The sequence below is a fragment of the Equus quagga genome, chromosome 8 (assembly GCF_021613505.1).
Source record: "Equus quagga isolate Etosha38 chromosome 8, UCLA_HA_Equagga_1.0, whole genome shotgun sequence".
Lineage (NCBI taxonomy): Eukaryota > Metazoa > Chordata > Mammalia > Perissodactyla > Equidae > Equus > Equus quagga.
In genome coordinates, this window is record NC_060274.1 from 81566781 (window position 1) to 81702964 (window position 136184).

Here is a 136184-nt window from a genome sequence, read left to right on the forward strand (position 1 = left end):
AAATGGTGCAACTACAATGCAAATAAATTGCAAAACAGAACTATAACTCAAGCAAAGACAGAGGATTTTATAAAGTGGTGACAAAAACTGCAACTTTGGGAGGGCTTTGACACAAGAGGATCTATAGAGTTTTTCCTTTTAGTTAATAATTGTAGAAGAGAACAGGATAGTAGCTTCAACAGAGAGTTGTCTGGATGTCAAAGGATTAAGAGAGACCTTTGAGAGAACTGACACTCCCAAATGTTTCTGCAAAAATGATCCTCTTAACGGTCATGCTGAAAAAATAGAATATAACTCAAGGTGCCATGTGGAAAAATCTTACATCTCCCTCAAAAAAAAAAGGTCACAATTGATTAGTTCTTTGTTCTAAAAATTACACATTGCTATTGTAAGATAAAATTTGGTAAATAAAATAAACTTACTTTTTGTAATATTTAGTTTGGTTGTGAAGATGGGGTCACCATCAAATCTTGAAGTTTTGGTTCCCGTTGTAGGTGGATCCAATTTAAATGGCATTTCTTTTCCTTCACCATCTAATCTTCGGATAACAAAATTGTTTCTATCAGTTGTGCCAAAACAGACTCCATATTTGAATGTGTGTTACTGGGTTGCGGTGACTATGGTGGTGAGTTACCGGAAGCTGAGTGTTTGCTCACATCTTCCAGACCTAAGAGCAGTGGTGTCTCTTTTCCCCATGTACTCTGAGGTCATATTTTCCTCTTGGTTTATCTTGTATGTTCTCTGATGTATTATGGACTTTCCTCAATAACTTCTCTTCTTGGTTGTCCATTCCTAGATAAGCATAAGTCAAAAGGAAGGCTGCCAAGAGCTCTGTGTAGGATGACAGAGCACTTTAGGGTAAGATGTTAGAGAGGTTCTCTGTGCGTGAGCCTCTCTCTTCCAGTCTGGAGGCCCCGTGGGCCACCCTTAGCTCTAATTCACTCCAAAAGTGCACATCCTAGTGATAGCTCTTCTACTTTCCTGAGAAAACAAGCCTGAATCTGGAGTAAAATTGCTGTGTGGCTTTATTTGTCTTCTAATCTTGCCTTCTCATGCTGTTATCTCCTTCTTACCCAGTTCTATTGCTTGCAAGCAATAAAAAAGTCGACTCTGGAGCCAGCCCTGATGGCCTAATGGTTAAAGTTCAGTGCTCTCACCACTTCAGTGGCCAGGGTTTGTCTCCTGGTTGCAGAACCACACCACCCATCTGTCAGTAGCCATGCTGTGGCAGTGGGTCACACAGAAGAACCAGAAGGACTTATAACTAGTATATACAACCATGTATCAGGGCTTTGGAGAGGAGGAAAAATAAAAAAGAGGAAAATTGGCAACAGATATTAGCTCAGGGTGAATCTTTCCTTGCAAAAAAAGAAAGAAAGCTGACTCTGGAGAGTTCTGGTCTAGGCTCTGTCTCTGGCTGTGTGATCCCAGACAGGTAATGTAACCTGTCTGGACCTCAGGTTCCTTATCTGCAAAGTGTATGGCCTGGCCCACATTTCCAACATCTTTCCAGCTGTAAAAGTTTATGATTCTAAATGAAATTCCTAAAGCGTTTATAAGAGAGAGTCTCCATTACAGGTCCCACTCCTGAGCAGCATTTGCTGTGTGACCAGTGCTCACCTGTTCCTCCAACCCTCTTCCTTGAGCCCTAAGCTTCCTGTAAGACTGAAAGTTCCCCTCTCCTTGACGACGGTGCCCTCCTCTTCCCACTGCCTACTTCCTGCTCCCAAGGAGCCCAATTCCTGCTTCTCGAAAATGAGTTCATCTGGCCAAACAAATTCCAAGGGTAAGTCCTCTCAGAGCTTCTTACCAAGGAGAGATTTTTAGCTTGGAATTTCCATAAAATTTTGTTCATAAACTTCCATTGTACCTAACATACTGTACGTTGTATATATGATAATCATGACCAAAGCCCACCTCCACTTCTAAATTCTAATGTCTCAGCAGGCAAGAATGTTGCTAACTCCTGTTGGGGTGCCTACCCTTCCCCCAAAGCCCTAGCATCGTGTCCTGATTGGAGCTTAATAACGGTCCATTGACAGAATGAAGGAAATAAATGAGTGTGCAAATCGATGAAGTCAAAAGTGAGCAGAGCCCTTTGAATATCATGTATAAGAACTTGGCAAAATTTTTTAAAAAATCATTACAGACAAAAGAGACCGGAAGGAGCAGTTTTGAAAAAAGCCAGGCAGGAAAAAATAACTTCAAATTCCCAGAGGTCCTCTTGCTGCACTTCTTAGAGGAGCAGAAAGCAAAGATGGAGGCCCGCCCTCGGAGCCCGCAGTGGGTTAGAGCGACATTCAGCTTCGTCAGGACGTCAACAAGACTGGGGAGCAGGTCAGGCTGAACTCTTGCGAAGTCCTGAATTCCCTCTTTGCTCTCTCCCTTTCATCTTCATGGGCTTAACTGTAAATTATTCCTCATTCCTCTGGGCTCTGTTTTCTTTTCTCGAGTTTGTTCCAGTGATTAGAGCCCCAAACAAAAAGTACAAATGCTGAATTTCTCTCTGTGAAGTTAAAAATAAAAAATGGCCAAGACATTGCATTCAAAATAAACAAGCATCCCTGAAAGCTACCTGGTTATTGGTGTGGTACTACTGGTAGGAATTTTATAAAGTGCATCTTTAGGCAAAAGTGCAGTAGGTTAAAAATGCCAGTAAACTAACTTCCAAGAGTTTTAATTAAGAGGAGGAAAATAAAGAGTCAGATAAACATGTGGATCATTTATATGATCTGGTGATCCAAAATAGATATGACTTCGCTCTGGGATGGTTTAGTTTCCCTTGGAAGTTTTGGTACATGTAGTCGGGGGCAGGGCAACCTGAAGCTGAAGTTCAAAACGATTTTTTTTAGTACCTGAATGCATACAAGGCTGAAATAGTGAACAATTTCCAGAAGAGAAATCGCACTGCATTTGGCTTGGCCATCAGTGGTTCCATATAATAGCAACATCACTCACACATAACTTTGTTTCAGTGGCTGATATTAAGAAAAATTGCTGCTTGCGTTATGATGCACAGGGCTGTCAAAATCATACATACATGGCCTTTGGTCTGAAAATTATTTTGTTTTTATAGCATCAATTTAGCAGTGCAAAGTTCATAAATTTGTATTAGGAATATCAGGGCCGTATTACATCACAAGAAGAAAGCAAAACCCTGTTACTTAGAAAATGTAGGTCCATCTTCTGAAATCGATGTCTAGGTCCAGCTCATGAGTCAATGGGAATTTTCTAGAAATCAATGTCAGATATAGTTGATGTTTTGAAAAGGTGAGATCTTCAAGGGGAATTGATTCAATATTTCTGATAAAAGTGATTGCCCAAGCCTCTAAAATGACAGGGAGCCTTAATTGCCTCCATGAAAAAGTTTAATGCTCTTATGAGAAAATCATCTCGGACTGAACTAGATCAACTCTGAGGTCCGAGATAGAGAGATTTACCTCAGCATGGGAACTGGGTTATTACTTAGAAACAGAGAATGATGGGTAGCACCATCAACCTAATACAATAAGTACTGCTTTTAGGAGAAGTTTGAAAATAAACCAATAAAGACAAAACTGAGACCAATCATTTCCCTGTAAGAGAAAAATAAGTGGAACAAAGTCTCAATGCAGAAAACAGGGAAGTCACTGGGGAGAAAGTTTCTGTGTGGATGTAGTTTTGGGGTTCAGCAAGAAATCGGAAGCAGTGAGCAGATGACTGGTGACAATTGCTTGACACTTTGCCTCTCTGTTATGTGCTGGATAATAGCCATTTCTTTAAAAGGATACAGCAAGAGAATATTTTTTGGGGGGAAGATTAGACCTGAGCTAACATCCACCACCAATCCTCTTCTTTTTGCTGAGTAAGATTGGCCCTGAGCTAATATCCTTGCCCATCTTCCTCTACTTTGTATGTGGGACGCCTGCCACAGCATGGCTTGACAGGCAGTGTGTAGGTGCACACCGGATCAGGGCTGCTGAACCCTGGGCTGTGAAGTGAACCTCTGCGCAACTGGGCTGGCCCCATCTATCAAGGGGATATTTACGTTCAACTGTTCATGCTCTGCCTCTACAAGAGTTCTGAAGGCAGAGAATGGAGAACTTTCTTCCCAGATTTCTCTTCATTTCCTTCATCGTTGAGTTGAAACAGCCAAGGGGGAAGAGGGGCTATTCTTTTTCATGATGCAGCTGTACTTAATAAGAGCTGAATTTTGAAATATAAGAAGGAAAATAGGTGGAATCTGAAAAGCAATTGCCCTGGAAATAAAAAATTCCCCAGCGCATCAGGAATTCTGGTCCCCAAAGCAAGATGGATTTAAACTTGGCATGACATGTCATTCTTGCTCACTTCAGAGCCAAGGGACCAAAAGGGAGCTAGATATCTAAACCCTTCCACATTAATCAGCTCCTTGGCCTTCTCTTAAGGGACATAATCCACATCATCTGCAGATCTGGGTGGGTGTGCATTTTTCTGACCATCACTGTTGAGTCCTCCTGGGGCACATTCCTCAACTTAGCCTCCCTTGTCGTCCATGTGGGAAAGACGAAGGGGACACTACAGGCAGACTCAAAGCCTTTGTCAACTGGTGGTCTTGTCCACTGCTTGGTGAAGATCCAGCCCACTTGCTACTTAGAATCTGTCTTCAACCTCCGGAGCAACAATGTGTCTCGTAAAGACAAGGTTCCGCTCTGGAGGGAAAAACTGAAGTTGAGCAGCTGCCTTCTGGTACCCGCCCAGAGTGCGTGAGCGACATGGATACTAACTGAAACAAGTAGGGGCTATTTTGATTAGGGGACCCTGAAAGCAATACAGGAATCAGGAATCCTTCTGATGCTCACAAGACGATTTATACACGTATCTGCAATGCGTCCCCACATTCTCTTTTTAGGAATGAAAATGTTCCAATGTTTCCCATTGCCAAGCTCCTTTTACTTTAACTTGAAAGTGATTAAAGATATTTATCTGAGCCAGAAAACCTAAAGTCAGTGCTGCTTTTATTGTAGAACCTATGAAATCTATCCCATAGGGACTTTAGGCACACAAGAAAAGAATTTGAGAAGCTTCCACTAACCTACTTTCCTTTTTCTTAACAAGAGACCCCCAAGCGTAAACAAAATAGCATGAGTGTGGCAGAAAATGCAATTGAAAGAGCAAAAGACCTCACTGTAAGAAAACAGACCTCTCTGCTTTAATGACTGGGCAAGAGTTTTCAAGGCAGCTTCTTTTGGACAAAGAACAGACACTTCTTTCTTGCTTCTAATATGCAGCATCCCGTTTTTTGAAAACCACAGGCACTTTTGTTTCTTGGCAGGCAGGAAAATATACTGCACAACTGAAATTATTTTCATTTATGCTACATTCCATTAATGCAACTGACCTTTTTCTTGAAATATTAGCAGCCCAAAAGTTAAAGGGCTGTAAGGAATCCATAACTGGAGAAAACAGGAACATTCAAATCTAGGCTTCAATGGTTTTATGCAGAGTAAGGATTGGCGAGATGTGCAGACGAGAGAGAGAGAGAGAGAGATTCCTTGGTTCTAAAGAAGGCATTGCATGTGACAGCCCCACCGTCTGACTCACGGTCGTCCATTAAACAGACCAGAGCTGACCGGCCTTATTTACTCTTGTAACGGCATCGAGAGAAAGTTGGACACTTACACCTCCTCTTTCTCCTACATTTCTACCTTTACTTGCACCTTCACCCATACTTACATCTACATCTGCATGCATCTCTCTCAGAGTAAGAGAACGATGGACCTACTAACCTAAGAAACATATCAGAAACAAATTCAACTTTGCAGGGGAGAGTTTGAGAGAGAGAATGAGCAACCAATTGGGGAAAACACAGCCCAGACCCTCCATTTGTTGTTGCTGCTCTTGCTCTATGTGTCAAATGCACTGGGACTTCCAGGGTTTAAAGGATAATAAATAACTTTGCTGTGGGTGTTTCTCCCAAGCTGTGCCAGATTCATAGTATGTCTCCAACAGAGACTCTCTCTAATCCTTGTTTCAAGCCCAGGAGGGAATGCTCACCTTTCCAGGGCCCCCAAGGGAAAGCTGAAAGGAAGGAGTTAGTGATGTCTGGCGAGGGAAGAGGAGAACCCGCTGGCCTGCTCCTTTGGGTCCTCTGCCTGCTTTCCTGTGCCATATGCAATTGTTCAAACCTGGTTTTTTATTAGGCTAGTGCCTTTGCTTTGATAAAGCCATTCACTGAGAAATCAGTTGCGATCCCAAATTGCTGTCTGCGACCTGCATTTGTCAACGGGCGCGTGTGACTCTTACAATGCTTTAGGATGCAGCAGTTCTTGCTTGTCTGGCCTGTTCTTTGGAGAGACATTCTGTGTTGCACATTTTCTCCAGTGAGAGCACGGCAAACATTAAAGAGTGCGAGAGGCGAAAGTGATTGCCCAATGGCCCACAGAAATGGCGGGGCTCCAGGGAAACACGTGTTCTCCTCTCGTACCTCGGCAGCCACAGCAAAACTGGAGCATGCCTGGAGACCATGGGAGCTCTATTTCCTCCAAAGACAAAGATTACCTGAGGTTCAGGAGCAGGGGACCCCAGATAAGGACATAATTTTTGGATTCTTGGTAACACTGCTCATGCTGGGAATACTAATTAGACCAGAGGCAGTGCTTGTTCATAGTCTGCTGCCCATGTTCAGCCCACAGTCCCGAATTAAGACATTTCTCTGAACGTGTCACTTCCTAAAGCCAGAACGAAGAGTCTTATTTTGATTTCCAAAGTGCAAGTTCACTCAATAGCGGCAAGAAAGCTTTGGTATGGAGTTCCCCCGCCCCCTATCACTGGGCTGACCTTCATATTGCAGGGTTCACCTCTCTCTGCTGGCACCAATTCACTGAGACAGGCTTGGCATCCAGGCCAGTCAGTTCACAAGGGCAAAAGGTCTTTAACGTCAGACAAATCACAACTTACAACGATAAGTAATAACAGCACAAAGATGCCGAAGTCATATCCAGAGATATCTGTGAAGATCTGTGAACAGGTATGAGGGATTGCCTGAGGAACTTGGAGTCCTGAAGCCAGGCTGGATCAGCCTTGCTGGAGGAGAAAGGAAAGCCATTGTTGCAGGTGGATAGTGTGCACAGACTAACACGTGGGATTGCTGGCGAGGTTGGTGAATGCAGTGAATGAGAAGCAAGATTCACTTGAAAGGTAGTATGATACAGTGATCCAAGGGGTTAAGAGTCCGGGTTATGGAATCAAAACATGCCCTGCGTGCCACTTATTAGAGCTGAGCTTTGATCTTGGACCAGTTACTTAACCTCTCCAGGACTTATTTTCTTTATCTGCAAAACACAGCTAACAGGCATACCTCCCACATGGGGTCGGAGGGTACATGCATATGTACTTGAAATTTCAGGATAGTGCTTGGCCCAGGGAGGTTCTAAGTGAGTATTAGCTGTTAGTATCAGGTCTTGGTATCTTCCAGCATTTGCCTGGCCCAAGAGTCTTTTCCAGCGGAGAGAAGTCCACCCACCAATCCTGCGACTTCTGAGGCTTGGAGTTCCTGGAGGACCTGAAAGATAGAAGTGAACTAGAATGCCTGCATGAGGCCAGAGGGAGGCTTCCCAATGCACTCCTTCTCCATGTGCAAAAGAGAGTCACTTTCTAAGCAAAGGCTCAACAACAAACTTATGAGGAGCCAGTATGTTGTCAGAAATTACATTATCTGTAAAATTTTAAAAGTTGATTGATACTATATAAGAGCTCCTTTGGAGGGAGGGAATTACATTGATAAGGAACGATTATTCACTTTGTTGTTAGTCTTAGCAAAAAACAAAACCAAAACAAAGGTGTGTAATATATATTGAATTTATCATTTGAAAGCTTTAACATGAGTATCTATAGCTAATGAAGAATTCGGCCCATAGATGTCCTCTAATGATGCTGAATAGTCTCACACTATCTCTTCTCTGATTTTACATTGATGCAGGTTGATTACTTCATTCTGTTAAGAAGAACTTCTAGTTTATATGTATATATTTTCTTCTCTCCTATATGTATAGAATAGTCCTATAAGGATACACAAGAAACCGTTAACAGTTGTAACTTCTGTCAAGAGGCGTGGAGAGGATTGAGGTGGAAGGGAGGTGTAATCTTTTACTTTGTATACAACTTTGTACTTATAAAACTTGTTTCTATGTGTAAGATTCAGTTTTCCAATAAAAGAGAATTCATACACAGACTTGCATGAGATACCAGATCCCAGGGAATCAGGAAGGACTGTTGGAACGATGAGCCCAAATCCTGCTACTCCTCATTGCTTATGGATTACAGATGTTGAAATCTATGAATAGAAACTGTAAGACTGCAGCCCACTTTTATTTCCAGGCTCAGGTTGCCTTTGGGTCAGCAGATGTCAACTGCCTTTGGAAACACGAGCCAGCAGGTGTGCAAAGCACAGAAGCCATGGCAGAGAGGGTTCTGCCCGGCACATGTGTTCGTTCCTTTAGCTCTCAGGAATCTCCCCACTCTTACTGTTTGTCAGTCAAGCTGTCAGGTCAGGGAAACCTGGATGAGAGATATGTCACTGCCCCAGTGGCTGCTAAGGAAATTCCAAGTTACACAAGGTTTGTTGGGAAGGTGGACTTGCTTGACCTTAGGCAAGATGGCTGGGGTAGAGACTCCAGCTGAATATGCATCCTAAGAACATGGAAACTTGTTTAGCTCAAGCAGACTGCAGAGGTGGGGCTGAGGATGTGGAAGCAGTTTATAAGCCAAGAGCACCAGGCAAATGGAAGGTCTTGCTCTTATTATAAGGGCTTGGGGGAATGCAATGGGAGAGGATCTGGCCCCTATAAAGGATTATCCCTATGAACATCAAAGGATTGACAAGGGGGTGGTTGGAGGAGGACAAAGGTGGAGCTTGGAATGTTGGCTCTTCCTCAAAGGCACTTCCTATGCATTTTTTTTTTTTTTTTTTTTTGCTGAGAATCAAATCCAGAGCCTCCAATGATGATGATTCTCATTTTTATTACCATTTTATTATTCAGGGTTGGCTCAGGATTTCTTCCCCTCCAAAGACATTTGAATGAAGATGAAAAGTGCCCAGTTAATATCTTCATGGAACCAAGCCCTCTTTCTGTAATGAAAGTCTTGGTGGACAGATGTGGTGCCAGCTTGCTATTGTAGGTCTGCATCCACATGTCATTGTAGCAAAGATCAAGGCTGTCCCTAACTTGTGGGCCTGGCATTTCTGAGTGGAAGGGACAGTAAAAAAAAAAAAAAATCTTCTTTTGGTATTTCCATCATGCAAATTCTGGCTCTGCTCGAAATACATAAGGAGAAACTTCCAGAGCAGACACATAGTAGAGATTTTTACTGACCACAAATGCTGTGCTTGATAAGGTTCATTTCAGGGACACTGGCTGAGTGCTGGTGAAACTGGACAGCTATGGTTGTGGCAAAATATGTCACCACTCGCTGACTGTAAACACAAACCTGATTCAACCTGAATAGAGAGAGGGACCATGAAAAACAGGAAAAGCAAATTAGACAGAGACCATTAAAAGAAACTTATGTATTAAAAAAAAAATAGACACTTAATGGTCAAGGACTCCCTCTTCATTAAGGGGAGTTCAAGTCTGTGCTGTGAACTTTGCAAACCAGAATAATTCTATGTTAAGACAGGGAATGTGATCAAGCTTGCTAATCTTCTTCTGTTTGACCCTTAATCATGGCTAGTTTATGGGATAGTATCTTTTCTTCCTTTTACATATCAGCCGAGTCAAGTGAATGAGTGGATGGAGCAATTAACAACCAAAGCCTGAATTCATTGCCCTACCTCCTCAGCTTGGAATGTCAAATAACTAGAGAGCTATTTTATTGCTGCTCTTGGTTGGCTTTTCTCAAACAATTTCAGAAGCAATCCACAGACTTATGTGGGTTTGGGATTATATCTAAACTTCCATAGCTCCTCTTGGAGAACAACCTCAGATTTATCTGAATCATGGGATAACTGATGGAGGCAAAGTTTCAAGAAGTGCTGATTAAACTGAAAATTCACACAAAGAAGACATGATATCCATGGAATTCTGGATATCAATCTACCCAGAACCAAATCCCAGAACTACCACCGAGTGTTTGGCCTCATGGTCCATGTCTGGGCACTGTTGGGGCTTTCCGGGCTCTGGACAAGGCTGCTGTCTCGTAGAGCCCTAGAAGGTAATGTAAATCTGGAGTCAGAATTGAGGTGTTTCCTCCCTGAATATAACACCTAGTTCTAGAGAGCAGCTCCATCTGTTAAATACTAAGTGTCGCATGAGTTGTAAGTTGCCTACTATTGGGAAAGAGAGAAAGAAGGAAGAAAGGCATTTGGTTTTATATTCTTGTCCCTATATTGTTTCATTTCATTTACTTACTGCATTCATTTATTCAAAAAATATTTATTGAGAGCCTTCCAAATGATGGTTTATAGTGGGTGTGGATGGGTAGATGAGGAATAGAATAGGAGGGTACAAAGATGAATCAGACATCTTGCCCTCAAAATGCTTACTGTCTAAAAAAGGAGTTATCAGTCAGCTTTCAATATGTTATGCTGTTGTAACAAACACCCCCAGATCTCAGTGGCTTACAATGAAGCTTTATTCTCATTCACGCTCATATCACCTGCAAATCAGCTAGTGTGTTTGCTTCATTCCAGAACTCAGGTGGAAGCTGCCTCTATCCGGAACATGCCATTTACATGTCAGAGGGAAAAGGAGAAAGAAAACAGGAAAAGGAAAAATCACATGATGGCATTAAAGGTTATGTTCCCATCCCATTGGCTAAAGCAAATCACGTGGCAGAGCCTGGTGGAAAAGGGGCATGAATGTTCTCCCACAGGGAAGTGCTGCAAGTTTTATGGCCACAGACTGGGATGTCTGATCCTCTTGCAGGGAGGGCAGCAGATAATTGGGAACAATAATGCAATCTACCACAGGAGATAAACACATGCACACACACAGCACATCAAATACAGGATGCATATACTCTATATACCATACATCCTAGGGTGGGGAGGGACGGACAGCCCAAGTGCGGGCATGTTTTTCTGCTCTACCCCTTGCAAACTAGCTGTTGGACTTTGGAAAAAGCACTTAACCTCTCTGAGCCTCAGTTTCCTCACCTGAAAAATTAGGATAATAGTACTTAACTCATGACTTTGTGCTAAGGATTAAAATATTCGATTCAAGTTAAATGCTAAGCCAAAAGCCTGGCATATAGTTATCATTAAAAAAAATTTTCTCTTTCTGCTCCTCCATTTCATCTTCTTTCTCTTCATTTATCCTTGTTATTCCATTTCAGAATAGGGAATGCCATAAAGAACTCAAAATCTTTACATACACACACACACACACACACACACACACACACACTGTTTATGCTATTGTTTTGTGACACTTAAGAACATATAGTCTAATAAAAACAGATGTGCAAACAATATTTTGGCAAGCAACACATTCAAAGATTGGGGAGTGCCTGTAGCTGATTGCATTGCCAGTGTGTCAGAACTAGGGTTTTAAGTTCAAAATGCTTGCTAACAGAAATCATGACAATGCACAGGCTAGGTTGGAGGGAAACACCGGCCCAAAATTTGGATACATTTAAAAGAAAATGTTTCAATGTGTTTATATTCAAACTCAGCCTCAAAGAGGTAATCTTCCAACTTAAGAGTCATTCTGGACAACTCTTCTTGATTGCATCTTGTATATAAAACCCAATTGGTCATGACTATTGAAAAATACGTTACTTTTTTCTTGTAGCCAGAATATGCACCAAATGAGAGCTTTCTAAGTGATTTGGCAAAAATTAATCTTCAGATTGTTTTAATATGGGAACTGAACCCTTTTGCTTTTCTTCCTTTCTTTGATTCCTGAGAAAATTAGACTGCAAATACTTCCTTCCAGGAGGGTTTGAAGATTATGCTCTCCTGCCTCTAGAAAAGAAGCATTTGATGTTTGTTTGCTGGAAATTCAAGGGAATTGGGGTTTGTAGGAAAACGCAGAGTGACTTGTAAATATGTGGGAGGTACACAGGGGTTTCTCCTGAATCAGAAAGCTATTCCCTAGGGCCACAGGAAGAAAGAGGTCAGTGGGTCTAGAACAGTAAGGAAGGTGCCCATTTCCCTGGCAGTGTTCTGGGGAGGTGGCAAGTCTCTAGAAGGAATGGCTAGGGAAACAGGACCATAGGTCTGGGTGTTTCCCAAGTGAGGCTTTGAATGGACCATGCAAAAGGGGCCAGTGGTCTTTTTAGGGGCAACCATAATGGGCATATTATAAATAACCACCTCCTGCTTTATCCCCTGGCCTCCAAGCCTTGGCCCTGTTTAAGCCCCTACAACCTCAAATAGCTCTGACTTGGCAAGGAAGCCCCAAGAATGACTGAAGTTCCATTTCCAATATATCCTGGCAGGAGGAGACTTGCAATTGGAATTAGGTAACATCATAGATAATATGATGTTTCTTGCCCACCTGAATTTGAGGACTGAGAGTCAAAAACCAGAACAATATTGAATAAAGGGATGATCTAATGATTTCCTCTTTGGAATGTGCACACGTTTTATGAAGATATAAAAGAACACAAAAGTGATGTACCTGCTCAGATGCCATTTTGGACGGAAGCACCCATCCCCTCAGCTGCCAGGAGGGTTGGCTGCTGCAGCCTCGCAGCTGGGATCCTTTTGGGCATTGCCTTCTGCCCAAGGAAGCAGCCCTGCCCTCTCCCCAGAGGGAGCCTGAGTTGATGCTGGGGTACAAAGACCTGGCCCTCTGCCTCCATTTGTGACAACTCTGAAGGGCCAACTCAGCTCCAGAGCACCCAGTGGGATCAGCTAGGGCCTCTGCTGCAACTTCATTGCAGTTCAGCTTCTCCCTCTGCCCCATCCTGCTGCCCGATCTTGCTTATAAATCTTGTTCTCAGGTTCGTTCCCCAGTGAACTCCCTGCATGCAAATCTCTGTCTCTGAGTCTGAGGATGTCTCCAGGAAACCCAACCTAGTACAATAAACCACCCTAAACCTTTCCCTTTAAACAAATACAACCATTTTAACTCCACCCAAAGATAGATACCCCTTACACCAGACATCTTGTTTTTTGTATTTATTTTTAAAAAGTGAATTTTGGGGGGCCAGCTCCATGGTGTAGTGGTTAAGTTTGGTGCACTCTGCTTCAGCAGCCTGGGTTTGTGGGTTCGGATCCCAGGCGTGGACCTACACTACTCATCAGCCATGCTGTGGCGGTGACCCATGTACAAAATAGAGGAGGATTGGCACAGATGTTAGCTCAGGGATAATCTTCCTCAGCAAAAAGAAAAAGAAAGTGAATTTTGGTATGACTTTTTCTTCAGTGAGAGGAATTCTTAGATTGTCTTAAGAATTAAGAATTGGGACAAAAGTAAAAATTGTGGAACCACCCCAGAGCTTCCTTCTCTTATGGACACAAGCCAGAATTGCTTTCTAGAAGCTCATTTTTAACATGTGTTAGTTGCCATTGACAAAAAAAAAAAAAAAGCCAAACACCAAAGAAATGTAATATACAAATGAACTAATAAAATGTTGATTTATAATGTTTTAAAATCTCCCTATAGATCAAAAGGGATCATGTCTTCATCAGATGTTCTTTGAGGTCAGTGTGGCACTCTCTCCCATCACTCAGGTTGATGCAAAGCCAGTATCTTCTGCTGTTGAACTGACTAGGGAAAAAACAGAAAAGTGGACAAACAGGAGAAGTGGTAAGGCTTTGTGACTCTGTGTAGCTAAATGCTAAATCTGTTCTTTCTTTTCCCAGTGCCTTCTTACTGGGAGAGATGTGTCCATGGGACTTAGGGCATGGTGTGGGGAGGTCTATTTTCTCTGTAGAACTGTTGTTGAATGATCTCTTCATCACTGCTCCCAATATTCACAACTGAAGAGACCCAGGGATGCAGATGAAAGAAAAATGGCCAATGTAGGAAATTCCTTGTAGTCAATGTTTTTTTAAAAGAATGTAGGTATCATGCTAAAAATTTAAATAGTATATCTATTTAACTCTCAATTATTATTATTAAGATTGCGGTAAAACTACTAATAATCAATTAGGCTTTAGAGTTGTATATTGAACCTGTCACATATTAAAGGTAGAGATCAAATCTAGAATCAATGGAGATGGATCTTAGGAGAGGCAGAAAGAGTTTGGAACTTTTTTCCCTTTGAACTGAAAGACCATTATAAAGATTTTTTTTCCCTACAAAAAGCGAGATTTCCATACTATGTATTTTGTCCATCCACATTTGAACTAAGATAACTGAATATAGTTGAGATGACATCTTAGCCTCTTTAGAACAATTGTGTATGCTATTGTAAGAAGAGAAGCCCGGATTTTAGATTGGGGTAACTAAATCCCAGTCTGGTTTGGCCTAGACCAAGATTTGTGATTTTAAATTATTTGCTTAGGCAAAACCAGCAAATCAGACAACTGTTAGTCACACTATTGGTGTCTCCAGCTGGATACAATTTCTCTCTTCTGCCCAAAGTATCTTTGCAACTATCAAGGCCTTAAAAGACACAAGGAAATCTGCTTATCCAAATGATACTGTTTTCCTCCTAGGGTTATTGAGCCAAAGGCACAATATTAATTTGACAACAGCTTGAATTCCAAGTGCTTCAGGAATATAGGAATGGGGAGAAAATAAGTAAATCCCTTCAGTTTGGGGACTGTTAGGGTCTGAATTTTGTCCCCCCAAAATTCGTCTGTGAAAGCCTTAACCCTCAATGCAACTACATTTGGAGGTAAGGCCTTTATGGAGGTGATTAAGGTTAAATAAGGTCATAAGGGCCCTATCAGATAGGACTGATGTTCTTTCAAGAAGAGGAAGAGACACTGGAGACCGCTCTTTCTTTGTGCCCACAGAGAGGCCGTGTGAAGACAAAGGGAAAGGGCTGTCTGCAAGCCAAGGAGAGCGGTCTCATCAGAAACCAGCCCCGCTGGCACCTTAATTTTGGACTTTCTCCCTCCAGAAGTGAGAAAAAAATAAATTTCTGCTTTGTAAGCCACCCAATATTTAGTGTTTTTTTTATGGCAGGCCAAGGCTAATACGGGGACATTGGTTAGAAGTTCCAGGAGTTTGTCAACTCACCAGAATGGCTTTGATGAATCAGTATAGGGATAATGTCACCTCTAAACTGCCTTTTGTTTGCTCCCACTTTTTAAGGCTTATGCTATTTGAATGCTTTTTCCATATTAAGTTTCTGCCTGTCATCTTTCTTTCTTTCTTCCTTCTTTTCTCTCTCTTTTTTCCTTCCTCTTTTTCTTCTTTTTTACTTTTTCCATGTCATTAGGATTTTTTTGATGGGAGATGGGATAAACTGTGGGAGGCAATTTCACGTGCTGCCTTTAGCCAGAATTCACATAGTCATAAATTTAAAGAAAATATACTGAGTACTCACTACGTACGAATTCTGCACTAGTTTCCCTTTGGAAACAAAAATGTGTATGCCTTCTTACATTGGTTACATTCCTCTTCAGCCTTCCAATAAAAGAACAAATGTTGTTAAGTAGATGATCAATGGTCTTACCCTTTGAATGAATAGGATTATAGTAAGTGCAACACAGATCTTTAAAAACAATATCCTGTTGTTAGGTTTTAAGTGATGAGCATGAATTGGCAGATTTCTGAATTTATCAATAAAATCTTTGAAGTATAAGAAATAGATTGTTTGACTGAAATTTCCCAGTTTTTTAAAGATTCTCTCTCTCTATAAGCCTTCCCATTTCCCCTTTAGAATGCAGGCCAGGAGATGTGGTCTGCTTGAAATAAGCATCCAAATATTCAATTTTATTGTAGTCAACCTGGGTTGGACATCTGTATTTCCAAGGGGAAATGCCTATAAAATTCATTTTCAATGGCTCGAACTAACCACCAGTCAAAAGAATAAAAAGTAAGTGGGTCCAGTTTTCATTCTAGGGCTTACCTTTTTAAAGTATTTCTTTACTTAAATTGACTGAATCTATAGCCTGAGACCACACTATGTGTGCTTCCTGTTCTAGCACCATCTATTTATATACCCCTTATAAATAATGAAGGAGAGCCCGTTTACCATCACTAGTGCTTTACATCCAGTATCTCCGATCCTTCTTCACTTAGTCCACTTTATATTGTTACTGTTGTTTATCCTTTGCCCATTAAGTTTCATGGTTTCCTGTACACAGAAAATGATTTCTGAAGGGAGTGGAGTCTTCTAGAAGAACTGAAGACTCAGGGATCCTGGGTTCTGATGCTGATTTGGACACATCCCTTCACTTGCTCTTAGCTTTGTTTTCTCATCTGTGAAGCAAAAGAATGGGAGAGTTCTCTTTCCTGGCACTAAAATCATGTGGGTTTAATATAGTTTAGAAAATCACTAGTCTATGGTTTATATAAAGTTAAATTCTTAAGGATGAAAATGGGAAGAAAGTGATTTTTTAGAGCTACAAGATGGTGAAGATTATTTTGAGAGGTCCCAAGATCACCCCCAGGTTTGAAGCTTCCCTCAGACGATTCGCAGGACTCAGTATGTAGTCACACTCAGGGCTCTGATTTATTACAGCGAAAGGAAACCAAACACAATTTTCAAAGGGAAACAGCACACGGGTAAAGTCCAGAGAAACCAGGCATTAGCTTCCAAGTTTCCCCCCCAGAGAGTCACACAGGATGCACTTAATTCCCCCACAACAAGTTGTGACAACATGTGTAAAATATTGTCCATCAGTGAAGCTTGTTGGAGACTCAATGCCTAGGGTTTTTCTTGGGCGATTGTCACATAGGCGGCCTCTGCCTGGCACATACCCAAACTCCAGCCTCCCAGAGGGAAAGCATGTATTCAGCATAAACTATATGGTTTGTACAAACGGTTTAAACATAATGAGCTACTCGTAGTTAACGGTGGTGGGGAACTGCTATGGACTGAGAGGTCGTGCTCCACTCCCATCCATATGTTGAAACATAATGTCCAGTGTGATGGTATTGGGAGGAGAGGCCTTTGGAAGGTGCTTAGGCCATGAGGGTGGAGCTCTCATGAAAGATATTAGTGCTCTTATAAAAGTGGCACAAGGAAGGCTCTTTGCCCCTTTGGCTATGTGAGGTTACAGTGAAGAGACAGCCATCTCGGAACCAGGTTCTCATCTGACACCAAATCTGCTGGTTCCATGATCCTGGACGTCCAGCCTTCAGAACTGTGAGGAATAAATGTTTGCTCTTTATAAGCCACCCAGTCTCTGGCCTTTTGTTATAGCAGCCCCAACAGACTAGGACGGGAAAACTCCTGAAATCAAAGTCCCCAGACACCAGCCAGAGGCCAGTCATGTGAGCAGTCCTTTCAAAAGGATAGCGATTGGACCTCCTATGCTATTTTCTGTATAGTCTACACTATTTTCTGCACAGCTACATAGCATGTTTTTCTTTTAAATCACTCTTGGATATAGCCGCTTGTATATTACTTGAATTACACAAAAATTGGTATTAAGTAAAATAATATTTTTCCAAATAAGTTTAATTTTTTCCATTAGTAAAGTGACATTTTCATTTAAGAAAACTTGGAAAATAAAAAAACATAAAAAGAAGAAAAATGTGGTAGCAATTTCTAAACATAATTACTTCCAGGTAATCGTTTTCCAAATATTCTGGGCATGATTCTCATAATACCTATTCAAATTATATTCTACTCTTTGTTTTTACCTTACAATGTAGAAAAATTTTTATATTACTTCAAAACATTTTGTAGACATGATTTGCAACGACTGTATTCCGTTGTATCGTAAGTTACATAATCAATGCCCCTTTGGCCATTTTTCAATATCATAAGTAATTATTATAAGTGATGAACTTCTTCATGCACAAAGCTCTTTCTGTATTTAGAATTAGTCCTTAGGATGCATTCTCAGAACTGGATTTACTGTGCTATAACTTGTGGACTTTTTAAAATGACTTTTGTTATCCCTTTCCAAATGACTTTCCAGGAATTGTAAACTCTGGGCATGCACTAACAAAGGATTTCTCTAAAATGAAATGATGCTTTCATTTGTTTTTCCTGCAGTGCATTTCGGTGGTATTTTTCCTCTTTCATTTTTCTCCCCATTGACCTCCTATATCATCTAATTATCGCCTCAGTAGGGCACTCCTTTGGGCAGACGCACAGCATTCATAAGTCTCCCCTTTCAAAAAGCAAGAATGTTATCTAGGAGTCTTCATCATGCATTATCACAGATGAACTCATTTGTTTTCTGAGCAAAAGGAGTACCAGTTCCCCAGGTTTTGACTAGGAGGCAGAGGAGGGGTGAGAGAGGAGGCAGGAAAAGTCCGGAATTCTGAGATATCATCCGTAGGGTGGTTGGATGGTGCAGTGACTCCTGGGTGGGTGGGAGAGTGAATAATGGGTTCTGTAATACAAAGTTTGAAAAGATACCAAAAGATCCAACATAATCTTCATTACAGTCTTGCTTAAGAACAGATCTGGCCCTAAGAAGCACCAGGAGGTCGTGCAGTTAGAAGAAGCTGGGTTTAGAGTGAAAGGGCTTAAACTGGAGTTCTCACGCCATTGCCTGCCAACTGGGAGCCCTGGAGCAGGTCCCTTCATCTCTGCCCTTCAGTTTCCTCACCGGCAAAGGGGCTAGCAGAACACGCCCAACCTTCCTTATAATATGGCTGCTGAGAATCAAGTTCAAACTTGGTAGTTAATGTTCAGGAAATTACTGTGCACAGTGCCTGGTGCATGGGGTGTATTGAATCGGTGAGTATTGAAACCAAAAGGAAATGGCGAGAGAGAGAGAGTCCCTCACGAACTTGCAGAGGGGTGAAAAAACGTAAGACCCTTTCACCCCGCCCTTGGCTCAGCCTTAAACAGCAAATTCATAACCACTGAAAACGGTGGTTTTCTAGTTATAGCAAATACTGTTCTGTTTTCTGTTGCTAAAAACCAAACCAAAAATTCTTCCACTGACAATAATCTAGTTTCATTGTGGTGAGAATATTTTTAATTAGGAGAAAGTCCTACTGAGCCTGAACATTTGCTCTGTTGTTTTTCATCAAAAACATATATTTGAATGAACTACTAAAACAGAAATCTCTTGATAAATTAACCATAATTAAGTTTAATCAGATAGTGTGCTCCCTGCTAGTGTGTGTGTGTTTAAGCTTTCCCACAATTATAAAAGTTATATGTACACAATTTAGAAAATATGGGAAAGTATAAAGAACCAAAATATCATCTCCCAAATCATTAATAATTACCGTTACTTCCTTCCAGTATTTTTTCTCTTTAGTTTCTAAATCATTAGTTTGTTCTTTCAGCAACATAGTGAAATAGAAACAGTGTTTTATTTGGGAGTCATACAGAGCTGGTTAAAATCTTGTCTCTGCCATCTGCGAGCTGTGCCACCTTAGGAAGATACTTAGTTTCTCTGAGCTTCACTTTCCTCATCTATAAAATGGATATAATGATACCTACTTTCTAAGTCAGGATTCATCCAAAATAACATGCACAAAGAAGCAAAGTGCACACAGATCTGTTCCCAGAAACTGTAGTGCACACAAAACAATACACCACACCCAGGAAACAAGCTGGAGTCCAAATTATTTATAAGCAGTGTAGCAAATAAATCTTATATCTAATAGATAACAAAGCTTGCGTACATCAACTAACAAATGTGCACACGAGGATGCTTTCTAGCAACGATAATTCTACCGTAAATACTCAGTACAACAGGATGGTCTGGAGGAGCCGTCTGCATGCTGGACTGCTGGAGGCCAGAGGCTCAGCTGTCCTCACGTAAGGAGGAGGCGATGTGACAAGGAAAGACACCACCTCGTCAGTGCTCAGGGCATGTTGGAAAGATAAATTTTACTTGTATAAGATTTATTCCCTGCTTCCTGCCAAGAGGATTAAAGGGTATAGGATGTTCCAATATAACTTAAGACACAGAGGACTAAAATCGAACAGAGCCATTCCTCTGACTGTTTAGTATTTATTGAGCACCTGCTGTGTGCTAGGAGCACTCTATGGGGAGCTAGAGGAACAAGGGTACATGACACTGCTCACCCCCCAAGGAGCTCCTAGGTTAGGACATGGTTTCTCAAAATGTGACCGACCTCAAGACTCCCTATATAGAATGACCCAGGGAGCTTCTGAAAAATGAAACAAGGAAGATTGCTCATCCCCTGCCTGGGGCCCCTCCTAACGCAGAAGGTCTGGGGGTCTCCACTGTTCACCACCTGTCCGGGCGCTGGGCATGCATGCTGGAGTTCGAGAACTTCCGGAGGGGAATCAAACTCAGCAACAACTAATTCTGCAGAGCTGTTCCAGGGTAGCTGTCCTTTCAGCAGAGGCTGGGACATTAAAATTGGGGACTCTGGAACCAACAGATCTGGATTCAATTGCTGACTAGTTGGGAGTTTGATGGAGCCCTTCCAATCTCTCTGAGCCTCAGTTTTTTCATTGGTGCAATTGGTGTGAGGTTCCCTCCCTCAGAGTGATGTTGCATTAAATGAGATAACGTTTTGTGAGAAATGCTTAACGCACTGTCTCATTCACAGGAGATGCTTGAAAAGTGGTGGCCATTGTCATCACCTACCCAGAAGGCACAGGCAATCACACGGCAATGTTGGTTCCACTTTAGCACCAATCAGATCCCAGAGGCACAGCACAGGCTGTTCCAGGGCCAAGGTCATCTGAGGCTTTGACAAAAACCCTGCCCCTGGGGCCTGGCCATTAACCCACAGCAGCTAAGGGCTGAATTAACTGAGGCCCAGCTGGAAAGAAAGAGGTCTCGCTCTCTCTTCTTCTCTCCTTCCCTCCTTCCCCTCTTCCCCTCCCTGTTCTCTCTCCATTCCCATTCAGTGGAAAGGATGCATCACCCCCAGGACATTGCTGTGGCAGAAACCTGTTACAAGTTTTGTCAGATCCTGAACCTACAGATGGATGCAGCCTGCAGCCTCTTGCTGCATCCAAGATGTCTTCATCCGTCCTCCCAGGACCCCAGCAAAATGCTTTTGGCAAAAGCCAGAAGAAAGGATAAAAATTAAATATAAGGCCCTGCATTCATAGGGGCTTTTACGGGTTTGGATGTGTAATGATGGCTTAATGGCAGTCAAGAGGCAGGTAATTAGGAGTGAGTTGCTCCGATCGCCCTTGTACACAGCCCCAGATAGCTCCTCAACACTGCCGAAAACTTGTTTGCTTTCTCTGCGGCAGAAATCCCACAAGGTCTGCACGTTGCCAGCTGTCGAGCTAACGAACTGCCAGCGTGTTCCTGAACAGGCGCGCTCAGCCTGGCGAAGCTCCCCTGAGCAGCCCCGTGCTGTCTTCGCTTGCCTGATTGCCTTTATCTAGCTGGTGCAGGAGCGGCTCCTAATCATGCTGCTGCTGGCCTCCAAGGGTCAAACACGGGACCATCGCTACCTAAACAAACGAGGAGGATGTCACCTTTGGGGGAGACTGATAAGCAGTTGGCAGGCAGGCCACGGGGAAGAGAAGGTGCCAGCAGCCAGCAATCTGCAAAGGCCGTAAATATGCTACACTCTCAGCGGGGAGACGGGCAATATAGGCACCAAGAGGCCTTTGTTTAATGAGCTGTCAGAAAGCAGGCATGAAATTATGTTTGAAAACATGTGCAAGCTGCAGAGACAGAGCGGGGGCCTGTAAATGGCCCTCTTCCTTCGTGGTGGATGTTTAGAGCATCTTATCAGTCTGAGAACTGTCATAAGATGAAAGCTATCATTAGCAAACTAATGGTGTTTGAAAGCTACAAATTTTTCTCTCTCTTCTCTGTTTTTGACTTAAATGGATTATAGAAAAAAAATCTTAATGGTTTTTTTCTTTCCTTGGGATTTTGGTAAATATGCAAATTGGAAGAGAACCAAAAACAAACCACAGAAAAGTATCTCTGGAAGAACAAACGAATGGTTTTCCTTCGAGTCTGTGCTCAGAACGACCAGCTTATCTTCTTTCCAATTCTGTCGAGACTTTCTTCAGAGAAGTCTAATGTACCTCCAGCCAGCATTTTATTTCAATCAGGACCATAAAAGAAAGCATAAATATAAAATAGATTGCTCTCCTACAATCTGAGTATTAGAATTAGTGGGTAGGTATACTATCACTCCTACCACATCAGCCATCAACTAGTAGAGAATAATTTTCCCAAGACTTGCAATTGTTCCTGTGGGTTACATGGCTGTGGAGTTTATTTCTATTAAGAGTAAAACTTAATGACTTTAAAAAATCTGCCAAGACTGAGAGGCACCCCTGATTCAAAGCCCAGTTGGGCTTCAGTCCTTAAATCCTGAATGGTGCGTGGGGCCTTGATTGCCATAACATGGATCTTTTTCCTTCGGTGAACAACAGACCTGCATTTCCTGCCTCCAGTCAAACCAGGCGGCCAGACACGATTTGCATGACACTCCTTTCCCATTAAAAGGCTCAAAACTCCGGCCAGAGCTGTTATAGGAGAGGTAGCCAAATTAGCAAGGAATAATCCTTTGGGACCCATATTGCCCACGATTGAACAGTGGCAAGCTGCTCTCCTCTAGCTTTAAGAAAAGGAGACGAGAAAGGTCTGAGTAGGTAATAAAAAAGTTAGATTGAAAAGGCAAAGGGACAAAGTTAGAGAAATAGAAACTAAAATAAAAAGAAAAACAGAGGGGACGAAAAACACAACTTTTGATTCACACCAAACAGCAATAACTGACATTCACACGACAATTTGTTTTCCTGTTCTTTAGGCTTATCCCCCATTTGCAGGTGAGAGACAGGAGACCAGTGCACCTGAAGTCACCAGGCCAGGATAAGTAAGAGACAGCGGTGCACCCAGGGCCTGGCGCCCCAAGGTCCACATTCCCTCCCTCTCAGAACAATCCTCCTGGAAAGCATCCTTCAGTTCCTCTCTCCCAGCATTCACAAAGATTCTAAGCACAGCGCCTGATGTGTCCTGGGTGCTCAATCTGAGTCCAAGGGGGGAGAGAGAGCTTTAATCCAGAGGGGAGACAAGAGAAAATAAGACAAGAACAAAATTGGAAAGAGGACAAGTACACCCAGGGCCTGTTCTGTGTCCAACATAGAAGCTGTAAGCAAAGAAAACCATCAACAAAATGAAAAGGCAACCTATAGAATGGGAGAAATTGTTTGCAAATCCCATATCTGATAAGGGATTAATATCTAAAATACAAAAAACCCTCATACAACTAAAACCAGAAAAACCAAACAACTTGATTAAAAAATGGGCAGAAGGGGATGGCACAGTGGTGTAGTGGTTAAGTTCGCGTGCTCTGCTTCAGCAGCCTGGAGTTGGTGGTTTTGGATCCCAGCTGCAGACCTACATACTGCTCATTAAGCCATGCTGTGGTGGTGTCCCACATACAAAAACAGAGGAAGATTGGTATAAATGCTAGCTCAGCAACAATATTCAGAATAATCTTATGTAACAGGAGCAAAATTTAAATCCTTGTAATGAGTTTATTAAGAATTAAGTTTGAATGGATGTTTAATTTTATCAAATCAAATGTTTTTTCAACATCCATTGGATTGAGCATATGATTTTCCTCCTGGAATTTATTAAGATGGTGAACAAATCAATAGATATCCTAAAATTGAAACTTTCTGGCATTCCTAGGGTAAATCCCACTTGGTTATTGTGGCAGAGACTTTGTAGATAGTCTTTTCATTATTTTTATTTTTGGAATATTTAACAGTTTCAGGTTCATTTTGCCTTTTTACACAAGTTATTTAAGAGAGAGTTATTAACATCCAGAAAGTAGGAACTTTTGTTTTCATTGTTAAATTCCAGTTTTATTGCACTGTGACTAGAGACTATGGTTTGTACTATTTCTCATTTTTGGAATTGATTGACGTTTCCTTCTCTCATAGATTTCTACTTCAGAAATTCGTCGATCCTCAGAGCTTTAATACTTTTTCCTCTATCTTCACTCCTAGCTGATGACCTTGCTTCCCACTTCACACACACAATGGAAACATTGAGAAAAAAAATTCCACAAACTCCCACAACAACATCTTCCTACCTACCGGGATCTGGACCATGGACACTTCTCCCCTCCCCTCTGTTCCTAACACAAAGGCTTTGCTTCAGCAATTCTCCATACTTTCTTCTACGTCAACAGCGTCCCCTTTCTCCTAACTCATTTCCACCAGCACATAACCATATTGTTATCTCCCTCATTTTAAAAACAAAACACAAACAAGGGGCCGGCCTGGTGGTGAAGTGGTTAAGTTCATGCACTCTGCTCCTGCAGCCCGGGGTTCATGGTGTCAGATCCTGGATGTGGACTTGCACAGTGCTCATCAAGCCACACTGTGGCAAAGTTCCACATACAAAATAGACGAAGATAGGCACAGATGTTAGCTCAGCAACAATCTTCCTCAAGCAAAAAGAGGAGGATTGGCAACAGATGTTAGCTCACGGTCAATGTTCCCCACCAAAAAAAAAAAAAATAGCAAACAAAATTATCTTGAGTTTACTTCTCCCCCCAGGCATGACCCCTTTTCTTTGTGCCCCTGCCGCCACCTTACAGCAAAACTCCTTGAAAGACAGTCCAAACTCACTAGCTTCCATTTCCTCTTCTCTTCTCACTTGAATCTACTCCTGTCAGGATTTAAACACCGCAGGCTTCACCAAACTGGTGCTTGTCAATATCATCAATTACCTCCATGTTGTCAAATCCAAATCTTGGTCCCCATCAAACTAGACCTATCAATAACACTTGTCACATTTAATTGCTTCCTCCTCATGAAGGTGATTTCTTTACTTGTTCTCTAAGATGCTACACACTTCATTTTCCTTCAACCCCACTGGCTGCTCCTTCTTAGTTTCCTTTGCTAGTTCCTCCTTTTCCCCTTACCCTCATAGCACTGAAGTGTCCCGGACTTAGTCCATGCCTCTCTTAATCTCCTGTCCTCTCTCTGTGCTCTCTCCCTTGCCGATTCTCTTCCAATTCCATAGTTTTAAGTAGCATCTGTCTGCAAATAATTCTCAAATGTATGCCTCCAGCCATCATAGCTCCCTTAAGCATTAGCTCATATATCTGTCAAATCTATATATCTCTATTTGGATATCTAATGGATGTCTCAAATGCATCATGCCCCCAACTGAAATCCTGATCTTCTTCCCCCACAGAACCTGCTCTACCAGTAGCCTTCCCCATCTTGGTTAAAGATGTCTCTCCTCTGAAGTCTGATGGGCCTTCAGTAATTAGAAAGCATGGAGTTTTTTGCCTAGATGAGTGTTTACTGTAGCTATAGGAAAGGTTGACGTGTTGTCAGGAAAGGGTGGGCACTACATCTCTGTGTTATAAATCCTGTAAAAGCGCGAGCTAACCTTCACATATAAGGTCATTATTTTACCTCGTTTCAAGTTGCACTATAATACTTCGACCTGCAAAAGACCTCATCCTTGTACGTTTGGGGCCTATTCTCTTTCCTAATTAAAGTCAGATGGTTGGCTTTTGGGCTTTTTTTTTTTCTCTTTCCTGGGCTGCCTCTGAACAGCTGTGGTGTATTGCCAATGAGCTATCAGTGGACAGACATGAGATTCCTTTATGATGTTAGATGACATATTACAGTGTTTCTTCCACAAACTACAAAAGCTGAACATCACGGACAATATTAAATCTTGTGCAAGAGTTATCATTTTTAAAAAATACATGCTGATTTCTAAAATATAGCTGCACAATGTTTTTTTGGCCGTTTTCCCAACATGTGTTCTATTTCATGAGGAATGTTTTCATAGAACTGGATGATGTCCTTTGGTCTCAAATTTTTAGACAACAAACAATAACAGCAAAAAATTATATCTGACCTTAAATGCTGGAATGGAGAAACAGGAACATGAAATTAATTCAGCAGCGGTTAATTTAAAAATAAGGCCTACCAACGTAATAATTGATTCAAGCAGGAGTCATCAACAGATGCTTAAACCACTGGATAATATGTTGCATGGTCTCAAATTGTCATCATACAGGCTACTTATTAATTACAATGGAGAGAATAGAAGGATATCACCTAATCAAGTGATCCAAACACGTCATCAATAATAGGGCAAACTGTCGTTATGTGCCCCCTGATATGATAGGAAGTACATCACATCACTTATTTAGTATTCTTACCAAAAATGTTTAACTTGAACATAATCACGAGGAAACGAAAACAAAATCTAGCAACAATGATCCTATGGTTACGTAGAAAAAAGTCCTGTTCTAAGAAGATGTATTTCGAGTTGAAGTATCATAACAAGCACAACTCACTTTCAAATGGCTCAGTAATGAGAGAGAGAGAGAAAGAGAGGAGAGAGAGAGAATGTGGCAAAACGTTGACAGTTGTTGGATCTAGACAAAGGGTATACAGGTGTTCAATGTACTATTCTTTCAAAAGTTTCTATAGCTTTTAGATTTTTTCAAAATAAAAAGTTGGAGAAAAAGTCAAATTACTGGTTCTGTGCAGTGACGATATCTGTTGTTACAGTCGTGTATCTCTAACCTGCTCTCAAGGCGATATTTCATTGAGATTTGTTAAAAATGACAGAAAATTAGGTCTACTTGAAAACTCCAGCATCCCATTTTTTTTTTTTCAGGATGATAGACTAAACCAGTATTAAAACTGAGAATGTTATTTGTGGTAAAATAATAATGAACATGGTCGCCATCTTCCCAGTCTTTCCAAGCAGCAGGTTCATTTGCTCTAACTTCCTCTCCTCCTCCACCCCCAGCCCTACATCTAATCAACCAGTCACCAAACGCTGAGGATTCTGCCTGACAGCGTCTCCTGAGTTTAGCATCTCCTCTGCGTGTGTCAGGCACTACGTGAGCACCAGGAAGACTCCAGGCCCGTAGACACGCTGCTCTTCTGCACGGAGCACCTCCCCTCCGTTCTCTCTCAAGCACCTCTCTCCTCTTGTTCAGGGATCAGTTCAGGGTCACCTCCTCTGTGAAGTCAGGATGGTATGTTGCGCCTTCTCCTGGCTCCACTGCATTTTGTTTTCCCCAAAGCTGGTCTCTATGGGGCTACGCTGTGCTCTGACTAGTTGTTTCTGTCTGTCTTTCCACTGGACTGGATCAAGCACCTCCAGATCTCCTGTGCCCAGCACAGCAACAAGCACATAGATGGTGCTTAATAAATCCTTGTTGCAATTAAGGAGGGAACAAATGAAGACATGATTAGCTAAATGTGAACTAAAATGGAAAACCTCATTTTAACCAAGAGACAGTTCCTAAAGTTATACATCTAATCTGCTACAATATTTTTTAAAGCTTCTTAAGGGAATCAAGGCATAACTAATTCAATGCACAGTGAGTACGTAGAAGACCATCTCTTTGAATATTGGACTCTATGAAAACAACTCCGTTACAACTGAAAATATTCTAATAAGGAATGGGTTGTGAGGGACTGGTCCTCGGGAACCTGGACGTTGTCTGGAGTGTTGGAGTTTGGAAGAATAAAGCCTGGAGAAATAAGGCTAACCAGAGCAGGAGTGATGTGAGCCATTGGCACCCTTTTTTTCACCCTTTTTTTTCACTCAGGGCTTGAGATCTCCACCCCACTGCTGACCAGGAGAATCTACGTCACGACATATCCTGGAGTGGTCACTAATAATGATTGGTCTCACTCTGTCCCTTTTAGAAACCACTTAGGCAAGACAGAACACAAGATTCAAGTACTGTCACCCACTCCAGTGTTTTAATGTATTTAGTGAAAACTCAGTTCCATGATGAAAATTAAAATTTCCAGAGGCCTTCTTTAACATCTTGTGTAGCAGCACATGAAAGCCTCAAAAATAATTTGTGGGGGGGATAATACATTTACAAGGGAGCAATTGGGAATCAAAACCATATCTAATATTAAATTTCATTTACAATATGAGTGGATCTTAAAATGAAGAGAAATGAGGAGTTTTTGTCTAACGGACACAGAGTTTCAATTTGAGTTGATGAAACCATTCTAGAGACTGATAGTGGCAGTTTGCACAACAATGTGAACGTACCTAATGCCACTGAATTATACACTTAAAATGGTAAATTGTGTGTTATGTTATATTTTGCCACAATTTTAAAAAATAAAAAGAGAAGTATCTTCAGGTAAAGTGAGATGTTTTAGCTTTGCCAAACCGCAAAGCTGTTTGGGAAACTCTGAGGGGCCCTGCGGCTCACCACCCAAGTTCCAATGCATTCACTGATGGTTGGGCTTCAGCTGATTTTGTGCCAAACTGGTGCAGGACATGCTGAGAGATGAGGGAGTGGGCTCATATTTTAAACTTTCAACTCTGTGTAGATCCGCATCAACAAGATCAGATACACCAGGAAACGTCATGTCTCTTTGCAAGTGTCTTAATTCTACTTGCTCAAGCTTCCTGGTCTATGACAGGTAGGCACCTCTTTGCCACCTTTTCCTCTCTTCTCTCCTATCTTGTTGATAAAACTATCCGTGAAGCAGCCCTGGTAGACCTGAGGTCCAGGAGAGAGGAGGTGCTGGGTGTGTAACGCCTGGCACATCATAAGCATAATTTTGTAAAATGTTGAATAAATGCGTACGCACAGGGATGGTGCTTTTTAAAAGTTTTTGCTTGGGGGCTAAAAACGCTAACCCAACTTCAGGTTCTCTTCCTATGTGTAAGGATTTGTTGATATGACATCTTTGCCTGTAGCATAGGTATTGTGATGACAGAAGTCTAAGAAAAGATACTTTAAAAAATAGTGTGTGCTTCTAGATAATTTGGAAAAAGTGTCTCCTCCCCTCCTTTGGATTTGCCCAACTTTCTTCTCTGGTCCACGTTTATGTATTTGGACTCCAAATATCCTTGGAGAGGGGAACCCTGCCTCTTTAAGATGGTCTCCCTGGAGTTACACTGAGATAATGCATGCTAAATGGAGACCCTAAAGGCCTCAAGGCACAGGCAGACGTTGGGCAAAATCATTCATTCGCCATACTATTGAATGAATGCAAAGGGAGACCCGATGATTCATGTGAAGTGCCCATTCTTGTTGGAAGAATATGTGGCCTGCTCCTGTTATAGCCTAATCTTATAGACATAAGGCAGTGGTTTCTCTCAACAAGAGCTTTCCAATGTTTCCTGACGACAATGTCTTCAGGCTGACAAAGACGGTGCCAACAGCCCTCTGCTCTCATCACTCTTCCCTTTCCCCTCTTCCCAATATTTTGAGCATAGACCACCCTCTACCTTTGAGGGTCTCAGAGAATCCCATTTCTTCTGCTGTGTTGGCAACATTCCCTCACAGACTGATTTTCAATCTGTTACTTATTGCTATACAACTGGGACTAACACTGGGAACGACAATAGCTTCCTTCTGTGTACCAGGTATGTTGCACGTACAATCACATTTCAATCTGGAGAGGTAGGGTAGATTTCACTGGTTGCATTTTCTTTCTTTTTTTTTTGAGGAAGATTAGCCCTGAGCTAACATCTGCTGCCAATTCTCCCGTTATTGCTGAGAAAGACTGGCCCTGAGCTAACGTCCGTGCCCATCTTCCTCTACTTTATATGTGGGACGCCTACCACAGCATGGCTTGCCAAGCAGTGCCATGTCTACACCCAGGATCCAAACCGGCAAACCCTGGGCTGCCGAAGCAGAACATATGCACTTAACCGCTGAGCCACTGGGCCAGCCCTATGGTTGCATTTTCTAATTGCAGAAACTAAAAGACAAAGGAGGTGACACAGTTTGCCCAAGTCTCTCTGAAGCTTTTAGGATCTGTGTCTGCTGCTTGAGACTTGCTGCCCAAGTTGTAGGCTCAATTCTGGATCTGAAAGTAGGTGGCAGGTACTCTTAGGTTTCAGGAGATCTTTCTTCCTCAGAATCCTTTCTTATTTCCCAGACTTTTCTAAGAAGAGCCCATCACTCTATGAGATAGAAAAACCAGTTGAATGTAAATAACATCTAAAGTTATATCAGCTGCAAAGAACAGAGGGGATGTATGATGCTGAGCACCACTCACACATCGCGAACACCCCCTCCACTCTGTAGGCACAGGTCATACGTCACTTGGCTCTCCAAGCTCACTTCACGGAGTTTTCCATTTTGTTCTCCTAAGCAGCCTAGCTACATGGATGCCAATAAATAAGATTGCAAAAGAAACTCAATGTCGACTGGAGGGGTTAAAAAAGTACTTGAAAAATAAAAGTACAAAATGTTTAATTTATTGAAAATTAGCAACTACTTTTATCTGCATTCACTGGATGAAAATTAAGAGCCAAAATGTAGCCCTCTGTTTTGTCTCTCTCTCTCTCTTTTCCTCCTTTTGATGGGAATAAAGAATAGGAGGGGCTTAGCATTATCAGAAAAGAGGACATTCAATTTTTACTAGAAGTTCAAAGAGGATATAATGTCACACGGAATAGAAATGCTGCTCTTGGATGTCGATGACACATAACATATATTAACATATATAACGTAGCAGTACTATGTCTACAGTTTCCAGGGAGTTTTTCTCTATCCATGAACACAAATCCTATTATTAAGATACTAATAATAGGTCCTAATATTAGGACCCCACATTTATATTAAGTGAGCTTCATATGAAATGAACGTAATTCCATGGCCATTTGAAAATTGCTACTGAAAGAAATTGAGTTGGGAGCCAAAGGACCTCCACCCCAGCCTCTGCTCTGCCTCTCACTCCGTGATCTTGGACAAGGAGTTTAAACTTCCTTTGCCTCCATTTTCTCACCTGTAAAACACAGTGACCAAAAATGCTAATAAAGACCTGGTCACCCCTAATTTCTTTAATGTTCATATCTGCATGTGGACTGAAATTATCAGATGCAAGCAACTTCTAGGGACTCCAATTCTTTCTTTTTGTTGATCTGAGTGTTAGAAAAAGATTAAAACTAACAGTTGCACTTACTGAAAGTTCCTTTTTAAAAAAGAAACTGGTACTCTAAATGCTAATGCTTTGCATACACTGTTTCATTTATCCTTACAGCATATGCAGGAGGGAAATAAAACTATCTCCTTTATTATATAGTATACATATATGTAATATATAATATATTATATATATATATATATATATAAAATCTCCATTATTAGATGAAGAAAGAAGATTAAGTGGCTTTCAGCACACCACATAGCTCTTTCATATCTAAGCCCATCTGACTTTGGAGCATTCACTAACAATGATTATATTGTAGGCTGTGTGGTCTTACTCTTCAAAAAATGTAGAGCAATATTAAAATGTGGACAGTAATCTAGCAAATGAAAGTTAAAAGTTAACTCTCACACTATTGATACTGAACCTCTCAATCTCAAGTTTGTGTGCCCACTGCACAGTAACGCAAACACTGAGACATCAGTGCTTGGAGACGGAGAAAGGTTTATTGAAACTGACCAAGATGAGAAGGCAGGAGCAGGAGTTCTCTCAAACCCACCTTAACAAGAGAAGAAAGCAGAGGGTTTTATAGAGCTAAGTGGTGTGGCAGGAGGAGTTTTGGAGAAACAAAGGGGTAATCTTGTTTCTTTCAGTCCTGATAAGGCCCTGGGCAATCTGACTTCTGGACCTCAGTGGCAGCTGGGGGCTGGTTATCTGGTGATCCTTGAAGGCTTTCTCTTTATTCTGTAAAACAAGCTCATAAATCTTCATGACCCTTGAGTTACTCCTCAGGTTAAACAGGAAAACAGCAAATTGACAAGATTAACTTCTTTTCATAACAAGGTCAAAAGGTAATCTTACTGAATGTTTACAGTAACTCCTAGGTACTGTGCTTCACTAACAATTCATTATGCACACACTTTCGTCAGTCGTTCTTTTCCATTTAATATTAAAGTTACTTTTATAGTAATAGGAAACTAAAGTGATATTTTGTGTGCTTGAAGTAGAAAAAGGGGGCAATGGTTGAATCCATTTGGATTCCATTCTCTGCAGCTAGTACTTTACAGAAGAGAGGTTATAATATAAATGAATGTACACTTGTACTGAAAGGAAACATATATAGTCTTTAAAGTTATTCGATTTATATTGCTACTCAGTTGTTAAAGTGTTGGTGAACATAGCATGTATATAAATATGACACCAATGGCAGCTATAAAGATAAACCCTTTACGTTGTAACTTCTCAATTTAAGCACACAAGTCTAAATTTGGGGAATAAATCATGATAATGGGCAGCCACTACATTTATATGAAAATGAATGAATGTCCCATACTATCAGTTTATTAACCTATAATGAGCAGATACTTTATCATCACTTTGTAGATTTTTTGAAATACCTTGGCACAGTCGTGTTATAGATAATGCAGACTCATCTGATTGCTAAGAAATTAATTTTATTACCTAAGAAATTGATTTTCCCAGCACTCAATAGTAGATTGGACTGAAAGAATGTGTGACTGACCCAATACATTAGCCAGCTATGCGATAAATCCAGTGGGAATATATTCAGTTATAGTCTTCCTTTATCTGGGGAGACAAGAAGGGATAAAGATTATCTATAGGCAGGGAGGAGGACCGAAGGCAGGAAGAGCCCTCAGGGCACAGTGCTGAGGAGCCTCTAGGAACAAGGAATCTTCTACTAACAGATATTATGGGAATGCTTCCTCCTGGTGGGCGGAGAGGAGATGCCCTCAGGCAGCCCCCACGTGCTATTTTGTGGGCAGCCATTTCTACAGCGTGATATGAGGGTCAGCTCAAGATCCTTTGGTCCCATGTTTGCCAGTATGACATACCCTGTTGCTTGATGTCCCATTATTTTGGGTTCACCCAAAGATGAAGGCTTTAATTTCAGGAAGCTCTAAAGTGCAAATACAGAGCTGGGGAAATAAGAAGACGGTTCAAAGAATGACCCTAGCACATTCTCAGGGTTGCACGGCAACAAGCCAGCTGAGACAGTGAGTCTTCTTCCCTCCAGCTGGAGAGGCTGCTCCCCAACTTAACTTGCAAAGAACGAGAGGACCCAAGATCTCCAAGTGCTGGGCTGCAGGTACTGCCCAGCACTCCTCTGAAATCTAGCCTAGGTACGACTGGCACCGAGTCTAAAATTTCCTGCAAGCACTCCATCCCATTCACCCTAGTAAAAGGGAAAAACAACGAGGGGGTGGTCCCTCTCCTGGAGCACAGCCCTCTAATGCACCCAGCCCACCACTCTGCGGGACGCTAAGAGAATAAGGGACCTCTCGTCTGCTGACTCTTCTGCCCACACATTCCAGCCAGGTCTTCCCCTTTCCACTAGGAATCCAAGGTGCTCAGAGCCGAATTTATGCTCCCCATCCCTATTCCAATCAAAATTACAGGACTTCATGGCACGTATTTTGTATGTTTCTTCCTATTTGTATTTTCTCATATCTTTTCCGTTTTCATCTTGTGACCTATAATTTTTATATCCATTTTGGAATGCGATGGGATAAAAAGTAACAAAATACAAAAGCTTCGTTTTCATAGACATATAAGGAAGAAGAGTCTCCCATCATGTTTGTGGGGAAAAGAGAAGCCTCCATCCCAACTTCTCAGGCACTGCCAGCCGCGTTAGAGTCGGGGGTGCAGGCAGAAGGGCTGCTGTGCTCGGTGCCCGGAGAATCAGAGGAGAGGGAGTTCCGGAGAAGAGCCTGGTGCCTCTCACACAGCACATGAGCAGGAGCCACACTGTGTTTGTTCTTGCATTCCCATGTACGAGAGTCTCTGGCACATAGTAGGTGCCCAACAAAAGTTTGACGAATGACTTGAATGCCTTATTTAGAAGGGGCCTACTCTGCCAAATGCAAGGGAATGCAGTGTGGGGGGAAATTCTGGTTTCTTCCCATCTCCACTCACACTCAGCAGGTCCCCAGGAGACACAGCAGCCTGGTCACCTGCAAACGGCAGCAGGCTTGGCCTTCCCAGGAATGACTAACAAAAAGAGCAAGTTGTGAAAGCTCAAACCATTAACCAAAATGATGGTCCATAACCCCTTTAGTCATCCACAGACCCAGGAGGGTGATGAATTGGAAGCAACAGACCATGTCTGAATTCTTTTTCATGTCAAATTTGGAGGTAGCTCCTACCTCCTGCCGTTGAAAACTATAGCCAGAAGGCCTCTTTCAGAAGACATCCTGTCTGTGTTTCCCCAAGATGCTGAAGAAAGGCTCCGAAAATGAGCCCTGACTCTTCACCATCTGACTTCAAACACACTCAATCTCCGCTCGCCGGGGTCGGCAGAATTCAGCTGCTGAAGTGCAGTCGAAGGTCACTGCAAATCAGCAGTCTTTGCAGAGACCTTCCAGGCTGGCCGCTGCTGGCATCCATCCACATCCATCCAAACGGATCTGCAGAAAACGTGAATGACATTTCCCGCTGCCCTTTAAAATGTTTTGGACCGGAGCTCTCAGCATCCCCATCTTAAGCCACTCAGGTACGTACGAATCAGTCAGCAGTTCCAATTAGGAGATCAGAAAAGAAATGGATAAGACTTCTCCCAGATGGCTCTGGCATGAGAAGTGAATGGCATGGATCTCACTAACAGATTTTTCCCAATCTCTGGAAGAGGGGCCAGACAAGCACAAAGTGCCCATTAAAGGGCGAGCCGGCCTTGCATCTCCCTGCTGTCTCATCAAGACAATTCAACCACGCATTGGCTCTGGAGCCACTTTGGTTGTTGAGTTTCCAGCCTTTGACTTATCACTATTACTTTAGCAAACAAGGCCCATGGCAAGCCAGCGAGATTATCTTCCGCCAGTGATCAGAATTCTGCTCTTGCCCCCAGGTCCTCTGCTTTGCAAGGAAGGATGTTCTGTGAGGTGATGCCCAGAGAAGATGTGAGCAGCCATGCCACCCAGCACTGACCTTCAGCCTGGGGAACACAGAGGAGTCAGGTTGAGGGTAAAGGGAGAAAAGGTTTATCACAATAGAAAACATGTCTCGCAGCACAAATCGCATCTCTTTTGGTCAGTTAGTACTCACATAAATAGGAATTTTACATCCTAAGATGAAAGAAGAGAGAAGAGGCCCCCAGACAGCAACTCAAGCGTTCTCCCTAATTTATTCACAAGGATCATGACTCCTTAACCCTTTTGGGGGAAGCAGGCACAATAAGGAAAATAATATTGGTAAGTATATTAGCTAGCTATTCTGAGTAACAAATCTAAAACATGGTAGTTTAATCACCAACCATTAATTCTCTCTCCCAAGACTGAGACTTGAGTAAGTGGTTCTGCTGGTGAGAAAAAGAGCAGGTATGGGATACTGGGATAAAGGTAAAAGAATAAAACAACACCAAGGGTGAAGTTAGATATAAAAAGTAGACCTTACATTTTGCTAGTATATATAGGTCATACGCTTTGCTACAAGCATCAGGCTGCAAATTTGAGCTTGAGCTTCCTTGTGGCCATTGCAAAGAGGGAAATATGGACAGCTCCATGCTTCATAGCATCAAAAGATAAAAAGAAAGATGTTGTTTAGAAGCACACCTATTCCTCTAGACATTGAGGAATTCTCTAGCTGACTGAGGAGGTGAATTGGAATCCTGAATTGATCAAAAGGAAAATTAAGGCATTTTGTAACTAGACAGAGGTATTTTATAACCACCTTGAGATGTACAAAATTTGAATGGTTTGCCCATGGTGAAAACACTGAAACTGAATATTAAAATATTCCTGTGTTTCTTTATATACAGACACTTCAGTCCCCACAATTTACAAAGACCACACTTGGAGGCTTGGATCATGTCCACAATGATAAAATGGTTGATCCAAGAAATGGCAGATTCAGTGGTTCAGGCTGATCCAAGGGTGGGGGTAGCAGCGGCATGGTCAGTCCTCTCACACGGTCATTATGATGGTTGAGAAAAAGAAATCGACCACATAATGGCCCCATGGAGGCCAGGCAAGGACAAGGTGTTTCTCATTTCTGGCAGATGAGAAGAGAGGGTGATCTGTTCTTTTATTGTATTCTCCTGACAATCATTACTGCAAACCAACTTTTTTCCTGCTTACTAGAAAATGGAGAAAACAGGCAGATTGGTTAACAAAGCCATGAGGGAGAAGTTTCTCCACCAACCTGTGTGCTCATTAATGCTCATAACAGCTCCTGTGTTTTGGGCACTTACTCCGTTCAGACAGGCTCGATTTCTTTCCATGCGTTCCTCAGTAAAACCCTTACCTTTTGGAGGCAGGCATTTGATAGGATTTAATGGGGCAAAGAGCCTCACACGCCTTGGGTGGTATGACTTAACTAAGTCTCAAAGTTTTGATGACGTAATAGATAGAACACTTGAAAACCGTGCCAGTTGTTCAGGTTCTTCAGAAATATATTCTTAATTGTAACACCAGAGCTCTAGTGGTTTCTGGTGGTTAGAGAAAGGTCAGGGCTGAAGATGGAGAGCCTGGGGTCATGCATGGAGGTAACCATTGATGATGGCTCCAAGGAAGAGAGAAAGAGAAAGGAGCAGAGGGCTGTGAACAAACCCGTACTCTTGATCCAGTCCTCTTCCATGCCCTTCCGACACTTTGCATTGCCTGAGACTTGGTTCCTCTTCACGTAATCTTGCCCTTGTCTTGGATGAGGGGACTAAGAAAACACCATTCATTGGGTTTGTGGTTAGAAAGTCATGGGGCCTTTCCAGAGAGCAACTGCAAGAGCAGGAGAGGCAGAAACCAGACTTGGAAGGAGCAGGTGGTGAGGAGGTGGGAGGCGTGGAGGACTCACCAAGAGTGGCAGAGACGGGAGGGAGAGAAGTTGCGCAGTGGTCTGAAGATGCAGTGGGGTCAAGAGATCTTCCTTTTCCACAACAGAGAAGACCTGTTGTGCATGGACAAAAGGAAGAGCTGGAGGGGATAAATGAAGGATGAATGCTGGAAGAAGGAAAGGGCACTAGTGAGCCTTGGGATTAGCTTCAGAAGGGAAAAAAGACACTTCTGAGACAGGTTCCACAGAGGAGAACACAGGAGCTGTTGTTTTGAGGAGGAAGGAAATCCTGCAGTCCATGCAGCCTCATTCTTTTCAGAAAAAATAAGGATGTAGGTGGGGGGAGGTCACCTGTCAAGAGTGAGGGAGGACAGGTAGGACCAGGGCTGGAGGGAAATGGGAAAATGCTGAGATGGCTTCTGTCACATCCCCCAGGTCTCGCAGGAAAGGGCTGGACGAGGAGCGGGCTCTCAGTACAATGTCTGCAGATATCCTGGCTCGTGCAAGACATTAAGAATAAAACTCGGCCCTGGCTGGGTGTAGAAGCCAGCAGACTTTCTCTGCTCAGGACTCAGGTGTTGGGGAAGGAGGGGGAAGAAAAGTCCTTAGCAGATTTGGGAAAGATCTCCACAGACGTTAGCTCCAGTCAGAAGCAAAAACAGGAAAAGTAAGTCTCTAAACCTTCTAGCTGTGCATGTATACAACACATTTTCCTCCAAATAATTGGTTTAATCTCCTGTAAATATGTTATTTCTCACTCTATCCAGTCTTTCTGTCCTCTTCCATTTATTAAGCACCGTTGGACCAGAGACAGTGCCAGAGACCATTTCTAATAATATTCCTACTTGCGTAGGGCACTTTCTTTCATATTCAATTTCTTATTTGATCTTCATGAGACCCCTTAAGGGACAATAGAAAGGGCAGTTATGTCCGTCTCTATTGTATGGAAGAGGAAAGAAACTACAGACAGTCTCGGGATAGTGACTTCTAAGCCTGCAGTTTCCTACATGCTCCCCGAGCCCTGACCTTCCCATCACAGCTGTATCACAGTCGCAATTACTTACTTGTGCGATTATTTATTTAAAGTCTGTCTTCCCTAACCAGTCCTGATGGTCCAGTGGTTAAGATTCAGTGCTCTCACTGTCATAGCCCGGGTTCCCTTCCTGGTCAGGGAACCACAGCACCCATCTGTCGGTTGTCATACTGTGACGGCTGTGTGTTGCTGTAATGCTGACAGCTATGCCATGGGTATTTCAAATATCAGCAGGGTCACCCATGGTGGACAGGTCTCAGTGGAGCTTCCAGACTAAGACAGACTAGGAAGAAGGACCTGGCTACCCACTTCTGAAAAAAATTGGCGACGAAAACCCTATGAATAGCAGTGGAGCATTGTCTGATACAGCGCTGGAAAGCGAGAGGATGGCACAGGGTTCTCTGCTTTGCTGTACACAGAGTTGCTAAGGGTCGGAATTGACTCCATGACACTAACAACAAACAGCTGTCTTCCCTGCTCAGGAGGGTTGGGTTTGGTGTGGTCCTCAGCCAGCACGGGGGTTATGGAGAGGGTCAGTCAGCCTGGCAAGCAGATTGAGTGGAGGTTGGTTAAGGGAGTTTCTAGTGAATATGGAAATGTTCTATAAACGTGTCAGGAGCTCTGCAAACGTGAGGGCTGAAGGCAGGCTTGGGTTTCCTCTTGAATGAGGCTCTCTGGTAATTGTTCTTAATCCCCGTGCCAGATCCCCCAGCGATCCCTGATAACTGGGGAGATGATGAGATGGATTTCCTATGCCCCCTCAGGGTAGTGGAAGCCAATCCAAACAGAAGCAGTGTGCTCTCGGCCAGTCTGTGGAGACAACGAGGAGGTCGCTGGAGACAGAGAGCTGCCAGCTTTTGATCTTCAGTGACACATCTTGCCTCTCCCCTTGCACAGGGCGGTTCAGCAAAGTCAGATGAGATGATGGCATGTCACATGCTGAGAAGACCGTCAGCTCAGCCAGGGCAACTCACAGACCATCCACCTTTAAACCTGGGAACTCATCAACCCTGGTGGAATGATCGTTTGCTGTTTGTATAGGAAGCAGGAAAGACTCCTCTAGGGTCTGAGATGAAACCCGAAGACAAATGGAAATACTAGAAAGGAGAAAAGAGAAGGAAATGATCCCAGATTGCAATTGTCCCCCCAAATCAGACATGAGTCTTCTGCCTTCCAGGGAGTCAGCAGAGCCTTGAAGAAGCTTTCTCCACTTGGGGCACTGTACCAACCTAAGGACTCTCGCTCCCGATTTCATTCTTTGGCACTCTGAAGACATATGTCCTAGAAATGTGCACTCCCATCTTAGGAAGCCTTTTGACACCTGACAAAACACGAAACCCACTGTCAGCTGAGGTCTCCCTGCCCCTTCATATCCAGATAAGATGGGCTGGAAGCTCCATCTTACGCTCTGTGGCCAGCCAAGGCCTCCTTTTACATTTCTTTGAGTTCTAAAGAGGCAAGGGATAATTATTTTGGATTCGAGGGCTTCTCCACCTAATTGTTCAGCTACATGTGCACATGTGTGTGACCATACTGACCCAGATGGAGGACTGAGCCCTTCCTTAATCTCCACGCAAATCTGCTCACAAGGGCGTTTGTGTGCAGCAGACTCATTAACAGTCGTGAGGAACTGGAAGTGCGGTTTCATTGCAGCAGCTGAACTGGTTTCAATTAATTATTAGGCAACCTTGTACTTATCATTTTTGTCCTCTGCCCCTTGACCCTTGCCTCCACCCACCGCCAGGCATTGTTTTTTATTGTGGTCATAATAGTTTGTAATATTGTGAAATTTCAGTTGTACATTATCTGTCACCATATAAGTGCTCTCTTTCACCCGCTGTGCCTATCCCCTGGTCCCTTTCACCCTGGTAACCACTAATCTGTCCTCTTTGTTGGTGTGTTTGTTTATCTTCCACAGACGAACAAGATCGTGTGGTGTTTGTCGTTCTCTGTCTGGCTTATTTCACCTAACATTATATCCTCAAGGTCGGTCCATGTTGTTGCGAATGGGACTATTTCACTTTTTTCTATGACTGAGTAGTATTCCATTGTATATATATACCACATCTTCCTTATCCAATCATCAGTTGATGGGCACTTGGGTTGTTTCCACATCTTGGCTATTGTGCATAATGCTGCAATGAACGCAGGGGTGCATGAGTCTCTTTGAATTGTTGATTTCAAGTTCTTTGGATAAGTACCCAGTAGTGGGATAGGTGGATCATATGGTATTACTATTTTTAGTTTTTTGAGGAATCTCCATACTGTTTTCCATAGTGGCTGCACAGCTTGCATTCCCACCAGCAGCGATGAGGACTCCCTTGTCTCCACAACCTCTCTAAAATTTGTTATTTTTTGTCTTGGTGATTCTAGCCCAGGCAAGTTTTTAAAGATTTTTCTATTCCATATACCGCCCGCCACCTCACATTATCCTCCAAGCTTCTCAGTGCCTCTCCACGCCCAGGAAGCTTACCTATTTCTCTCTCTCTCTGTTAATCAAGCAGTTCCATTCTCTCTGACCCTTATCACCAAACTCAGCTCTGCTCCCCACCTTGGCAAATCCATATCACACTCAACATTCAATGAAGAGAGGAAAATAAAGTAATTGCAATAAAAATATTTCATTTAGGAAAGGAAAAAATAAACCAACATACAGTGACCACAATTGAAAACTGGTGCTATCTCACACTGGGCAAGGTATCTGGGCAGGCTGCCCTGGCAGTCGAGGGAGCTATATGATCAATCGACCTGGCTGCCCCCAGTTCTGCACCCTAGAAGCTTCTCTCCTGTGCACTGTCCCCCTTGGTCCCATGTGAGAGGATCTCCAGGAAGAGGTTCCCTTCCAGAAGCCGCATTCCTGTAGCAGCTCTGAGAGTGCAGGTTTGGGGCCTGCTCATCTTAGCGGCTGAGCAATTCCAGCCATTTGAATGCCAAGCTGGGTTTCTCTGGCAAGTCAAGTTGCTTCAAACCATCTCTCCATTATCTTGGCTACTAATCATGGCATCTAACAGATTTATTGTGTGTTTTCTGTGTTCAGGCACTCTTCTAAGCTCGTTATATATACAGAGTTTCTTGACTAAATCTTCAAAAGAGCCACATGAAGTAAATACTATTTTTATCTCTTTTTTGTAGAGAGAAGTTAAATAACTTGCCCAAAGTCACACAGCTGACTTGAGATTGAACTCAGACAAACTGACTCCAGAGCCCAAGCATTTTAACACCTATGTCACGCTGCTTAACCAAAACTGGGTTGAGTTATGGTACCTTGAATACAGACCCAGGCCTCACAGCTTCTGCCCCTTTGCCACATGCCTTTGCGTTCTCATTTTGGCCTCTGCCCCTGGGCAAAGCTAAACAGTAGTCTAGGTGGGGAGGTACAGGCACACCCCTTGTTTCCGGAAGTTGGTCCAGTGGATGAAACTTAACACTCACCCCCTTTGTCAGCTGGGAGCCCTCAACCAACCAGGGATAGGGCTTTCCCGAATCCTAATCGTATATCCCTCTGAGTTCCCAGCTTTTCTCCCTGCCTTTGCTTGCAGCAGCTCTGCCTGGGGAAGAAGGCTTGATTTTGCCAGGCTGTCAAAGCTCATGAATATCTGACTTCAGCCCTCTAGCACTGCTGACCACGGGCTAACAGGGCCTCTCCCAAGAAAGCTGTGTTTTCCCCCATCACGCTCTCAGATGGGTCAGCTTGTAGGAAAGCATTTTTCTTTCTTGTAGGGCCAGACTGAAGCCTTCAAGATATAGTCCTGACATTCCTTACCAAGTCTCTTAAGGCCTGAGCTTTGATAGAAATTTGGTTTCAATCCCAAAATACAGTAGGCACATGAGCCACGAAAGACTAAATTATACTACGTTAACCAACACCTCCAAAATCTCAGGGGCTACCAACTACGAAGGTTTCTTTCTTCCTCATGCTTCATGCCCTTTGCTGGTCAGCAGGGGGGCTCCACTCATCATCCACACTGAGGACTCCAGGCCAACGGAACAACCAGCATCTTGAACAGTGTTGATGGCCCTGTTGAGAGCAAGGAGTGCTCTGGAAAATCTTGCACCAGCAGTTAGGCACTCAGTTTTACTCAAAATGTATTGTCCAGAACAGGCAGGTCACGTGACCCCACCCAATCACAGGGGCCATAAAATTCAATTCTAACATATGTGTGGAAGGCACAGAACTGCAAGAGTTGGGCAACGCCTACAAAAGTAAGCTTCGTTAGCATGTCACAGGATTATCGACTTGCTAGCCGAGAGGATGAGAAGCTTCAGCACTCACTCCATCCCCATCCCGACTTAACCCATTTCACATTTTGGGTTCATCCCTTCCAGTTCCCCACCTCTAGGTGTCAATAGCTGCAGTATTCAGGATTACTTTGGTTGCAAGTGACAGAAAACCACTTCAAATTGGCTTTTGAAAGTATGGATTTTTGTTTACACTATTAAGAAATCCAGAGCTTCATTTAGCTTTGGGCATAGCCAGAGCCAGCAGATCAAATGACATCTCTAGGCTACTGTCTCCATTTTCTTTTCTTTGTCTTTGCTTTTCTCTATGTTGGTGTCATTATCAAGAAAGATCCCTTATAGGGTGGCCATAATAGACACCTACAGCCCTAGGCTTATATTCTATCAGTTTAGCAATCCTGGTGGAGAGCATGTACTGATTTTCCAGTAGCATTAGGAGAAGTCAGTGGTCCAGCTTAGGACACCTACACGTCATCTATCACTGTGGCCAAGGAAAGATGGTGTCCTCATTGGCAGTTCTGAGTCATGTGCTCAACCCCAAGCCTAGAGGAATGGGAGTTTCACCAGGACTTTATGGGCCAAGAACAGGGGAAGAACAGCTCCTGAGAAAAGAAATGACCTGGTCTAGTAAGAAGAAGAAATGCATGATAGACAAAAGCAATAGATATTGGCTACGACTATACGCCATCTGTATTCCCAGTTTCTGGTTGAGAGTGTTGAGACTTTTCAAGGGTAAGCAGCGAGTCCCAGATCATGCACTGGTGGGCCTGAAATTCAAACTCAGGTCTGATTGTAAATGACATTTGATTCTTTGTTGTGCTCAGTTGCCTGCTATACATTTCCATTACTAATCTAATCATCTGGAATGTATGACAAAAATGTAGCATGAGCTTTTGAATGTTTAAAGAAAAAACTAAATCTACAGTATTTCCCAGTATTTAGAAAATGTTGATAAAAAAGATGACTATAATATATGAATTCCCAAGCTATCTAAATCTTTCTACAAATAAAAAAAAACAATGAATTTTTTTAAGTTCATGATCTCCTTTAGAAAAATTAAATGGTGAAAATGAGTTAATTGATAAATACAAATTCCTTTTTAGAAAGGACACAGATTTAATATAAAATAATTGCCTCTTTATGACTGATTTATCTTAAGCCTGACTGCATTTAAATTATATCTTGCCCTTATTCAGACCTTATCTAGGGAAATAAATGAACCTTTCATTCTGGAAGGAGATAGAATGGAGAATGCCCCATGAGAAGACAAAGAAGAAATAGTCTGAGCTCTTAAAAGATGGATTGAGCCCCTTTTCTCTCCTCCTGCTTGGTGAGGAAGACATACATATCCCACCGCAATAAATCGTACGTCACTTACAGCAGTTCCTTCAAATGCCCATCTATTAGGAATGCCTGCCCCCACCCCCAGAGCCCACCACCACCATCTTGTTCATTCTGAGCCTCCCCTGGGAGTCTGACGTGCGTGCTGTTGTCTCCCCTAGGGTCCATGGAGAGACCGTTTTGGTTGCTGTCTGTTAAGACAGGGTGCAGCTTGCTCAGCTCCTCAGACTCCATTCTCATGCCACACATTTCCTTTGAAGTAAAGTATGTGACATTCTAGACCTTGGGCCCTTCTCCCCAGGAAAAGGGAAAGCAAACACTGAGACAGTCACTCACATCCTTCAAGGCCAAATAGCTCCAACTCAGGCCAAAAGGGTGGGGAGGAGTCAGGGTAAGGAGCAGAGTGTCTCAGTTGTTCTAGCTCCCTGCCTAAGTGGTCCAAAGTTACTGGATAATTCCCCTGTTTTGTATGTGCAGATCTAGAAATGTCTATATTTTCAATTGGATGGGCTCAATTATCTCATAAAATTGCATTGTTCAAAATAGGGGCTAGACATGCAGCATTACCAAATTTGGGGAGCACTTGGGTAGAATCTCTTTCTTTCTCTTTGTGATAGCCTGGGTGTTTTACAAATATGAAGTTGAGGGACAGGCCTCAGAGGAACAATAGATGGCACACCTGAGGCTGGGCACATCATTGTCATAACCAACATGGTGTTCACTGGTGATCTTGACCAGAGTGCTTTCCACAGAGTGGTGGTGGAGAAATTTTGGTAGGAGTGGATTCAAACAGGAATGGGAGGAGTTGAAATGGACGCTGAGAGCGAGACATTTCTTTTAAGGAGTTTCGCTGTAACTGGGAGGAGAGAGATCTGACCGTACGTAGAGGGTGTCGTGAGATCAAGAGGGTGATCTTTGCTTTGTTTTACAGTGGGAGAGATTATGGTAGAGTTGTATGCTGATGGAAACTGTCCAGTATAGAGAGAAAAGCTGACACTGGGGTAAAAAGAGGAGACTGCTGGAGCTGTATCCTTGAGTAGGACAGAAGGAGGAAGACCTAGCGCACAAGGGGAGCGATTGACCTTGAACAGATCACTCCTCCTAACCAGAGGGCACGTGCTACCCACAGTACAGGTACAGGGAGACGGGAGGATGTGGTGACAGGAGCTGGTGCAGGTTCCCTTCAGATTGCTTCAATTTCTTAGTGAAATAGAAAATCAGGTATTCAACTGAGAAGATGATGGGGGAAGGAGCATTGGAATTTGAGGAGGGAGGAAAAGACGTGAAATAGTCATCTAGTTGAATGGCAGCATGAATGACCTCGATGAACAACCCAAAGAAGCCTCTTTCTGGTTTGTGAAGTGGTAAACTTGAAAATGATCCCACAGACTCAGGCTGTCAGTGCAGGCTTTGAATTCTGATTGGAATTGTCAAGTGGTGATGAAATAATGCCTGCTGCACAGTGGGGAAGGTCTATGGGTGGTGGATTTAACCTCACAGTCTTTCAAATATTAGTCTATAAAACAAAAATATGCTCAATTAAATAAAATAAGGACAGCTCCCCAAGACAAGGACAGATCTGAAATAGAACCCTTTGGAAGATGCATTAAAAAACATTTCAAAGCTCAAAGAAAAATCATTGCAAGTTGAGAAGCCGAAAGATAATGCAGTTTCCAAAGGAAGAAACATAATCTAAATCAGAACGTTGTTTAAATGCCAGGGGAACAAAGCCCATCAAGAATATTTTTACAGTATAATTTTGGAAGTGCAGAAGGCATTAATATTTAAAGCAACATTTATAAATAAACTTTTAAACAGTTTTTTGACCTGACTTGCACACTCCGCTAGGCTGGCATTCAGGTAGTCCACACTCGAATTTGCACAACAATGTTGAGTGTATATGAGAGTGTACCTATTTCCGGAAGTGAGCACATAACTGTCATTGCATTCTCAAAACAGACTCTGATTCCGAAAGAATTAACGACCTCCTAAAAAAAGAGAATGATCTACGTCAGGAAATTGGTGATAGAGGCAGATTATTTTACATCAGAAAATTTCTGAAGTGCAGATTTAGAAACAGCTTAGAGTAGTAGGAAACACAACGGACCGGGAAGCAAGAGTTTGGATTCTAGTTCCTGACTCACTTCTAACAAACTCTCCATAGCAGACGCATCTCCCTGCTGATTAGGCACCGGCTTCCTCCTCCGTGAAAGAATGGAGCAGGAATGCACCATCGCCGAGATCTCTCCCAGTTCTGACACGGTAAGATTCCACGAACGTGCACCCCACTGCGTGATTTTTGTTAATAAAAATGAGAAGGACTGCCTTTATCCAAAATAAAAGCTTTGGGGCTGCCCCGGGGCCGAGTGGGTGAGTTCATGTACTCCACTTTGGTGGCCCCATGTTTCGCTGGTTCGGATCCTGGGTGCAGACATGGCACCGTTCATGGGGCCTTGCTGAGACGGTGTCCCACATAGCACAACCAGAGGCGCTCACAACTAGAATCTACAATTATGTACTGGCAGCTTTGGGGAGAAGAAAGAAAAAAAAAAAGAGGAAGATTGGCAACAGATGTTAGCTCAGGTGCCAATCTTTAAAAAAATAAAAAAAGAAAAGCTTTGGAAGGGCCTTGTGGCTTCTCCTGGATCTTCCTTTTCTTCTCCTGGTAAGTCACAGCCACAAACCATCTACTAACGAAAGAGAAATAACAAGGTGATATCTAAGGATGCCTTGGCTGAGATGTGACAGTGAAGTCACATTACCCTCTCAGATGCTTATCAAGAACGGATTTCTGAATATTTACATCTGATATAGCAAAAAGATGGGCTGGGGGTTATTTGTAATTCCAAGACTAAGGAAAGTTGAGAAAGGCTACGAATAAGGTATTTCCACATGAGGAACATTTGAGTTCCTCTCAATCTTGTCATCTCCACAGCGTATATACTATTGCCACTTTCACTGACAGAGTAGTGAATTTGGTGACGGTATGTGGGTTCCTGTGGATTGTCTACTGGGTCATCTGTTCCTACCATCTTAGAGCACACACACCTTAGTTGCTACGGGTGCCAGCCTCCAAGATGACCCCCAACGATCCTTGCCTCATCATATTCACACCTTTATACAGGCCCCTGCCACAATGCACCAAGGTTTGATTGTGCAACCAATAGAATAGAGCAGAAGTGAGGGTATTTGACTTCCAAGGCTACTTCATAAAGGCACTGCAGTTTTTGCCTTGGTCTTTTGGATGCCTCACACTGAAGGAAGCCGCCTCCCATGTCACAAAGACACTTAAGCAGTTCTGTGGGGAGATCTATGTGGGGAGGAACTGAGATCTTCTGTGACAGCCAGCATCAATTTGCCAGTAATGTGAATGAGCCACAACAGAAGCAGATCCTCCAGCCCCAGTCAAGCCTTCAGATGACTGCAGTCCCTTAACATCTTCACATCTTCACTGGAGTCTCATGAGAGACTCCAAGCCAAACCTTCCCAGCTATGCGGCTACAAAATTCCTGACCCAGAGAAACTATATGTGCAATAAACGGTTATTGTGCGTGAAAGCCGCTAAGTTTAGGTGTAATTTGTTACACAGCAATAGGTGAGTAATATAGCTGCTTTACTTTTCTTACATTCTACAGCAAATAACACCTATGATGAATAGAGAAATTGAAATAGCCAACAGTTTTCAGAAGGGAAACTAGTTGGTATCATGAGTGACGATTATTCCTACAGCTCAAGCTATAGTCCCGTATGTTCCTACGTTCCTGAATGAATAATGTTAATTCAGCCTACACAACAACTTCCCAAAATGTGTGGTGAGAATAATACTTCTGACATATTAAACCAACGTATTTAGCTCCTGATAATTCCTAATTCCTAGTTGTCCCACCATCCCCTTCTGCCCTAATTAAAACAGAAGAATTGATCACTTCATGGAAAAAGTAGAGTCACTAAAAAACAGGCAAGTCATGGCTCAGTTCATATTTTCAAAAAAAATGTTTTGAACTTTGTAGTCATATAATAATCTGAAGGCATGTGCTGAAGTGACGTGGTGTTGCAGACAACAGAAACTGAGTCTAACTAAGCAGAAAATAAGTTTATAGGAGGGATATCTGGGAGCTCATGACATCCAGAGACTGACTGAAGACACAGACTCAGAAATGACGCAAGAATCAGAGTTAGCCAGGAGCTTTGCATCCTCCCCTGACCTGGGACTGGGGGTCTGCGAGAGCAAATCAGGTATCTCATCTCTAGGCTCTCACCAAACACCATGGCAGAACCTCACGCCTGGTCACACCGACTGCCCAGTCAAGAAGAGCGAAGGAGATTCTGACATTGAGCAGCAAGATTAAAAAAAAGAAAAAGTCCATAGGTGCTTCTTTTATTTTTGCAGGAGCCAGACTTTGCTGTGAAAAAGAGCAAAGCATTTTCTTCTAACTCCCAAAGCTGGGCTTCTATGTACAGGGGCCAAGTCTGGTGGCATCGGATGGTTAGGTTTGCCCGTCGAAGTCATGGGATATGGAAGGAGGATTATACCTGTCAGGTAAGGAGAAAAGGAAAGGCTCATATTGTTGGCTGAGTTGGAGAGGGGCAGCCCCTGAGCAAAGAAGGTGGCCAGGAGGTCAGACTGGTGTCGTCCCTCCTCTTTTCGTGTCCCTGGAGGACCGGAACTTCACAGAGGACTCTAGGGTAGGCTTAAGGTGCTTCCAGGTAGGAAGCTCTGTTCTCACTTCTCCTGGGCTCATCTTGAGAATAACCCCTACCTCTCAGAGAAGCCCTGGGGCTGATGGGGTGTAGCCTGCAGCATGGAGCCTGAATGGAAACTTAGACATTCTTGAAGGAGGAGCCTGAGACTGGGTCAAAGTTTACCACATCCCTGGTATGGCATTCAGGGGACAGAGAAATGCCCAGGTGCCCCAGTGGGGAGCGAAGAAGATAGTTGATGGTGCTGGATCTCAAACTGTCCTGGGGGAGAGGTGGATACCCACAGCAGGGAGGCCCTGTGGAATAGCCTCCAGAACAGACCCCTCCAGGTGGATTCTCTGTGGGAGCCACGGGCAGGCCTTGGAATCAGGAGAGGTGAGGGATGAGGGAACCATCAAACTGTGATGAGCACCTGGTCACAGGGAGATACACCAGCCTCAGCCACTCAGTGACAGACTCAGTGATGTCCAAGAGAATATCCCAACACCAGGAGGATACATGGGTTTCCCCTGCAACCAATCAAGATGACTCCTTTGCAAAAGGAGGTTGGGAAAGCCCTGGAGAGGAGGGAAAGTAATTCTCCCAAAGAGGCCATTATTATTATCAGAAGAGACTGATGTAGCTTGAATTACGACATCAAATGTTTTCCACCAGCAGCAGAAATGGGGCCTCATAAGCAAGTACGGTTCTCCATTGAAGCCCTCACAACATCACAACTCTTGGTCTCATCTCCGTGATGCCCCGAGCTTCCACTTTTTTGCCCCAACCTCCCACAGCTCTCGATGGGCAGATCTTCCCAGTGGGAACTGGAGGGCGAAAAGGACTGTAAAGGGATCTTACTTGGGAGGCTACTGCAGTGGTCCAGGTGAGCTATGTCACTGCCCTCATTCATGACCTCATCCAAGGCCATGGCCAAAGAGTAACCAAACAGCAATATGTTTGAGTCTTCACAACGGCCACCGAGTCCTTTGTACCAACCTCCTATGCCAGGCCCCAAGCTCCGCTGTTCCCTTGCTGGGTAACCTGGGCAAGCCCGCTCACACTCTTGGCCTCGGCCTCCTCATTTTTAAAATATGATGGAGGTGATAGTGGTGGGGGATGGGTGGAGAGTTTGGTTTCTTTTTATTTGTTTGTTTTGTTTGCTTTGTTTTTTGATATGGGAGTGAAGAAATGGGGGAGAGGACAGGATCAGGTTAGATTCTCTCAAATGATTATCCAGCCATCCGATTCTAAGGCTTTACATTGCAGCGTTTTCTCACGGGAATGCTGCAGCTCCCAGAGACAACTGCAGAATCTACACTTCAACTATCTTGTAAATATAACCTGAAAAGTGTTCAGCAAATAGACAAAAGGCAAGAAAGCAGCCCCTTCACCAGCTGAGGGCCTTCAGCAGTAGACCAGTGAGGACATGCTTTGGTTCTAATCTTTATTAACAAAACCTGCTACCTATGGAAACAGGCAAAGATTACTTCTTAATAACCGCTCTCCAAGTAGCTGGTCTAACATCAATCTCACAGACTGGAAAAGGCCAACAAACTGAATCCTAATTGAGTAAAGCGGGTGGCCCAGGCTGCCAGCTCTTTCTGCACCCTGCAATTTAGCCGCGGGCTGTCACAATGGCGGACCAAGCCCAGCACTCAGATCACAGCCCAACGCAAACAAGCTCACAGGCTGTCTAAATCCTCTAAACAAATAGAGACGAATGAAAATTGACTGACTTGTTCAGATTGAAAAAAAAATAGAGGTACGTAGGGGAAGGAGCAAGATAAAATATTTTATCATTTTTGACCAAACACAACCATGTAGAAAAATATTTTTGCTCTATCAATGGCTAGATTTAATAGTGCGGAGTCTGTTTTAACTTTTTTTGCCAGTTTTCCCAAATGTAGTTTTATTTTGCTGAAATGGCAAAGAAAGGGGTTAGAAAAATTAGCATTAATTAAACTTTATTTCTCTTGGCCACAGGCCACACAGTTCAAATAAAGTGCAGCTTCTAGCCAAGTCCCCTCACAAGCAAAATTCAGAATGCACAGCTTAATTCATGTATAGCTTGTTTTTCTGACAAGAAAAATGAGAAAAGGAGGGGATAAGGACAGAAAAAGTTAGAAGATGAACAGGAAGTACGTCTCCTGTTTAGCTTTCTTTAATTTTCTGCTTTTAGGGGAAATAATGAGAGTGGAGAGGGGCAAAATAGGATACAAAATTATGTTTCAACTCTGTAGAAACATATGCAGGTACATAAATAAACAAATACAATATATTTCAGTGAACAAAAGCTCCATTCTTCCGGTTTAGGTCAAATCCCTTGGCGTTATCTTTGACTTTGCCTTACACATCCCTCCAATATGCTTTCAAAATGGATCCAGATCCAATTGCTTGTCAACACTTCACCACTACCCCTCCGGTCCAAGCCACTATCATCTCTTCTGTGGAACACATAAAAGCCTCATGAACTGGTCCCTACGTTTCTTTCCAAGAATGTTCTTTGCTCCCTCTGATCTGGCTCCCTGCTACCTCCATGACTTCATCTACTCTTCTCCCCTTCACTCCTTCTGTTCCAGCCATGAGCTGTTCTTCTAACATGCTAAGCATTTTCTAACTTCAGGGCCTTGTCACTTGATGTTCCCTTTGCCCAGAACATTCTTTCCCCAGATTTGCTTCATGGCTTGCTCCCCTATTCTTTCATGGCTCTATTGAATGCCTCAAGTTATCAGAGAGGTCTTTCCAGACCACTCTACATAAAATTGCAAATCTCCATCCAGTACTCTATAGCTCTCTTGCCCAGTTTTATTTTATTTTATTCTTCTCCATGTCATGTACTAACACCCAATGTACATTTATTTGCTTATTTATTGTCAGACTCTCTCCCACTAGAATTTATGCTCCCTGAGGTACTGTTTTGTTTATTGCTATATCCCCAATGCCTGCAACAGTGCCTGGTATATAGTTGATGTTCAATAAGTATCAGTTGAATTAATAGATGAATGAATGGGTAATCAGCTAAATAAAATGAATATATAAGAAAGAAGGGGAGAGAAGGTGGAGGAGAATGAAGAGAGAAAGAAATAATACACAACCTCCAAATACTTCCCTGTAAGTTATTAGTATGGGTGAACATTCTGTGCTTCTCTCAGTTTTCTTAAATGTATAAAATAAAGATGTGTTACCCCTATAATAAAAAAATAGTTGACCTTTACCCTAAAAAATTTTGTCAAACTTAAGATTTCACTAAGATTTGAAAATAAACAATGAAAATGTTTTTTTTAAAAAAAAATCAATGTTTTTCAGTTTTAGAGGATGGACAAGTCAAACAGTAGGTAGGGTTCTTGAGACGAAGGCCCAAGTTGTCTCAATGGCACCATCATCCACGGAGCTGTCCAAGCCAGACACATAGGCTCCTTGCCACCAACTCTGTCTCCCCCAGGGTTCCCGTAATTGCCCGTGCTGCCCATCCTCCAAAGCTATCACTTCGTCTTTTCCATGCCCATCGCCATTTCTATTCCCATTGCCATCCACAGACACCTAGGGGCCATTTTTATTCCTCCCTCACATCTAAAAGTGAATCAAATCCTCTCAATTTTCTTCCTACCTCTTTCTCCAATCTATCTCTTCTTGTCCACCCACACTGTCACTGCCTAAAGGAGGTTCTGGATTATTTTTCCCCCTAAATTCCTACTTCCTAATTCAACTCTCTATATCTAATCCCTTCTCCTTAGGCACCCTCCCCACTGCTGCTGGGTTTTTTCTAAATCATAAACCTCATCATCTCATTCTCCATAGATCTAAAATCCTTCAGGTTAGCACGCAGGGCTCTTTCCAGACCTGACCCTGCCTATCCCTCTAGTCTTCCTCCTGTGAGGGCCCATTGCCCTTCTTTCCAGCCAACCCAACTCAAGCACTCATGACTCCCCAAACTCCTTGGCCATCTCCTGCCTCCACACCTCAAGCATATCCATCTATCTTCTTGGAATGTCAATCTTTAGCCTAGTTACCAGGCACCTATCCTTTAAAACTCACTTCTCTTGCCACATTCTCTGGAAGGTACTCTTTGCTCCTATTGATCTAGATGCTATTCCTCTCGGTTCTCAGAGGAATGTGTGCTGTGTTTTACACTGGAGTCTTACATTGGAATCTTATGTTGGAATCTTACATTGGACTGCCTTAGCCTCCTAAAGGAAGGCTCCATGTTTTAGACTGAATTTTCTTTTTAACATTTAACTCAGTGTTTACCATCTAGTAGACATTTAATAAATATTTGCAATGGAAAGGGGCAGAGGAGAGAGGGAAGTCAGCTGGGTAATTAGATGGACTGGGCTATAAATATGTTGAAGGAGAAGTACATAAGATCTTAAGATGTGCACACTAACTCTCTAGTGGATATTTGCAAACCTTGGAGTTGGGATAATTTGAAGTGAACAGCATTTGATGGTTAAGAACAGACAGATCACATGGATTTGAATCCCAATTGAACCACTTAGAAGCTGACTGACCCCAAGCATATCATTTAACCCATCTGAGCTGTAGTTTCCTCACCTAGTAAATGAGAAAAATAATATCGTCTCCCTGTTAAAGCCGGTGTGAGGTTAAACAGGATAACTCACGTAAAGGGCTGAGCACAGTGCCTGGAAGCAGTAAATGTTCAGTAAATGTCATTAGTGATAATAATGATGATAATCATTAGGAAACAAGACTCTGAAGTGTTTTTAACAGAACAGTAAGAGGAGGCCCAATAATCAAACTATCCAATATATCAAACCAGAATCACAGTCAATGGTATTTCAGCCCCTAAATCAGCATCATCTTAGAAGGGCTTGGGGATGCCAACCAGCTGCTCTGTATAGCATGCAAGCCAGCATCACAAGAAAAGGCAGGGACTGCTCAAATTTCTCATGAGTTAACAGCAGTCTCAAAACTGTGTAGTCAGAACAGTTCTGCAGGATGGCAATGTGTGTTATATAAAATAAAATGTTCCAGGATCAAATAAGATCATGAGACTTTGTAAACCAAGTCCGACAGTAATATTTCCTGCAGAAGTTCTCTGTGTTTTTCAGATCACTGCCTGGCACTTTTCAAAAATGCCCCAATTCAAGGACAGTTCCAAGGGCCTAGCATTTACCCTCCCAGGTCAACTGGGAAGAAGGAAGAGACGGAAAGAAGAGAAAAGAACACACAACCTCCAAATAACAGCACGGGTGAAGACTTTGTACTTTTCTCAATTTTCTTAAATGTATAAAATAAAAATGTGTTACTTCTGTAGTGAAAAAACAGGTAACATTTATCTTAAAACAATTTTGCCAAATTTAAGATTTAGCTAAGATCTAACAGAAAATGAAAGTAGAAGTTTTTTTTTAAAGTCAGTGTTTCACAGTTTTAGGATGAGAAATGTGCTGTTTGTGAGCTAACGGAAAGACAGAAGGGTTTAGTTAATGAATGCAGTGCTCCAGACAATCCCAAAACAGAGGACTCAGAGGACCCAGAGGCGTGTAATTCCACCCGGGCCCTGCTGCTCCCCAAAGCCCCTCTAGTTGGCAGTGGGCATCTGCTTGGACCCAAGAGGGGGAAGGCCAGGTCTCAGCGGACACCTCATGGGCAGATCCTGGGTAGAGACCTATGTCGGTAAGGAGACCCCAGCGCACCTGACAATTTCCAGCCTCAACCCGCACAGCCTCCAGGAGGGCGCCCTCTGGTGGCCTGGAGGCGAGCTGCTCCAGGGCGGCGCTGAGTTCAAGCTGAGCCAGCAAAGGCCAACCCGGCCTCTCCCCTCCATCACCGCCACCGGTCTGAAGCTCTTTTCTCTTGTATTCATTTGCTTTTGAGCATCTTTAGTGATTCTGTTAGCTTCTCTCTTTCATTCCAAATTGGTTTCCTGTCATTTTTATGAGAACGAATTTATTGGTGCTTTAAAAAAATATAAAAATGTCTTTTCTGCCTAAATCTTTCCTTAACAGGTTTCTCTACAATGTTTGTTCTCTATTCGCTCTTTCTTTCTTTTTCTGAATTCAGTGCTTCTGGGCCCAAGTAAATGGAAGCAGAGCTGGTCAAGGCTGGAGTGCCAATGGAGTGGGAGCAGCCAGGCCTGAGGGTGGCTAAGCCAGAGCTGCTGCCCCTGCTAAGGTCTATTACTCACTTAGCCACGCGGCAAGGCTTTTCCCCCAGGCAGCTCATCCCCCTGCCTCTCTCTGAGTAATACACACACGAGGCGCGGAGCCATCACTTACACAAATAGCCATGAGCGCCTTCAGACCAGTGTTCGGCTACTAAGAAGGCAGACGCCCTCGAGAGGCCAGAGGGAAAGTGCCTGCTCAAGGGCTGTAGGCACCTCTTCAACTGGCCTCACAGGTGCTTTCTCTGCAGGGCAAAGTGCTGGTCACAATGGGGGCAAGGGCTGCCCGCTTGCGTCCCAGGGAAGGGGACGTGCACTTTGCCAGTGCTAAGCAAGAGGCCTTCTCTGGAGCATGGGAAGTGGTGGGTCCAACCCTGGTGCTGGGGCCAGGGCGAGTGGGCGGCTTTGAGGGAGGGAACGTGCCGCGAGCAATGCCTTCTCTACTCTCCTGCTCCTTCAGGTAGACCTGGCAACAACCTACGAGAGAGGAGGTGGGGCACAGCCCGCTCCCCGGTCCCACGCAGACATCACCTACTCAGATTTACTGAAGACCCCTGCAAAGAAACGCATAAGGTAGGCTTAAAAGTATTTGGTCAAACGTAGGGAGAACGCCTCCCACAGGGCTGAGGGGAAAACAGCAGTTTGCAGAATTGCACATATTGCACATATCGTGATTCTGACTATGTAAAAAGGACACCCCTACAATATGCATGAAAAAGACAGGAATGGATAAAGTACGATTATTTTTCTCTGTTTAGTGGGATTATCAGTGATATTTATTTTTCTCTTCACAAAGTTCTGCTTCTAATTTTTCTACTATGAGCATTCTCACTTTTATCAACAGAAAAGGTCACTAAGCCATTTGTTAAAAAATCTGCTAAACCCCTCTTTGCAGGGTGACAATTATAGATAGGACAGGTATGTATGTGTGTTTGTGTGCGTATTTGTGTGTTCCTGTGTGTGTGTGCATGCTTATATAGATACATACACCATGAACATATATAAATAAATGTGAATAAAAGTTTATGCCGTGTGTCCATGAATGTATACATGTATTATATATAATAGATGTATTATAAATAATATATGTATCATATCATGATCAACTTCAAAGATCCACCAATTCCTATGGGTAAACCCACAGGAATATGTCACAACTAGGAGGTCATCAACAAATAAGACAAAGAGACACCTACTAGCTGTGATAGGGTTTGTCTTCATTTTCTGGGGTTAAGTGACTGTTGCAAAATAATCCATTTGCTCTCCGTGAAGATGGCTGCTTTGACAGAATAAAATGGGGAAGGCCCTGCCTGGAGCAGAAGCGCGTGCTGCCATGGTGACAGTGATCTTAATTGATATTTGTGCCCAGCGGCAGCTTCTCTCTCTTTTTCCTCCTCCCAAGTGAGAAAGTGCCCTTCACACGGATGGAACCAGGCGGGCCAGGCTGTTTTCTCTTGGGGCCATGCAAGCCAGTGCCAGCTATGGAATCCTATGGCTGCCCCTCCCGCCTGCTCTGCCAGTCACCAGCCAGTGCCCCTCTAACAGGTGCCGTTGTGCTCTGTGGCCCCTGAGGCTCCTCTTGTAGGGAAGAGCCTTGAAATGCCCGGCCTGCACCCTCCAGCACTCATCCTCCACGCCTAAGGGTTCTCAGGACGGGCCCCTCACTGCACGTCCTGCTCTCCTCCTGGGGGTGCTTTCTGGAGAGCAGGGCAGAGCCTGCAAGGAATGGAGGGCTTTGTTAGGCATGACCTAATCCTCAAAGGCACGGAAGGTTGGGCCCCAGAAGGTGAGGAAAAGGCATGGTGGGCCAGACATCTGAGTTTCCCCTCCGGGTTTCTGCATCCCTGTGGAGTTCTTAAAATCTGACCCCACCTTCGCTACTGCCTGTGGGGAATGGCGCTCTTCCTCAAGTCACGTGTTAAACAATCTTCCAGATATTTTCTTTGGAGAGCTTTTGCTTTTTCTCTAGTTAATCCTTGAAGGGCAACATGGGGGGGGGGGGGGTGGGGGGTGGGTGCGTGTGTACATGTGTGCATGCATGATTAAGAACAAGAGTTGTTCACTCCAACAACTCATTGGCAGAGTGGAGCCTTCCAGTTGGCACAGGGTGATATCTGGAAGACTTTTAGTCCCTCTGTCTGTTCAATCAGTCATTCATTCTTTCATTCATTCAGAACATGATTCAAAGTTTGGTTGCACTAGATGCATAATGGACTTGGAAATCCAAGTTATAGTCAAAAGATATATTACTTTCTGCTATATAAAGTACTATAACCCTTTGTTACTAGCACAAAAATTCATTATGAATATTTCAATTTCAAAAATACTAGACTCTCTGGCCAAAATTTAAATCAGAGCAAGCCCTATGAAAAGGCTTAGTCTGTGTCAGGACTCTGGGTGGTAAGAGGTGGTCTCCCTAGTCCATTGAGTTTACAGCTAAAGAGGGAGTCCATTGGTCCCAGAACTGGGGAGTCCAGGGCTGTAGGGTTTAAAAGTCAGGCTTTGCTGGATCCAGGGGCTTGGATGACATAAGTCAATTTCTCTCTCTCTCTCTCTCTCTGGCTCCTTATCTACAGCTGGAAAGATGGTGCAGGCCGCTAAAATACCATATCCGCACAGCTACTGTTCCAAACTGATGAGGTGCACATACTCTCTCTCAGCATCCATATGGCAAATCTCAAGAAAGATAATACACATACACACGTAAGTCGTGGCTGTTTCAAAGCCAATCACCCTGGCTTGGAAATAGACAACTTGGACTAGCCCCCCAGGGTCTCATGGCCCCTTCTGTATTTGGGGTCATGTGGAAAGCTGGTGGGGTGCTGTGGGGGCAGATGCCGCTCTGGGCTTTGCAGATGTATCAGGGTCCCGTGGAATGGGGGAAGCATGGTTACCTAAAGGAAAAGTAAGGTGTGTTTACCTGAAGAAGGGGAAAGGAACACCAGATGGACAAATACTTTCTCAAAGCATCACTTAAAATGTACCTGAAAAGGAACTGGTCCTATTGGAAAGAAGTTCAAGAAACTAAAAGTGGGAACAGAGAAAAGACAAATGGTTTTTCTATTTAACAATGATAAGTAGAAACATTCTATTCAAAGTTGCTGAATAGAATATTATCAATGGCATACATTGGCTCAAGGGTTTGCTCCAGAAAATACCTTCACAGTGAAAATCCAGGAATGATGGCATCTTGATTAAAATGTTTGTTTTCATAAAACAGAGGCCAAGCAGCCTCAAAGTCAAAACAACTTTTCCTGGAACTGAGGTATGTTTTCCCCCAAAGAAGTCCAAATTAAATTAAGATGGGATGAACAGCATCTGGACATTCCTGATCTTATATCTTGACATAATTTAGCCTCAGAGGCAGTCGCCTTTTCTTAGAAGATGATCCTTCTTTTTCTTCTGATGGGCTTTGTCCTTAAGTGGGGGAGGAGGGAAGCTTGCTGGAATTTGTCACACCGCCCGACACCATTACACATCTCCCAGCCTCTGGTGGCTCTGCCCTGGAGGTAGGAGAGAGAGACAGAGAGAGACAGAGAGAGAGAGGGAGAGAAACTCAGGACTTCACAAAAGTGTTCACAAGGCTGTTCAAAGTCACAGGCTCTGAAGGGGGGTGTCAGTCACCAGCTGACGCTTGGCTGTCCTGCTTTACACAGTTTTATGACTTTTAATCTATTTCCATCAGTTATCCTGTTTTATGGCTGCAAATGATAAGATAAATTGGGTCCTCTCTCCTTCTCTCTCTCTCTGTCCACGGCACAGGTTAGAGGACCCACTGCAGGTCTGTAAACCACAACAGATCGTTCCACAAGCCCAGGCCCCCTCTTGTAACCTCACCCAGTAACAATTTGTGTAGGCAGAATATTGAACTGCAAAGCCCGTCTCAGAGGGCAAGAGACTAAGCTGATGCCAATTTTGAAAGGGGTTTAGCAGAGGTCTCTCCCTCGGAGAGCCCATCATGCCTCTTTGACAAGGCCAGTCGCCCTTCTGGTCCTATGCAGACAATTTCCCCTTAAGCCTAAAGCCCACCAGCCGTGTGACTTAGACAAGTCACCTGACTGCTCTGGGCTCATCTATAAAAGGAGCAGATCGGCTTAGGTGATTTCTGTGGCCCTTCCAGTTCCAGGAGTCTACAATGCTGTGACATCCTGATGCTATATGCCACCACCATGATATAGGGGAGTTCCCTACCACCAGTATTCTTTCTGGTGTCTCTCAGGTAAAGGCCAGCCCTAACCTCACCCCCGAAGGGTTTGTGTGCAACGGCAGGAACAAAAGCAAGGACAGACAGGGGGACAGGCCCCAGCTTCATTCAGATTAACATTGGTAAGGTTAAGTCAGTAGCATCCTTAATAATGCAGCCATTTCTTTCTCCTTCTCCCCTCTGGGATTAAAGCTTGTGTGCTGACTGTTGAAAAATCAGTCATTAACGGCCAGGAAATGACTTCCCCATCCATCAGAACACTGCCCAGCCATGTTTCAGCTTTTCCCCCTTTCCCTGCGTAATTATTCTCATCCACCACTGATTACAGTTTATAATAGCCATAATTCTCTCGGAATCAATCATTACTTTACTTTACCACAGGGTTACCAGTAGAAACATGAGGGAACGCAGATACCCTCGGCTGGGTTTTATTTTTTGGAAATTGCCTGCTTTCGTCTGGATCTCATTTAATCATCTGGATGTTCAAAGAAAAGCCAAGATTTTAATTCAAAGGCATTTTTTTCTACTTGCCCTTAACTCTTCTTCTTATTTTTCTTTTAAGAGGAAATGATGACTGGTTAAATGAGGCTAATCTTGTGCAAAATCTGCTGTGTTGTTCAGAGTGATCGGCGGGGGCCACGGCAGAGATCCTTGTCAAATCCGTATGCTTCTTTGGCACTTTACTTACTTGAGTGTTGTTCAAGCTACCCATCCTGTATGATTTCCTAGAAGGTTCAAGAATTGTCTTTTCCTTCCATAGACCCGTTAGAATAAAAATTCCTCTTGGGGGAATAAAGGTTTTTCTTATACATTCTGGAGAGGTATGACAATCAGTCCTTCACACCTTAGTGAGAATTTAAGGCAATCTGTTTTATTCAGTACTTACAAGACTTCCTATGTTTAATATATTGTGCCAGTGCTTTGGTGAGTTTAAAAAAAAAATGAATATGATCTAGTCATTGCATCCCGGAGCTCACATGGTGGCTGGAAGTGGTAGGAAGATAGACATATAAATAGCTATTTCAGCATTCATCACATATGCCTTGGAAAGTTAGGGTACAAAGCACAACAGGAGTAGAGAAGAGGCCATTTATCCACTAGGGATCTTAGAATTCCTGGAGGAAATGCGATTAGAACTGAACTTTGAAGGAGGGCAAGGACTTGAACAAGTTGTCATTCCAGGAGCGGGCTGCAGAAATTAACCTCAAAGGCCTGGTCGGGGACGAGAGGTTGAGGGAGACCAAGGCCGGCAGGAAAGGCCTGGAACAGTGGGATGACCTGGGGCCATGAGATGGTGACAAGGCCAGCAGTCTGCAGCCCAAAGGCTGGCTGCAGCATCGGGTAACCCCCACGAAAGCTTTGGAGAACCATATAAGCCCTTCTCGGAAGAATTCTAGAAACTCTTGCTGAGGTGGCATTGGCCACACAAGAGAAAAGGGCAAAACATCACACGATTCGGGATGTATTCTTGGAAATGTGACCTCATGGCTAGTGACGATGGGGACCTATTGGTAATAATAATGAAAGGAGTACTTTTACAATATTGGATGCCCACCAAAAGACATAGTCTTTTCAAATCCAGGCAAAACCAGGTTGAGTTGAAGCTCTAACAGAAGAAACTTTATTTAAAAAGTTTTAAATATTAACTTAATATTTTGGAAGTACTGTATCAGCATCAACAGCAAATGCTCTCAGACCCATTTACACAAAGGAAGGGTTGTATCCTTGGTGGGAACAGGGCAGCACGGCCAACCTCGCATCCCTCTTTACTCGTACATGGTTGGTTTACTGGGGAACCTGTGAACTCTCATAAAGCTCCCTTCACCCTCATTTGCCATATTTGCCATCTGTAAGAGACATGAAATCATTTATGCAGCGAAAGCCCAGGGGTCTACAGTCTGGGGGAAAATGTTCCAGGTAACTGCTAATCTGGAAGTTATTTTCTTTCCCCAAACAGCCAGGGTGGTCCATATCAGTGGTTTCTAGCTTTTTTAGTTTTGTAAACCAGTAAAAGTAAAATCTTTAAAAAAATTGGGTGGTAATTAGGGGGAAATATGGGTTTGCCTACTTTTTATTTTGCCAAGTCAGGGCATAAAAAATAACTACTCCCATCTACTCTCTCTGTTGTTTCACACCCCAGAAAAACACATCTTGATCCCAACACCATAAGCAAACCATAATCCCAGCATAGAGGGTAGTCCTTTCAGTTAAAAGCTTGTTGAGAAAAACCTCACTTCATTGTCTTCACTTTTCTCGTTTTGCAACAGAATGCTCAAAGATGTGCTTTTGAAGGGCATGGACCCCCTGAGAAGTTCTGACCTGTGTGTGTCCTCTCTCTGGTGGCTAGAAGATAGCTCAGAGAGACGCAATTCTAAGGTCTATGCCTGTAGGGCATAGAAGACCAGGCAAGTACACAAAATTAGGACAGGAAAGTGTTAAAATGCTGGAACGGAACCTGGCCAGAAAGGTCTCCCGTTTAAGTCATTCTTGGTTAGGGTTTTCGTTAATCCCCAGAGTGAGGGCAGAGGGAAGGAAAGGATGGATGGCTAATAATAATTATTACTGAATCCCTGCTATGTGCGTACTACATGTTATGTATGTATGCACACTGAATCCCTACTATGCATGTATGTGGACTGAATCCCCATTGTGTATGTATGTATGTATACTGAGTCCCTGCTATGCATGTATGTGGACTGAATCCCTACTATGTATGTATGTATGCTGAATCCCTACTATGTATGTTTGTGGAGTGAATCTCTACTATGTATGTATGTAGGTATGCTGAATCCCTACTATGCATGTATGTGGACTGAATCCCTACTATGTTCTATGCTGAGACCTTTTATCCATACCATCTCATTTAATCCTCAAGACAAGTTTAGGAAACAGGTATTCAACACGACTTCTTTTCAGTTGGAGAAAATAAGCCAAGAGAGGCTCAGTCCTTGGTCTCTGATTACACAGAAGTGGGAGCCGAACTCACGTTTACCTGACCTGAGAGTCCGTCCCGACCACTGCAACAAGAACCCCGCTGCAGGAGGCGTGGCTCTTTCATGTAATCACCACGCAGACGTGTGCGTGGCCACAGATAGATGTTCAGCAAAGTGTTTATAGTGTATTCCGTCATATGGCTTTTCTAAGACTCAGTGAATCCTTTGTCATTTTTATAAAGCTCTGGGTTGAAAGACTGTCTGCAGACATCGTTAAGGGATGGACCTGGGGGAAACAGCTACAGACAGGGGTCTGGCATCAGGCAGGCTGACGAGGTAAGCAGTGGTCCTCATAGAACGGGCCGCACTGGGTCTCTCCCCAGACCCATCTGAGTAGACTGCCCTTGACTTCCAGAGTTTCAAGAAAGCGTCTGCAGTCCTGCAGGCTCTGGCTTCTGTCTGCTGTGTCTACCAGGTTGGACACAAATTCCAAGAAACGTGAATCACCTTCTTCCCTGTGGGGCTTTGTTCCATCTTTGGTCCCAAATATTTCATAGCACCCAGTGCCAAAAAGAAGCCCTGGGAGAGGTGAGCTTGCGTATTAATTCCAATGGCGTGGTAATGAGAACTTCATTCACTGACTGAATTCCCTGATGTCCCCCATCCTTTCCTGGTTCATTAGCCCTCGGTAGGTACCTTGCCCGGCTGCTGAATCTCAAGAGAAGGAATGTGTTCCCTGCCCCTCTGGCAGATCGCAGCGTCCTCTCCTCCCTGCTTGTCCCCCAGGGGCATCTGCTCCTGCTCCTCACAGAGGTCTCTATCCCGGCACAGAGTGCGCGTCCTCCCTCCCCAGGAGAGGACGCCCCTAAGTGTGAGGGGTACCCCCAGGTCCTGGAATCCTGAGAAGCCCTACCAGGTTTCCCTGCTCCGATATTGGGGGTGCGTGTGTGCATGTGTGTGTGTGCGGCCCCTCGTTCTCACCCCCCACCCCAACACAGCAGACATGTTTGCTTGTTTCAGAGCGGGACCTAATTCTGTTGTGGTCAAAACAGGAGACAGTGCTTTTCAGTAATGAGTCTACAGTTCCGGGTGAAGATTCACAAGTGCGAGGAATTGTGTAGGGATGGGGAGGGGAGTTGTGGTTTGGGGAGAAAGTGTAAACTACAATTTTAAATCCATCCAACGGAGGTTACAGTCAAAAGGCGACAGCTTCATTCTCAACTTAGGTAAAGAAGCCGACGCACGTGCACAGTAGAAAAGTCTCATTTCATCTCTGCTATACAGTCCTGCCAGACAGTGTCCCCGAACTCTCCATCCAGGCAGGAGTGTGTGTGTGTGTGTGTGTGAGTGTGTGCACGCGTGTGTGTTAACTGGCCCCGCAAACTAGGAAATGTGGAGGAAGCCTGCTTGCTCCCTGTCCTGGAGACCTGCTCCAGCCACTGCTCTCAAGGCAGCTGCAGCGCTGAATCCCGCCTTCAGGCTTTGTGAGGGGCAGGGCCCACCTCATGGGTGTGCACCCTTAGCCCAGCACCTAGAAGGGCTCTGTGCTTGCTTTAATGCTCTGCTGTCGCCATCTCAAAATTCTGAATCATTTGTCACAAGGGCTCTGCATTCCCATTTTGCACTAGGCCCCACAAATTATCAAGCCAATCCTGTTGACAAGCATATTACAGATAGAACAATGGCAAAAACGCCCAGTATAAATTAGCTGTGTGATCTTGGGTCAGTCACTTCACCCCTCTGAGCCTCAGCTGGGTTTGAATTTGGTGGTTCTCAACCGTGGCTGCACTTCGAATCACCTGTGGAACTTTGGAGACACGTCAGTGTACTGGAATCGTTTGGGAAAGGGCCTGGCGTCAGTGTTGCTTTGGAGTTCTGTCCGAGGTTCCGCAGGTGATTCCGATGCACAGTCCATTCTGCACATACAGGCCTAGATGATCTCTCAGCTCGAAGCTGTGTTTTCCGTGATCGCGCATTCACTCTCCCTAGTGCTGGTTAAAGTTCCTGTGGCTGCTGTAGTCCCTTCCATAATACAGTCGTGCTTGTTCTGATTTAAAACTAACATTTTAAATTTGTTATTATCTAGAAAAATTGACACCCCAGGAAGAGGTACCATGTTTAATTTGTACGTAACTTGTGTGTGTGCTGTATGCTCTCAGATGTGTATAGCCCACTCTGAGAGGCCCAGGACTGGACTCATGGTGATCCTTAAAGACCCTAATTTCTCCAACATTCTTTCCACGTGTGATCTGTCTCCCTTAGATCTTTCCAGATAGCCATGTGCAAGTGAGAAATGAATTCCTTGGAGTCATGAATTCTTTGGATGTGTGTGTCCTGCCCTGCTAACATCACCAACCCTCAGCCTTCAAAGAAGTTCAGTCTCTATACCGGACAGGTTAAAACAAGGAGTGCTTGGCCTAGGCCCAAGACAGGAAGGGGAATTCTCAGCTGCTCCAACATGTTAACAAAAGAATCCTACCCTTAGTCACATTAGGAAACACCGATACTGTTGAACATTTGATACCAAGTTAGATCTTTTAGTGCTACCCTGGGATTACTCTAGACAAAAACACAGCAAAGAGACATATGCCTTCCATGTCCCTTGTTCTCTGCAGGATCCCTCAAAAGGATCAATGTACCCAAAGTGTATTTTACCATCCTAACCAGACTGCCCACAGGGGAGTTAGTACATCACATACCCAAAACCATCTTTCTTCTCTCACATAGCTGCCCCTGGAATAGGATGTGATAAACTAATTATTGCTAAAGTGTCAATGACTGATACAGTTTTTAGCTCTTTCCAAATGTATTACATTGCAACAGGGCTGCATTTACTTAATCCAAAAGAATATGGCTTTCAGGTGGAATTTCAGGCATGAGTTGCAAGCAAGGAGAGGTATATTTAGAATTAGAACAGCCTTCCTGGGCTCCCTCAGATAACACAGCCTCCTCTGGCAGCTGGCCAGATGTTTGTCATTTAAGCAACAAATAATGCTGTCGGCAAAGAAGTCTTTGAACATGTGAAATCATATATTAGAAAGTCAACCAACCCAATAAACAAAAAAACCCCAAGGATGTCATTTGAATTCCTATTCAAATTGTTCAAAGATGGAAAGAGGAATTGAGGGTGCTTCAGTAAAACCTAGCAGATGAACAAGGTTTTTAACATTAATGCTGGGAAAGAGAGGAAAGAAAGAAAAAGTGAATTGCAGTTGAGAAGGATCTAGGCATACAAGGTGAATCTCGGGTGTCTGCAAAGCCCTTTGGGTCCAGGAAACCAGCAAAGGGAGATGTGAAAGATTTAGTACAGAAACTAAACAATGTGCCCTGTGGGAGGGAGTGGGTGCCGAAATACAGGCGGCTCTCCCCTTCCCAGACATAGGTGTGCTCACCCAGAGGGGCTCCTTTCTCTAACGTGTCCATTGGAGGGGATGCTGCTTCCTAATGAGTCTGTCAGAAAAGCGCTCTCCTCATTTTCCCAGAGCTTTCTTATAGGCCAGTGGCAGCCCTGGAACCAATCCCATCTCATCTGTGGTCTGTATGGAGAAAACTTTAAAGCAAGAAGAGCCGAAGGAAGCAGAGTCTCATAGGAATTCAGATCTAGACCTAAGAAGGAGGGCACCCCAAAAAAGCAAGCAAAGGAATCGCGATTTGTAAAAGAAACACATTTAATGGCTCTCTCAAAATTTTTGTGAATCAGGTCACTAATTACCAGTCAACCCTTGCCTGGAACAGACAAAAAAGAGGTGACCTCTCTCTCCTTCCTGCAAGGCTTGACCTGTAATTTGGGGACAATGCAGAAGAAATCAGGGTAGGGCAAAAAGGCTATCTTTTGAAATCTACAAGCCAAAGAAGTCACTCTTTTTTATTTCGCTAATTTAATGTGAAAGTGAAATAGGTTCCTTGCAACCTTGACAGCTAGCTTTCTGGGAAGGTGTCTAATATTGGACATAAAGTGGAGACGTGAATCGATGAGACTCATTAATATTCATAGACAGCAGATTAAGGTTGGTGGAAAAAATTATTTATGAAACGGGGGTATTGTCTTCCTCTCACCAAAAGGATTTTGTTTGGAGGGGATTGACCTGAATGACAAGGCTACAACAGATTAGGTATGAATTTGCAGATTTCTTGGTTTATCTCCCAAGGAAAAGAATCCAAAGCATTTGCAAGCAAAGAATGTGCAGGGCTGAGAACAGTAAATGCTTCGGCACCACACACCAGTAGGTGTAATGAGGCTCAGACACCACGGCCCGGCTGCCGTGATGGAAAGCGTTTGGAAGGAAATGAAAGAACACATTGAGAGGGTGGTTATGTAACAAAGGAACAGGCCGAAAGCAAAATGGGGCTGAGCTGAGGTCTGGAAAGGTGAGGGGTAAAATGAGGTGATTCCTTTTTTATTTATGCATCTGAGGGATGGGAGATAGCATTAAATTGAATAATATAATATGTCATTTACTATTTCTTTTCTCACATTAAATATGTATTTGTTGTGCTGCATAAGGAACCTCTGTGCTATTTCTGACTGTAGTTAGTACGTGCTATTTTATAATCTAATAAAGACAAGACTGAAAGTCAATGAGTTAAGGAAGTCTCAGATCCTCAAATGAACTCTGTCCACAGTACTCTACACTGCCACAATTTGAGGATTTATTGCTAGCCCCTTATCTCCATGAGCCCTTTCCTCCTTTATCTTTCCAATCCTTTATGGGCTTGTGGAAATAAGCTCTTGTGATCTGCTGAAATTTTAAAGTGACAGGTGAAAAATTTTTTTCAGAATTAAGCATTAAGAGTGGCAGAGTGAGAAGCTTGGACTAAGACGTTGAATTGTTCCCTAGAGAATACAAAATGCCAGGGATTTTTAAAGAGGTGTTTTCTGTTGATTGCACTTCAGAAACTTCAGTCCCCTATGCATGGGCCCGGTCCATTATAGTCTGGTTGGCTGCTGTACTGTTGTAAATATAACTGGAGAAGAGAGAGTAGTGTTCCGTTTTCTATCCTCTACCCACAAGGCTTAAATTAGGTAAGATCTCCAGATAAATTACAAAAAAATTTTTTTGGTAGATATAAACAGATAGAATTGAAAAATGTGTTCTCGGGAGTTTGGCCAAATCTGAGGACAACAGACCTGGAAGTGAGTCTAAGCAGAGCTTTATACAAAGCCGCACAGCAGCCACTGAAAAAAGGCACAAAAACAGGGCTTGAAAGCTGGAAGAATCCTTAGCCACCATCTGCCATTATCTCTTCATTTTGAAAGCATAGAATCAAAGACTGAAAAAGGACTCGGCCAAATGGATAAACAATATGTGGGACATCCACACAATGGAATATTATTCAACAGAAAGAGGAAGGAAGGACTGGTACATGCCATAAGGTGGGTGAACCTTGAAAACATGCTAAGTGAAAGAAGCCAGACACAAAAGGCCACATATTTTATGGCTCCATTTATAAGAAATGTCCAGAATAGGCAAATCCATAGAGACAGAAAGCAGACCAGTGATTGCCAGGAGCTGGGGGAGGGAGGGTGGCAGTGACTACTAACAAGTATGGGGTTTCTTTTTGGGGTGATGAAAATGTTCTGGAATTAGATAGTGATGATGGTTGCACAACCCTGTTAATATGCTACAATCCGCTGAATTGTACACTTTAATACAATAAATTTTATCTCAATTTTTTAAAATGAAAAAAATGGTAATAAGCAAAAAGGAGGCGAGGAAACTTGACAAAGTTGTTCGGCCCCTTCATCTGAAGGAAATGCCCTTTCTAGTCAGAGATCTTCTTCTCAGAATCATGTTTTTAATGTTCAAAATAACATACGTGGAATGACAGAGAAAACCGATTATATTAAAATGCAGTTATCAACATATTCTTTAAAAACCAAATTTGTAGTCATACATGTGCTTCTATAACAGCACATTAAATAACAAGAACTAGCAGAGAAGCACTGTAATTTCAAAGTTGTGATGAGCACATATGATTTTACTAGGTGTCTGCAACAACTGTAATGTGATATGAGTCCATGATTTCTATCAAGGACAAAAATCGTGGATACTAATACTGGTTTGTCGCTGACATTCATAATTGAAGGAAATGCTAAATTTCAGTTAGAAGGTAGTGAAAACAGAAATATAATTTTTTGTCATATCGAAGATGATAGACTCTCCAGTTCTGTGCATGGGCCACTTGGGTGTTCGTAGACCCCAAGTTAAGAATTCCCGCCTTGCATCACTTTGGAGGGCATCCAGGAAAAAGTGCAGAAGATTCGAAATGTTTAATAAGCCATTATCATTTAATTACTTAGGGAGGATGGCTTCCAATCTTAACAGCTAGTGAACAGCAGAAGTAGCGTCTAAGTAGACTTCTTGTCATTCTCTGAAGAGCGCACAATGAACTGCCCGATTTAGTAGGCAGATAAGGCCCCTAAATGCAAATAGGTTTCATTGTGTTCCCGTCAACTACAGTGTAGGGAATGCTAGTTGCTGTCTGAGAACAATTCTGAGGTGTTTCCTGCTGGGGTGTCAGTGACTTCTGCGATAGATTAGTGTGATCATGGACGTTTGCTCCTGAGCTCGGAATGGAAGGAGTGTGACCACCTGACCCATTACCTCTCAGCCCTAAGCGCTGAGGGCTTCTTCCTAGATCTGCAGCCCATCACTTAATGCCGTTTGTGGCCACCTTGGTGCAGCAATTCAGGCCTGGTGAGTAAATTCTACTCCAAAGGTGTGATGTTAACACATAAGGTAAATTACCCAATGCAGACATTCAGCGTGCCTTTTCCTTTTAAAAACAAATCCCATTGTTTATTAGCATCGCAATATGCCACCAGTGAAGTGCAGTTTAAGATGCTATCATTTGGAGAAAGATGTTAACATGTAGAATTACCTCAGAAACGAGATATCTTCTTTCTTAAAAATACTGTTAAGCCCTGCATTTTAATTTTCTTAAGCCCTGCAGGTCCTCACAGAACTAATTAAAACTCATGGTGAAGCTTCCAGGTACCACCCACATCCAGGGTTGGATCTGCTCAGAGCCATGACGCAAATTGCTTCCTCCACTCTGTGGCTTTCACTCCGAGGTGCCAGGGTGTCACAGCTTAGACCATGCAGTCAGTTCTTAGCTATCTGACCAACAGGTGGCTGCCCTCTAATCTTGGGTGTTGGTCCTCTGCCTTTCGTCATTTGTCTTTAATTGCTTAGTGAAGAGAACTACCTAACCAAGACCAGGGTGGGAATATGGCTTCTGGCGCTTCATTCTCTAAGTTGTTCTCCTCCATATACAATACAGATGATGCAAATGTGAAGTGTATATACTCAAATGTGATATATGTGATCTGTATGTATATATATCATGTGTGTATGTGTGTTTGTGTCTAGGTGTGTACATAAATATCTCCATTTTCCTTCTACCTTTGGAATTGCTTTCCCTTCACTGCAAGACCGGAAGGACAAGAGCATTTGGCCAGCTCATATCTGGTGGGAAGTCATCCCAATTCCCTGAGACTTAACTTTAATCAGGCTAACTGGAGGACTTAGTTTGGTCTTCTGGCTTCTCCTTAACCATTCTTCAGAGCCCGCATTCCTCCCATAGCCTTACTGGCACTGAATTTGACTCTTGATGCTTCCAAAGCTGTGAGTGGCCATGTGTTTTCAGATTGGCAGGAAGCTCTCCTCCGTCCATTTCATCTCCCTCACTTGTAAGTCCGAGGTTCCTTTAATCTTTGACACTTCGCTAGCTCCACTTAGGGTGCACACACCTCACTGGATGCAGTAGGCCAGTGGAGACGCAGGGGAGCTGAACTTCCCCCTCGCTCTCTCATCCAGGGCAGACCTCACTAACTGGATGCAACAGTCTTTCCCGTGAACATGGATCTAGCCTCACAATCCTTCCAAACACGGTGAGCCACAAGATTGAAGTCAACACATAAGAGGAAACCTACTTGCCAAGCTTGCATTAAAACCTTGTCAATGAACAGTGAAGGAGTGAGGTCTGCATCCCTGACAACTGGCTCATGGTGCAGGGAAAGCTGTGTCCCCCCAGCTAAGGCTTTAAGGTCAACGTGTATTTGTAAGCAAGCAAGTCAGATGCTCCTGTTTAAGAGTTTCTCATAAACCACAACAAAAGGTCCACACTGTCCATTAACCTACGTGGAGGGACTAGTGGGAGGGGCTGTTGGGGGAAGAGGAGCCTGTCTCCTGTGCGTTGGGAGGTACACCGTTCTCCTGCATGTCCAGCCAGTCCTGGCACCAGAGAGCCCCTGTGTCCTCTCGTTCAGTGCACTGCCTCCTGGCCCCTGGGGTTTGCCCCTCTCAACCCCATCGGCCTAGGAGTGCCAGCTCTTCCATTTTTCCCTGGACCTCCCCGCCTTCTCTTTCCCAGCATCATTTGTCCACCTTCACGTGAACATGAATCCCTTCTGTTTCCCCACCGTCTTCAGTGCAAACTATCGTTTTCTAGCATGTCAGAAATGGTTTAACTTCTAATGTTTTAATCATTAGCATTTTATGCTGTTGTTTCTTTACCACAAGCCCCCCTTCCCTCTGCTCTGTGTCCACCTCTCTTCACAGCCTTCCCGCCCATCAGGGCAGCCATTGGAAGGCGCTGCCTCACTTCATAGAGATCAGCCCCCTGCCTAGCAGAGGTATCCATTGATACCTTTTCTACTCAACGACTCAGGACCCTTTGTTGTAGATGACCGTCCCAGAACCAGACTCTTCTCTCCAGTCCAAAAACACGCCCCAGCACAACCCCCTACCCTGCAGCATAACCTTCCTGACTGTCAGATGTTCCAGGCAGCAGAGGCTCAGCCCCTCTTCTGAGAGTGAGCCAGACGGGGGGTCAGCCCCATAAGCTACCAGCTTCTCTTAGCTGCAGCTACATCTGCAGGAGTGCCTTCTCTCTCAGTGTCGCAGCCTCCCCAGGGCTGGGCAGAGAATAAGGACACCATTCTTCTCCTCAGCTCTCACCCAGGCAATGAGGGAATCCGAACGGTGAATTTCTACCTTCAGCTGCAATCTTCTAGAATGCCGTCTAGTCTGGGGCCTCCTGAGCCTCCTACCCAGTAAGCATTATTTGGGAGTCTGAGAATCTGCCCGTGAGGTGCAGGAAGCACAGTGGTGGTCAAAGCATGGGGTGCCAGCCACCACTCCCCGCTCCTACCAGCCCAGGGAAACGAAGCGAACTCAAAGCGATCAGACAAAAGGATCAACTGCCTGTTTCCAAGACACGGCTTTTAGTAAAAGCTGCAGCAAAACGCAAAGGTACCAGGCAGCTAAGAAAAACCTGGATAATCCTAAATGTTCACATTTCCTGGGTATCAAATTTTTCACGATGCCTTTCCCACGGCTGCTATTCAAACAGGCAGAGGACCTGCTGGGCCATGGAAATAGCTCTGGCTTTAGAATGACAAGACCTGGGTCGAGTCCTGCCTCCTGCATTTGCTGGTGGCGTGACCTTGACCAAGTCCTGGGTACAGAAATCTTGTGGAACCGTAGGGCCCCACTGGTAAACGGGATCGTCAGAATGTCTTGTTCTCTGCGGTGGAGATGAGGTTTCAATAGCGCGATATAGACAAGAAAGCCAATTAGGTGCTGCAGTTGGCATTACAAAAGCGAGGACTTTTCCTCTCTCTCCATAATTCAGCAGCCCATGATCCTCCACCCTCCTGAGAGCCCCTCTCCCCCCAGCTCTCCTGCCTTGCTGTCTCCAGCATTTGCCAGGGCCACCTCAGGCCTGGTGAGAGGGGTGCTCAGTGGGGTGAGTGGAGTGTGGGGGGGGTGTGAGTTCGTGATGCCTCCGTCTCGCCCCTGCAGATGGATAAGGCAGCTGAAATTAATGACATTCCGGGCCACTGCCGTGCTCATCTGCTTAACAATCCAATTTCTAGGACGTTTTAGAAGTTGTTAGCTGACTGCCAAAAATGAGGATCATTAAAAATAGATTCACAGCTGTTCAGGAAGCCAGAGATATAATTTTGCCTTCATTATGCCTTATTGCAGATGTTATTGATTTAATCTCATTGCATTTTACTGTGTAATATCAATTCGCACTGTCTTTGACTTGGAAATCGGAAACTGTATTTATTCTTCTTATTCTCATAGCAGACAACCTGCTTAGATTGAGAGCCACCAGGACACCCAGGTCCCGAGGCGGTGGCACTGTCTAGGCGAGGCCCGGTTGTGGGGTGCATGGCTGATTTCGTGTAGCTGAGCAAGAGGAAAATAATCTAAAAATGGGGCCACTTTTCCTTTTAAGAGTGTGTCTACACACACAAATGATTCAAATAAATGACTCAAAAGAACCCTCTGGTTTTGCTTGTGTGTCACCAAGCAAAAGTTGGTTCAAGGAATCTTTCACTTTTTTGTTAATTCTTTTCTCTTGAAAATTTCACACTGAAAATTCCTAAAGTAGAATTTAATCTGAAATAAATTAGGATGTATTAGCATATTGTTTTCTAAGAGGCGTTTTTCAGAACATTTGTTTTGAGACAGTCTATGATTTAAAAAAAAGATTCTGAACTCAAAAAGTTTGGGAAACTCTACAGGATAAATCCTCCTTTTAAGGAGTTATATTATATGGTAGCACATTAAAGCCTTCCAGGCGGGAAAGAAATTTGGTTGATTTTGCTTAATCCAGCATTTTTCAAACTAATTTGCTGCAGAAACCTTTGTTCTCTCCATCCATTAACAACACTGAGTGTTGGTGTGCTGAGGAACACCTTTTGGCAATCCCTGCTTTAAGACAGATCTGGAAGAAGGGAGGCCAGCTCATGCCTAGAAGCCCCACACCTTTGTTGACTGCTGCTGTTGCCGCCATCTTGGACCTAAATGAGTCATTCCTGAATTTACAAAGGTTTGGCTCATCAACTTCTGCCCCTGAGTGGCTACTGCTTCATCTCTCTCCCTTTCCTTGTTTCACGGCCTCAGCTTCCAAACTCAAATGCTATCTCACTCACTTCCAATTTCCTGCTTCCCCACAGCTCCCCCCACAGCCCTGCCCCAGGAGAACTTGCCACCTCGTGAGGCCCATCACTCAGAAGTGCAGTAAGGCCCAGAGAGGCCCATGCCTACTCTACTCTGCTAAGTTCAGCCCTTTCCTCCATTAAGTAGCCATGCGCTAGTGAGAAAATGTGTTACACACTGTACGCCAAAGCCTGTATGACATAACGTACAAAATGACGCCAAGTTCACACTATTTTTTGTAACATTAATATGTTTCACGGCTTTCAGCAAGTCGTTTAGCCACTCTGCCTTGGTGAGCAGTTGGCACAGCATGCATAAAGATGCACAACTGTTTACATTTACAGGGGCTGAGAAAAGAGCCCCATATTGCCACCATTGGCATTTGAAGGGGTTCCATATGCACTGTTTAGTTTGATGAGCTCATGCTGGAGATTTTACCAACTCCGGTGGACATCTTCAAAGATGGTGTGGTAAGGATTTTTATTCATTTCCACCCACTACCATGCGGACGTCCAGATATCGCTAGCTTCCAGGCTGGCGAAGGTCTGGGGGAAGCTAATATATTTTCGTCTGTGCCACTTTCTTTTGTTTCATGGAAAATATAAGTCGTTTGATCATGATGTCTAACATTTGTACCAGTTAGCAGAGGATGTTAAGCAAGTTCATTAGTACCTCTCCCTCAACCTCCCCACCTCTTCCCTACCCCAACTTCAATGAGCTCCCTACACCCAGCCGGTCCCAGTGGTGACTGAATGCCACTTCTGAGGATGACATCTATGGGCAAAAGTTTGGGCAGAGTTTAGGCCAAGAGCGCAGGTCTGATCTCATTTAGCACTTATTCCCAGTATTATATGTATTATTATTATATATAATAATATATATTATTATATAACAGACAACTTGGGTCCCTCGTCGACTGTGAGCTGCCCAGTGCCTGGCCTTCTGCTTTTCCATGTATCCATCCTGGTCTAGCACTGAGCTCAATGCCTACTGACTCATTACTGGATTAGCATCTCTCAGCCAGGAAGGGATGGAGCCAGAGTTAGATTCAGTCTCTTGAGAGGCAGATCCAGCATGCTGAGTAAGTTCTGTCCACGGGTGTGGTTCTGCCAGAGCAGTCAGCTTATTCCCCCCTGTTCAGGCTTCAGTCTCACAGGAACTCCAGTGGACTAACATGGATTGAAAGGCTAGCTGGGGCTCATAACTGTGTATGTCGTGCCATTGAGAATTACCCAATTTTTTTTAAAGTTGTAGTTTATGCATATATGTTCAAGAATTGTGTTTGGGGGGCTGGCCCATTGGCAGAGTGGTTAATTTTGCGGGCTTGGCTTCAGCAGCCTGGGGTTCACAGGTTCGGATCCTGGGTGCAGACCTAGCACTGATTGTCAAGCCACGCTGTGGCAGCATCCCATATAAAAACAGAGGAAGATGGGCACAGACATTAGCTCAGTGACAGTATTCCTCAAGCAAGACGAAGATTGGCAACAGATGTTAGCTAAGGGCCAATCTTCCTCACTAAAAAATAAAAAAGAGAGAGAATTGTGTTTGGGTCAGGTGGAGGCACAGCTATGTCTGTATACTCATAAGATCATAGCTGTTCAAATGAAAGAGATCTTTGGGGACGTTTTAAAGAATTTTCCTTATTTTTATCATTAGGAATCTGAACTCCAAAGACGAGTGTAACTCAGGCACACAACTAATTAACGACATAAGGCTGGAGAATTCCTCTACACAAACCCAAATAGGAGAATCCATTTTCAGTTCTGTTGGTACCTATTTTTCTTTTCAGTGTTTGAGTTACATTACACTTTCGTAGCTCTGATACGATTCAAAATTATGTCTTTTTAAAAATCAAATTAAAATGAAATCTCCAACAAAACTCCAAAGAATCTGAGGCAGTGACATAGCAAAAAGGAAAACTCAATCTGGACTCATACCAAAATGCCCATAAAATTGCTTCAAAAGCAAAATATAACTAATTACTCTATATACTGCAAGGAAAATATATTAAGATGAATAATAACTAGCTCTACTTGTTTTAACATACTTCTATAAAGGCATAATGACAGATTTGGACATATTAAGAAAAGGATAGAAAAATAAAAGTGCTTTTTTTACATGACTAAAGCTAACCTATTAACAAAGGAATAAAAAAATAAGAAATTAAAAGCAGACATGAAGAAAACTAGCAGAGCGGCGCCACCTAGTGTCTATTATCTGAAAAAGCATCTGACATTTTCTGCGCCCTCCTGTGGTAGAATTTAACATTCTTCAGAAAAGCTAATTTCCATAAGCATCCTGTTTGGTTTCCTTTCTCCACTTTGATGAGAGACAAAGAGATCGCATCTCAGCATATTTTCTAGGCAAGATATACTTTCATTCACTGTATTTAAAATAGAACTACAAAGATCTCATTTCGTGTTTATCACACAATGTAGTCTTCTTTTGGACATAATTTCAAATAAACCATAATCATCAAGCTTTAAAATCTGAATAATCTTAAAAGATCTAAGACTTTTTGTCCCCAGGAAATTCTACTCAACATGAAATTTTGTGAATACCATCCCTGTATGAACATTTTGGTAACATTTCAAAGCCAAAATAAACTTTAATTTTGTAAAAACTAATTTAGAAGTAAATGTGAGAGGATTTGAGCCAGAAATGAGTCATCTTCCCCTGTGCCTCTGTTTACCCATCTATAGCGTGAAATTATTCTAGCTCCAGTCTACCCATCTTCCTTGGGTGTTGGGGAGCATTGCCATTGACAGGATTAAATGGGATTAATGTCCATGGATGCTATTGAAGAGTAGAAAGTACGTGATTTAGACAAAACTGAGATACTTAGATTTTATTAAGAGTTGACAAAACTGAGATACTTAGATTTTATTAAGAGTTGAAAATTTTGGTGCTGATATCTAACATCAGCATTGGCTATGGGCTGAAGAAAGAACAGTGAAAGAGGAAAATAGAAGAAGTTTACTAGTTGCATGACTTCTCCTTGGATGAGTCATTTAAGTCTGGATATTGGCTCTTTTATTCTATAAAATGAGGATAGTTTGGACTATGATCCATAGGGCCTGTTATGGTTCTAATACCCTATGATTGGATAATACAATTGCACTCTCCCTTCCACTGCCCCAGCAGGGACCCTCAGTACCTCTGATCTGGACTATTGCAATATCTTCCTAACACGTCTCTCCAAGCTCCAATCCATCTGGCAGAGTAATCAGGGAAGACGGGTATTTTCAGCATAAATCTTCCCAAAGTGTGAGCCCCATCATCCCCCTCTCCTGCCTGAAGGCCTGACATGGCTCCCCACGGCATTTTGCAGGGCAGTCGACATTTACCGGCATCTACTCTCTGCCAGACAGTATAATTGCTGCTGTCCGTGCCCAGTGTCACTACATCTGAGCCATGACACTTCAGATGGGCAGGACACGCCCACTTTCGTGGAGGAAGAAGCTGAAGCTCCTGGAGGTCCGGGGAACCGCTTCAAGTCCCAGTGAGGGAGTGGAGAGCCTTGGACACGAATCTGGGTCTCTGCTTCCAAAGCTTGTGGCCTTTGTGAGTGGTTAGGGAGTAGACTTTGGGACCAGAAATACTTGGGTTGGAATCCAGGCTCTGCCAAACCTTGTTACACACTGTGTAAACTTGGGAAATTTCCTAACCTCTCTCTGCCTCAATTTCCTCATCTGTAAAAAGGGGATAATAGGAGTACTTATCTCGTGGTGAGTTAATGCATGGTAAGCACTGGAACGGCACCTACCACAAGGTGCTTAGGGAGAGTTTTCTGTTATTATTACCACATTTTTTCACTGAACTACATATAAAGTTTCTCCCTTAACATTCAAGGTGCTTCTAAACTCGCCTCCACGCTGCCTTCCTGTCTTTTCTTCTGCTATTTTCCCAAGAGTCCAACACTGAATTGTTCTAATTTCACCCCAATACCAGCAAGTGTCTTGACCTTCCTCCAGGTGTCTGCTTTTAAGGCTACCTGTGTTTTCCATATTCAAAGTCCATCTCTTCCTCTCTACCCACTCCTAGTGGTTACCACTGTGACCGGGCGTATGGCAACCCCGTCACAAACGGAGGTGTTATCAATATTGTGGTCATCAACGGTATTGGTAATACTATCCCAAAAGGCTCAGCTCCCAAGCCACCTCTTTCACAAAGCTTTTCCCAGCCCCCACTTTTTCCCAACATCATCCTTCTCTGAGCTACCTCAGATTGTTGCCCAATCTACCAGCTCTCTCACCCTCGGCTATGCTCTCCAATACAGTAGCGCCAGCCACGTGGGGCTATCGAGCGCTTGAGACATGGCTCGTTGAAATTGAGATCTGCTGTAGTCGTAAGAGACATCCATATTCCAAAGATTCTGTATAAATAAAAAGAAGCATTAGAAAGGTTCCTCAATATTTTAATTTTTATCTTTAAATATTTTTAAAAATTTTAATTAAATTGATTACATTTTGAAATGATATTTGGACATATTAAGTTAAATAAAATATATTATTGAAATTAATTTCATGTGATTCTTTTTATTTTTAATTAAAATTGCATGTATGGTTTGCATTATATTTCTATTGGGGAGAGCTCGTCTAAGGTAAAGTTATTTTTAATAATAGTTCTAATTGTAAATGTATTTCATGTTCATGGTATAAAATTGGGGAGATATAGAAAAGCACAGGGTAGAAAAGGAAAATCCTTTTTATGCCACCACTTAGGAAGAAACACTAATGTCTATCTTCTAGGATTGTTATTTATCAATATATATTTTTTAACACAATACATTTTTTGACAAAGTCACAATTATAACCTAAATGTTTTGTTGCCTGCCCTTTTCATATAATACAGCATAAGTTTTTTCTACTTCATTAAATATTCTTCTACTGTTTCATTTTTAGTGGCTGCATGAGTGTCCTGTCTATGGATAGACCATACTTCATTTAGTCAATCTGTGAATGTGCCAAGATCGGCTAGATGCTCACCAATCCTGTTTCCTCTTCTTGGGCATAGTGGAGGACTACATTTCCCAGCATCCCTTGCAGTTAGTTGTGGCCACATGACCAACTTCTGGCCAATAGAATGTGGTCAGAATGATAGAAGCCATATCCAGCCCACAACAAATCCAGGCATTCCTCTTTGCTCTCTCCCTCTTCATTCATCTGTTGGATCTGGATGAGGGCTCTGAGGTTCTAAAAGACAGTAGAACTAAAAGACAGAAAGAGCCAGGATCCCTAAATCAGGACATGGAAGGCCGCCAACAATCACCTGCAGCTGTGTCATGAGCAAAAAATAAGCTGTTTATTGTGTTATGCCACTGAGATTTGGTGTTATTTGTTACAGTAAGCTGGTGTTAATTCCTTTAACACCTGGTATTGGGCCTTTGGATTACTTCCCATTTTTTTGGTTATAATCCATATTTTTAGGATAAACTCCTACAAGTATAATTGCAGGGTCAAAGGGCATGTATGTTTTTACAACTTTGGAAACTATTGGCAAAATTCCCTTCTGACTTCTTGTAATCCTTACTAGATGGGAAGCCATTTGAGGCATTTCATTTCAATTGCTTTTAAGTACCTTGTAGATAATAGGTATGTGTTTAATATTAAACAAATTTACTCATGCTTAAAGTACATATGCAAAAGGAAATGTTACTTTCAAAATAATGACTTTGATTGATAGATTTCAGAAACTGCATTGGCGCTTTCAAGAAATAAGGATTATAGAGAAATGCCGGCAAGGGATATCAATACGCTTGGCTGGGAACTTCTGTTAAAAAGAAGGTGGTTTTATTCTTCTAATTGTCATAGTGAAGCCACGGATAGAGTCAGCCAGTTTGGGCAAATACCTCCCACACCATGGGTTGCTGAAACACAGTCGGTCACTTGCAATTTTGTTTGTATCTTTATGTTCCTCTGCTGATTCTATGAATGAATCTCACTGCATACATCTGTGCTATGCATTGTTCATGTATCACAAACTGGTGATGTATTTGTAACTACATTTGGTCCTTTAAGAAACACAACTGTTAGATTTGGGAGGGATGAAGATACAACCAAATGACCTTTAAGATTCTTTCCAAATCTAAAATTCCATGTGAGAGGTTCTGCAGGGAAGTGGATATGATTATCTGGGGCATGGGTCTCCTCTGAAAGAAATCACAGAACAGACTGGAAGCCAAATTTCAGTCTACGGGGAGTTTACTTTTCCAGAAGCCCAAACAGTGACAATAGCTTATTCTTCTTCCAACCACAAACCAGGGCTATTTCTTCACAGTGAAGAACTAGTAACTTCAACCCTTCATTACCCAACAACCCAAGTTTGTGTCCAAAATTCTTTCAGAAGAATGTGATTTCACTGTGAGTGGAGTGGAAGTTTTCAAGTCCTCAGGATCCTGAGAACAGCAAAAAACCCAGATTCTAGTCCTCCTGTAATGAGGAAATTCTTATGTTATTGTAATAAGAACTTCCAGTGAATACAGTGAAAAATGTGGTACATTCTAAATAAATGGGGCCACCGTGACTCTTTTTTTTTAGGATGATTAGCCCTGAGCTAACATTTGCTGCCAATCCTCCTCTTTTTGCTGAGGAAGACAGGCCCTGAGCTAACATCCGTGCCCATCTTCCTCTACTTTGTATGTGGGACACCTACCACAGCATGGCTTGCCAAACGGTGCCATTTAGGCACCTGGGATCTGAACCGGTGAACCCCAGGCCGATGAAGCAGAATTTGCGAACTTAACCACTGCGCCATTGGGCCAGCCCCGCCACTATGACTCTTGATCTTAGTTCTGGAAATTTTATTAATGGTTGAGGCACAATGACCAGAGAGGGATGAGAAAAAATCTTTTCATATTCTTTGTTGAAGGAAATTTGAGTTTTAGCCAAATGGATTCCAGAATACTCCAAGATAACAAACCGGCTGAAAGATTAAAAAAAAAAAATTATCTTTCTGTTTGATACTAAACAATGTTGCTGGGTTTGTTTTCTCTAGCTGGATTGACCTGAGTGCCCAGCTATTTACTGTCACAAACATACTCCTCATTATGGAGGATAAAGAAGGAAACAGTATCTTGTAACTAAACATCATGCCTCTTGAATGGGTCAGGACGAGAAGGGCTTTGGGGGAGCAAAGCTGCTGGCATCAGCATTTCTGTGTTTTATTTGGACCTTTTCTACTCTTCTGTGGTTCTATGGTGATCTTTAAACTGTAAATCCATCATCTTCTCAGACTGGCCCAATGGCAGAGCTGTAGGGGAGAGGCGACATCCACCAGCTTCTTTGCAATCTCTCTCTCTCTGTTTTTTTTTTCTTTGCATACTCAGATAAAGCTAAGGCTAAGAAAGGCCTCACTGGTGAGAGGGGAGAGCTCAACAAGCTGAAACATGACGCATGAGGAAAGTGAGACACAATGGAGAATTATCTTATTTTCTGAGTTGACTATCTCCCACTTCCCCACCTCTCCTCCTAGAGTGGAAGTTCTATGAACCCAGGGATCTTGTTCTCCGGTGCCTAGAACAGGCCCGGCATAGAGAGGGTGCTCAAAATTTTTTTTGAAAGACAGAGAGATGAAAAAGCTGAGCCATGAAACTCTTATTGCAGAAAGTTTTTAAGAAAGAACAAAATTGCCAGATCTCCTAACACCTGGGTTGTCAGTATTTATTGACCACCTGTAATATGTTAGATGCAGTACCCAGAACATAAACAATAGAAGAAGCAATAACAGAACAAGATTCCAACCATTTTCTAGGCAGAAAGCAAGTTTTGAGGTTATATCCACTTATACCTCAGAAATTGATCTCAAAAAAGGGCAGGAAGATACTAACTGGCAACCAAGTGAAGTATGTGCCTTTCATTACCAGCATGTTCTCTGCTGTTTTGTATGAGCCACTTTCCCTATCTCTGTATCGATTTGTGATATGAGAACGGCTACCCGAAGTCATATCAAATGACACACTCCAAATTTTCTTTGCCATTTAGTACACATTTAAAATAATATAATAGCATTGAGACTTTTAAATAAGGAAAGTGTTCGATGGATCCATTTTGTATTGTGTTAATCATGAGTAGGATGGACAAGAGTGGCTTGACTGGACAACTGTGAGGACAAAGAATCAAGGAGAAGTAGAATTCTTCTTTTCATTGGGGAAGAGTTTTATCCACAAAACTCACTTTGCCTTTCTTACTGCTCATGTCACTGGTGATTCTGCCTCGTTCATGGGCGAGCACCCAGTGCCAGGGCCTTGGTGGGCATTCAATAGATACAGCATTTAATAAGTTTAATAAAATCCTGTACCCTGGGCTGAGCAGCTATTCCAGAAATGCACTTTCTGCCCTCCAAACTGAGGCCCTTGCCTTTCCCTTCTCCTTTCTTTGTGCTGGCCACCTTCACTTTGGCTTTAGCTCTACAAGGCACTTGGGAAAATGATTGCCCTAATCATAATCTTTAAGATCTCTACAGAAAGTGTCTATAGCTGGAATTTCCTCATTACTTTAATGTCCTCCTAGTCATAGCTTCATGGGTCTATTATGTGTAAATTAGAAACACATTATTCTACCAGCAAAGCTTTTCTTTCAAATGCATAGAATTTTATAACCTGTCACAATCTATTAAATTCCGAATTGTTTGTATTGAAACTGACTTTTTTCTGTTAGAAGATGTCAAAGGATCTTAATTTCAGCTAATTCTGGCAACCAAAACGAGTCTCCTCTACTTAATAGCTGGCAGTGGTCTCCGCAGTAAAATGCTTCCAGGAACAATTGGAAATTACTAAGATAATAGTGTGTTTCTTTAGATTAGTATCACCTCTGAAATGTGAAGCTTTTGCCAATTCAAAGCTTCTTTGCTGTCTTTTTAAAACTGAATTTCCTGCGAAGTTCTTAAATATTAAGAAGAGTTGATGTAAGTAGACAAGAAGACAGCAAACAGGAAAGCTAATGGACAGACTGTGAGTGACCTGTAGAGAGTTCTAGAATTTCATATAGGCTACTTCCAAATAAGGGAAAACTTGGCAGGCTTGAATTTGGAATTCTCTTTAGTTTGTCCTCTTTTCAGAGCCTGACACTATTTCTATTACTATTGTTTTTTGACTTCATGGCCATCAATGGGAATATTTCCACGGATGATATGTTTTGGGCGGGAAAAGCATCATTTCCTTCACAACCAGCTCAGAAAGTATGGTGTTAACTCAGCACTGGTGTGAAGAGTTTGCCATTAGGGATCTAATCTCTGACTTTGGATGTTAGCTCAAATATCTCGTACCAAAGAGATGTTGCTGGGAAAAACAACAAAAGCTCTTGGCTCGATGCTTGAGGAAGAGTAACTAATAATAATGACTAATATTAATTAAGTGCCAGGCATGACAGTAAGTGCTTGATGTGCACTATCTTATTTAATCCTTTAAAAAAAAAGTCAATGAGGCAGATTGCATTATTATTCCCATTTTACAGAGCGCAACTCTAAGGCTAAAGAGGGAGAGTTAAGATTTGAACTCACATCACCCTTTAAAATTTAAAGGGCACACTTCAAAATTTTGTTTTAGAGGGGCTGATCTGGTGACACAGTGGTTAAGTTCACGTGCTCCACTTTGGCAGCCTGGGGTTCACCCATTCGGATCCTGGGCGCAGACGTAGACACCGCTCATTAAACCATGCTGTGACAGGGTCCCATACAGAAGTAGAGGAAGATTGGCACAGATGGCTCAGCGACAGTCTTCCTCAAAAAATAAAATAAAATTTTGTTTTAGAAAAGACCGTCAATTTCTCCTGTATGAGCTGGCCTGGATCATAATGGGGATTCTGAGCCAGATATTGGAACTTTCTTGTTGGTACTCCTACGTATCCTTGCGTTTATATTGCCATAGAACTTTCGTTCTCCATTAAGTAGGAGTGGTACGTGTCTGAGGATATTCCTAAGGAGTCAAGGTATCGTACTCAAGATACACATGTTACACACAGATTCTCAAGACACTCCAGCTGACTGGTCAATTCAGTCAATTGAGGATGGAACAGTTCAAATTGATGGGCTATCTTAGCATTGTGCCAATAAAATTTTAGCCAAAGAATCAGTCAATTTCTGTGAATCCATCATTCCAGCTGCTTGGCCCCGTGTATGCCAACCAGTTGGTGGATATTTTTCACTTTTATTTCAAAATTTTTCTTTACATTATATGATTTTCCTTGCTTAATTTTCCTATTTCTGTTTGATAAATCTTGCTTGAACAACCCTGAGCTTGTTATAGAACCATTTTATCAATTATGCTCATAGTAATGGCAAATGTGGGTGTGCTTAATTTAAGCATTAATAATAAAAATAAATATTTCCTCCAAAATAATGGCATATGTTTGCCATGCTTCTTGGGCTATAATTCTATTTGCTTTTCTCTGCATGTGATTTGCAATAGAAGCCATTCTTCATAATAAAATTCTCAAAACGAAATTCTCAATTTTTCTATTTTATGTGACCTGAGAAACTTGGTCAATTTCTCCCTTTAGGACACATGCAATTTGGATGCACCAGACTTAAACAGCCCTGTCTTTTGGTCAGGTGGCATTTGTGTTGCAATTACTAGAAATTCTCTCAAACTAGATGAAAAACAAAATGTACTTTTTCAAGAAAGTGTTTTAAAAATAAGAACTAGAGCAAAAAGGGCATGCCAGTTAACCAGAAAGTTCAATTCATCAGAACATCCTTTCACAAAGTGTTCTGGCTCATCAGATTTCATTCTTCCATTTGTTCATTCATGCACTCATCCGTTGCAGTAAGGTGGACTGAGCATTTATGATGACCAGGTGCTGGAAACACACAGAGAGGGCTCCAGGATCCTTGCTGTCAGGGAGCCTCTACTTCCCTCCCTTGGTGTTCCTTCCTTCTGAGCATCTGTGTGTGTGCTACTGAAGAGATGCTGAACAATGGTGCAAAAGAGAGGATGGGGTGAGGAGAAGCTTTAAAATGCCCACTCACTCTTCAATGTGTTAAAGATTAACTTTGGAAACCCAAATTGTGGGCTCGGTTAAGATGAGTATATAAGGATATTTCTGTGAAATGCACTACTCATTGACTTCAGGGCAAATACAATTCAAAGCTTAAAAAATTGAGCTCACTAGTCACTAAGACAGATATAACCATTTCCTTTGAATGCTACTTATGGCTCTAACAGAAGAAATCTCCCGAGAGACCTGTTGTTAGCTCTTTCTCCTGTCCAGCTGCGCAAGTGGTGGCTCTCCAACTTGGCATGCACCCACACAGTGACTGGCGGGCTGATAAAAGTCCAGATTTCTGGGCTCCATCTCCAGAGTTTATGACTTCTTAGGTCTAGGAGGGAGCCTAAGAATTTGTATTTTAGCAGGTTCCCAGGTGATGCTGTTGCTGCTGGTCCAGGGACCACATTTTGAGAACCATTGTTGTAAATCAATGTTACTCAAAATGCCAACTGCAGGTGCGAACTACTCGTTACCTGTCTGTGACAAGATAAGTATAGAAACTAAATGGAAATAAGCTTTGGGAATCTTTTATAATTTGACATTTCCATGATATCCAAGTGCATGGTCAGTGGGCATATGTGGGCATATCTCATTGAGTAGGGTGTAGATGAGCTCGGAGCTGTCAAATTTGCATTGTGAATCACATTGGGTATGAGCTGCAAGCAGATATGCAGAGGGAGCCCACACTTTATTCTGTGATAGATTGAAAGTATGAAACACTGGTAATTCACCACAGATAGTTAGAGAAACCCTGCTCTCTAAACCATCATGCTATACTGCCTCATTAAAAAATAATGGTTAATACACAAATGAGTCAGGATCAATCTCCCTCGTATAGTATGGGACAAGTGGGAAGAGGAAGGGGCCGGGTCTTGGCCTGGCACCCTCTACCCTGGAGGCCCAGGGGAAACAGGGCTGTAGAGACTGGCCCTGGATGTGCACTATACACTGGTAGGGTGGGTCAGCCCAAGGAGCAAAGACATCTGGCTTTTTTTGAGGCTGGAGGCTTGGACAAAGAAACTGACCAGTGAGGATTTAGGATGCTCAGTCCTGTGCAAGGCTCAAATTGGGCAAGCAGGATGGTTGGATGCTCCCCATTGAGGTTAGCATGGGTACTTCAATGGCAGGCAGTCGGGGAGACTTGAGACCCAAGATAGAAGGTTCTTAATTGTCAGAGTCATCTGAACCCCAGGTCTGAGAAACTGATTTTCTACCTGGGCTTAGGAGCTTGGGCATGACTAGGTCTGCAGGTGGAGGCCAAGAGCAATCCTCATCGTGGGTTCACCCAGGCAGGCCTAGCCCAGGAAAAAGGAAAGCAAAAACCATGCTCTTGATCTCAGCTACTTGGGCTGGCATTTTCTTTTATCTCTTTTAAACATTTTTATTAAAATTTCTAGTGACCTAATTCCTAGCTGTCAGGATTCAGCTGTTCTCAGCCTTAAATTCTAGAATCCTCTTGGCTGACTAGAAGGAAGCCCATGTGACTGAAGCTGCCTTCATGATTTCAAAGCTTGATTGAACGTGCCTCCAATTGACTTTGCTAACGGTCTTTTCAAATGGATCTCCTGTTAGCTCTACGATTTTACTAGCAGTGATTTATTCTTTAATATTTTGCACTTCCAGCTTTGATAAACGCAGTGTCCTTTCTAAGCACTTGTACAGATTAGATTGCAGGAGGAGGAGGTTAGCATTTTTCCACGTTCAACACGTCAAGGCCTGAGGAGCAGCCACGGCAGCCGTCGCTTTGCTTTTCCAGTCCCCACTGAAGTCTGCCCTTTTCTAAGACCTTCCTTGGCTGGAGTCACCCCAAGAAGAGATTTTCATTCCCCTGTATCTAGAAATAGCCATCAGCTTTGTTCTAATGGCCTCTAGTCATTAATCTGACAGAGGGGCCTTATGTGCCCACTGGCTACTTCCTGGGCCTTCTCCCTTTCAGCCAGAGAACTAAGTGCCCAGAAATGCTGCAGCCTGGCAGAGACTCAGCGATGCTACTGGCTGCTGATAATGCTGTGAGTGTCCAGTTGGTCAGTTAGAGAAGCAGAAAGCAGTGTAAGGGAGGGGGTACGCATCACGCATGGGTCAGACAGACCTGAGTTTGAATCTCGCTGTGTCGTTTAAGAATGCTTTTGACTGCAAGTAACAGAAAAACCAAGTCAAACTGGTTTGACAGCAAAGGAAATTTAGTGGCTCATGTTGGAGCAGAAGCAGACCAGTCTTCTGAATTTGTTGTTCCGGGGGCTTAAGGACATCAGTGGCTCTTCTCTCCACTCTACTGTTTCAGCTTCTTCCTCAGACTGATTCCCTAACCCTCAAACCTGCAAGACGGCTGCAGGCTGGAATCAGGTCTTCCTCATTAGGGGCCAGCAGGGGAAGAAGACGGAGAACTGGTCCCCCCTACCCAGTGAAGGAAAGTCAGTCACTTCAGTGGGATTGGCTAACAGAATGCCCTACACTGATTGGCTACAGTCTGGTTTATCTGAGCCAATCACTGTGCAAAAGCGATAGGATTACCTGGTTGGTTTAAACCAATTAGAGGCACTTATTGGAGCTGGAGACAGAGCTGAAGCTGATGGTGCCAAAACCAAAAGTATGCTACACCCAAGGGGAGGAAGGGATGATTGCTGGGAGACACCCTTCATGTTCATCATACTGGTTCTGCTACTTGCATTCCCTTGAGCTCATCAATGAACCTCTACGAGTCTCGGTTTTCTCATCTATAAAATAAAGATGACCTCCCCCTCCCCCTCCCTGGCTGTGGTAGAGATTAGGAGTCAGGCAAGGATACGAAGGAGCTCTGCACTGTGCCTGGCACGCTGGGAGTGCTCAGTAAAGGTAAGCTAAAGTAGATCCCCCCAGCATGTGCATGGTACCTTCTTTCATGGGCTGGCTTCAAAAGAATCTTCCTCCTTGGTGTTTGGAAGTGAAATGGCCATAAACGATGACGAAGACTGTTCAGAGAGACCATTTATGTGCTGATTTATCCAGACATTGTTTAGGTAAAGAAACTCAAACCAGGCATATCTAAAACATACAGAGTATCTTTGAGTAGTAAGTTGAAGAAGAGGAATGATCATGAAGATATTAAAACAATGAAGAAAAAGAAGAAAATGAAGATAGAAGAGGAGAAGTAGTTACAATTTATTGATCACTTCTGGGTGTTACACTAGGTCCTTTACATGAGTTGTGAGCCCTTGACGTTGGTTTTATTATGCCTATTTGTACATGAGAAACAGAAACTTACAGAAGTTAAGGAGTTTGCATGAACTCAATAGCCATTAAGTGACAAAACCCGGATGTGAACTCAAATTAATACGACTCCAAAGTTCATTTCATGTTTTCTAGACCAAAACTACCTGCAAAGGAGGATGCCCTCACTCATTCATTCGTTCACTCATTCATTCATTCCCTCACTCGGGCCCTCAGCAAATGGCCCCTGCGCCCCTGCCATGCATGGTGTCTGGGAAAGAAAGATGAGTAGGACACAGCAGTGCCTTCAAGAACCAGACAGTGTCCAAGTCCTGAGATTCCAGGCTTATTTTAGGAGTTCCCCAGGGCAAGGTTGTGTGGGGCAGGGTTTTGCGCCCTTTCTCTGTCAAATGAGAACTGTTGAATCACTGATGATGATAGAGGCCTGGCCGCCTTTGGCACAGCATGCTCGAGGCCTGCAAGACATGGGGCGCTGCTCTCTCCCTCCAGCTCCCTCTGCCATCTGCTCTCCTCAATGAGACAGTTTAATCTTGAGCTATCTCAGAGCAAAGGGGGTCGGAACGTCAGAGGTCACCTTAACTCTCCATAACTTGGTTCCAAAGAGAGAATTGTTTCAGAGGAAAATGGCTGTAACCAGTCAAATTCCTCTTTATTCAGAATCTGGTCCAGATGAAGAGAATGGGTCTCGGGGATTTGTATTGTTGATTCTGTTCAATCATCCAACTGTGTTGAGAGGCCTGTGTGCTGGGGACTGTGCTGGGGATGTGCAAATGAGCAAGCATCTCAGAGCCTCTGGCCTCTTGGGGACACAGGCTGGCAGAGCAGACAGATGCACATAGAATGTAGTATGTATTGTAAGAGAATAGTTTAGTATGCCTCAGTATGGCTAAACATGTTGTTAAAATTTGTGCTAAATTTTGAAAAATTAGTCCAAACTGGTAAACTCTCGCTGTCCTGATTGCCCATCCACCTGCCCCACAAATATCCATCTTCCACCCTTTCTGCACTGATTCCTTCTCAAGAAACTCCTCTGCCCCCAACATCCCCCAGCTTCCCCATGATCCAAAAACAGGGGCCTCCAAGACCTTGCCCCAGAACTGCAGGAGCCCTCTCTTTCGATTGGTCGGCCTCTGAACATACCCGTTGTTAAACATATTGAGTGTCATCTCTGAACAAAGGCACATACCATAATATGTGCTTCCTAGGAGTAAGGGAATGCAGGGGAGGAGTTGGGACCAGTGAAGGGAGAATACCCCCAGGAATGTACATTGGTTGAATATCTGTTGTCTCCTTGGACCTCTGGCCACATTCAGCCATGCTCCCCAGAACTCCCCAAAAGTCTTCTCCTTTCACCCCCATTCTGCAGTCCTCCTGCTCTGAGTCCCAAGGCAGCTACTTACTGCTGAAGGCAGCCCAAAGAAGCAGACATAGCTCATAAACACGGGGCTCCAAGAAGTTGGGCCTGCCTCCTGGGACTTAGCATCAGTGTCCTCTGAACTTTTAGCCTGGAATTTATTGTAGGAATAAAGAGCTTTTACTTTGGTTTTTGTAGGAATAAAGGATTCAATAGCCAGATGGCTGGATCCTTTTAACCGATGGTTGGAACTCTTACCTGTTAGGATGCTTTCGGCTACTAGTAAAAAAAAAAAACCCAAAAGATCAAACTGGCTTAAACAAAAGGGAAAACTCAAAGGAAGAACAGTGTGGATCCCAAGCACGGTTCTGTCTATGGAGCCATCAAAGTCCTATGTTTCTTCCATGTCTTATCTTCCGCCACCCTTCGTGTTAGCTTCAGCCTCAGGGAGATCCTCTTCATTGTTGCAAGATGGCGAGCAGCACGCAAAAGCAGAAAAAGACAGTGTGTTCTGGCATTTCTGTCCTCAGAAAAAGAGAAAATCTATCCCCAAAGTCGCCTAGTTGGCAAAGCCCTTTTATTTCATAGTCAAAAGTGGGTCACATGTTTACTCCTGTGCAATAGCCAATGAAGGGATTGCAGCCACCGTTGCTGCCTTTTTCAATGAAGATTTGCCCCTGGAGTTGGGATAGTTGCCAGCTAATCAATATCAGTGGGCAACCAGCAATGCCTGCTACTGGAACCTATTGGAAAAGGAAAGGCAGAATGGGAGAAGATGGTGTTGGGTGAATGAGATGGGAACATAGGAGGGTGTCACTAGAGATTAGACATTAGAAGGCAAAGGGCTTTGGAGTAAGGAAACTGGGTTTGGAAGGCTGGTATTTCCTGGGTCATTGTTTCAGTTATTTATTGCTGTGTGACAACCACTCCAAAGTTGGTGACTTAAAGCAACCACCATTTATTATCGCTCACTGGTCAGCAGATCAGCTCGGTGGCTCTGCCAAAACGGGCCAGGCTCACTGAACTCGTCTGGACTCTTTCAAGGGTCTGCAGGAGGCTGGCTGGTCTAGGATGGTATCAGTTGGGACAGCTTACCTCTGCTCCACGTGGTCCCTCACCTCCAGCAGGCTAGTCCAGGCTTATTCACCTGAGCCTAGCAGAATTCCAAGACAAAGAGCAGAAGTGTCAGAGGTCTAGGCTCAGAACTGGGACGCTGTCAGCAAAGCCTCATTCTATTGTCCAAAAGCAAGCCATGAGGCCAGCCCAAAGCTGCAAAGTCACGTTGCAGAGTGCAGATACAGGAAAGAGTGAAGATTTGTGACCACTTCGGCAATCAATCTACCACTGTGACCTTTGAAAGTCATTTCTCTTCTCTGCAACACAATTTCGTCACCTCTAAAATGAAGCTAATAATAGTATCTACCTCAAAGTCTTGTGTGAAGATTAAATGAGAAAATGCATGGAAAGTGCTTAGCACAGTGGTGGGCACATAGTAAACATTAAATAAGCATTAGCTTTTATTATGCTTGTATTTATGATTGTAGCTGGTATTATCATCATTATTGTAGTTTCTATAATGATTATTATGATTTTGATTGTCTATCTGTCTGCTGGGTTATGACTCCCCCTAGGATATGCGTCCAGTGAAATGGTTTCAAAAAGCCTGGACTATATGGAAACCTCGCTGTGTCCCCAGATGCCTGTTAATCAGGGGAGGGTGGTTCCAAAGAGCGCCCCATCTGCCTTCCCATGTCTGTTTGGTGATTGCTGTTCTCTCTCGGTTTTTGCTGCGCTGGCTGCTCCGAGCTCCCTAAGCTCCATCTCTCAACTAGAACCCTCCAAGGAACCATGGTTAGCTGCTATTTCAACAGAAACTGCTAGTTTTGGCCAGCGTGCCTCCTGGAGGAAGGGAGCAGCCTTCACTCCCAGGATGGCTGATTTTCTGCTATTTTCTGCTGTTCCATCGGTGCCCCGTGCTGAACTCTTGGGGGAGATAATGTAGTTCAGCGTGCCCAGGGGGCTGTGAGTGAGGGAAGGAGAAATCTCTCAGCTTCATCTCACACCTACTCCAATCCAAGCTCTAAGAATTAAAACCAGTTGGCAATTTCTTGGAAAAGAGAATTTGTCTCTTAAATCTGCAAAATGGAGAAGGTTTGGTTTTTTTTAACTGTTGTTTTGTTCGTGATGGAACAACCTCCCGCTGATGGTCCTGGCGTTTATACCCCACGCAGACTCTGGAAGCATCGAGGACGAAAGGCTTGGAGCTCTTTCCACAAGGCAGCCTGCCGATTTCATTTGCCACCACGGTTTTCCCATCTGCTGAGGGATGGGCCCAGACAGTTTCCCATGTATAATTCACAGTCCTTTGTAATTTAGGCTCAAACAGAATCAACAGCGTGATGAAGATGCCATGGCCGGGATTCAAAGGGTGGCTCTTCCATTTTCTGTCCTTGCCCCAAACCAATGCTGGCCCTTCTGTAAGCCCGTCTTCTCTCTGTCCCACTCTTTAGGTCTCTCTTTATTTCCCTCCCTATCTTGTTTCACAACTCCTCACAATTTTTCCTTGTCCCTCCCTTTTACCAAGCACTATATTTCTACCTTGCAACATCCTGCTCTGACTGGACACTTCCCATAGATTCTGTTGCCACAGTGCCCATTGTGGGGCCCCCACTAGCTAGTGGTGTCCCTCTCCCCCACTTCTTCTGGCCAGGGCTAAGAGGGATGCTCAATTTGCATTATTTATGTCTTTCTCTGTGGTCTAGTGACGTGCTTTTGCATAACGTATGTAAAATTCTGCTGACATTGAGAATTCATTTGGCTCGAGATGCTCAAAAAGAGGGGCGGGAGGAGCCCTGGTTTGTGTAAATTCAAAAGCTATCAGACAGCTTTGCTTTTTTTCTTCCTGAGAGTTGGAGGATGGCCTCTCCTGAGAGTTCTTTGGATTCCACTTGACAGTCGGGTGAGCTCTTTCACTTAAGGAGCTTTGGTTCCATTTGGGCTGTCAGTCTCCTGCCTTCATGTGGGTGGGGCAAGGGATGAGGTCCATTGTACAGTTCGAATGCAAGCCTGTCACTGCATTGCAACTGCAGCCAGAGACTACCAGAGTGAGGAGATCTTAGAGCACCTGACAATCTCTTCATTTTATAGAGGAAGAAACTGAGGCTCAGAAACATGAAATGGTTCACCAAGCAACTAGTCATATGGCATATCATGTTATCCGGTCCTTAAATTCCTTCTGGAAAAATGCATGGTTACCAGGGGCAGGCATCTTTCTAAACACCATACCTATTATCTCATTTAATCCTCATAAAAGGCCCATACACTAGGACTTGTTGTTATCATTCTCATTTCCTTCATGATGAAACTGAGGCACAGAGAGTTTAAGTAACTTGTCTAAGGTGATACAGTACTAAGCAGCACAGCTAGGATTCAAACCAAGGTAGGCTGTCTTCAGTGGTTAGTCCCTGATCTAACTCCTCTTTTCGAAGGCCTCTTTGAGCTGCTCCATTGCTTACAGAAGAATGCCCAAACTCCTTACTTTGCAGCATAAGGCCGTCTTCTGAGTTTCTCGACTTCATTCTGTTGAAGAAACGTAGCCCAGTGTTGGGAAAAGCAATGTCTTGCACGCAGTCTTTTGAACCCTACTTGGCCACAGAAGAAAGGGCCTTCGGCCTGAAACACTTCCTTACCAAGAGACGGGAGCCCACACAGCCTGCCCTGGGCTTATTGCTTCGTGTGGGAATATCTCTCCCTGTTTCAGACTCATTGTGTGCACCTTGGTTCTGCCTAAGGATGTGTGTCGATGGCCCCCAGGCCTGCCCCAGCTTTCTGTATTTCAAACCCCACAGGAGAAAGAGAGAATTCCCTCTACTGCAGTGCGTTGTGGGGTAGGGTATTCCTAAATAGGGACCCTAAATAATGGTTGGTAGAACGGATGGATTGATTATGTCAACAGAATATTCTTCATTATACCAACCCTAGCTTTCTTACCTCCCTAGTTGAGCTCTGTCCTATCTCATTTTCTGATGTCATCATCACCACATAGGGCTCAAGTGAGGGACAACAGAGTATCTAACTCCCTAGTGGCCCAGATATGCATTTACTTCCTGTGTGGATGAAGGCAGGAGGAAGGGACACAAAGAAAGGACCAGCAAGCACTCCCTGGGTTAGGTGGTACTCAAGCTAAGGGTACTGGCTCCTACGTAGGGACCTCACTGGAAAATAACAAGAAGGGGGAGATGCATCCATTCAATCCACACAGCAATCGCCTTACGCAGGAACTACTTTGGCTTCACAATGAGCTCAAGTGCAATAGTTTGCAGCTACTTGTGTTCCCTTACTCAACTTGACCTTAACTGGACTTTCCTACAATATTGAAGCAAGGGCTTCATAAGACTGCCACAGGAGAACATTATGAGTCACATATTATGACTATTATGAGTTTATTATTGAGAAATAAATCATGTTTTTCTCTTGTAACTTATAATAATACATATTATGGTATCACCATATTAAGAGGCAATAATAATTTTACTAACAAAACTCCTAAGAGATAGTACTTAAGTACTATATATGATATATATTTAATATGCATAATTCTGACACACTTATACATCATATTATGGGATATACACAGAAACTATAAGGGATAACTGTATTCTCTAAGTTAGTTGTATCCAAATACCAGTTTATAACCAACCTTTTATGGACCCAGAAAAATAAGAACAATAATATAATCTACATAGAGTGTGTGCGTGATTATAAATTTTTGGAATGTCTTTTCTTAGGGAGAGACGTCATTTATGCACAGATTATAGGCTCTTGCTCTTTTAATATTATCTAGGGCCAGAGGAAAGGGCAATAAATGTCCTTTCTTTTATGAAATAACGATGTTTGTCATATTGGGAAAATCTTAGGATTTTCTGCCTGGGCCTATGATAAGCCCGGTCCTGACTGGCCTTGAATGCAGTCATCTGTACCCCAAATTACCTCTACTTTTCCATGCCTCTGTCACCTGGTCTCTCCTCCTAGTAGGCGGGCAGGCATGGACAGCTATGAGACTCCACTGCAGTACGTTTCTCAGGGGTGCTGGATCATGAAACAGGGTGTTTATTACTCCAAAGGGTAATTGGCATGGAATTACAGGCAGTGAGGCCAAGTATGATGGATTCCAGACAGCACTGAGAGCTAGTCTCGAGCACTTTAAATTAGCACTTTTGGGTGGCCCTCCTGAGTGTCATCCTTGACCTAAGTAGGCTGCTGGAAACACCAGAGCAGTAGTCTAATAACACCCCAAAACTTAGCCCTTCCCATGAAGTCAGAAATAGAAATCATTTAAATGTCTGTGGAGGAAAAGGATCTGAGGAACAATGATGATCTACTGGTTATAACCACGGATTTCTTCTGTCTCCCTTCATTTCTCTCACTCCCTTTATAACCGCATCTCCCTTTCCACTCTTTATTCTTTATCTTCCTCTTGCTACAAAACATTTTATCCAAATAGTTGAAAAACATACTTAGCTCGTGTATCCACACATTGAGATTCTCAGTAGGTTCTACAATCGCTTGTGCAATCTGGGGAATGGATTTTTAAACTTTTATCAGGAAGAACTAGAGGAGATCAAGAACTCCTGACTAAGAATATAACCAAGCCGCATTAAAATAGCCATCTTCAAACTGTTCTCTTGAAAACTTAGGGAATGGCCACCAAAGGACCAAAGAGGAGGAAGAATGTGTGGAGGAAGGGATATGAAGGAAAGAACCCAATAACATGACTTATGGAACCCACAGAGCTAGAGTATCTGTCAAATTATGTCCAGGAAACATTTCTGCTCTTCTTAAAGGGTTCAGTTATACCATCTGAGAGAATTAATTCTTGTCTAGGGAGATGCGTGCATTTAGGACAACAGACGTGTCTGAAACTCAAGCTGTCCAGGGGACTCAAGCCCATGACCATCATAGGCATGTTTGATATGCCACTCCACCCCACAGTACTACTCTTCTATGGGACTTGGGATGGCAGTGGCCACCATTCATTATAGTACTGAGGGCCCTGTTTTGCTTCTTTATGTCTCATATTTGGGGAAATATACAGAGAGAAGTAAGGGTAAAGGATCCTACCTCAACCCCCACTTCTGTACTTGGTCAGGAAACCCAACTTGGTAATCACAGCTGCCTTCTTCCACCACCCTTTCCATGTTCCCTGCACTCTGCCAGCGACTCAGTTGGATAGGTTCTTTATCTGACGGATGATCAGACCTTCAGTCCAGATGGTCTGAGTGCTTGACGGCCTTGCCTTTATTGGTTCTCTCAGTTTTCCATTGCCAGGGACTATTGGGCAAGGAAGCATTAAAACGTGCCCAGGGAATCCCTTGAGTTCCAATCACCATCCTCCTTGCCCCATCGTTTAATTGAATCCTATTTCACCCCATTATCTCCCATCCCTTTGATACGAAGATGATGACTTTTCCGTCTATGTAGTTTGAATTAAAAGGCAGATTCAGACTTAAATTTAAATGTTTAAAAAGGGTACACAAATGAAGTATTCTTGCCAAAAATAAAATATTGCCAAAAAGTTGAACTTGAATCTGATCAAGCTTCTAGATTTAACTAATAATTTATAGGAAATACAGGGGAAAGGTACCTGATATCTTTAATAAATTGGAGGGAGGGAGGGAGAGAGAGCGAGTTTGAGATATAAAGACTGAAAGAGACTTGAGACATACCAACCAATTCGCGTGTACAGACCTTCTTTGAATTTTGATTTGTAAAAAAGGCCTCTTCTGTCTCATTAAGAGGTGAACAGTAAGTAACTTTTACTTTTCATGTTTAATAATTTAAATAAAAGACTATAATAGATTGTTATTTGTTAACTATCTATGGTAGAATTTTTTAATATCGAGCATTATAGGCATAATGAATGAAAATATTAATTTCAAATCATACACATATTTTTCTTGCAGACAAGTAAAATAAAGAGTTTGATAAAAAGACTTTTAAGTGTAAAAATACATTCCATTAGGATGAAATTATGGAGGGAGGGTAGAAAATAATGCATCTATGGGAATAAAGATATGATATAAAATTTCAAGAGTTTCTTTCCATATTTTTTTAAAAATGGAAAGATGAGCAGACAGCTAATCTTCAACAAAGGAGCCAAGAACATACAATGGAGAAAGGAAAGTCTCTTTAATAAATGGTGCTGGGAAAACTGGACAGCCTCATGCAAAAGAATGAAAGTAGACCATTATCTTTTTCCATACACAAAAATAGACTCAAATTGGACCAAAGACTTGAAGGTAAGACCTGAAACCATAAAACTTCCAGAAGAAAATATAGGCAGTACACTCTTTGATATAAGCCTCAAAAGGATCTTTTCGAATACCATGTCTACTTGGACAAGGGAAACAAAGGAAAAAATAAACAAGTGGGAATTCATCAGACTAAAGAGCTTCTGGAAGGCAAAGGAAACCAGGATCAAAACAAAAAAGCAACCCACCAAGTGGGAGAAAATATTTGCAAATCATATATCTGACAAGGGGATAATCTCCATTATATATAAAGAACTCACACAATTGAACAACAAAAAAACGAACCACAATCAAAAAGTGGGCAGAGGATATGAATAGACATTTTTCCAAAGAAGATATACAGATGGCCAGTAGGCACATGAAAAGATGCTCAACATCACTAATCATCAGGGAAATGCAAATCAAAACTACACTTAGATAGCACCTTACACCTGTTAGAATGGTTAAAATCACCAAGGCAGAAAATAACAAATATTGGAGAGGTTGTAGAGGAAAGGGGACCCTCACACACTGCTGGTGGGAATGCACACTGGTGCAGCCACCATGGAAAACAGTATGGATATTTCTCAAAAAATTAAAAATAGAAATACCTTATGACCCAGCTATCCCACTACTGGATATTTATCCAAAGAACTTGAAATCAACAATTCAAAGAGACTTATGCATCCTTATGTTCACTGCAGCATTATGCACAATAGCCAAGATGTGGAAGCAACCCAAGTGCCCACTGACTGATGAATGGATAAAGAAGATGTGGTACGTATATACAATGAAATACTATTCAGCCAGAAAAAAGACAAAATCATCCCATTTGCAACCACATCAATGGACCTTGAGGGTATTATGTTAAGCAAAATAAGCCAGACAGAGAAAGACAAACATATGATTTCACTCATTTGTGGAAGGTAAACATGAACACTGACAAAGAGAACAGTTTAGTGATTATCAGGGGGAACGGGGGCAGGGGGTGGGCACAAGGGCTGAAGGGGCACACTTTTATGGTAACTGACAAATAATAATGTACAACTGAAATTTCACAATGTTATAAACTATTATGACCACAAATAAAAAAAATGGAAAGATGGATATCACATTGCCGTGGTACTTGGATTCCGTGGATACATTTAAAAGAATAAATTAACTGTTTATTTTATTTTATTTTATTTGGTGAGGAAGATTGGCCCTGAGCTAACATCTGTTGCCAACCTTCCTCTTTTTGCTTGAGTAAGATTGTCGCTGAGCTAACATCTGTGCCAATTTTCCTCTGTTTTGTATATGGGATGCCGCCACAGCATGGTTGATGATCAGTGCGTAGATCTACTCCCTGGATCCAAACCGGCAAACCCCAGGCTACCGAAGTGGTGCATGCAAACCTAATCACTATGCAACCAGGCCTGCCCCAATAGTTTTATTTTTTAATGTCAATATTTAAAACATGCCAGAAGTCATGTTTTTTGTAACTGCTACAACTTGTGACGAAAAAATGTAGATGCTAACCAAAAGTGCAACAGAGGTACACAGTTTCAAAATTCTTTCAGTGGAAACAAGCAAAAGAGTTTAAAAGCCCCCGTCAAATCCACCACTCCTCAATGTTTCTTGAACACACATTTATTTTCTTGCATGATACTTATCCACAGTCTTCTGAATGCATTTCAGGGAAAAAAAATTTTAGATATACTTGAAAGTCCTAATTCCTGCACGGTTGTACCAGAAGGTGTGTGCTTCTCCATGTCATTCGTTCATTCACCTATTAACTTAATGAATACTAGTTGAATGGATACTAAGTTTAAAAACCTGTGCCAAGCCCTAGAAATCACCCACTGGAATCACATACAGTGATTAAATCCTCTAATTAAATCCTTTTGTCACAGAGCCTAACAATGATCAAATTCTTAAGCTCTGATCTTGGTTGAGACTATGCTGGATGAAAATTACGAGACTCATGCAATATCCTCCTGAAAACTAAAACGACCTTAGGAAGGTCTAGCACAAACATATAAGAATAAACAAGAGTATTTCAGAGGGCAGGCTTATTGTTCCAAGGCTTGAATTCTACTCTTAATTGAAATGGCTCCTTGGTACTCTCGTAGGACCCTGAAAAGATGAACTAGAAGCTAGTTCATAAGGGGGTCCATATCAGAGAATATATCCTGACTACTGATGGAAAAAAATGAAACTCAAGTAGGACAGGCTATGAAGTGATATCAATATTCTGGGTCTGTCACTCTGTGCCCCTAGACTTCGCAAATGCTCTGAAGATTATGTGTGCGTGGAGTTCTGATCTGGAGATGAATTACCTGCGCAGTCCGACTGGCTCTGTTGAACAGAGTCAGCTATATTTTTGGGGGCATAGAAGATGACATTAATATTACCCATATTTATCACAGAGGGGAGGCGCAGTGTTGCAAGCTGCAATTCTGAGATCCATGCGTTCAGTCATGAGCGTGTGCTGTTCTCTGATGTATGTGTTAAACCTAGCAAGCTTTTCTTTTAAAGGAATTTTTTACTCTCTGTTAAGTGTTTATATCCACCTTCCTTCCTTAACCTAAATACACTCTTTCACACATTCTTATACCCTTTAGTGTGATTCTTGCACAAAATGATCCCTTCTTTAATTATTCAGAGAAAAATCTCTGTTTGATGGGGACAGTGGGGATGAAAAACTCACTATTCCTTCCTGCACACACAAATCCTCTTGGGGTAGACTGGCAGGATGCAGTCTGCAATCTAGTTTTTTGTGTGTTTGTGTTTTGTTTTTAACAATTGGAGAGCAGTCTCCTGCCATTTCTCAGTGATTACTTACAAAGTCAAGAAGAGATCTGGTCCACTGCTCTCAGAGACTGACCCTAGGCAATATAAAATCCAGAGATTTCTGCTTGTCATCTTTATATACTCACTCATTCAACAAATATTTATTGACCACCTTTGGTATGCAAAGCCCTGAGCCAAGCATTAGACAGAATTATCTGTATTTCATAGGTTCTGAGATACGCATTTTTCAATATTTTAATGTCGTTGAATTTGGAATGTTTCCATGGCAATGTTTTTTTTTCTTTCTTAGTGGCACCAAAAAACAATTCCGTGTCTTACAACCAATGGCCTCTTAGATTTGATGGAATACTCTATCGCTCATGACTTCTCTGCTTTCACTAAAAGAGGGAAAATGCAAAATAAGAAGAGGCAAAACTCACAAACCAGCAAGCTTTTCACTTATCATCAGTTTTTGGAGCAAAAGAAAAATCTCGAAGCTGGTGTGGTTTGAAGATGATCTGTGTGTTTCATTTACTCATGCTCTCCCTGGCCTTAGAAACGTGTCATAATTGAGTGTGGATTATCTATTGTTATTCTATAGTTCTTAAATTCCTAAATGACTTTTTTATTGCTGTAGAGTGAGTGTGAGAGTGTGTGTGTGTGTGTGTGTGTATAGAGCTTTCTACCAAAAACTCATTGGAAATTGATTTTTGGCCTGTTGTTGAAGCCATAGTTTGAGGAGACTTTTTCTTAGCATTTATCTATAACATGTCAGTAGAGACTAGTTAGAAATACTTTAAATCAAGCAAAAGAAAGTTTTTCTGCTCCCTGTATTCATCCAAATGTTTATTGAGTCCCTATGATGGATCAGATGCTGCAAAGCACTATCAGGAGACAGACAAATGGGATATCATTTTTGCTTTCAAGGGACTTACACTTTAAAGGGGAAGAAAACCTATAAACCATGAATGCTCAGATCAGGAAGAAAGAAATGAGTCCTCTAACCATGACCAGGGATATCTAGAGATCCGTATCATATCACAGCATCACACTGACCTTTAAATATAACAAAACAAAGGCTGTCCTCTCCTTTCCTCTGAGATGTGGCTGCAACAGAGAAAAAGACCCCAGGCAGAGCTCAGAATAATGTCCCCAAACAGCCCTTCTGTGGTTGATGTAAAGAGACAACTCCCACCCACTGGGGGATGGCAGGGCTACAGAAACTTCAGTCAGCTGAGTTTTCCATGCCTCCTGTAACTGCTATGGTGGGTTTCTACCCACTTACAGGTCCTATCAATAATCCGTTCGCTCCCTTCTCTCATTGCACGCTGCTTTGTCCTTTGTCTTCGCCGCCCAGCTTCTCCGTGAGCCCTCTCAACCCCTTCAATTGCCTTCACCATCCTTCACCTCCAATCTCTTCATAAAATAATCCCTTCTCTCTTTTTGAACTACAAGCTCTTCAAAGGCAGGAACCATGCCTGTGTGACAGAGTAGACCCTAAAAATAAATTTTACTGCCTTGAGGAAGAAAGAAAGGGAGAGAAAGAAGGGAAGATGGCTTTTCTTCTTGACTATATGAGACTAATAAACTGAAGGAAATTTGGGGTCTATTGCAGAGCAGGAAATGGTACCTTGGAGTGCCGAGGAAGTCCAACTTGAGTTTCCCCTCCAGCGAATCTCGACCTAATCTTTTGTCCCAGCACATGTGACAGTTGAGATTCTCATGAAGGACAGATGGTAGGGGGCCTGGTCAATTTATCTAGATTTCCCAGAGTACTGACTTTCAAGCCACCTTTCTCTCCTACCTAGTATGCAGGTGATTAAAAGTGAAGTTATTAAAGAGATAGTATTGAATCCACTCTAATTTTGGGGGGTGGGGTGAGGCAGATCACTTGCAAATTTTTCTATTTCACTTTTAGCAACAGATTTCTTGAGACAAACCAGTTTGTGCTCCCCCAGCATCCCCCTACCCAGTGCCTCCTCCACCAGAGCTTACCTGCCCTCAATTCAGACCCAGAAGTCAGAATCCAAAGCAACAGGAACTCTTGCCTCGGCCGGTACCCAAAATGGTCCTGCTTTCTTCTTTTCACTCATAAAATACGCGTGAAACTTATAAACAGAAGGAAAAGTAGAAACATGACCAATTTTAAAAGAAAATCACTCATTCTAAGTATGTTCATCTTATTGAAAAACAAAACACACAAACAAACACCTTTACTTCTAGTGTTTCCAGGTTTATGCTGTCTAATTTTTAGACCATTGTCATATGTAATATTTGGGACATACACATCCTAGAAATTATTTGTTGTTTATCTGAAATTCGAATTGAACTAGGTGTTTGTATTTTATCTGGCAATCTTATCACTAGAGAGCATTGCTTGGGATTCACCAAAGACATTTATATACACTACTTCTTCTGAGCAAAGAGATTTGAAGTAATAAGTACCTCATAACGGTAGCAGCTCAAATATTGGGTAGTCTATCAAAGGAGAAGAAACTGAGGACTTCTTAGCATCTCAGAAATCGCCATAGAGGCAGAGGTCCAGCTTGTCTGTAAGAAAGGAGATCAACCACAGTGATAAAGAAGAAGGAGGCAGTGGGCAACAAAGTAAGGGATCAAAGGGAACAGAGCGTTTCTGAGGACCACCCAGACACGATGTGCCTGGCTAACTGGTGCCACCCTGTGCCCACCCCGGAGAGAGCCCACTCTGCTCAGTCCTGTCTCCTCCCTCCCGGGCCTCCGGGAAAGTGGAGAACGAGACCCAGTTCAGTGCTTTGGAAGCCATAACAGTTTGACAGAGGAACCCAACTAACTTTCAGCTTCCTTCTTTTTGCGCCTCAGCCCAGGACTTTCACACAAGTTCTCACAAAGGCGAGGCAAGTATTTATAGGTGGAAAATGGCAATAGGTGTGTTGATAAGCTCAAAGAAACAGTTAAATCTGTGTGTGGATCATTTGATCACAGTATCTGGAATATATAAACATGGCACATATTATCTCTCCCCCCTCTTTTTTTTGGCCTCAAAATTTGATCCAAGTCTGGGAGTTAAAAAGTCCCATTTTATGTAATCAGGTTCTGGTTGAACATGATTGCTGAATTATTTTAAATTGAAGACACATGTCTGGAGGCTGAGCTGTATGTATTATTTCAGGATGGTGTCCATTAGGCCTTATCCACAGGGGCTATCTTCAACTTTTGCCACATTCAATGCATTCTTTATGCATCAATATTTGCAAAATGGTGAATCATATATAAGGGAAAATTGGAGGGAATATGGTACTCGTTAAAGGGTGATTTTTTGAAATTATCTCAAATGCATTATTCAGACCTGTTTCCAGTCTCCCCTGCTAAGGGTCCCAGAGCTCGTCGGAAAATTTCTGGAAAAAAGGAGAGAATATTTTAAAGACAATAGCAATGCAAAAATAAATAAAACCCTGTAGTTGTGCAAGACCCTTCTGCAAGTCTATGGCTCTGAAAACGTTACAACTGAATCAACATTTACTTTAACTCCTTGTCAGTCCTAAACATTTTAAGTGTCCTAATTGCAGATCTAAATTGTTGCCACTGCCATGGGTTTTTCCTTTTGAATGCATTTGTCCCTGAACTGAGGCTTTTGTCAGACTTCACCTCGCAAGGGCAGCCAGTTGATTTTGTAAATTGTTGCATCGTGTCAAGGGCTCCAGCTCTGACTTGAAGGTCGCTGGCTTTCCCTGAGGAGTGGTTGGGCTGAGGGAGACTGTAAGGCTCAACCACACCAGACACCACCCTACTCCAAAGATGTCCTCCATGCTAAGAGCCGGGACATCCGTTGAGTGGGTAAGAGCTATATTGGTGTATAATTTCCATATAGTAAAATTCCCTCGTTCGAAGTATACAATTCAATGATTTCAGTAAATTTACAGAGTTGCGCAACCATCACCACAATCTAATTTTAAAATAATTCCATCACTCCACGAGAAACCTCACGCCAATTTGCAGGCACTCCCCATTCTCTCTTCTAGCCCTTAGCAATCGCTAATCTACTTTCTGTTTCTATAGATTTGCCTTTTCTAGACATTTCACATAAATGGAATCACACAAAATGTGGTCTTGTTTTGTCTGGCATCTCTCACTTGGCCTGACTTTTTGAGGTTCATCCATATTTAGCATGTATCAGTACTTTGTTTTTGTTGCTGAATAATATTCCTCTGTATAGATATACCACATTTTGTTCGCTCAGTCATCAGTTGACAGACATTTACTCGGGTTGCTTCTACTTTGAGATCATTATAAAAAATGCAGCTGTGAACATTCGTGTACAAATGGGTATTTTTAAAGGAATTTGATGTAGGATTGTCAGTGTCATTCACAGTAAACTGTGAGTCGGATTTACTTTTTATTTTTCTAAGGGGTTACTCATGCTCTTGTTAAAGCTGTCGTTTGGAACATTCTAGAATAAAGTAGGTCCCTGAGTGCTTCAAGAAATAATATTTATTAAAGTGTGAGAACCTTAATGATTCCAGGACATGAAGTGGTTAAGAGTAAGGAAGGGAACACTTGGAAATTTCGAGATGGAAAGTGATCACAACCTGGAGTTCCAAGAATTCAGACCCACGCGCGCCGGCTGCACAGCCGTTGCTTACGGCAGCCTCGGCACACGCTGATTTCTGAGCGTCCTGCTGACTTAAATAACGTGGAGGCTACTCTGGGAGAAGTAAAGTTGGAAGTGGCAGAGAGGTGAACAGGTCATAACATGGGAACAGAGTTGTCAGGCTTTGTTTATTTTCATGCCTTCTAGGACTTCAGCGGCTGATAGGAGATGCCGGCAATTCTGTCATGGAGGAACGAGTGCTGCACGTGATGCGGAAGCAGCTATATCAAAAACCGCCCTTGCACACTGCCCGCAAATCACCCGTCCAGAGCCGGAAAAGCCCATGTCATGAGAAATCGTTTCCCCAGGAATCATCAAAGAAAGCAGGCATATAAACAGCAACATGGTTTACCGAAAGTGACACTGGTCAGAGGTAAAGCCCCACATTCTTGTCTTGGCTTGTCACTAACCCTCTCTGTGGCCTTGACCAGGTCACTAACCTCTCTGGGCCTTGGTTTCCTTGTTGTGAAATGAAGGGAGGTGACACCATGATTCCTGCCTAAGGTTTTTTCTACAGCCAGTATTTTGTTTCTCTGACAACTTTGAAAACTTATGCTTTTGAAACCCACATTTAAAAGTTAAACCAGTGTCCTCATCCTGTTCGCAGTCAACTTACTGATGTTAAGAGACTCGATCTGCAACGTCAACTGGTGGATAATTAGCATTTGGAACATAATTTTTTTAAATGACACACAGCCTCCCAGCGGCACCCCAACCCTGTTTTGCAGACAGGAAAATCGTTGTTGATTTTTCAACATATTCTCTTGCAAGTCGTTTAGCTTCTTTGCATCAGAGTTGGGAATTGAACCAACATTTTAGGGCTTCCAGACCTTTATTATATCAATTAATCCAGATTGCCTGGGAGCAAGAAAAGAATCATTCAGGAGCTCGTGTAAAATAATCCACCATTAAAAAATCTCTGACTCACTGGCCAAAAAAGAGCATTTTTTCCTGTTTTTGCTTTGTGGTTTAGGTTCTTATTGGAATGGTGAGACTTTGCTGGTGAAAGAGGTTGGAGGGTGGGACAATAGGTGGGAAGGCTTTATTCTCCCAAGAATAGAGAATGTTCCCTGCTGAGAAGAATGCCAGCGTATCTTTGATTCCCTTCTCGTGGTTGCCTACGCTCTCTCTTTTGCCCGTGAAGCAATGTAACATACTTGCCTAGCCTCTCAGACACAAAATCAGCTCCTGGAGGCTTAACACGACTTTCATTAGGAGTTTCAAGTACATCTCTTAATGGAAGACAGCAGTCTCGGCCCATGCCCCCTCGACAAGAAGCAGCCGTGGAGTTCACAGGGATGTCTGATTCCTTCAACTCCATGCAGAGCATTCCAGAGCCCTGACATTTTGACTGTTTTCCAAAGCCAGTGACCAGCCTGGTAGGGAAAGAATCTGGGGACAGATGGTAGGAAATTGAAATCACATCATCACTACCCTCTCCCAAAAGCTGGCCCGTTATTTTGGCAAATCTTCACAAAGCTATACGGCACTCACGCTGGTCTGATGGAGGTCTGCATCTTAATCGTCGAGGCCTGAACATCAGGGCTGATAGAGAGGTGGCATATTAAAGAGGAAATTGCATTAATGTCATGTGGTCCCTTTATGACAATCAGAACCACATGTAAATCTGAAGAAATCCACATGCCACCAGACAAATGAGGAGGTCTCTTTGCACTTATAGACCCATCTGCTGTTGAAAAATAACCTTGTGTTAGTGAGGAGACATTCTGTGTTGGAAAGGCAGTCTAGTCCTTGAGATAAAAATGGTTGAAAAGTTTCTTTTTTTGATTTTCATCTTTGAATTTAGCTGAAAGATAGTCTAGTAGGTAAAGCCATCTGAAGCAAGTGCCACAGCATCATGAGAAGATAGCAACATTCTCTTCTGATTTGCTGTAGATGTCTGACAACCTCTCTTTGTTTTACCTCTTCCATTTGTAATATAGAAATAGTCAGTTTTCACATTACAAACCAAATATTAACAGCCCGGGCTGAATTCTTGTCCACCCCTGAAGGCACTGAGTGAGGAGTGGAAGGAAGTGATAGGAGGAGAAAAGACCTCCTGGTGTACCCTGGAGGGATGGCTCAGGTTCGCAGCTCAATCTACGTGATGCAGGTTCCACTTCTTCCAATTGCCAACTTTCGTAAATGCTCCCAACAACGTAGGGAGCGATCAGGATACTTTGGTTGGTACCATCTCCCTGCCTGATGATGTCAGTTTATTTTCACAGTGAAGAATCATATTTCTTCCTCTCTTGAATATTTCAAAACAGTGTGAATACTGTACAAGTCTAAAAACATAAAATTACTTAAAATTCTTCAAAGAAAGTATTTTTAAGAATACTCAAAATTGCATATTACATTTCTCCAAGCTCTTACTCAAAAAAGCAAACATAATTTATTAAAAGACATATCTCTTATTCTATCTTACTGTCATTCCAAAAGGAGGGAGAAAAGCAGGTAATTTGCGATTTGATGGTTTCTATTTCAAAATTCCTGCCTCACCACTTATTACTTGCATGATTAAAAAGTCTGAGTTTCAGTATTCTTATTTATAAAAATCAGCATAACAACAATTATTACTATAATAGCAACTTTCAAGGATTATTGTGAAAATAAAATGTTACATGCTTTTTCAATTGTGAAGCCCTAATTCAAAGTTAGTTATTATTATCTATGGGGGAAAAAAACTCCCAGCAAATTCACCAAAGCATCTGGAAAAGATTTGTCTTTTGTACAGGGTTGTCATTAGTGTGGGATGCAGAGGAAAATTCTGAAAATATCAAGATGAGGAGTGAGCTGGTTTGAACAACTTCCTTGTCTGCATTTCTCTTTTTCCGATTATGTCTCCAAAACTTCCTTGCTTTTTGAGTGTATTTCTATATGCTTCTCAAACTGGGAGATACCGCTGTCAAAGAACTCAAAACTGTGTCAGAGAAAATCCCCCTGCCGTCTCATATCTCTTGAACACCCTTCCCTAGGAGATCAGACACTTTCTCCTGGCAAGATGCTCATTATTCAGACATTACTTTGCAATTTCCTTCGACTTCAGCTCGCCTCCAGGTTAAACTATGCCTTTATTTCAGGATACAGGGAAAACTTTGAAGGATGAGAAACTGGAGTCAACTGTAGATAAACTTCTGGAATGGTACCAGCAGATATAAGCTTTGACAATATCATCTCCATCACGGTTGATTGTAAGTGATTCATAACTTTCTCACTTACATTGTTGTTAAAAATACTGGAGTCCTGAGTTTCTAAATTAATAAACTCCCTTACCGACAGCACAATATTCCCTTAATAACTTATTCCTGACACAGACCCCTTGTATGAACCTGTATTGATCACATTCTTAAATGGATCACAGTACTGGATTTCTACCCGTAGAATCAGAATTCTCCCTCCTCCGTAAGGCAGGAGGGCCATGAGGTTTTCTTTGGCTAATTCACAGGGAGAAGGTGGGAAAGACTCGGGGACAGAAGACAAGAAAGTCTGATGCTCAACAGAAAGGGGACCCTGGATTTGGAGAAAAGGGACCTGAGATGACATGTTATTTAAAGAACTCTGTCTCCTTAAAGTTATATACTGCCAAAAATCTGTATGAAAATATAGTCTTTGGATTGAGTTGGGCATCATATGGACATAACAATTACATGTTCTTAAAAATCTTCATTTTCATCCAGATATTATACAGACAAGCAACTAGCTTTAGCAATCCTGCTAGTTAAGCATTCTGAAACTTTTCTGAAGGGAGAGGGTGAGGGATGCTTCCAAAATTCTGATGAAGATCCTTCTTCCAAGACAAAAACAAAGACAAAGCTTTGCTCGACAATTACAGTCATTTCATGGGCTGGTTGGACGCCATATTACAAATATCTGAAGTACTTCTGTACCTCCTGAATTTACCTCTTATTTAGCTATTTTTCACATGAATAATGGACTTGCTAACCATGGAGAATTTCCTGACATAGGAAGCCATATGTCATAAATAGTATGTGATATGTGATCAATAGTATTGATAAATAGTATAGTCATATGTGATAATAACTTTTTGTTTCTAAACATTTTTAGTCCTGAGTAGACAGTGGATGACAAAGACATCATCCTTTTATCTTTTAAATATTGTTGGGTTAATTAAAAATAAAACTATTGTCTGGAAAAGATTCCTCAATTCTTTGCTTTCCAGAAAGAATCTATTTCTTTGCATCTATCTTTCTGTTTGTCTGTCAATCGTCACTGCAACAAACTGTTTCTAAGAGAAGGAACAAGTAAAATCAACTTGGGAGAGCAATCCCAATTAGAGAAATTCTAGATAAAGAAAAAACTAAAGAATATAGTAACTCCTTTTTGTGGGAAATGGGTCAGGACTAAAGTTCTTCCATAAGAAAAGAATTTTCCATGCAAATGAAACCTTGGTTTTATTTTTAAGGTACAGTAGTCTGTTACTTTTGAATAATGATGGAAGATTTAATATGCCAGTGTTTCTTCCCCATTTTATTGGGAATTAAGACACACTAAAACTCTTTTATAATATACTTTAAAAGCACATAAAGACCTTTCAAATTTTATCAGAAGTTTTCATTTAATTAAATCAACTTTAAAAGATAATGTTTTTATTCTGAAATAAATCATTGTGTAAATTCATACTCTGTCAGCAATTTTTAAAAGTAATTCTCAATGTAAAAAATCAAAAGCATCTTATAGCCAAGTTAAACTCTAAAAAATTAATTTCAAACAACTGAAAATTATAGACAAGCATGTTTTGGTTTTCTTGATTTTATCACTAAGTAAGTTACAGTATTAAAAACACCTAGGTCAAAGGATTTACTCATGACACAAATCCTCCTCATGTTATTTCCCAAAGAACTAAAAAAGGAAAATAATTCTATATGGGCAGGTTATAGAGGTGAGAATATTGTTTAATTGTGCTTTAAGTGGGGCCTCTAAGGCGCCTGCTTTACATAAGAAAATAGCCCACCAAACATAAAATCTCTAAGTGGACTGTTCTGCACTTGTAGAGTGAATGTTTCGTTGTCAGAATTACAGATGTATAAAAATTATACATCCCTGCTGCTGAAAGACCAGTAAACTTTCACGCGTTCTGTAAAAACTGAAATGCTGGAGGCCAATACTCACAAAATTTAATGATCTTTCTCCTAATAAAAGCCAACTTGTTTTTAAAAAAAAATAAGGAAAAGAAAAGAATATACACATCCTAAGTGTAGCAGTTCCAAATTTTTTTAAAGGAGAGTGTGTGAAATCATTTATTTTATATTTTTAATTTGCTCATGTTTGTTAAAATCAATTCTATTCACAGGAATAACTGGAAATGTGAAATAATGCTGTGTGCCCGGCCCATCTTCTTGTACCTTGCTTTAAAGGAAGCCAGTTCTTGTTGGAAAATGACAATAATGTAAAATAAGAATGAGGCTGGTTTGCTAATGTTTATAAAGTTAATTAAAAAAAAAACGAGGAGAAGAAACAAAACCCATAACAATTCACTTTCTTTTCAATATTTTGCCACTAAACTTAGGGGCTTTATGCAACTGGGTGTTTGATCGGTATCCACGGCGTACACTTTAAGAATGAGTTATACGCTGAGTTTCTCTTTTGTTATTCGGAACTCAGCTCATCTTCTCTTAGAATCAAATATTCCACTGGGTGGGAGGATTCCCTGGCTAGCTCACAAAATTCAAAATAACCCACAATTTAGCTCGCTCTCTATATGAGCAGTGTTTAAGCAGCAATCAGGTAAAACACTTTCTATAGAAAAATGCGTTCTATATCCCATTTCAGGGTTTCAGAAGTACTTCCACCACTGGGGCCATCGGAGTGGCTGGGGACTGAAGGGACGTGGAAGGACAGGGTGGTTAATCTTGAGGACCATGAACTCCTAAATTCTCCAGTATTGTTAAAAAAGATAAAATCATGACTCACACAACTATAAAATGAACTCGTGTTAAAGACTTTTTTTAACTCATTAATTAACGGAGGAACAAGTAAGGTGTTACCATAGCATCAAAGAATTCAATAAACCACACACTTACGGGCAATAAGGAATGCTGAGATGAATTTACACAGACATGCAAAGGGATCTATCCATAGGGCAAGGATCAATTACATTCCACCGGACACAATGAATTTGCATTTCTATAAATGAGTCATTTTCATTATTTTCAGTTTTCTACAACTTGCAGAATTATAAAAAGCTTGAAAACAATGAAAGGTAGAAAGAACCACAAGGATGCATCAGACAGGATACTCAGCAACTTCAATTTCATCATTTCAAAGTGTTTCACAATTTTTCCTGACAATATGTATAACAACAGAGTCCTTTCAAGTCAATCATATCCCTGATATTGTGAATTGGGGAGAAAATACCGAATTCCAGATAGCAATACTCCCACTCTATTAATCAAGTCTATACCAGGGCTGTCCGACAGAAATATAATGCAAGCCACAAATGCAGCCACATATGTCATTTTAAATTTGCTGGTAGCCACTGCAGGAGAGGGCCACCCTATACCACATTTAAAAAAATAAAATGAAACCATTACAATTAATTTTAGTAAAATATTTAAATAAATATATGCAAAATATCATTTCAACATGTAACATATGAAAGAATTAATAATAAGCTATTTTACATTCTTTTTTTGTCCTAAGTCTTCAAAAGCTAGTATATGTTTGACACTTACAGCACAAACTAATTTGGACTAGCCACATTTCAAATGCTTTACTAGCCACATGTGGCCAGTGGCTACGAGACAGCAGAGGTCTATATAAATCAAACATTCATGAGCCCGCTAAGCTTTGCATTTTTTGGAGTATTAATTAAAACATTTAGGTCTGTCTCTGTGCCCATACCATTGTTTTCAAGGTAGCCAGCCAGGTTCCCAGACTTCTTCGTTTTGTAATGAGGCATGATCAATGCCCAAGGAAACTATCATTTGGAACAGTTGTGTAGTGTGGCCCTGTGAATTTTCTCATTAGCAGTCTGTACTGCTGTCTTTTCCCAGGGAGACCAGACTTACCCCTGTGAGGTGAGAGAGCGAGCGATGAGAGCACAGGGACATGGCAATAACCATAATAATAAACATAATATTGCTTTGCCTGTCACCTGAGTGTGACAGCACCCGTCAAAAACATTAACTTTTTCATTTTCATGTCCCCCTTGTGATGTAAAGAGAGGAGGGAGATTTCTCATAATCCCTCATTCACTGCGGAAAGACAAGAGACATTTTTCTTCCAAGCAAGGGAGTAACTAAGGTATATATCCACCTCAGCGTTTTGTATATTGTCTAGGCCCAAATGGATCCAATTCAGAGTTCTGCTTCTAGAAGGGAGAAAGGCCCCTCTCCACAGCATGGCCGCCATAGCATCCTGCTAGGTTGCAGCACAACATCATCAGTGCCAGGCGGATGATGAGGAAGAGAGACTAGAAGCTGAGTCAGAGCAAGGATGGTGCCGGGAATCTCCTCCTTTGAACTAGCAAGTTCATAATCTTGGTATTTATGTACTGCTCTTTACTGGCCCTTCTCCCCACAGGGATTTCTGAGAACCAGATGAAAGTCCCAGAGTCTGACAACCCACTGGGATTCCTGATAAAAAAACTTTATTTCAGGTGGTTCTGGAGGAACACTTGGAATTCTTCCTTTCCTAGTACAGTTCTGGTGTTTTATATAATCTGCGTTGGGAGAATAAGCCATAGGGCTGTGTATGTGTGTGTGTGCGCGTCTGTGTGTGTGTCTATGTATCTGTGTAAGAGAGAGAGAACAGCCAAAGGCTGCACAGAGACCCAAGACCTTTCCCTCACTCCTCATTTTCTTAGGACCACAGGGACTAAACTCAGTGCCCCAGAGACCAGTGGCCTATGGATTGCCTTACAATCCCTCCCACTCCCCTTATGCCCTCTCTTGAACTTTCAAAGGAGCATGCAATTCATTCTGCTCCCCACCCATCCAATCAACTATTTTGACTCTGCCATTTGCAGCTCGTCACTTCCTATGCATGAATAGCACTTTGACCACCTGGGTGACAGTCATCCCCTTCAACTGGCAGACTTCGTCTGCATTTAACATTAGCTGCTCAATAGTAACCTATTGAAGGACTAGGACCTATAATGTTTGCATAAGGCAGGAGCAGTTAAGAAAAGGCTACATGTGCTGAATTCAAGAAGGGGGCTCTTTCTTCCCTACTATAAACAGAAATGATTGTAAAACCAGAACCAGAAAGAGCTCCTCACCCTTTGGCGTGAGGGGGTTTCGTCTCTCTGCAAGGCCTCCTCTTGGAGAGCTGACTTCTCCAGGTTTTTACTGCATTCCAGAAAGGGAGATAGAAACCAAAGCAAACAACGTGCCCCCAAAGGACCCTCTCCTCCCTCCAAAAAGCTTCTATTTTTAATTTTCTGCAGCTTTTAAAACAGTTGAATGGGGAGGTTTTCAACAGTCTGTGGTGGAGGAGCATTCCTGCCTTCTCTAAGGACGCCCACTTTAGTAATCCCAGCTGGCAACGGGACTCCAGGGCCAGGGCTGGGCTGAGGGGTTTTCTTGGCACTTTCTTTTCAGCACATTCTGTCATCACAAAGTAACTTTTAACAACTGTGTTTTCCTCCCCACAAAAGAGTAGAAAGTGTGTTTTGAGCTGGTTGCTAACTACATGCAAAACGTCCCTCCTTTTCCCCCTGAGTGTCTGGCTTTAAGGCTAAAAACCCGTTTCACTGGTGCTTGCTCTTTATGTGGGTACTTGACTTTAGACCAGGCATCCCTAGGCTCTCTGTGGGATTTCTCACGTTCACCCCTCATCCACCCCACAAGGTGGGTGGCAAACGGTGAGCCCATCTTTGTCAGGTGGGGAAACAGGGCAGACCCATCTAACATGGCAAGTGGTTTTCTCAAGGGTGTATGGAGAATGTCAGCAGCAAAAGCGAATATTCTTTGCCTGACTCTGGTTTGTGGCCTCATGGCTACTCTCTCCCAAACACACGTGACAGAGTGCCATCCTGTAGGCATCAGATGCGCATTTGTTGTCAAGCTGCCAAGACATGCATTCGGCAGACATTTCTTGAACGGCTGCCACATACCATGCACCCTGACTCCCAAAAGCCAGCTATGCTCCCACGTAGGTCTCCTGAGGTTGAAGCAGCACTGGACACCCCTGAACACAGGGATCACGAGGAAGAGCAGAATTTCTTAGGATTTCCTCTATTTCATCCCAGGCTGCTTTTGCTGAGCTGTCTGTGTACCCACATGGCTCACTTTCAAGAGGACATATTTTAAGGCACTTGGCCATAGAAAGTACTAGACCCAAATAACGTCCTAGGGTTCTTAAGGACAGGACTTGAAGCTTGGGAAGGAAGCGCCAAATGAGCTGCCGGGCATGCAGGTGATGAGAAGGGCTCCGCCGTGGTGGAGAGCTAGGCAGCCCAGATTTCAAAGTGATTTCTACCTCCTAATGTTACAGCCATTAAATCAAGAATTTAAACCTTTAGCCAAAATGCTCTATTTCCTAATACAGAGTTCTTACTTGGCAAAATGCTGCTTATAAATGTCTCCGGCTCTTTCCTCTTCTCTCCAGCTTTCAGAGCTCAACCAAAGCCCATTTCATATTGAAAAAGGAACAAAGCAGTAGAAAGCAAAAGCACTAATGTGTCTGGGCTCATCCCTCGCCCCATTATTTCCTATCAAGTTTGAATCCAGTAAAGCCCTATAGTAATTCAGCCATGAACTTGTTGCGTAAACTGGGAGAGGTTTGGAGCATATGTTTTCAATTCATTTACATTTGACTCATCAAAATAGGTTGCTTTTTTTTTTTTCTTAGAAGAGCTATTTGAAGTTTAAGGAATTATTCCTACCTTTTAAAATAAACCTTTTAGAGTCTTTCTCCATTCACAACAGGAAGCTGCAGAATGCTAAGAGAACAGAAACACAAATGCAGGAGGGTTCAGGGACGGTTCAAAACTCAGAGCTATGAATTTAGAGAGGGTTCAAAAGTTGGCAAAGTGAACCCTCTCATTCCTACCTACAAATAATAAATAACCATCACAACAAGGAAGAGGAGAAAGGGAAAGCCACTGGAAAGCCATAACTTATCCTGTCCCCGGCCTTCCAGCTCTCGCCAATAAAGCAGGACTTCTTCGGAGAACTTAGGTTGTGCTGCCTGCAGGGAGCTGAGCTCGTCTTCCGCCGTAAATTACCTTGCTGGGACTAAGCTTTCCTCCAGGTCCCACAGACAGGCAGCTCTGCCAGACCCATCACCCAGCCCTGTGCTTCTTAAATTATCCTTCATCTGGTTGTGACAAGTGAAAAGCTAGAGGGAGAATGATCACCCCCAAATCTGACCTTCCCATACCACGAGGTCTTTTTTTTACAAGGAACTATACCACAAGAAATAGACACAATAGCATTCTATCTGCAGACAAAAATAGGAGGAAAAATAGAGCTATCTGTATACTTCTCCAAATAAATAGTGCAATGTTTTCAAATTTGTCTACACGAAAGATTTTTTTTCATTGCCATGTAACCCTAAGTCCATTTCTGAACTGGGATAGCTGTAGCGAAGTTTAAAATCATCATAAGTGAGGATTGGAGGAAGATTTAAATTTTCCCCTTCATTTTCACTTTGCTATCAACAGCCCTGCTTTAGCTTTCGACCATATTCAGACGTGGACACACACAGACAGACATGTGCACACAAACTGAGGATCTAGAATATTTGAGTAAATGGCTGCAGTGCCTTGAAATGCGATCAAGCCTCAAGAGCAGGTACCAGGCCAAGGGAAATAACTCTTATCCATAAAAAGTTCCATAATAAATCAGACGGCTTTTTCTTCCATATGTCACCTGACATGTTTAATTTGTCTGCTTTGACAGAATTGTGGCAAGCGGAGCTGACTGTCGGTGAAATTAGAATGGGCCTTTGTGAAGAAGGGCAAGATATCAGGCCTGGAAGGGCACAGTGAAGGGGTACCTGCAGTAGGCATCTGATAAATGTTCGTGGGCTAGCTCCGTGTGATGGAGGATACAAAAGAAGGGAACAAAGATTTCAGACGTTACAGGTTTAAAATACATCAAGCCAATGGGCAGACACAGTAACAGTCATATTGTCCAAGAAATTTAACTTCTTCCTTTCCTCATTTGCTTCTCCCTGGAATTTGGCCTTTGTCAGAAACGATAGGAAATAACATAGACCTATTCATTTTCACTTCAGCATTTTACTTCTGGAACACGAGATTTACACCACAGACGGGAAAATGTGCTCTTTCCAATGTCTGGACCTTCTGAACAAGGGGAAGCTAGTGGATTTATTATTGTCAGGTTGGCTAACCTTGGATCTGGTCATACAATTTGTTATGAAAAGAAGAGCTTTTTACCTGGAGAAGGAACACACCTTGATCCAGCCAACAAAATGCCTTTAAACACCTACATCTCATTTAGGAAGAAGGATCGTGGTTACCATCTGTGAAGCTGGGTGCTCCCTTCCCTGCACCAGCTGGAATACCCTAACTGCTATGGGATCAGAGAAGAGACCATCTTCACCTTACTTCCACGTCTTTATGTACAGCAGACCACTTAATCTTACACTGTAAAGTAAGAATAATCTCTCCCCACTTTTGCAGATGAGTAAACTGAGACATGGACAGAGATCAAGTCATTATCCCAAAGTCGCCTAGTGGCAAGACCTACACTCAAATCCAGACCACCCACCGGGCCACCCACATGTGAGACAAATTCCCTGTCAGAGACGTTTGCACACGATGATTACTTAAGGCAAATTATTATTCAATTTACCATAGGTTAAATACATATACCTTAATTCTTTATTTTTGTTCATTTCCTTTTCTCTGTTTTAATACAATTGAAATGTAATATACACACATAAAAGTGCATAAACATTCAGCTCCACGAGTTTTCACAGGGTGCGTGGAACCAGCATCTGGATCAAGAAACAGATCATTTCCAGCCCACAAGCCTCCCTTGTGCCCTCCTTCAAGTCATTACTCTCCCATGCCCCCAACCATTATACTTCTTTCCCCTTTTCTTGCGGTGCTGGGGGTGGAATCTTCGGTTATGAGCACGTTAGCTTTGGAAGCAGACTGCCTGGGTTGAAATCCTGCTATACCTTTTACAAACTGTACATCCTCGTAACTTCTCTGTGCCTCAGTTTTCTCAACATTAAAATGGGGATATTAATAGAACCTACCTCACGAGGTCATGGTGAAGATTACATGCCATAGTGCATAGAAAGATCAGGGTAAATGGTAAGCCCTCAGGAAGCCCCAGCTGTTATTATTGCTGGAACACTTCCCTCCACTCCCAGAGACTGTCCTGGGAAGACCAAGAATGTACAAACACAGCAGAACAAGAGAGATGACAAAGGAGAGGAAGATAGAGGAGTCCCAACCAGGCCTGTGCTGTATGTCAATACAAGAATAAACCCGTCTCCAGGTGGGGGAGAGGATCAGAGCTGAACAAGCTGAGGAAGAGTTAAACGAGACAGCTTTCCAGTAGCACAGAATCAAGTTTTCAGAGTAAAACGATTATTTGAAACATTCTATATTTTCTCATCAGATATACATGCCAAAGAGGAGGAGGCACGAAGGCTTTTTTAGATCATCCATGAGCTTTCCATGACTCCTAATAGTCTGGAATTGAATGCGTATTTTTAAATTTCCTGCAATAGAAAGAAATGGGCATGGAGGTTTTCGTGTTGCCTAATTTATGATTTAATTCCTGACATAACTTTTCAGGTAGAATAGATTCAGACATCTTTCCGTGTCACATTTCTTTACAGTTTTGTGCCACTTGAAACATTTTTTACCCATTTAATTTAGGACTTCTCAAAATTCTCTGCAGTGTAAATCAACGGTAAATAGCTTATGTAAAGCATAGGTTCCGAGAAACCAGAAGCCTCCGGAAAATAAAAACTCAAGATTGAGAACTTGCTGTGCAAATTTCCTTTTTTTTTCCAGCCCAAAGGATGCATTTACTGCCACAACCACATATTTTATGAAATACTTAACCAAGTTAAAAAAGAAAAGAGAAAGAAGAATAAAAACATATTTCAAGTCATATTAAAAACAACAAGCATATAATACCAGTTTGAATAAGGAGTTGACTACAAGAAAGGATTAACCTTAATTTAGATTCCCAACAAGTATCAAATAGATTGAGGTCTGATATATTGATTTGTTAAGTTAAAATTGGATTTAGGAAAACTCAAAATGGATATGAAAAGAGGCTCATTCTTCATTGTTTCTTTCTTTCCTCTGTCTCTGTCTGTCTGTCTCTCTGTCTCTCTTTCTCATCCTTACCCGCCCTCTCTTGCCTCTGCAGTTTCTCATCTCGTACTCGATTGTGAGGTAAGCAGACCAGAGATAGCTATTAAACTCTCATGCTGTGCACTTTCCAGTTCTGACAGATCCTTTTACCGCAATAGAGATAACATTACTTACAGAGCTTTTCAACAGCGTGGCCATGTGGCCGGCCAGGGCCTCTGTCTAAAAGGAACAAAACGCTTCCTTCCTGGGTGGCTGGCTGTGAGCTGGAACAGTACGCGATGTTCAAGATAAGAAAACGGAAGTTCCAAGCACTGAGCTTGTGGTTTAACCAAATGAGGTAAAGTAAGGAATGGCCGAACAGTAAGAAGCGGCTTTATTAGCAGTGCTGTGTCCGAGCCAGTGCAGGCTTTTGGAATTGGACAGCATCTCCCTCAATCACCAGCGAGAAGGCCTTGTCCCAGCTCCTCAGCTCTGCGTAGATATAAATGTGAGATGAAGCAGCTTTGTTACCTTTTAGGGATATTGTAAATACCAAAGAGATCATCATAAAGTGATTCTTAATGCCCTTGAGCTTGTTTTGAAAGACGAAATAAATTGCATTTATAATTTCCAGTCCAGCAGCTAAGGATTTTGTCCACCCATTTCTAAAACCAAGGATTACCATCTAATCTCTTAGATCCCTCCAACCCTTTGGAAAATTGGGCTTGCTCTGAGCAGGATGCTTGCCATCATCTCAGCCTCGGCAATTGGCCTTCAGACTTTGACTTGCGCGACCCACTCATGGACCACAGGCCCAAATTCTGTCCAGGACAAGCTCTGGTCACCACAGCCTTCTTCTGAACCTCAGATTTTCCATCTGTAAAGTGGTGATGATAACAATATTAGTTCTTGCCTCAAGGAGATATTTCTGCTCAGCCTCCTGCAACCTCCAGTGAGTAAGGTAGTGGACCCACTTGGCCACAATTAGCTCTGTGATCCTTAGCAAGTCACTTAACTCTTTGGCTCTCCATTTCCTCATCTATAAAATGGGAAGAATAAGACCTACCTCTTAGTGAGTTCAATGGCACACAACTCAATAAGCTATTATTACTGACTTGGCTCATCTTGCATTGCCTCACACTTTTAGTCTCTCTTGTGTTCATGGGAATCTGACAGGAGCCAGTGATGTCCCTGGCTTTATCCTTAGCTCTCTTCCATGGACACAACTTAACTTCTCTCCCTTGTAGGTCAAGGGGCTCCCACCAACTCAAGTCCTACCTGTCTGGCTGAAGCTCACATGGGCTTGATCATCGCACACCAGAGGAAGGTGGGGTCGGGGTATGGACTGACCCCAGTCAGGGTGCTGTATTCTGTTTCCACTTTCTACTCTGCTTCCTCTCTCAGGAAGCCATTGCTAAGTCAACAAAATAGACCTATCCTCAGTGCCTAGATGCTCTTCCTTGACTCATTTCTTACGCTATCTTCTGGAGTGGTGCCCTCCAATTTGTCTTTCAGGCACTCCTTTCAGTAAAACATTTCTGAGTGCAGACACCAGTAAATGTTTATATATTTATAAATCATATTGTGCTCTGCTTATATGAATTGTGTATTCTGAAAATGCACACACACTACACAGAAATTTTAAAAGAATGAGATAAAGTAAGTGGAAAAAGGAATTCCATCATTTTCTTCATGCATCCCAACAGATCATCTTGGGCTATCCAACTCCCTGCTCCTGTGGGAAGAGTATTTTCCTATGGGATCCTGGACATCCCACCTTTGTGAGATGCACACACTACAAACCAAGGTCAGGTCCACTGGTCAGAATGAGCCTCCATTCTCAGCACAGTAGCATCACTCTGTGTCAAGGTGAGCTTCATGAGTGTGTGACCTGAGCAGTTGAACAGGACCCATGCTTGGTCAAATTGCAGCCATCCCCATCTTAACATTCTTGAAAACCTTATCCTTGAACTTGTGAGGTCCAATGGGACAATGGAGCACTTGTGTGAGCAGAGGAGATGTGCACAATATGCGTGTCCCCTATTCCTCGCTGCACCACTCATGTATAGCTTTGGCAGTGCTTCACGAGCACAGCATTCTGGTGGCCCCACCTTGTGTGGGAGTTTAGTGAGACTCAAAGTGAGTACAAAGTAAGCGTGTTATGAAAGCCATCTGCTTCCAGAGTGTGGTAGAATGTGCACGTTTCAAGAAGTGAAATGAAAACCACTGAGTTAGTTTTGTGAAGTGTTTCCACTGTTCTGGAAAGAATTAAATTCACATGCATGTGTGCTACGAAAAACAAATTGCATAATTTCAGTGATTCTGCATACAAGTTAAATGCTTTATATTTCCTTTCAAAACTGGCATTCCACAATATAAGGATGAATGGTATAATTCATGTTAGTAATTTAAAATTGTAATTTTTATTGACTTAAAATGACATTAGATAACAAATAGGAAACACCGCGAGAAGTTGAGAGAGAGACTGTGGAAGAAAGGAAAATGTTTTGTATTTTAATACCTTTAATGCCCTTGTTTCTTGATTTTTGAACAAGGGGCTTTGCATGGTTATTTCACACTGTAACCATCTCTGCCCTGGTCCCCTGACCCATCTCCAAATGACCAACCCATCTCTATCAAGAGTGAGACCACCCCACTTCCTTCTTTCAGTGGAAGGAAGAGAGAAGATTCTTCCTCTGTTTTGCCCTAACGAAAGATCTGTCCTTCCACGACCGTGGTTAAAGCATTCAGTTGATTTCGTGCTTCACATTTCATTCATTCAACAAACATTTGCATATTTATATAGTTAAAATTTAAATAATAAAATGTGAAATATTTGCCCAAGAGAGTAGATAACTCTTTCACTGTTTCTGACACAGCCAAAAATTCTTGCTGAAATGGAAAGATCTCAGTTCAAAAGAATACTGCTATTGAAACTCGAGGGCTGAGCTCTGGATCAACCACCCTTCAGAATTCTTCACCCACACCCAGAAGCTAATGATTTCCAGAGATGGCCACAGTAAAGAATTCACAGGAACATGGGTCACTGTGTCAAGGATCATGTCAAGAAGAGAAGGTCACCAGTTCCAAATATTTCAGAGGTGAAAAGGTCATTCTTATAAATACCGTATCCTCCACATTCAGCACACCATGGTACGTGCTTTGTCATAATTTGGTGGGCCACCAGCTGTCACCAGTGGAGCCTCCAACCAAATGAAATTCCTCAGTCTTCACCATCCAGATGTCACTCCTACATCTTGGTTGACAGCTTCTTCCAGAAATGGACACGGGTCAGGATTTTGCCTCTGGAGTCAACGAAGTCAATGGTTCATAAAGTGTAGTCCAGGGGCCCTGGGGGTTCCTGAGACCCTTCCAGTGGGTTCATCCAGTTAAAATTATTTTTGTAATAATGCTGAAATGTTATTTGCCTTTTTCACTTTCATTCTCTCTTGAGTTTACAGTGTAGTTTTCTAGAGGCTATCTGATGTGATGGGCTCATTGCTCTGGTGGCTAATGAATCGGATGAATATTCTTGTGTTTTAAAGATTTCTCCATTTTAATTTCCAATATGGTTATTATTTATAGGTATAACCCAGATAAACATAAGCTCTCTTGGGGCATCAATGATTTTGCTGTGGTTGTTTGTTTGTTGTTTTGGTGAGGAAGATTGGCCCTGAGCTAACATCTGTTACCAATCCTCCTTTTGCTTGAGGAAGATCGGCCCTGAGCCAACATCTGTGCCAATTTTCCTCCACTTTGTATGTGGATTGCTGCCATAGCACATCCTGACGAGTGGCATAGGTCCATGCCCGGGATCCAAACATATGAACCCCAGTCACCAAAGCGGGGCACCCTGAACTTAACCACTATTCCTCCAGGTTGGCCCCATCAATAATTTTTAAGAATGTAAAGGGGTCCTAAGACCAGAAAGTTTGAGGAGAGCTGGACTAAGTGAAGTAGGTATTCATCACCTTTTCCTTCCCAAGAGAATTCTTCGTCATGGTCCCAGCAGTTACCAGTGTCCTTATAACTCACTAAGGAGGTTACCATGCCAATGACAAATGGGCAGATAGCTATAATTCAGCCTTCCTCATTTTGGCAAACAGAATACTAAAGATATACACTTGTAGCACTTTGAGAAGTGACTCTTCAGATGACATAAGCCACAAACTACCTTTTGTGTGAACAAGAGGGTTTTAAATGTCTTTGCATAAGGAAGGGTCCAGTAGATATGAATTTTTAAAGTACGTTTTAAAAATAGTGCCTGGTTTCTCCAAACCAAAAAAAATCAGTTAAATAAATTGCATCTGACAGAGCATATCTCTGGAAAAGGAAATCTCTACTACTTCCTAAAGAATGTCTTCAACACACACACACGAAACCTTTCGTGAATACATATGGTATTTAATGCATACCTGTTATGGAACAACCAATGCTTTTACCTTTGCATGAACTGTGAGTCATTCTCTTGCCCCAGAGAGTACTTTCTGAGCTTCATAAATATTGATCATACTCCCCAAATTCTAACAGACAGTGTCCTCAAATATGAATGATGCTTCTCAACTTCGCTCTTTATTTTCTACATTCAGTCACATTGTTGACTACCACGGAAGAAAAAGATATTCCATAAAGATGGATACTCCTGAGAACCGAAGCTTAGCCACTTCAAATCCCAAGTCATACTTTCATTCATTCATTCACTCAAAAATATTCTTGTACCACGAGCCAGGGATTGTGCCGGGCTTTGAGAACACAAGGACAAATACAGCAAAATGTGCCCTCAAAATAGCTCACCTTCTACTGGATGTTGCCTAGAATTTGTCCTAAAGTTTATCCCAATGGTCTTAAAAGCGGTGTGTGCAGGGAAAATATTAGAACTTCTAATTTAATTTTTATCTTGTGTATGTTTTATGATGTAAACAATAAATTAGTTCAGCAGCACGTGCATAAATTATAAATAAATAAAAACACACATCTGTTGAAAGTGAGTACCCCCCAAATTGTTAACTGATGAGGTGTGCAACTAAAAGAGGTTAGAAACAAGCTTCACTAGGCCTCCTTTTTTTGAAAAGGAGTCAGTCTGTTGTCCTCATGAACACTTCCCTGGCTATTCACCAGCTGCCTGAGAGTTAATCGTAAAATTAGTATATGCTCTTAGCGGGTGGCTGTAAGGGAGTTTAGAAATGATATACTAGACCTTTTCTTTCACAAAAATAGCAAGACCCAGAGCAATAAGTGACCCGCCTAAGCCATTTCCCAATTTGGTGAAGGAGTTAGCCATGTTTTTGAAAGTGTGATTCTGAGTCACCATTACAGTGGGAGGGGCCTCGTGAAAATGGAGAATCCTGGGCTGAGGATGTGGACATTTTTGATCAGGATCTCCAGGGCCCCAGCCCCGGCTCTAGGCTCCGTATTTACAACAAGCTCCCCAGGAGGCTCCAAGCACTCTGCGGGTGGAGAACCACACGAGTTGGGAGATGGAGACTTGGCCAAGGTCTCTGTGTTCCCAGTGCTAGGCTCTCCCCTTCAGGCAGGTTGTCTCGGCTTGTAGAGCAGGAACTACGGTGTTCAGTAACATACGTGCCGCGCTGTTTGACCCAGTTGGCTGTGGATTGCTGATTTTGCTAATTCTGGGCCTGCTTTTCAGGGGCTTGTTTTTCTCTCTTTCTTTCATGTGAGGCTGTTTGCCATCATTTCTTCCTGCCTTCAGTGTGATCACTACTAATCGCTCTTCCCTCCTTCCTCGTCCCCTCTAATTTTCTGCTTTTAATTTGTTGTGGGCTGGGAGACTACATAAATGGGCTTGTTAGGAGCGTGTGCTAATTAAGAGTCAATTAGACATAGTTAAAGTGCATTGCTTTGTGACTGGTGTTTCCGCTGCTTCGAGCCTGTTTTGCTTCCTTCCTGTTTCTCAACTGAGTTCCAGAAGGCGGAGGTTGAGGGACGCCTGACCTCTGGATAAGTGGGGCACTAGGATATTTACTTTCTTGTCACATTTCACTGCTGTCAAAGCTCAGAGAGTCTGGTCGGCCCCCCAGAGGAGCCAGTGTGCTTAATGATTCAGGACACCTGGGTCTGACCCACTCCGCCTGCTTTCTCTGGGCTCAAAGTGATTTACAGGAAGAGGGGAAAGGATCCAGGAGGCGGGAGGAAGGTCTCCTCTCCAGGGTGGACCAGGAAGTCGGAATTGGCTCCTTTGAGAAATGCACTAATTTCCAGTTCAAGAAGGGTCTATGTCTGTCCCCCTGTAATAGCATGCCCGGGAATCTCAGCCATGACACCTACCAGGGTCAATCTGACTCAGGGACATGGAGGTGGGGGGAGCTAAGCCATGGGCATGGGATGGGGAGGGCCATCTCTGGCCTAGAAGGCATAACCAATATGTTTAACACTAAAGTTCATCTCATGCAAAGATACTGCTATTTTTTTTAAAAACCTTCAGTGTATAACAATATCTTTACAACCTAAGCTTTATTTATCTGTGATGCCACTGTTAAATGATGTGAAGACAATCGTGAAGACTGTAAAATTTTCATCTCCATCTTGTATTGGGAAACGAACATTAATTGTCCTCACAACGCCCCAGGATCCTCCACCCTTCCTTCGTTATACATAAATATACCATCTCTTGAGCTGAGACAACTCTTCTATCTTTCCAAAGTTATAAAACAACAAAAATAAAAATGAAATGGGAACCCAAAGTCAATGTTATTTTACTTCATGGGGTTCTGTGCTTCTTGTGAGCTAATTTCTTGTTTCTCTCAGAAAAAGTAATATCTTTAGCTAATATGCCAGGTTGGGACATGCATGACTGAAGCTGAAGTGTGTGTTTATTTCAAAACAAAGGGGATTTTGAAAAGAGGCAAAAGCGAAAGGTGCTTGGGCACAGAGAGGGATCGTACTGATCCGCTTTCAACGCTTAATTACAAATCTGCTCCAACTAATTTCCTTATTGTGCCCACAGCTGCTGTTCTTTTGTCACCAGTTTATTTTTCTTTGAAAATCTGAAAGGCATCAAGATTCGCCCTGAAAGTCATCAGGAGCAGAACTGGGGTCCCAGATGCCTCATTACTGGTCTCGTGTGCAGGCCTGTTGGTTGTTTATGTCTTGCATTCAAATCATTTATTTTGTTCAAACCCTTTTTTGCTTTGAAAATGATTTTAGAACACCGGACTGCTTTTATCACTCAACCGTTTGCTTTGCTGGGTAACGGAACATCATGGTTTAATCAACATCACAATTCCCCAATAATCTCTGGGCACACCTTGTTTAGTAAATAGCAAAAAGTGTAGAGCTCCAAAGACTCTTTCACAATGACCCAGGGCTCTGAGTGTCTTTGTTGGAAAGCAAAAAATGTTGCTCATATGAAATCAGAATGATTTTGGAAGATTTTCATCTGTAAGTCTAAATGTCATCTGGGATGGTTTGGAGCCTGCAAAGGCTTTGCTTTCACAGCCAAGAAGATTGGCAGCTAAAACTAGTCAAGGCAGCTGGGGAGCAAGAGTACTGAGGATATTAGCAAAATGCATTGCACTGCAAGCAGCATGGCAGAAAGCTTAAATGCTGGTTCCTGCGAGTCAGAGAGACTTAAGTTCAAATCCTGGCTTGGGATCTTAACCTCTCGTGCCTCAATGCTCCCAAATGTAAAAGAGAAATGAGTAGCATCCAACTTCTAGAGTTGTAATGAGAATTACATTAACTAATGCTTGGAAAGCCCTGGGCAAGAAGGCCAGGCAAGTGGTCAACTTAATAAATGAGAGCTATGGTTATTACTATTATTCATTTCTGGGACGAAAAAGAGCTAGTTGTTCAGCCAAATATTTCTGTTTCATTTTTGGTTAATGTCAGTATTATAGAAAACAATCTAAGCTGATATCAAGTGAAAATTATTATATTAGCTGCTATAGCTAGAGTGATCACATAATTTATGGTCCAAACCAGGACACTTGGAGAGTGAAAATGTGCACTATTAATACTTACGCCAGGACAATCAGCATAAATCAGGACCAGCGCAGGCAAACATTTTGAACCCTTGCCATAGAACTCAAACCAAAAAATTATCAGAACTGGAAATAACCTTTGATATTTTCTAGTTCAATGCTTCAGGTTTACAGATGAGGAAAATAAAGTCCTGAGCAGTAACTTCCCAAAGTCACGCAATTAGTAATTGAAAACAGGAGTGTGGAATGCCAGTTTGTTAATTTTAACTCCACTGACCATTCTACGATATGGTTCTCTTTTCAAATATCATTAGCATGGCTGGACGTTCTTCTTCTTATTTCTTCTACTGAAAGAGTGCCAAACCGTCCTACTCTTTTTTCCCTCCATTTACACCAGCACAAATGACAGCCTGTACAAAAGAATACTCTGAAAGCAAGGCTTGTCATTTTCTTAAACTAAATCTCTCCTGCCGTTGTTTAAAGCCATTTTCTTTTTCTATTTATTCAGTCATGGGCCAAGAGAGAAAGAACAACTGTTCCCTCTCTTCTTTCTATCAAGGAAGTTCTTTTAGGTCTCTCTTGATTATTCTTTGTTCCATTTTCCTTTGGGATCAGTGAGTTACAATTAGTTTTTAACCAGGATATCCCCTTGAAATTGTTTTTCCAAAACATCTCACCAGGACACATTTGTTCTAAGCCCCCTGGAAATCGCATGTGAATATACATCTATAATCCCTGTTAATGTTACAATATGTATAATATTCACCTATAATAGATATCAGCCACTTTCATTTCAGGTGATTTTGTTACATTATTTAGACAAGGCAAATATTCCATCTACCGGATTTGACTTCAAAGAGACAAGGGAGCCAGATGATCAGAAATCCTGTGTGTCAGGCCCTCCTAAGGTACATCCCCAGCCTCTCCCTTTAATGAAGCCCACATTTTATAACAATGCTCCCATGCAAATGCAAATTTATGTAGATTGTTTATTTAGACTAGTGCTTTTGTACATCAATCTCATATTCACCCTCCTTTCCTTTTACCTTGAAAGAGATAATGTGGTTATTCCAGTCATATTTCTCAGGTTTTATGATCTGGCATGCCCATAAAGATGACAAGAGGTGCATTTCACAGGCAGCAGCCTTCCGCTCCCTTTGCTGTTTTGTGTTGAACTAGACAAAGCACAAAGCTCACTCACTGGGATGGGTCACATGTTTTCCTCCTGGATGTACAGTCCTGTGATGAGCGAGGCACCAACCTGGATAGTCACACAGCTCCCGGATCCTGCTGAGCATCTGATGGGGAAATATCCACTGAATACGCTTCAGCATCCGTAGAAGTTAGCCTAACACACACACACTTCTTCACACTGTGTTATGCTCTTAGATTTATCTCTGAGGGTAAAATACATGGGAATCTTTCCACATCCCTAATTAGAAGCCCACTTTTGGAGGAAGGGCTAAGACATACAGATGGCAAACTGTGTATTTTCTCAGAAACTGGTTAGAAATGAATGAGAACTCAAAACTACAAATACCAAGAAGATACCAACTAGATGATTTCATTTAAGGAGGCAATATGAGTTATGGTTAAGAGCACAGACTGACGTTGGATAGATTTGAGTTCAAGCCCTGTCTCTACCTCTGTATGACCTTGGGCAAGTTACTTAACCTCTGTCTGCCTCAGTTTCCACATCTGTAAACTGGGAATGGTTACAGGATCTGCCTCATGGGATGACTATGAGGATTAAATGCAATGAGGCATGTAGGTCCCTTAGCATAATGATTGACACGTTGAAAGACCCAAAGAAACTTTAGCAATGATTTCATTTTTCATACAGTACAGTGAAAGAAAGATATCTGATATATTTTGTTTTAAAAAATAGAGCAGAAGGCTCAGGCAGCAGAGAATTTCAGGCTGTGTCTTCTCTCCCCAGCATGGAGACCTCAGCGGGGGTGTGCAGGCCCATTCCTCAGCCCCAGCCCCGGCCACGCCATGTCCACGTGAGGAGGGAACAAAGGGAACATTTACATCCATGGCTCCTGGTGGCTTGGGAGACAGAGGACAACAGAGCAACTTCTCTACACAGAAAGAGCAAGTACCAACCCCTCTGCTTAGCCCTAGAGACTTCCCTACGAGACCTCTAACCACATTTTCAGGCTCCTCGTGGATTTCTCCCGTTCATGGCCCCCACTAAATGCTGCCTGTTTTCCCACCTCCATGCCTTGGCATTCCGTTCTCTTTAGTCTCTTTATCTGGAACACCCACTCTTCCCATCTTTGTCTAAAACTCAGCCCATTAAAATATCTCTTCAGTTAAGGCCCTTTCTTAGCCTCTTTGTTTGGAGGTTAGTGTTATAAATAAGTAACAATAAAAAGTACCTCTTTGAACCCCAGCAACTAGAAGGAGTTCATCTTTCTTCCTTTCCTCCTGGAGCACACTGACTGTAGGAAGTGCCAGGAGAAGAGGACAGGGTGCCTTGTACGGTAGCCATTTGCCTTCTTATACTGTTCTCTTTGGAAGACTGTAAATGCCACGAAGGCAGGGAAACTTGTAGATAGACGGATGAGGACAGTGATTTGGGGAACTGGGCAGCAGGCACCACAAGAGACAGAGACAAATGATGCTGCATGTGTGACCCCACATGGCCAGACAAAAGCAAAAGGACAGTAGGAGGGGAGAACATACTCAAAATGCCCAGATGGTCAGGATTATGTCCATCTGACTTAGAGGCCAGGCTTGCCTCTAGTTTGGTATAGTGGTCCTATCTCTATAGCAAGATCTTGTAAGGGGGTTGCCTAAGATCTTGGAGCATGTCATCAGGGCCCACAGCCTCCAGAACCAAGAAGGAGAAGGGTCCCCTCCCAGGACCACCAGGTGTCCTTCCCTGGTGACGTCAGTAAGCAAGATGCATCAGCTTGTGCATCAGACATTCTCTTTGATTCTCAGTCACAGAGAAACTGCAGCCCTCTGTGTTTATGAAAACCCCGGACCCCGGGGCCCTAGGGCATCTGGTTTTCAACGACTGAGCTGAAAGCAGAGACACCCCTGCCCTGCTCTCATCGCTCTGCACTCTGTCCAACAGCTAGAAGAGTCGGTGCAAGCTCAGGTTTCACGGCGGGGCGCTGAGGCCCTCCAGGTAAATTCCAACCAGACCATTTGATGTGAAATCTTCCAGCTTGACCAAGAGTCACTGACCTCAAGAGCAGCCATTTAACCTCCATTATTTGGTTTATATTGGTAATATTTACATTAGGAACCTGATTAAAGCTGACCTCTTGGTGAAAATGGAATCCAATACGTATTTGAAACCCTCCTGCCTTCTCCGTCCGATGTCAGGTGTCATCTGTTTTGCTTCTTCTCTAATTGGCAGATTGGCCTCCACACTGCCTGCATCCTCCTCTCTCACCAAATTTATGCGATGCCTTCCATTTGGTTCTGTACCTTTCAGACAAACATGTCTGAAAGTTAACCAAGTTAGGAGCTGCTGCTCGGTTGAGTTTGAAGACATGTCCCATTCATCATAAGGTACAGAAAAGACACTGACTATCACCTGTCCTTTCTACCCTGAGGAGCCTCTCACAGTGTGTAGCCACTCAGACATCCCCGTTCCCACCTTCACAAGGACAAATGAGCTCCCAGGGGAAGGAAAGTGGTGACCATGGTTCGGGATAAAACTCCTCTTCCTACATGAAAATTTTATTCATATTGCTTTTCAGATCAATATGTCTGTAAAATTGAAGGGAAGGCTGATTGATAGAATGTTTGTTTGCTGACATGCCCAGAAATTCCTCCTTCCCTCGACGGGCTCAGTTCAGCAAGTATTCATCGATTACCCGCCTCAAATGCAGGACAACATGCAAGCAGACATGCCTGCAAGGAACTTTAAATCTGAGGGGTGGATGTGGGTGTGGACGTGTTAGGGGTGGAGGCATGGGTCTGAATCATACATGAACACACAAAAGTTAAATAGCAATATAAGACTTGGGGGGTAAAAACTCTGCTGGCCTGTGTACCTGGAGACCTTGGTCTGCCATGAGATAGCTCTGGGGTCCTTACTAAATCACACAACGTCCTGGGCCTCGAGGACTTCCCCAGTAAAGTGGAAGCGTTGGCCCAGAAGGTACATTAGGTAAATTTCAGCTTGATAACATTTTATGACTCCAACAATATAAAAACAATAACGCAAGGGGTGTCTTAAAACTGAAAGCGACGAAGTTGCAAATGCAAGGTCGATTCAGAGGAGGGGGATGTTGCGGGGTGCTGGTGCTGGGACGGAGGCTATAGTACAGAGCATAAATGACCCTGAAACACTGGTCCTATGGCCTTGAGTTTATGGTTCCTGCTGCAGCTGTGTGGTATGAGGTCAGAAGGTGCAATATTCCCGGTGGGATGGTTTTTCTTTTGCAACAATCAAGAGTCAACCTTTCAATTTAGGGAGTGTTTTTTCTACATCTTGAGCATGTGATTTCATGTCACCTTTACCAAAACCCTGTGAAACTAGAATTATTGTTCCCATTTTACAGACGCAGTTGGAGGCTCAGAGGGTTCATTTCCTCTGGTCATATAGAGGACAGAAGCAGGATGGAAACCTAGCTTTGTCCGTCCTAAAGCCCACGCTCTTCCACCTGAGCCCTGGTGCAGGCCCCCAGTGTTCACCAAAGAGTGAGCACCGTTACACCAGCGTTTGACTCCTACAGTAAAGGAGGCCATTGTGGCCTCACTCGCCCTGAAGACCACCCACCGAGGAAAACAAAAGGTACGCACAGCTCCCAGAAGGAGCATCCAATCTATCTTCCTGCAAATGAGAACCCAAGCTTCTCCAGAGGCAGGAACCAAGCCAAATGCTCGGAAAGAAATAAAAATGATGCGCATAGCAGGGAGTTTAAAGACTATTCCTTCCAAAGGAAGAAAAACCACAAGCTAAAAAATATTTGGGGTGCTGAAGCCATTTCTTTGAACCCAGAAGAGTGTTGAGTGCACCTTACAGAAAGTAAAGAGGCAAGGAGACTTCTCCCTGTTCTGTCCTCCAGTTCATCTGGCATTAGGAGCCATTCGCAGTTTGGGCAGGCGGAGGCCTAGGGAGGAGGTAGACGCCTGTCAGTCAGGCTGACTACAGGTTCTCGCAAACTCTCCCCTCAGCAGGACACCCCCGGTGGAATTCACACGGCCCTGCTTTGCCGTCCCTTTGGAAGCTAGACTGTGAGTGTGGCTCTGAGATGGCACGCACTTGGGGGTGGGCTGCAGGCACCGCACATCACAAAAGGAAATATCAAATTATTCAGAGTAGCGTGATAAATTTAAAATTTCGTCTTCAAGATAACGTTCCTTTTTCTATTTCTAGCCAAAGAATCTCTTTCCCTTTATCTAAACAATCAGAGGATTTGGTTCTCTCAGATCCCAACCTTTTCTGTCCGTGAAGGTTATTATTGGCTTGGTTAAACAAAGTACTTGTTTATAATAGATATAATAGATGATGGAGTCATTTTGAAATTACACAGTTGGTGTAATAAAACCAGTTAAAACCTTATTTAAAAAATGTCACAGTTGGTCAAATGTATTAATGGCATATGGTTTAGTTTTCTCTCTCTTTTTCCCCCAGAACAATATATGCATTCTCATTTCACAGAGTGAGTAGAGGATTAATGGAGCAAGATAAACTTTCTCCTGGCTTTTATTCTAGACAATCTACACTTTCATTAACTGACTCAAGCTTTATTTATCCCCTTTCTATGTCTCGTCGTCCCCATCTTGTCTTTCTCTTCCCCATAGCACCCAATTACAGAATTCCTAAAATTCTGTCATGTAAGAGATAAATATATCACGTAGAGCATGTCTTAGAAGGAAAAATTAATGCACAAATTACACACTACATAAACAGAATGCCCATAACTGGCAGGCACAATTATTTTTTCTCCTATTCATATTACCAACTATAATAAAGTTAAAAATGTGCCTCAAAGCATAATATTTCAGCTGCATGTAGTCGTCATACCATACCAAAGAACATAATTGCATTATTTGTCTCCTCTGAAATCTCTCACTCACAGCTATACCTTGCCCAAGATTTCTATTTAGAGATTTACTTGATTATTTCTAGAGATAATGTGCTGACTGAAGTTCTGAAGTTGGGACTTGCCAGCCTAGCCAAGCTGTACCTGGTCAAGCGGGTCATCTCGGAACTGTGCCTGAGCTCTGCCTTGAGCTGGGAGATGCCATCTCTAATCTACAACCCTGCCATGAATTTGTTTTTTGGCATAAATGAAGCATGGGGCTGTGCTTTAATTTTCCTCACTGCCCTCTGTCAAGTAATAACCATAAATATTGTCCTGAATCATTAAGTCACAACCTGAAACGTGATCCTGCCCAGCTCCCAATCAGACGGCCATCTGGAAGATGAAAGAAGTCTATTTGGGTTTCGGAATGATCCAGACTCTAATTTGTAGTAACAGTCTTAACAGGCTGTTTCAGAGACATTAACCAGCAACTTGTCTCAGGTTCTCAAGGAAGGTCCATTATCCACAGTTGGAGGTATTTGCTTCAAGCAGAACCGTGAACTGTAACTGTTGGAAAACTACCAGGCTGGCTGGCTTTCAATCAAATGCCACATTTTTCCATGGACACTAGATTTCTGCCCAAGGGCAAGAATATACACATAGAGCAATGCATACATAATACATCTCCAAATATTCTCTGTGTCAGAAGGAAAGCAAACATTTCAAGAGAGGAAAACAAATTGCAGCTTCTACAAGCAAACAGCAATGCAGCATGATAGATATATAATTTTTCCTATCACCCTGAGGTTACTTTTGCATAGAAAAATAAATCGTATTCTTATTTTGCTGGAAAAATAGCATTGTAAACACAAAGAGAAAGTCATTATCTGAAGTCTGCAATCATTTGCTTAAACACGAATCCACCACTAATCAAAGGTTCTATTGACCAAGCAATTGCCTTAAATATCTGAACTTCCTGGTCATTAGAGAAGCAAGCAATATCAGTAGGAGAAGGTTTTCCCCTTCCACGTGACTTTGGACTAGAAGACCGAAGAGAGAAAGCAACAGTGCAAGACCGTGTTTCTTCTCTGAGTTATACATAGCACCATTTTCAATAAGGGAGTGCATTGAATTTGATTTTTGAGTACCACAAATACACTTAAAAATAAAATGAAGAGTGGCCGGCCCGGTGGTGCAGTGGCTAAGTTCGCACGTTCCGCTTCGGCGGCCCTAGGTTCCCCCGGTTCGATCCCGGGTGCGGACATGGCACTGCTTGGCAAGCCATGCTGTGGTAGGCATCCCACATATAAAGTGGAGAAAGATGGGCATGGATGCTAGCTCAGGGAAGGTCTTCCTCAGCAAAAAGAGGAGGATTGGCGGCAGATGCTAGCTCAGGGCTAATTTTCCTCAAAAATAAATAAATAAATAAAATGAAGATATTTATTTTAAAATGCGTGAAGTAAATGGTATTTTTGGTAACAAATGTGTCGATGGTGACTCCAAGCAGAACTGAACCAACACCAGTGGCCACAAGAGTGTTTACCTTTACTGCCTTCGGGGAAGAAAATTTCATACGAACTTCTAAAAACCTTCTTCCTTTGCCTCAAAATTTGGTTCAGCACTTTTCACATTCAGTAATTAAAAATACATTAATTATTCATAAAAATAAATGACATGAAAAAGGTAGATAAAAAGAAATTTAAATGCATTTCATGGCCTTATTTAATACTGATTTGAACAAACCAGTTGTAAAAAAGTCCATGATTTGAAGCAATCATGGAAATGTGAACATGGCTGAGTTTTAGATAATATTAGGGAACAATCACTAATCTTGTTAGTAATGGCATTGTGATAAAGTTTTTCTCTTTTAGAGACACATACTTAAGCATTTATGAGTGAAACGACATGTTGCCTGAGATTTGCTTTGAAAAACCCCAGAAAAATAGCAGGTAGTGATAGATGAAGCAAGATTTGTCAAAATACTAATAGTTACTGAATGGAGTGGTGGCTACATATGGTTTATTACCCCTTCTTTCTTTCTACTTTAACGTATGCTTACAATTTTTTATAATAAAATATTTTTAAATATATTGATTAAGAGTGTAGAGCAGTGGTTCCCCCCAAGAGTGATTTTGCTCTTCCACTCCTCCTGGATTCTTTTGGTAAAGTCTGGAGACATTTTCGGTTGTCTCAGTTGGAGGGTGGAGTGGTGTTGACATCTAGTGGGTAGAGGCCAGAGATGCTGCTAAACATCCTACAATGAATAGGACAGCCCCCCACAACAAAGAATTACCCAGCCCCAAATGTCAACAGTGCCAAGACTGAGAAACCCTGCCCTAGACTATATCCTCTTAGGATAGAGTTAGTAGGTAGATAAATATAGTCCCTGCCTTCATAGTGTTTATAGTCTTCCAAAGAGAATAGGACAAGAAGACAAACGGCTATCCTACAAGGCACCCTGGCCCTATCTCCTGGCACTTCTCATAGTCAGTGCTCTCAAGGAAGAATGGTGAACTCCTTCTAGTTGCTGGGGTTCAAAGGAGGAGCCATTTTATTGTTGCTTATTTACAACACTAACTTCCAAACAGAGAGGCTAAGAAAGCTCTTCACTGAGAAGGCATTTTAATGGGCTGAGTTTTAGATAAAGATGGGAAGGGAGGATGTTCCAGATAAACAGACTAAAGAGAACAGAATGCCAAGGCAGGGAGGTGGGAAAGCAGGCAGCATTTAGTGGGGGCCGTGAATGGGAGAAATCCACAAGGAGCCTGAAAATGTGGTTAGAGGTCTCGTAGGGAAGTGGCCAGGGCTAAGCAGAGGGATTGGTACTTGCTCTTTCTGGGTAGAGAAGTTGCCCTGTTGTCCTCTGTCTCCCAAGCCACCAGGAGCCATGGATGTAAATGTTCCCTTTCTTCCCTCCTCATGTGGACATGGCGTGGCCAGGGCTGGGGAATGGGCCTGCACACCCCCGCTGAGGCTCTCCTCTGGCAGGGGAGGGGCCAGAAGCAGCAGGAAGAGGTGTGAGTGTGAGTGTGCAGCAGTGGAGGGCAGGGATTCTCATCCATGGAGGGCATGGAGGCACCTTGCACACAGCATCATCTTTAATCCACATGACGACCCTGAGAGGTAGGTGGTATTGGCCCCATTGTACAGATAAAGATACTCCAACGTGGAGAGGAATGTGGCTTTTCCTAAGGTCTCGCAGCTCCTAAGTGGCAGAGGTGGGATGCAGAGCCAGAGCTATCTGATTCTAAAATCACACAATGAACCTCACCTTCTCCATCCTCTCTGCACACAACAGTAACACCAACAATGACAATGAGTGGAGATGCTCCTGGATAGAAGCTCACTGCTGGCCTCACTGTGGACGCAGGAAAACCTGCTCAGGCTGGGACCGAGGCCAGGTGGACCAGGCCGGAAGGAGCTGGCCCCACTGCTCCAAATCAGACTGCCAGAGCGAGGGTGGGTCTCCTGACTGAATGAGGGGAAACTGCACATCCGCAGCTGACGGTTGTGTCGTCAGCCCCAGCCGTGGGCTAGTCTTGGAGCTTTGAGAGGCTTATGGCCCAGGGGAGTTATCAGGAGGTAGGGAAGAAGCAGGAAAGCTGCCAGCTCTGTGTCAGAGTTCCCAAGTGGAGTCCTGACACAGGAGCAGTTTGGGTGGTCCACAGCTGGTGACTTCCCAAAACAAGCAGAAGATGCCGATGGTCCCGGCTAACCCCCACCTCGGCCAGGATCTGGCACCCCAGGCCCCAGCCTGGGCTTAGAGAGCTCGTTAGTGTACAAAGGAAGCTGCCTCTGTCTAGGCAGAGCAGACTAGAAGAGCGGGTGGGTAGGACAAGAAAAGCTGGAAGCCACCCACTCTGAGGGACACAACAGAGTCGACTAGAGGCAGGGGGAAGTATACTGGAGCAGGATGCAGGAGCTCAGGGTGCTGCTCCATACCTGTGTACCTTCAGCAATCACAAATGCCTTGCAGACAGATTTCAGTGCCTATGAACAAGGGCTTAGAGTCAGCCAGACCTGGGTTCAGATCCCAGCTCTGGCACTAACTAGTTGTGTGGCCTTGAGTAAATCACTTGACCTCCCTGAGCTTCATTTTCCTAACCAACAAAGTGGTGGAAAAGGTAACTTTTTCATAGGGTCGCTATGAGGAGTAAGCAGCGAACATGTGTAGACTACTTGGCCCAGTGCCCTACACACTGCAAGTATTCAATAGACAGTAGGTTGTATTATTGTCACCGTCTTCCTCATATGGGTAATGTTGCAGGCTCTGCTCTATCTCAGCAGAAGGGTGTTATAATGATCCAGTGAGATCGCCTACACACATGAAAGTCCGACTCAGGCTGTGAAGCACCACAGAGACAACGGCCGGTCTTCTAAGCAGGGGCACGCTGCCTCTGTGCCTTCATCTTCTTTCTGGACTCAAGGAAAGGCCCGCTGGAACATCCACTAAGTTGGGGCACCCGTTAAGGGCAACAGCTGTCACGTGGGGCAATTATGGGAGTGAATAATTCTAATTTCAGAGAAGTTCCATGCCATGGGCAGCTGGATTTCTGTGCCTAGCTGACATCAGAGTAGAACCTCTTCTCACATAAGGGGTTGGTGGTCAGACCCTCAGACCCCTGGGCAGGGGCCGATATCTTCGTCATCCTTGTATTCCTTATCTACCAGCCTTCTCTCCACCCCAAGCTTCCTGTCTTAAACAGAGCCTTTCTTGATACTCATTTGTTGGATGAATGATTTCTCTTTTTATTTTTTAAAAAAATTGTTTGGGCCTCCTGGCGAGCCAGGCTCAGTATTGTGTGTATAACCGTCCCCTGACCCCAGCCCTGGGAGGCCCAGGGGACACAGTGAGCAAGCCCTCGATGCCCGGCTCTTTGCCTTTCCAAACCTTTCCAGTTGAGAAACCACAATGAGAACCTCTGGAGAGAAGAGACCGCGTGGGTTGTTTATATTCCCTGCTTCTTCTGGGGCCCGCTCCAGCAGGCTCACAGATGACACTTCTGAGTTTTACTCTAAGACAACTGAACTCTTACAGGACTGGGCAGGGTGTAGAAATCTGGAAAGAATGGCCATGATGATCTGAAAATGTCTTCTTTTCAGCCCTGCTGAAAGTTTGGCTTAGGTTTGGGTCAAAGTTCAGGTCAGTGTTGAAGTTCCCCCTCCTGGGTCACCTCCAGCTGGGAAGGCGGCCCTTTGGGTCTACTTTGAAACAGCCATTGCTAGTCTCCTTGTCATCACCCTGTCCTGCCCCTTCAGAGGCTGTGCTATGAATGTTTTGCTTCTCCTGACGTTAGTTAAGCCCCCAGTCACTGGCCCGTTATGGCCTCCTGCCTGCCATATCTGTCTTTCTGTTCAGTCTGCCCAACCCAGTACCCATGTATCCCCCTGCCTGCTTCCTGGTTCATCTCTGTGCTCACAGCAGGTTTAGCTGCTCTGTGGTTCTGAGAACAATGCCCAGCAGGGCTTTTCTGAGCTGTTCTTTTTTTCCCTTCAATAGAGGTGATAATGGAAAAAGTGTTGCCTCTCTAGTCATGAAGAGCTGCCTGGCAATGGGGCAGCCTTGTCTCCATCTGGATGAAAGCGCAGAGGGCTGGAATTAGAACCACAGCCCACTCTGGCTACAGGAGCTCCCATAAACATGATTCAACTCTCCAACATCATTGGGAGCCATAGGCCCCACGGGGGCCTGGAGAGTGGGGAGAGCAGCTGGGAAGGGATTCAAATGCCCGCATGATGAACTCTAATACACCTGTGAGGAGTCTTTTGTCCATACACTATAGTGCATCTTGATGTCCAAAGACCCAGCTACCACCCCCCTTCCTGGCTTGCTCATGGCTATTAGATATTCCCCCAAACCCAACAGCACAACTGGCCTCTGCCACTACCAGACACTACACCACTAGTATGGTGTACTAGAAATGAGCTGGATTCTGGAGCTGGCCTGCATGGGTTTGAACACTGGCTCTGCTGCTGATTAGCTGTGTGGCCTCAAGCAAGTTACTCAAGCTCTCTGGGCTTCTGTTTCCTCATCTGTAGAATGGAGGTAATAATAGGACATACCCCATTGGGTTGTTATGAGAATCAAATGAGTTAACATCTGCAAAGCGCTTGTATCAGCACCTGGCATACAGTAAGTGTTTCTAAAATATAATAAATATCAGGGGCCCAATATCAATTTTTCCATAGGATATAGGGGTAATTATTGGGCAGATGCTCTGAACTTTCTAGATGGTGGGGTTGAAATTCACCTAGAATATAGTGGCAAAATAAAAAAATACACTTGACACCCTCAACACTAGAGAGAGACAGCTGTATGCCTTGGTTTCTTCTACTGTAAAGTGTGAAACAAATAGAATACACATAGGATTTTTTTTAATTAAACAAAATAACCCAAATAATGTCCTCAGCAGAATTCCTGGAAAAAAATTTCAATTTATGTTTAGCTATACTTATTAAATATTGTTATTACTGCAGCTGAGATGAGCCAAGGAAGGATAAGAGTCGTTCTCACATATGGGGCAACAAAAGACAGTGAATTGCTAAAGCAATCCTGAGCAAGAAAAACAAAGCTGGAGGAATCACAATCCCCGCTTTCAAAACATACTACAAAGCTACAGTGATCAAAACAGCATGGTACT

At 42.8% G+C, this 136184-nt stretch overlaps 2 long non-coding RNA genes across 4 annotated transcripts; one reads left to right on the plus strand and one right to left on the minus strand.

Moving 5' to 3' along the window:
* Positions 1–57170: 57170 nt before the first annotated feature.
* LOC124244166 (uncharacterized) lies at positions 57171–115862 on the minus strand. 3 transcript variants are annotated; one of them, XR_006889901.1, is made up of 5 exons: positions 115800–115862; positions 101048–101096; positions 100165–100269; positions 99715–99827; positions 57171–57520 (listed from the first exon to the last, which is right to left on the minus strand). It is a non-coding gene; the product is annotated as an uncharacterized LOC124244166 (long non-coding RNA). The 3 variants fall into 3 exon arrangements; XR_006889902.1 differs by lacking the exon at positions 57171–57520 and adding an exon at positions 77107–77307; XR_006889900.1 differs by lacking the exon at positions 57171–57520 and adding an exon at positions 77107–77323.
* Positions 102624–107795, plus strand: LOC124244167 (uncharacterized). Its single transcript, XR_006889903.1, has 3 exons — positions 102624–102722; positions 105433–105543; positions 107664–107795. It is a non-coding gene; the product is annotated as an uncharacterized LOC124244167 (long non-coding RNA).
* Positions 115863–136184: the final 20322 nt, after the last annotated feature.